We start from the raw sequence: 125,744 nt of genomic DNA on the forward strand, positions 1-125,744 counted from the left end.
TAAATAAACTTTTATTATATGTTTTTTTATATGGGGAAGTTGAAATATTTTTGACTTGCAAAATGTTCGATGTGCTAAAAAAAAGTTGCAAACCTATGTTTTCACTCAGAATTTCTTTAACTGTAGGTTGCGACCCCAGCATGGGTCGCAGGACTTGCAGCAGAGGTCGCCAAAATTTTCAAAAATTTTTAGATACCTCGGACTTAATACAAACATTTTACCACTGCCAAATAGATTTACACACTGTTTCTGAAAATAAAGGTATTAATAGAAAGAAAACAAATTTAAATTCATTTCCTGAATTCAAGAATTACATAGAAAAACATAAAACTTTGCAACCATTTTAAATATGAATATTCAATCTTCTAAAAAATCCGAAAATTGGCTGACATGAGAGTGTAAATATTTTATCAAATTGTTAGTATTTCAAAATTTAAAGTTTAGAGGTAGGTTGGTACTTTATTCACGTAGCACTAGAGCTGCGCAATGGGTCTTTGGCGACGGTCTGGGAAGCATGCCTGAGGATGATCTGAAGACATGCCATCACAGTTTTGGTTTACTGCAGAAGGAATGGCTCCTCCACCTTGGTAGCCCGACGATCTGCGCGTGAAGTCGAGCACTTTACGGTAGAACAGTTTAACGAGGACCGATACCGCACTCCCTCGGTTCCTACTCAGGTTGATCAAAGTGATCACCCACCCACCGGCTAAGTTTAATAACTTTTGAAATATTTAGTTAGTTTTCAACTAGGCTAATTCAAAAGCGCACGAAAAATTGTTATAAGTAATTATTATTTATTGAATAATAAATAAGCTAATTTAAAAGCGTAATATTAATCGAAATAAATAAAAATTTAGAATTGAATAAAAAGATGTAGTTAAAAACTATGAAGAATGAAGAATTCAAGGGAAATTACTGAAAAAGAAACAATTTAGATATCAAAGCTTCCCGACCCATTATTTGCAACCTACTATTATTTAATTGCAAACGTAATCATTTGCACTTTTAACTGCTTTGTATTCTTCCCATGATGGCTTCTCGTGTTGATTTAAGCCAGTATGAGTAATTAAATAGATTCATTTTCGTTGTTCGGAAATTGTGGGCCTTATGACTACCGATGTCTTTTGTTCAGTTTCTTTAGTTTTTCTGGTTGAGGGATTAATTTTGGGTGTGGACTCTGTCAACAATGAATGGGCTTTTCCTTGTCTGTTTTGAACTCTAATGGATAATTGATTTTTGTTGTGCTTAGAAGTCAGGGAAAAAAATGTCTGTTTTACTTTATTTTTCAGTGACAAGTCACGAATGATTTGCGACCCTTTTCTTTATGTTACACACTACAAAGAATTTGTGGATTTTTTTTAGTGACACGTTGCGAATAATTTGCGGCTGCTTTTAATTTTTTTTAATTTTTTTAAGTGACACGTGACGAATGATTTGCGGCCTCTTTTTTTCCTTCTGTGAATATATCTTGAATACATTTTAGCAGAACCGCGATGGCTCAGGGGATAGAGCGTTCGCCTTCCAATGGGGTGATCCGGGTTCGAATCCCTAGCGATGGCTGGTCGATACGAATCCGCATCCGGCTTGCACCGACCACAGCGCTGATGTATAATATCCTCAGTGGTGTTCGTGGTTTTCTTCTTCATGTAACGCAAATACAGTTTGGTTCCATCAAAAATAGTTTTATCCTGTTGTTCCCTTGACTTCTAGATAGAGTTCAAAATTACAAGGCTACGGCGGTGAACATTGGTAGTCGTAAGCACAAAATCGTGTCAGCAGTTCAATGACGGTTATAGAAAAAAATATATCACATCTATAGATGTCCCAGCCTAATTCGATAAAAATTATTCCATTAAATTCCTTTTGAATAATTTATATAAAAGTCATGCAATTGCAAGATTAAAATGTCCCGCAGTGGGCTGAGCGTTAAGACACGGCTCCCAGCAGGTCACCGAAGTCAAGCATCACTGGCTGCGATCAGTGTGTGGGTGGGTGACCACTTGGATCTGTCAGCGTAGGGACCGAGGGTGTGCGTCGTTAAACTGTTCTACCGTAAAAGTGCTCGACTTCGCGTGCAGGTCGTCGGGCTACCAAACCAGGGGAGCCACCCCCTCTACAGAGGATCAAAATTGCGATGGCATGTCTTCGGATCATCCTCAGGGATGTTTCCCAGACCGTCGCCATTAGCCCATTGTGCAGCTTTAGTGCGAAGTAAATGAACTACAACAACAGCAAGATTGAAAAAAAAAAATAATAAATGTAAATGATTTTCTTAATGCAAAATACATTTAAATAGTTAATTAAAAAATAAATTATGCAGTTAAGAAAATATATTATTATGATGTTTGAATCGCATTGATTTTATTAAGAGTATATGCCATTCTTGCATACTTTGTTTCTTGCATATTTTGTTTTGTTGAGTTTTTTCAGCGAGACAATGGGAATGGAGCAGAATTCTGAGAAAGATCTTTTATTACACAACCAATGTGCCGTAAAAATCAGCTAGTGTACCGTAAAAACAAGTAGTAGGTATTTCAAAAATGGTACAAAATGAAATTGCGACTGTACAACTTCACTTTGAAGGAGGCTCTCTTTTGGAAGGTTGGATCGGCAGCAATGCCGGTTTTTACATTGGGATGAAGTAAAACAAATGTATAGTTATGGAGCAACGTATTGCGTAAGCATTTTTTGGACAATTTTGGTCTTCCCCTTGTCAGGAAAAATAGGCAAATCACAAACCTTAATGTTCCCATAAAGAAATCTGTTACACTCCTCCCTTATTAATGAAAATCAAATAACTTCTGTAACTTTGCATTAAAAAAAATGCCATTTTTATACATTTATAAAATTTTTAATGGAATATTCTTTAAAAGTATTTTTATATTTTTCTTTAGTCCACAAAAATCTTGTCGTCTGAAACTTTCCGAAGAAATTTTTCCTACCGTTTCTTTCAAAAATTTGATTTTAAAATTGTAGTTTGTTTGGATTTTAAATAACATGAAAATAAAAGGATTTTAAAGCCTTAAGTATTAGGCATTGCTCACAATTTTCCTCCCCATCTCCAAACTACAAAATAAGAAAAATTTGATCTTAGATCGTAAGGTATCGGAGTAATTTCAATGAGTCTTATGTTTATAAATGCTTGAGACAAATCGTATAAAACTTCAAAAAGCTATAAAAAAAACTTTTTTTTTTATTTCAACACATTTAGTGTTGGTCAGAGGTAAATTTTAAAGATCACTAAATTTATATATGCTAGCGAGATATTGAACAAAACTTTAAATTGTGAGAAAATCATGAATTTAATACGTAAAGTATTGGTCTTGAGGGTTATTATGCAAAGTAAATTAAATTTATCTATGCATGAAATAATGTGAACCAAACTCCAAAATGGGAAAAATCATGATCTGCAAATGTAAGGCCTTTAGCTTAATTTCAATGAGTCTTATATATGCTTGTAACATTATATATGCTTGTAGCATTATTATATATGCTTGTAACAAATCGTATAAAACTTCAAAATGTTAAAAAAGAAAAAGAAAAAGGAAAAAAAAAGAAAAGATTTTACCACATTTAGTGTTGTCTAGAGGTTAATTTTAAAGAGCATTTAATTTATATATGCTTATGAGATATTTAACAAAACTTTAAAATGTGGGAAAGTCATGATTTTAACACGTTGAATGGCATGGGGGTCACTGGTGACCGGCACTGAGTTCGTTCGTAACGCCAAGGGAAAGCCAAGATTATTAAAAACACATAATTCGAGTAAATTTTTAATTTTTTTAATATTATTATCGTTACTAAAATGGTTTGAAGAAATGAATGCAATATACTAATAATGCAATATACTAGTGCTGAACAAAACCATTTTAAATTAGTTTCCTAAATTCAAAAATTTCATACAAAAACATGAAACTTTGTAACCATTTCAAAAATAAAAATTTAATATTCTAAAAAATCCGAAAAAATTGACTGCAAGCAGAGTGTAAATATTTTATCAATTGCTTAACACGTTGAATGCCATGGGGGTGACCGGTGTCCGGCGAAGTCAAGATTATTAGAAATACATTATTCGAGTAAATTTTTAATTTTTTTACATTATTATCGTTACTAAAATGGTTTGAAGAAATTAATGCAATATAGAACACACAAAAATAGTTTTACTTATATACACAGAGATACCAACTTGCTTTGGACAGCGAGTAAATATTTTCAAGTGGTAGTTTATTAATTGTGATTCTTGGTTTAATAAATTCAATTTAATAGATTTTTATCCACCGATATTTCTAAACAATTTGTATGTTTATATAATTCACCACTTTTTTCAGTCATGGTAAATCTTTTAAAAAACTATCAAAATCTGTCTAATATTTGCAAATTTAGTTTGTAGTTATTTACCGTTGTGGCCAGACGGTCAAGCCATGTAAAATTAGTGTGGCATTCAACGTGTTAATACGTTAAGTGCTGGCCTCGAGAGTTATTCCAAAATTTTTTAAATGCTTGAGGGATATTATATAAGGGTTGCTTTAAAATGGTACGTAAGAGTTGCTTTATAAGGGTTCTGAGGGCTTAATAAGTATGAAATTTGTAAAAAAAAAAAATAATAAATGGGTATTTGTTTGTTTCAAACACAGCTTTCGGTCTAATGATTAGATGAACATATTTATTTAAACTTTAATTCTTATCTAATGCAATAAAAATAAACCTGACATTGAAATTGATAGGAGTGCCATGCGGTAACCAGATTCAAAAGAATTCTTTGGGTGTAAAAATGATCCCCTTTTTTAAATGTAACTCTACAGTCAAACACGCCGAGTAGTCATGAGTCTTATCAGATATTATTGTTCCTGACGATAAGTAAATAGTATTCGTACGACTAATTTGTTCTTAGATGATAAGAGTAGAGCGACCTCGTGCCTCATGACTAACTATCTCAATTCCGATAATAAAGCTTGAAAATGTTAAGTACACATAGATTCAGGAAGATAGCCAAATATAAATTTCATAATAGATTTTATAATAGAAGAGATAGCTGAATCTATAAGCGTTATTGTTTTTACGCGGTTGAAAACCGGTTTGCACTTGCTTATGTTCATGTATTAATTAGTTAACATGAATACGTTAAATGTAATGAAATACGTTAAAAATAAATACAAATAGGAGGTACGTGAAAAATCTCCTAAATAAAAACCCATTACATGTATATTTAAATGCAAAATTAAAAATATAATAATATAATACCTGATATAATAAATATTCTATATTTATATAATATATCGTCGAATTTATCCAATCGTCGAATTAATATTATATATCGTCGAACTTAACTAATTGATACACTAACGTAAACAAGTAGTACAAGTAGGTTTCAGTCCCGTAAAAATAATAAAGCTGTATGGTATTACCTGATAATTAAGATTTTACATAGAATTTTATAGTGCGTCTAATAATTAGCCCAGGGACTGTATAGTAGTGAAACTATTGCAGTCGCTACTTTTTTTTGTAGTTTGTAGTGTAGTGTGCTACATTTTTTTTAAAAAAAAAGTAGTGTAGTTAGTAGTGCAATACAAAAAAGCAGTAGTTTGTAGCGATTCCTGCCAACTACTTTTTACGTAAAGGCCTGGTTTCTTAGGACAGGACGCCGTCAGCTGGAAATCAGCGCTAACCTCTGATTGGTCCATTTGTGAGTTTGATAGTATACGTCATCGAACGCTCATCTTGAACTACAATTGCCGTCCAACTCAACTGCAGTTGGATTACAACGTGACGTTAACCACAGAAGCAATGGCGGACAACATCCAACAGCACATTGAAATCAGCCAAGATTTTGATTTTGACATTAAACATAGCTTCTTCATTAAACATAGCACTCTTCATTTAGCTCAGCTATAATGTGTTTTTTCTTGAACAAAGTCATTATTTGTTCTCTAAAACACTGGTTGACAATAAGAAAATCAATACAAATTCAAAATAAATATTTGTTTACGTTATTAACGCATGCGCAATGAGAGATAATGTCTGCGTTGGACCGACTGCTCACGCTGAGCTAACAAAAAAGTATTTTTTTGGCGTCAGTTCTACGTCAACTTTCCGCTGACGCCCAGATAAGGCGCTTGTTCTAAGAAACCAGACCTTTAAGGAACAGGGTTTTAACATAGCTAATTTTTCGAATTTGATGGGCGCAAATCTTGGCGGATTTGTCAATGGGCGCAATTTAAAGTTGCGTATAACTAATATTTGAGTTAGCCATTGCGAATAATGTATAAGTTATCCACTTTGGTAACACTTTCACATGCGACTGTAAACTCGTGAAACATAGATGTTATTTCTAAAGAAAGGAACATATTTTCGATGGACTTAATGTCTTACTCGAAATAAAAGAGCATAAAACACTTCACGAAATTGCAAGTATTTGATAATTTTGTCCACTTCGATGGCAGGTCGTCGGGCTACCAAAGCAGGGGAGCCATCCCCTCTGCAGAGGATCAAAATTGCGACGACATCTCTTCGTATATTAAGTACCTACCTACCTTGATAATTTCCTAGCATTTCTCAACCTAAATATTCGTTGTCGGGGCGGGCATAAAACGTTGAAATAAATAAACAAATTCGAAAAAAAAAATGTTTTAGAATAACAAATTGGTCCATGTAAACAGGATTAAATATTTCTAAATAATTCTTAATGTTTAATTCAAGCCAATTTTTCATTCAAAATTATTTTGAACATAAGTATAAATTAATGTCTCGAGCAAAGATCGGTTTCTTAAAATAGTGACGTAGTTTGCAGTCACTGCATTTGAAAGAAGTAGTTGTAGTTGTAGTTAACTACATTTGTGACAAAGTAGATGTAGTTGTAGTAAACTACAAAATAGTGTAGTTTTCCGACCACTGCTCATGAAATTCTATTCTAAAAATGGCACAAAACGTCATGGAGAAAAGCCACTGTTTTGAGAAAGTGAAACGCGGTTGTGATCTAATTTTTTAGTCATTAAAAACTTACACCAATGCTGCATTATCTGGGCTCATAAAAAATTGTAAAAAATGAGAATAAAGTATTGGTTTTGATAAATTTAATCTAAGTGGGAAAATGTCGCCAGATTGGCGATTTTTAAAAAAAGTTTAATAACTTTTAAAATATTTAAGTTATTTGTCCGTTCTAATGCCCAAATAATTCTTCACGGCATGATGGCATAGATAATTTAAAGTTATTAACTTTCCTTCAAGTGTAATGCACTTAATCTATGTTTTTTTTTTTTAAATTTTCTTTGGCGAAAGAACTTCGAAAAACAATGTTAAAAGGATACAGGCTAAGCCTACTTTTATAACGTTTTTAAGATCTATATATATATTAAACAACATAAGTTATTTCTAATTAGTACATTAAATTAAGCACATTTTACAGTACATGCATTACATATTTTTTTTTTACGTGGAAAATCTTGAAACGCTCAGCATTTACAGCCTGTTGTTTATATCTCAAGATGCTAATTGTTTCCTATTCCGGAAACTAAAATAATAGTAATAAATAACAAGAAATTATTATTTTTAAATATAAAAAAATGCTTTCGCAACTTAACACTTTCATTGTCATCCGAATGCATGCTATCATTGAAGAATGGTAATGTGTAAAGATAAAATCAAAGTTAAATTTTATTATTTTAGCTCCAGTTTATTTTCAAACTTTACAATAAGTTTATTTTAATAAACACAAAATGTTATTGTCATGAGAACACGTATTTTCTGACAAAAATAGTTAGATGATAATGTGAATCTTTCCTCCACGTGATCTATTTAATTGATACTAACTGAAAGCAAGAAGTTCGATACGCAATGTCGCGTGATCCAAGCATCGAGCGTGTTGACGCTGTTTTTCAAAGTTCTGCCGCCAAGGAAAAAAATTAATAATGATAAAAAAAAAAAACTATAGTTTAAGTGCCTTACCCTTGAAGCAATGCAACAATTTTAAACTATATATATAATCTTACCGTGAAGAATTATTTGGGCTTTAGAACAGACAAGACAACTTAAATATTTTAAAAGTTATTAAACTTTTTTAAAAATCGCTAATTTGGCGACATTTTTCCATCTAGATGAAAATTATCAAAATCAATGCCTCATTCTTAATATTGTAAACTTTTATGAGACCAGGTAATGCAGCATTGGAGTAAGTTTTTAAATATTAACAAATGAGACCACAAACGCTTTTCATTTTCACAAAATCGTGACTTTTCTGCATATTGACGTTTCGCGCCATTTTCAAAATAAGACAGCAGAGAACAGCAGTGGATTTAGATAGGATAAACTTGACCTAACAGTTATGAGGAACAATTGTAAACTCACAGCAGTTATAAAAATAGGAAACTGTTCGCAAAAAAGCATCATTTTTTAGTACTTAAATTTTTCCAGCTTCTTTTATTTCGTTTATTATTTTTATCATCATAATTTATTTGTTTATTATTATTATCATTGTTGATTTATTTATTAATATTATCGTTATTTGCTTATTTATTATTATCATTTATTCTTATTATGTATTTATTTATTATTATGTATTTATTTATTTTTCTTTCAAACATCTGAACTCGAAGTAAGAACCGAAATTTAAATTTAGCGCTTATTCTTTTAGTTTGGGCTATCATTAGAAGGGTTCGGGTACGAAAAGTTGTCGTCACTGGTTTCTGAAATTTTTTTATAACTACTCCAATCATTAGTGATCCTTAAAATGGGAAACTATGTTCATAATATGTTCGCAAAAATATTTATTCCTTTAATCTTAAAAAGAAGTAAAAATAAAACAATGCAAATTGTAAAAAAAAAGTTTTTTTCTCTTTTTCAAACACTAAATGTAAAAATGTAATAATAATTAAAAAAAATAATACACTGAATAATAAAGTAAAAAATAATATCTAATTTATCTCTTTTACCTATTAAAATCTCTTTTTTATAACAAAATAATAAAAAAAAACGAACCTAAAATATTAAAAAATAAAAAATTACCTATTTTATTCTTATTATGTATTTTTAGGCTTTTATGATAACAAATTATTATTTTAAAGTTGGAATAAATATATTTATTTTTCTTTAAAACATCTGAACTCGAAGTAAGAACCGAAATTTAAATTTAGCGTTTATTCCTTTAGTTTGGGCTATCATTACAAGGGTTATGAATTTCGGGTACGGAAAGTTGTCGTCACTGGATTCTGAAATTTTTAATAACTACTCCAATCATTAAGGATCCTTAAAATGGGAAATTATATTCATAATATGTTCGCAAAAATATTTATAATCTTAAAAAGAAATAAAAATAAAACAATACATATTGTAAAAAAAAAAGTTTTTTTCTCTTTTTCAAACACAAAATGAAAAAATGTAATAATAATTAAAAAAAAATAATATACTAAATAATAAAATAAAAAATAATATCTAATTTATCTCTTTTACCTATTAAAATCTCTTTTTTAATAACAAAAAAAAAAAAAAAAAAAGGAAACCTAAAATATTAAAAAATAAAAAATTACCTATTTTATTTTTATTATGTATTTTAGGCTTTTATGATAACTAATTATTATTTTAAAGTTAGAATAAAAATATATATATATATTTATGTATTACTTTCTATGCATATCCCAAGGAAAACATTCAATTTCGCGTTTAAAAAGGAAAATTCTAGACATAGTTTATAAAGCAATTCCTATTCAGTATTACAAAGAAGAGAGCGATGGGGTTATTGCTAATTACTGTTGGTATGTAAGCTTGTCGGAGAAATTTTTTATTTTGAAAAAATAGAGATTTATATGAAAACAATAAAATTAATATTTTTCGGAACAAAAAATTAGGTTCTACCGAGATTTGAACTCGGATCGCTGGATTCAAAGTCCAGAGTGCTAACCATTACACCATAGAACCAACTTCCCATGCCGGGAATCGAACCCGGGCCGCGTGGGTGAAAGCCACGAATCCTAACCACTAGACCACATGGGACTTGTTCGGAGAGAGCGTACTTAAGAACTTGTTTCGTCTTCTTTTTTTTGCTTTGCACTCATTTTTACTCTTACATAATTCGCCAACACTTGCCACAAGCGCCAACATATTCCTTCTATCATCATACGTTAATATTTTAAAAATTGAAGTGTCCACATTATTTTTTTTAATCTATCTTTTTGTCCTTTAAATTTTTTACAATTATACACATTTTGTTTCCTATAATATTTTCATTGGAATTTCGGCAATTGTCATTTGTAGTGTTCGAAGAACGACTTTTACTTACATATCAATGAACTTAATGCAATTCGAACAGCTTTTTATTCGCTACTAAAAAGTTTTATTTTGCATTTAGAATTATTATTTATGCCTTTTTTTTCATGATTACTTAAATTATTTATGAACTTAAGAAATGCAAAATTATTTTCCTTCCGTTTTGAGTAAAATTTAATTCTTTTGATGTTTTTTCTTAATCGAAATGCATGCGTAATTCTTCAATTAAACCCAAATAACCTACTGCTAAAAATTACAGCAATTTGTAATTATTTATAATCACTACTTTAAAACTAAATATTTATAAAATGCCTGCGTGATATTTCCTTAAACATATTTTATTTTATAATCATTCCGTATTCTGATCCGTAGCAGAACATTGGCCAAGTCTTGGAAACTTCCGGGCAGCGCCCCTCGAGAAACTGAAAATAACCTCACAGAAAGGGACCAACTCAAAAAGTATAACTCGCAGCCACCCCCAGGTAAACACATAAATGCCTTTTTTTTTTTTTTTTTTTTAATTTTTTTTTTTAATAATTTGCAAGTTTAAAAACTATTTGATTGTAGTTGGCGAAGCAGAACACCATTCGAAAATATCCTCGAACAGCCGATCCAATTTTGAATATACGGCTATTAATGTTCAACCTCTCAGTGTTATAATTTCGAAGCCAATCTAGAAGACAAGGGAACTCTTGGATCAAGTATAATAGAAATTTTGGTTTCGTGGAGGAATTTTTGATTGAGCTAACCAGCATTTACGTTACATGGAGAGAAAAACCACGAAAACATACCATGGTTAGTCTGACTCAAAGGGAACCCTAACCCATGATCCACAACCATTCTAGATATTTTACATCAACACTGTGCTCGGTGCGAGTCGGGTACCGAATTCGTATGGGCCAGCTAACTCTGTGATTCGAACCCGGATTACCTAATTGAGAGACGAATACTCTACCCCCTGACCCACCACGTCACCATTTAAAATATTCGTGAAAATGTCGTTTGTCGAAATACCAGCCTCGAAAATACCCCTTCTCAGTCAACTGAATTAGAAAGCAGTAGGAAACAGTGGGCCATATATTAATTCTTATAGAAGTCTAAACTAATTTAATTATTTCTTACTTACGTAATAATTAGTATAAACTCATATTTTAAAAACAACTCCAGGTATACAATTATTTGCTTAAATAACCTAAAAATTATGAGAAACGTAGAAAGGTTATAATTTCGCGGCTGTAATTTGAGAATAAGATGTTTAGCTTCATACATTTTAAACGAAATCATGTTCGACCTATTTTCAGAAATTTCTAAATAAGGGATGAAGTATATTTCTTACACATTCCATGTCTATAAAATAAAAAATGCTTTTCCTAAAATAATAATAATAATGATAAAAATATAAATGAATAAATAAATAATGCATATGTGTTTAAATCAAGTGGATGTTCTCTTCTGTAACCTACCATTTCAGTTTTGAATAGGGATAGTGCCTTGATTTCAAATCTAAAAATATATATCTATATTATTAATATATTGTGTAATTGGTAGAAGAAAAATAAATGCCAAAGAAAAAAAGTGACCATCTTTAAAAAAAGGAACATTTTGTTAGTAGAACGTTGGACAGAAATGTGTTTACCTACAAAATATTTTTAAAAAATTCTGGCGTGAAATTTAAAAATTTTTTATTTTTGAAGGTATTTCGTGTCGAATATATTTTGACGCGAACCGAAAGTACATCAAATATAGAGCAATTTTATGAAAAAATGGATTGAAGTCGTTTTTCGTTATTCTTTCACTTACTTTCAACTAGGACTGTAAATGTATATGGCAAATGAGGTATTTTGAGAACACCCTATTTCGGGGAAGAAAAATTGAGTTACTTCTAATTTATTTCGTTTTAAATATTTTAGTATGATCAGTGTTTCATCTATTTCCTATTAAAAGGATTGCAGATGAGTTTGTAACATTTTTAAAGTAGAATATTTTGGATGAGTGATGATTTTACGGAGTTCATTCTTGTTATTGTATACTCTTTCCGAATCGAAAGACTTAAATCAGTTATTATTTAAATAAAAATAACAATAAAAAAGGATAAAAAATGCGACAACGGGGCAAACAAATACAGGGGAAATTAATGCAGGGTTTAACTAAGAAAAAAACGCCATAAAAACTTTTTTTAACTAAAAAAAAAACAAACAATTTTCGAACAGAATTTTCCCGACAAAAGTACTGGAATCCCAGTTGAAGTTGAGTATCTAATCGAACTTAATAAAAACTTCGAATAAGTTGTTTTTTTTTAACGAAAAATTCACAGATATTTTTAGCGGAAAAATGTTATTTCATCTCTTCTATTGGGATATAAATGCCCCTATGTTGCTGATATTTTCTCTATTCTTTCAGAGCATATAACAAACGACAGTAGACACGTAATTGTGAAAAAACAACGGTTTTTACTTGTAAATGGTTGCATGCTATGCAGTGAAAATAAGATGATAATTTGCCGTTAATACGCATTCCTGTAAGAAGCTAGATAACAAAGCCCCAACAAGCGTGTGAAAACAGAAAGCCGAAGGTAAGCGTGAAGCCACTTTAGGTAGAGGGGTGGTGGGGAAAGCTTATTCTCTTCACTTCAAAGGAAGCGTTGTCCAACCAACCGGCATCATCATACTCACTCAAGGCGGGAATAGAACCGGTCACAAGAAAATAGCTTACCTTGGAATAAAACCGCATCTTTTTTGAATCCGAGCACGTTTTTATATGAAAAACGAATTTCTTTTGTGATTTTTCGCCAAAAATTTCATATTGGAATAATTCTTGGAGCTCATTTTATCGTCTTCCATATTTTGTGAATACATATCGTCTGCTTTTTTGAAAACATTCCTTTGGTAAGTGCAATTCTTCTTATATTTTTTCATCATTTGAATTATAAACTATTATTTTTAACTGTTGCAAACGAAAAAAAGAATTTTTTTTTTTATCAAATAATGCTACGAGTCATAATGGAGAATTTCCTGAATTATCGTCTGCGAGGGAAGCGTGGACCCCTCGCGCTTTACGTCCGATCGATAGGCCGATCGTGACGTGTGTTGCTAAGGGATCAGCTCGGATAGGACATTATATTTTGCATTATTTTTCGCCCACATTTGAAGAAATGGGTGTAATAGGTGAACAAATTGAAAATGGTGGCAGTATATTGCAAGTGAAAATCTGAATTTAGTAATTTGGTATATGCATGAAAAAATATGTTATAAAAATGCTGTATTAAAGTGAATTTTTAAAGAAATTTAATTTTATTTATAAAATTATTAACTTCTTTTAAAAATTGAAATTAAACAAGAATTTTAATTTTGTACGAAATGTTCTTTTTCTAAAACTTAGTTTATATATAAAAATTACATCATAATATAATGAAGAATATAATCATTCAGGTCCGTACTATTTTTTTTCTCCATAATTTAATCATAAATTTTTCCCTCATCGTTATGTTTTCTGTTATATAAAAAATTATAATATTCTAATTATATTTTATACCAGTGAATAGGGATTTGCGATAGGGTCTTGTATAAAATTTGCTTAATTTTTGAGTCAAAAAGGAAGTTTTATTACAACATTTTATTATTATGTTGCACTCTTTCCCCCCAAATAAGTCGTTATTAATATTTTTAATTATTATAAATCATCATGTATATTACTATATGGTGTAAATCATTCTTTTTCTGGCTATAGTAAATGCTTTTTTGCTTATTTTTTACTAGTTTGTTTTCTAATAAATAGTCCTTATTTTTCTAATTTTTTTTCACATTTAATATTTTATATTAATTTGTTTTCGTGGAAATGTAAAACTATTAAGTTATTTCCTTTATATTTATTAAATACATTTTTTTGTTAAAATTTAAAGAATTTATTTGTCGAAAGAGTAAGTTAATAATTTTATTAATGCATCTAATATTTCATTTAAGTCTTATCGCTTCTTCATATATTTTGTCCGAAATGATGTTAGAACATAATTTTTATCGAATAATGTACTATCAGTACTATTAAATGCCATCGGTAACAGCAGGGGAAAAATTTATTTATTCCTTAGATACTTTTCATTAATCGATAATATTATTTTTTGTGCAATTAAGTTTTCAGTTTACTACTCTGTAATAAACTAATAACTTTATTTAGTTTTAAACAACACAATATTATCTGAATAAATAAAGTTAAATGGCATAAGAAACGTTCGTTGAGTAGAGATGTTGTAAAAATCAAAATTTTTGCATTGGGGTAAAAGGGTTCATCAAACTTTATTATTATTATATTAGAAAATAAAATTTTACTTCTTTTAATTTTTCTTTTATCTGACCTGAAATGTTTTGTCGGAAATGAAATTTTTTTTCAATGAACTTTTTTATTAAGAGGTAGTGTAAGAAATGTGACCGAATTTAAGGTTGAGTTATGTGTTATTTTAACAAAAGGAAGTTTTACACCTTTTCAGTCGATTGCAGTTACGGAAACTTCAGATATTATTCTTATTTTAAGTCTAAACTATGTTTTTTTTTTTTTTTTAATATTTATTTTTGTGAACAACACATTAAAATCTATTTCTGTTCAGCATTATTTTGTAACCCAAAAGTTATTAAACCCTTAAGTTATTTATGTCCTTTATTATTTCCTTTATTATCTTTAATAGTAAAGATTTTTAGAATGAAAAAAAGAACAGAAATTTTTTAAGCAGTCGTTTTCTATGGATGAGACAGTTAAAGAATCAAATGTAATTAGGATTTTTTTCCAGCTATTTATTTATTCCAGGAATTTTAGATTTCAGTCTATTCAACACGTATGTCTTTTGCAGCTGTTGAAGGTTTATTGAATCGAATTTATTGGAATCACGTGTTAAATTCATTCTTGGTTCGTAAATAGTATGCCGCAGATTTTTATATTTGTATTTTTGCTGCAAATGGCTGGGGAATAAAAATCACAGCGCGGAACCAAGTGCATTCCTTTCGTTCTTGCAGTTGATTTCAATATCTTTGAATTCTTAAAAACCGTTCATGAAGTATGATGCACCGTACGGGAATATGAAATGAAATTCTGTTTTGTCGTTACGGCTTGTTTGGAAAACAGCAAATAAATAAGCTTAAGTGCGATAAATGATTGCCTTGATTGTTGTTCATGAAGCTGTGTAAAGTAATAACTTCATGAAATGGCTGATGGGCCAATAAAATTATCACCGTACATTTCAATGAAAATTCGGCTATGATTAAATATCAGTACCTTAAAATATAAGCATGGATATGTGATTATATAAATAAATAATTTCACCATCCCTATAAGTCATGCAAAGGGGCCGTTTAAATATTGCATTAGCACCTAACGGGGGAGGGCTTGTGATTTAGTTATTTTTGCTGACCTGGGGCAAAGAGGGGTATGAGCAGTAATAATAAAATTATGCCCAAATGTCAGGGGCGTTATGAATATTAATAAATTATATTTATAATTTATTAATAAATTATATTTATCTTAATAAATTATGCCAAATTCGTTAAAATCTCCTATACACAATATTTCTTAAAATTGTAAAAATAAATAAATAAATAAAAAAAATCTGACCAATAATAACGCATGGAAAAATTTAAAAATTTGTAATAATAATTAAATTTATGGAAGAAAATAGTGAAAAAAAGGAAGAAGCACGAAAGGTTCCTGCGAGAAAAATTCAGCTCAAAATTTCATGAAAACTTAAATCATGCTAAGTTATGTGTATTTGTTTGAATTAATCCTAAAATTAAAGTCAGAGTAAATCAGAAACCAAAGGAGTGTTGTGACATCCTCATATCTATGCATTGAAGAAGGTTTGAAATTTTCTTATATTTTCTGACAAGAGGGGGGGGGGGACTAAAATTGTAAAAAAAGATGTTTACTTGATATTTTAATGGCCCATAAGGCCATTTACTCAGAAGACAAGGAAAACCTGGAATTTTCAGGGAATTCGTTAAAACCAAATTAAAACTTAAAATTATTTTTGAAATTTACTCTTATATACTTTTGTAGCCATTAATAGTACTGATGACAAAGAAAATAAATGTTATAGGTGGAGTATGGAAATATTTAATTGAATACATATAAGTACCTAATACTAGGTTGAAAATTTTACAACTAAATTGTATGTGATTATAGTGAAAAGGTTATTTCAATAAAAAATTCAATTTTAAACTTTAAGCAGTAATAATTAAACATTTAACGTTAAAATATGCAACCATCAGGATAATAAACATTTTTGAAAGGCCATTTCGTTAAATATTATCGAAATTTTAGGGCTGTAATCGTAAGCAATTTTATTTAAAAAAATTTTTTTTTTATCTTTCTATCTTTCTTTTTTTAAAAATTTAACCATAACTTTATTTAATAAATAAATATAAAATTAGTTTAACAAATTTATTTTTATTTAAAACTGCAGAGAAGTTACAATTTTTCAAAAGAAACATCTGCTCTTTAATATATAAATAAATGCTCACCATCTTTACTTTAAAGAAGGTTAAAAAACAAATAAATAAAAATGTAGCCATGTTTAGATCTACATAATTAGAAATAATTAAAGATGAAATATTATGAAATGGAAAAAGTCAAATTTTAAACTATTTTTGAAACAAAATTTATTTTTTACTACATACAATTCCAATTGCATCAATTTAAAATACTTTACCATGTTTAAAACTCGTCTGGTGGATACGAGCCCATGGTTTTAGGATTTCCTTTTCTGCTTCTTTTTTTATTATTTTTATTCAAATGTTCCATCACCCCCTGCTAACCAGATGTAGTTGATCACCTTGTCAAGGACAAACAATTCCTTGTCCTGCATCACCTGCAATAGTCGAACTCCTATTTCAGCGCAAGTTCTTTCACTAGGTATTTAAATATTGGAATAGATGTAACCCAGCTGATTTCATTCTATTTATTTTATTTTCCTGCACACAATATTTTTATCTACTTCTCGCTCATTTATTTTTAGACCTAATACTGTTTTTCTTGTATAGATATGATTTTTGTTAAGCCGGTATATCAAGCTAGGCAAGTATGCTATAAAAAAGGGCATAGAAAATTTGCGGCCTTTTTCTTAACTAAAGAAAGAACGAAATCTTTTTTCCTGGCCATTTGAATCGTTTAGTTTACGTAATTCTTAAAGAACAAAAAAAGTTTAAAATTATAAGTTAAAGTAAAATAATGCTACAAAAAGCGAAAAAGATTCCAAAAATTTGCCATTTAGAAATCGTTTGATGTTTACCATCAAATAATAATAGTTATTTCAGGAATGGAATATTTTAAGTACTTGCCTCAAGTTCCAAATTATTTTATCAAAAATGTTTTGATTTGATATAATTTGTTCTAGGTATTTATTTGCCCATCCGCGTGTACTGTGTTGAGATTTATCTGCAAATAAAATCGAAATAATTTTAGTACCTTATTTTGAACGTGGTAGGTATAGGTATTTATAAACACTGTCGTACTCGTAAAACTATTTTCAATCGCTACAATAACAAGCTTAATTTCCTAGCACTGTTAAAGAATGTTACGTAAAACTTGGCGATTGATATGATTAAGATTCCAATTCGTTTATTCTACCTTTCTATGATTCGAATAAAATAATCATATGCGTTTTTTTTTCTTTCTATTAGAAGTTCTATTTTATTATGTTGAACACATCGTCGTTAAATAACATGAATCGGTACATTTGTGAAGATAAGTCTAAAAGAGACAATTTTAGTGTTTTTTTTTTTTTTTTTTATTGTTTGCCTTTTTTGTGATGCCATTTTGAGTTAAATAAAATTCCATTCTCAAAAATTGTCAAACGATGTTATTTACCATAGGTCATAAAAAACGCTCCTTTTTACTGTTTTTAAAATGCTATTTCCAGTGTTCTTTCGCAGCTTAAGTAAAATTATGCTGCCATACTTTGTTCTTTAATAGCCGACTTTTATCTTTGCAGAAACTTTATGGATTTACGTCTACGTGAAATTTCGTAACATACTGTTTTGCGAGGATGTAATAAAATTCTCCACCTTCTCTAGCATTTGAAATTTCACAATAATAAATTTTTCTATTTTTTGAATTAAAACTTGAATATGTACTGCCGCTTATTTATATAGTTTATCTTTCATAATACAAAACCGGTGCTTAAAAATCCAAGATAAACTCTTTTCTGAACTATTTAACCTTCAGTTATTGCTTAAAGTACCGTTCATAAATTACGACACACTTTTTGTCAACATTTTTACGTGCGCCTGGCCTAGCATATCAGAAACGAACATACGTCATATTTCAAATTTTATGTTTAAATTTTAATTAAATGTTTTAATGACATTTGTGAGCAACAATGGTTAGATGTGTACTTATTTTGACAAAAAAAAGGTAAAAACTAATAATGAAAAATTTTTAATCTGTTGATTTTAACTGTTTTAATTTTAAGCAAAATGTATGAATTCACGCTTCGTATTACTCCCTAAATCTTCTTTATTACAAACTGTCACAATTTCTAGATCCTCCTCCCTCCATTTTAATAATTTGTGGAAGGCCTTGAAGATTTCTTTTGTTTGTTAAATAAATGTGCACCAATTAGAAATGTCACTCTTCTTTCAATTCGTAAGAAGTTTTTCAAATTTTTCGAACTCTATCGATAAATCAAATGGAAAGCTTAGAAACTGTGTTTAATAATAACAGGATGCGTAGCGTTTTTAAAAAGTGCTTAAAGGTGCTTATTTTCGATTTTTGTTTTTTAAAAGCCCTTAAAGGTGCTTTTTTCATTGGTGCTTAATTTTCTCTTTTTCAAAATGAGATTTTTCCTCTACTATGATGATTTTCGCTTCCAATAAAGCAGAAAGACACAGTCCACATTGTTCTATTAAACGTTTTTCACAATTGATTCAACCCCAATCTATTTCGGCGTATTGCCAGTCCGTAGCGTGTGAAAACGCTATTCGTTTTACATGATTCAAAATTTCATAATTTTTGACAATAGTCAAAAACATGCCAATTTTTTTTTTTTACCTGACGGTAAAAACAAGATAAAACCGTTAATTGTCAAAAACTTTCCAACCCTGCGCCTAATTATGATATTTTTTTAAAGTGCTTCAAAATATTTTTTGAGTGCTTGAAAAGTGCTTAAAAGGTGCTTATTTTTTGTTGAATAATTTGGCTAAGCACCCTGAATAATAATAATAAAAAAATTTATGATTTAAACGCATAATTTATCATGTAAGTTTTTCCGTAGTTAAAATATGAACATGATCTTGTTAAAATTTTTACCAGGTTAATGACTCATTTTCTTTCTTTTATTTAAACCTTTAGCTCAAAACACTTAAAATTTTATTTAACCAATAACTCAATCAAATGACGAGTTATTATGAATGATTTTTTTCATAACAACACTAGTTCTTAAGCTTTTTTTAAATTATTTTTTTAAGAATATTATGTACAATGTCAAAAGTCTTCTACGAATCAAATTCCTTTCTTTCTTTTCTATTCTTTCTTTCTTTTTTTTAAATTTTTTTTAAAGAATATTATAGTTTTTAGAGAAATGTCTACAATGTCTTCTACAAGTCTAGTTTTTTTCCTCACCAACTTTAATAAGTCTATGGTGTCGTCTACAAATCTAAGTCTATTTTTTTTTCAATAATAATATCAACTTTAGAGAAATATTACCACCATACTTCCAGTTTATATCATAAATGTTTCACCAGTCAGTTATCATGAAAGTCTCTTATCAAGTCGAATTCTTTTTCCTAACAATTAAATTACAATTTTATAAAAATTCCTCCAAAAAAAGAGTTGTATACTATAATCTAAGTGAAGAATTAAGCAAAAGTAGCATGGAAATTTGAGTGACAATAATATATCAAATAATTATATCAAATAGTATGGAAATTTGAGTGACACCTTCAAGTCTTAAGATCCTAAGCGAGACATGAAATTTGTTAAGTGCGTGTTATTATTCGCTTCGTTGGATTCTAAATTGTAAATTAAAAAAATAAATAAATAAAACGAAGAGAGAGAAAAAATAATTTATTTGAAGTAAATGTCAAACTGTGACAGCTTTTTATTTGTTCAAATAAGCTCAAACAAAATTATCCAGACATTTCATAATTACCATGTATAATCCCTGTTCAATCGAAACCTTTTTAAAACTGCCGACTTTGTAACATGAGAAAGAGTCTTGGAAAAATCATATCAGGTTCAACACGTGCTGTTTTTTTTTCTTCTTTTTTTTTATTAACTGAATTGTTTTATTTTTCTTACGATACTATCATATCACGTGGTTAAGACTGATATCAATGTGGGATCGCTTACATTTGAAGTTCAAGATCGTCCCATAGTGATTGGCATGAAACAATCGAATAGATTATTAATTGTTTCAGAACTAGATACTAGATGTTCGATTAAGTTATTATATCAACAAGTATTAAGGATTGTGTATTAATTGTTACGTTGGTTTAATATGAATGAATAAGACGTTATGGGTAGAGTAATAGTTAATAATGTCTGAGAGTTAAGTTGACCTCTAGAATTGTGTGAGGATCAATTATAAGGTCTGAGAATATACGTGAATGAATGTAAATAATTATGGAATCATAATTCGATAATAGGATTATGGAATAGCGAAATACTAATCAGGGAGTAAGATAAATTTCCTTTACAATTTATTTTATCGTAAAAACGATTCTTTCATATATTATTTTTCCTTGAACAGGGGTCTGTTTAGAAGAAATTTGGGTCTGTTAACGGACCCTTCACAAAATGTCTTTTCATAAAAACGGGCCCTTCACAAAATATTTTAACTTAAAAACGGACCCTTCACAAATTTGTTTATCTTCATTACTTTTTTGTTAATTGAATAAACCCTTCCCAGGGCGAAAAACAAGAAAGATGGATGTAAACGAATTCATTTTTGTCTTCGCAGACGATTCTTCCGTCATTCGTCCAAAATTAATATTCTGCATTCAGCAGTATAGACTAAATACCAAATATTTGTATATTGTATTTGTATGTATCTCTAATTTAGAAGCAGCAATTGCTGTTTATTTTCAAACATTTAATTTTTTTAATTATAATTTTCCAGTGCTGAGCATAATTTTGTATCTTTACAATTTAAAAACTCCTTGAAAAAGTTTTTTTGTAATAACCAGACCCTATTTGCGCAAATTCATAAAAGCAGGACCCTGGAATGTAAGTAATTTTTTCACAATTTCACAAAAAACGGACCTTTCACAAAATGTTTGAACAGACCTCTGTCTTAAAGCACATCCTATAGTACGTTTTTGTAAGTTGATTTCATAATTTAAAATATCGTCTGCACTAATTCATTTGCATATTTGAGCACCGCCTCTCGACCCATAAAGATTGAGTTTTAAAACGTGAAGATCCGATCATTAGATTAAAAGTTTATATCAGGTTAATCCGTTTTTTTTTATTTATTTTGTTCACTGTACGAGATGTTGGGGGGAGGGGGGAACACTGTAGAGTCATTGATATTAAGAAAGGGAGTGTCTGTAAATTCGTGTGACGAAATTACCTGTGACGGTTTAAGGAGATTATACTTATGGATTACAAATTCATTGTGAGGCTTCTGTCATTCTCATATGTCACCAACCATGAGTCATCTCAATATGCTTCACTAAATTCCTCTTTATGCGAATAAACTTGATTTCTTGAATTAAATACCTCCTTCTCTTTAGGTTTATTGGAAGATAGTAGTATTGTTTTAATAGTTAATGTGTACGTTACGTATAAAATAGTCACCTGAATTTGGTTGTTCTCTAGCAGTAAATAAAATTAAGGTGTCAGGAGGATATTGGTAACTAAAAATTTCATTTTTAGTATATTTGATTTATTTATTTTCTTTTGGCGTGTTTGATTCATTCTAGACCTAAAAATAACCTGTTCGCCAAATGGCGAGTCAACCAAGAATAGTGGCCACTTAAATTAGGTAAGCAATTGGTCACTTTTTTTGGAAATTGTTTAACAATTAAGGTATTTCAAAGCAGAAAGACACTTTAAAACTGAATTTTCATTAAAATTTCCTATGTCTCCATTCAAAATTTTGATCCTTCGGAATCTGTCAATTTGTGACGGAAAGATTCATGTAGAAGATTTCTTTAACAATTCACAAATTTCAAAGTTGTAATGTATATGTTACTGTGAATGACCGAAATTGGTAGTTGTTGATTTCCACCGGTGAATGTTGAGAATCACATAGTTGCTTTAGTAAATGTCCAAAATAAATACTATGTCTAGTTAAGTACATTTGCCCGGTATACCCTACATCAGTGTTTTTTTAAGGTCAAGTGCCACTGCCTAGTGCGCACTCCAAACACTGATGTTTCTCCTGATCTATTTTCTGCAGTTATTAAAATATCGAATAAATATTATAATATCCACGAATAAATTATTATCAAATCGGATATGACAAATGTTTCGTATATTCACCAAAGCGACTTCGTGATTGTTGCGACTAAGCGACTTTGGTATATGTCCGAAATATATACTAGGTCTAGTTAAATGCTACTGCATGGGATACATTTGCCCTGTATGCCCTATATCAATGTTTTTTAAGGTTCAGTGACACTACCGCGGTATGCGTTTGCCTGCTATACCCTACACCAGGGGTGTCAAACTCAAAAGTTAACTTGGGCCAAATAAACAATGCTTAACTTTAGGTGAGCCGCAAAAAAAAAAAAAAAAAAAAAAAAAATCAATGTTTATAGAAACAGATATTTTTATTTCGAATAGTACATTGTAATAAACATACATAAAGTTAAATTATTGTTTGATACTTGACATCTCTTCTCTGCTACTATCTTTCCTATTTCGGGAGAAATTTTATTGGCCGAGACTACTTTCAAAATTGACCCAACGTGAGCGTTATTAATACGGTTTCGGACAGGAGATTTATTTCCATTCATGACGGAAAATAATTGCTCGCGCTGATAAGTACTTCCAAACATGGAAATAATTTCTTATGCCAATTTTCGAGTATATTCAAACCTTGCCGGTAAATATTTGTTAAATTCAGGCACACCCACTTCAATGAATTTTGCGTTCAAATTTGAGTCGCACTGAATGTCAATCACTTCCATTTGCATATTACTGGGTACTGAGTCTATATTTATTGAGAAAATCGAAGAAAATAAACAAAATTTGTCTTCCAAAGAATTGAATTAAGATCTTTAAACCTTGTTTCAAATTCTGTTCTAAGATTTGAAATTTTTTCTGCGTATTTTTGATACGAAGCAGTATCCCTGGAATGGCAGGTGCCGGAAGCCAATTAGAATCTTACATTTTCGCGTGTACAATTTAAAATGATCCGTGTAGTTTATAAATAAAGTATATTATAATTTTATATGCTGGTTTGCTTTCTAATTCACGTTTCTATTTTATTTTTACTTTGCTTCGGATATATTGACTGGGCCGCAAAAATGTTCACCTCGGGCCGCAGTTAAAAGTTAAGTGCCACTGCCTGGTATGCATTTAACCGGTACTCCGAACACTGATGTTTCTCCTAATCTATCCTCAGAAGATATTGAAATATCGAGTACATATCATAATATCAACGAATAAATTGTTATCAAATCGGATATAACAAATATTTCGTAGATTCACCAAAGCGACTATGTGATTTTTGACATTCACGGTGAAAGTAGACATTCACTTGGTTTCGGTCATTGACTGTAACATATACACGACTCTATTTTTACAAATTCACAAAACAGGGGTCTATCCAGACATTTTGTGAAAGGTCCGTTTTTCGTGAAATTGTGAAAAAATTACTAACATTCTTTCAACCAGGGTCCGCTTTTATGAATTTGTGCAAATAGGGTCCGTTATTGCGAAAAAAAAACTTTTTCAAGGAGTTTTTAAATTGTAAAGACATACAAGATTATGCTCAACACTGTAGAATTATAATGAAAAAAATTAAATTTTAAAAAATAAACAACAATTGCTGCTTCTAAATTAGAGATGCAACCTACAAATATTTGGTATTTAGCCTATACTGCTGAACGCAGAATATTTATTTCGGACGAATAATGGAAGAATCGTCTGCCGAAGACAAAACTTAATTCGTTTACATCCATCTTTCTTGTTTCTGCCCTGGAAAGGGTTTATTCGATTAACAAAATAATAATGAAGATAAACAAATTTGTGAAGGGTTCGATTAACAAAAAAATCATTTTGTGATGGGTCCGTTTTTAAGTTAAAATATTTTGTGAAGGGTCCGTTTTTAAGTTAAAATATTTTGTAAAGGGTCCGTTTTTATGAAAAGATATTTTGTGAAGGGTCCGTTAACGGACCCAAATTTCTTATAAACAGACCCCTGCAAAAGAATGAAGACCTTTATTGCACCTTTCGATGGTTTAGAATTTCGAAAAAAAGGACCTATTTTGGGGCTTTGATTTTCGTTTAGCTATTGTTTTGAAATTTGAGGGCATTTTTAAAAAGTGTCCCTAAACGGACTTGTTTTCTTTCTAGATGAATCGGTGACAAATTAACGAATTATTTTATAATTAAGATTCGAAAATGTTATAGAACGTTCTACGGAAACTACCATACTTCCCTTCATTTGTCTCAATTTCCTTTGTTGTTTATTTCCATACTTGTCTAGCGGTATTTATGCACTCCTAAATCTTACTATTTAAAACTAACCAAAATCATCTTTACAATTTAAAAAGACAATGACTAACTCCAACAATGCTCGTCCTTGACACTCCAATTAAAACCAATTTGCATTTTCGCAGATAACTCATAGTTTTTTCACCGGATCTTCACTTAGTTAAGAATTCTCCGGCAGAACGGTTTTAAATAATTTTCAAAAACTGTAGGGGGGGGGATTCAACGTCTGGAGCTGTCAAAGAACTCCATTACTTCTCTGATGCTAAACTGTAACCGCAATTTCTCCTAGGAAAAGGTTAGAAGGGGGTGAGCGAACTATCTTGGTTTATCATCTATCGCATTAAAGGATTAAAGGTATCAAAGGAAGTCCTGCAGTACCTTATTTCCTGAGCGCAATTTGATCTTTACGGCTTGTGTTGCCACTTGTGAATACAAAATATTTTCCATAATAAAAAAAGGTATAAGAGCAGCTTTTTTTTTGTATAAAAAATATTGGAAATATTCTAATGAATTGTAAATCATTAAATAAAATCAAGACAAATATGTGTTATCAGAATTGAATATTTTTTTACTTTAGCTATTTTAAGTTTAAGCTCAAACATTTATTATTTCTTTATGTTTTATAAGCTTTTATTTTTTTTAAAATCTTATAATCTTTCTTTCTGTAATAAAAAATAATTATCAAAAGGTATACTCGATAATATCAATAGGTAATTATCAAAAGGTATACTCGTATATAACTCGATAATTCCTTAAACGATTCTGATGATTATAAATAATTTTTGCTTTTTTTTTATTTTTTACTATGCTTAGCTTTTTTTCTTTTTTCTTCATTTAATTTTAAGAATACAATCAATTTAAAAATAAATAAAAGTGCGGTTTTTTTTAAAAAAAACTTAATTTCAGATTTTATTTTTTATTTAGTCATTAAATAAAACTTAGCACAATCATATGAAATGAAATTTTTTTGTAATAAGTTAAAACTAGATTTTTTTAAAAAAAATTTTACTAATGGAAAGAAAAGTTGTTTTGCTTAAAAAATTAATGCATATCATTTTTTTTTTTACAGAATTGATTATCTATAATGATTTTTGCTTTTTTTTAAATACTAAGCTTTGATTATCTGTGTGCGTGTGTCTTATAACTTCATGACAGCTTGAGCTCTTATCCTTAAAATTAAACAGTGGTTGAAATAAGTAGTATTTAAGTCTCGATCCTATAATTCGTTAATAAGTTTCAATTTGATCAGTCCGAAGAAACGTTTGAAAAATTGAATTCTTTTATTGGCTTAGAACTCTCCATTGATAAAAATGGGATAGCAGACGATTTTCTTCTTCACATATTTTAAAGATTACATCAGTGATAGCTTATAGCTCTCATTAAAAGAAGGAGCTTTTTGCTCGTTTTTAAATATTTAATTATTTTTTATTAGTAATGTCAGAAAAACTCACTAATCAGCATGGACATCATAGCATTGGCGGATTACGTTACCGAATTAGTATTTCTAAAGTTATTTGAAACCACGTATTCATTTTGTTTATCGTTAAAACGTAAATCTATAAGACTAAATAATTTAAAATCAACAGTTATTGAAATAAAAACATCATAAGTTATGTATTGAAAAACAAAATAAGTAATGGAGAAATCGTACTAATTCGTAGTATTGTTCAATGCTGATATATTGCTTGCTTGCTTTTTCCATACGAGGAATAGGTATTCAGCTTGTTAATAATAATTCTGATTATTTTATTAATATTTTTTACATGATTTCGTATTGTGGTGAGATTGATTTAAAGCATCATTTTTCTGTAAATTGTGTGTCATTTTAGTTGAAACTTGAAATTTTTTTTTTTTTTTTAAGTTGTTATCTGAGGTTTAAAAGGATATGCTTACACATTCTTGCTCTAGATTATTTTCTGAGCTTTGTTTTTATGAGTTGCTTATCAAGATTTCTTAGCATTTGCTCAATGGAGTCAATGTACATATTGTGGTCTTAACTATAATGAGTCAAACGTACACTGCTGAGAAATAAGTAAGTTGCAAGTCATGAAATTTTAGAACATATTTGCAGATAAGATATCGTTTATTATCCCTTTTCACTCCATGTGTTTCAAGATTATATACATATATCACGTTTTTGTTTTTGGCGAAAATATTATACGAAAATTTAGCTGTAAAAAAGAGGATATTACTAAGAATTGCTGTAGTTTATGGTATGATTTGACTTAATAACCAATTAATATGTTAAAATAAATAATTAAATTTTTTATAACTGCTTTGCAACTAGATTGTTTTTATAATGTGTATGGATCGCGTTGCTGTGTAAAACTTGATTCTCCTTGCTTGTTTATTAAGTTTGTAATAAATTTAAGTCTTATTCTTCTGTAAGGATCGCATTACATACAGAATAATATAGTTTTAATAATCATATTTACGGTTGCGGTAAATTTGAAGAGTATAAAAATCGCGCGATCTCCTTTAAATTGTGAAAACGTACGGAAATTATGTTAATTGTTAGAGAAATAATTTAAAGAAAAATTGTTTTAAAAAAATATAATTTTTTAAATTTATTGTTAAGCATTCTCTGTTTAACAGTTTCAAACATGATTTAAAAAAAAATCCTAACTATTTGCCATTTTATTTCATAGAAATTCATTTAGCTTTACCCTGGGGTGATTGTGCTCAGGAAAAAATCTGAATTTCCAGATTTTTCGCTAACCGCGATCCGAAAGTTTCGGGAAATCATCGATCACATTTATATATAAAAATTCTTGTATATTTTATTTAAAAATATTAGAACTAGAATTTATACTTGGCATCTCTTTCATTTGTAAATATTTTTTCTGGAAGAATTATAAATGTGATTAGAGATAAAAGTAAACTTACACATAATTATTCATTTTAATTATGCTGCGTATAATTCATTTGGAATATCATGTTTTAAATTAACCTAGAATTAATTTAATTTGTAATTTTTTTTTTGGTGGTAATGTGAGTTGTTTACTCTAAAGAATTAGTCATTAACGTGAATTCGGTATTTATAAATAACCGTATTTATAAAATCTGTGTTTAGAACCACAAACAAACCTTAACTATAACTCTTATTTATGTAAACAAATCCCTTCGTTGGTACTTATTTTTATAATTATTATTTTCTGACGCGCATAGGAGGGAAAATAGCTTCTAATCGGCATTAAAAAATTAATGTACGCTTAAAGTTGATTTAAAAATTATGAAAGGTTAAAGAACGTACAAAAATAAGTTTAAGTCGTAAAATAGTTAGAAAAATAGTATAGTAATAGTTAAGTTAACTGTAAGTAAAATGAGTGAGTAAAATTTTCCCATCCAAATAGATTAATTTTGTTTATCCCAACGAAATGTAAATCAACATGAAACCAATTCTTCTAACTGTCAATACTTGCATCTCCTGTTGCCTTCACCCCCACAAAACGATGAAAAACTAAATTGAATAACCCTAATGGTATTTTCCAACTAAATCTGAGTGTAATACACGACATCGTAGTCAATCTGTTTTTGTCGTGTACTGTTGAATTTTCCTGTTCCTCGGATAGAACTTGTACTAAAAAAAAACTTGTACTTTGTTCTTTGATAAATGAATTTCGGCACGCCACCCTGGCGCGAAGGTATGACTAAGCCAGATCCAATTCTCTTTCTAGAATGATCTCCCCTTTGTAATAAATTTCAAGAATTGACATTTTTTCGCCAAGTCACGTTTATTAACATTGGGTACAAAACACAAAAGGCTTCTTTTTTTCCCGCAAAAGGAAGTGATACTTTGTTTTTTGGCACTTCCAGAAAGATGTTCTTCATCTTGACGTTTATGGCTGATAATAAATGCGTGCTTTATTGTACGCTATAAATTAATATTTAATGTTCGCCAAATTACTGTTTCGTTTCCAGGGTACCAATGACACTAAATATGAATAACCTTTCTTATATTTATTTCACGCATATTATATTTTTCCAGCGTCCCTTCTTTCTGGTTTTGATGTATAATTTTCTCTGAAGTATGTATGCATATTTCATGACATATTATAATAAAAATATTGGTCATGAATAGTTCGTAATTCATTGATCTTTAGATACTGATTCTTTTGCAAATATTCCACGTTACTCAAAATAATCATGGAATGTTTTGACTTACGGTTTTCTAAATCTTAATTTTTGACATTTCCCGGTGAATTTTTCTTTTATGCTGTAAGAAAATTTTAATCGTGTTGAACCGTGAAGTCGCTCAAATTTGTTGCAACTTTAATAAGATGTAAATTGAACCATATAGTGCGAGTTTAAATCTAAGCTTTGTTATTAAACTTCAAAATACGATAATATAGTTTATCTTAGTTCTCTGTAATACCTATGATTGCAACAAAGTTTCACTATATTATTTTCTGAGAGTAAAAACACATCGGTGCTATACGCATTATATCTTTTAACCATAAGTTTGGCTTAGGCGCATCTAGTTTTTTTGGAATAGAATATCACACAATTGGAAGCAATTCATTACAATGTGTTAATAGATTCGTATAGAACACGCATTAACCTCAAAGAATCTACTAGGCCGGGATAGCCTGGTCAGTGGGGTGCCGGGCCCATGTCCAAGAGTTCGTGGGTTCGGTCCCTGCTGGTCGAAGACTCCCCGTGTAGTAAATGGTGACTGATGCACGTTAAATCTGTCGAGTCTCAAAGTCCTCCAGGTTCCCATAACAAATCAATACCTCTGGGGGTACCGATCCAGGAGTTTCCTTGTCTTCTGGATTGGTTCAAAATTACAAGGCTACGGCGTTGAACATTTGTAGTCGTAAACCCAAAAATTGGGTCGACTGTTCAACGGCGGTCATAAAATAAAATAAACCTCAAAGAATAGTTAACCGCCATTATTGAGGGTGTAGGAATTATTGACTATATGTGAGTTCTTTTCGAATAAATTATTTATTATTATTATTATTATTTTGTGTTTTTTTTTTTATATTCTTAACTTTAGTTTGGGAAAAGAGAATATCAACTTAAATTAACGTCTTTTTATAGCGCGAGTTACGTTCTATTTACCTTTACTATGTCGACTGTTCCTTGGTAAAGGAAAATGAAGCATAAGTTGATTAGAAAAAGAAGCAATTTTGAAAAATTTCTTGCTCTTTTTTTTCTTCTTCCATTATTAATTTACTTGTCGCGTTGGCAACCGTCTCTGCGGGTGATTTTTGATGTAAGGAGTAAATGATGAAATAAAACAACGCGCGGACAATTGTAAACCAGTAAATAAAATAGTGTGAGCATCAATTTATAAATGATAAAACAATTCTTTAATTTATGGTTTCGAAGGGCACATCCTTTTTTTTTCAAAACTTATATAGCGGTATTCGATATTAAAAACAAATTATGAAAAAAATTATCATTGTTAATTAATCTAAAATGTCAACGATACATCTTAGCCCTACACAATTTAATTACTTACTCTTACCTCGTTTGTGATGCCATTCACGTTTAACTCAATACCCGTTCATAATTCACTAGATTAAGTTACACTGAATATATACAGTTATTCATTCTAGACAAGGCTGAAAGAACTCGTAATGAGTGAAAGCGTGAAAAGAAATGACGAGGAGGGTTGAGTGAATGCATGAGTGAGTCCCCATCTGCAGTAGGATAAGAAAGATAGGGAGAATGAAAATGCCCGGCAGGCAACTTGGTAGGTCCCCATGGTAATTTTTGTGGCCTGTCTGTGACCCTCTGTAGTTCAAGGTGAAAACCAAAAATACTACAATAATATCACTTTTTGTGGTTCAACGTTAACTGAACTGGAATGTAAACAAATATATTCTGTGCTATCTTTTGTTTACATTCTGTAAATACACAAGACGTTTATACATTTTTTTTAAGGTCACTATGAACGAACTGAGGTTGTTAGGGTAGATTTTAACTATATTTTACTTTTGCAGTTTGATTGCTGATATTAAAGTTTGATTTTTTGTTGATCTTTTGCTGAAATATTTAGCTTTTCAATGTAACTAAAAAAAATTATTTTCAAACGATTCTATTAGTTCTTTCTATCTTTTTTTAATATTATAATTTTCTCGATGAAAAAAAAATTGTGTATTGAATGGTGCAATAAAAACGCTAAGTTGTTATTTTTCATACATTTGTGACATTTGCCACAGAAGTTATCAATAAATGTTGATTTTTTTAATCGAAAAGTTTCTTAAAAACATCAATTAAGATTTTACTTTTTTGTGTTTCAAAGATTACAAGCGATCACAAAAATCATAAACGACTCTATAGCTACCGTTATCATTTTCTAAATCGTTTGCGTTCTTCAAAATATTGACATGATTTTGGGAGCGTACGTTTCTTGAAGTTTTTATCACCAGAAAAAATTTAAAGGAATCCATGAAGTTAATACATATATAGTATCTACTTTAATTTTGATTCTTCAGTATTCAATAAAGTTCTTGTAATGGAGTTTTAATGTTTACATACTTATTCTTGCTGCGTAACTTCTTTTTAAAAAAAATCGTTCTTTCTCTATGATCATTAGGTTTAGTAATCCAGGCATTTAACCCTAAATAACAAAACTTAAAACAATGTAACTTCGAATTAAAGATGAGCTTATTTTTATTCATTTAATTTTTAATATCTTCATTATTTGTATCAGACTAGGGCTAAATTAAATCAGTTTCTTAACTATCGCATATAAGGTTATCTGAAAGACTTTAGAAAAGTAGTGTTGTGTTATTTTAGGTTGGTAATGCCCTCTATGTTAACAACAGTTAGAGCTGTCTGCTACGCTTTGCCATCTGTTCTGGTTAATCATGGACAAAGCTAATTTATGAAACGAGATATTTGCTTTAAAATGGGATTTATTACGGTTAAAAATTATTAGAGACTTACAGTTTACCTTTAAAAAATCTCAGAAAAATTTAAACTATTAATGTAATTATAAGTTAGAATTGTTTTCAATAATCACTTTGGCATCTTTTACTTCTATTTATTTTAATAATACAATTAATTAGAGTAATTTAAGCTGAAAATTCAGAAAAAAATGAACATTTAAATGTGTATATATCCCTGGTATATATAGGTGTATATTTTTATAAGGTATTTATTTAAAAAATTTAAATTTAAAATAACTTAAATTTATTGATATATCCCCCCTTAAAAAGAGAAACTAATAAAAATTTAACCAGATAATAATCTTAAGTTAGTAAATATTTGTAATGGTAATCAGAATTAAACTTATAAATACAGATAATATTACCAGTGTGTAATTATTTAAACAGTGAGTTGTTATTATTTTTTTTTTATGGAATATGAGTAAAGGCAGTATTTTTAGGGAATGGAGGTTTATTTTTACAAAAAGGGCCAATAGGTTGCATTTATAGGGATCTAAGAGCAGCCCTTCTAATAACGTTTAGGAAGAACATTATTCAATTAATGAAAACATTTAAAATAAGGAAGACAATTTGAAACAGATTGGTTTATTTAAAAATAATGATTATGTTGTATTAAATAATTTCAAAGGTGCAATATTATTCTTCACTGCATCAAAATCAAGTTTGCCATTTCAAGTTCATCCATAGCCCAACAAGATTCATTTTTACGCTTTTTCTTACCGATGCAATCGCGATTTCTATTTTAGGATATTTAGGATCCCGAGTCGTGTTTCGTATTTTTACGATTTTATATCAAATATCGACTTTCGTATTCACGGAATTTAAAAGCCACGTGTTCAAGTGACTTAAAAATTATACATCGGAATTCGTACTCAGGCGATTTTAAAATGAAACTTCGAGATTTGCATTCATGCAATTTTTAAAATCAAATATATAAAATTAAATAAATGAAAACAAATAAATGATCAAATAATAATGAACTAAATCAAACTCTATAGTTTAGTATTCTACCGATTTTAAAATCAAATAGCGAGACTCGTATTCGCCTGATTTAAAAATCACACTTAGAGATTCATTCATTCATTTAAATAAATGAATAAAGTACTCGCATCTAAATAAATAAAGTACTCGCATCTATATTAAAACGTTGATAACTTTCTATGGATAAATGTTTTTTTTTTTTTTTTTTTGTTTTTTTTTGTTTGTTTAAATTTCGGGTATTTTTTCAATTATTTAAAGTGTTTTTGCGCATAGCATTTTTGGATTTCTATTCGCAGTTTTTTTGGTTTTTTACCGAAGTCAATGGTATGAATCAAGATTGATATTCTATAAAAATGTAACATTAAAAAAAGAAAGAAGGAAATCTGTGATTTTTAAACAAATTGCACCAAAATGAAGTGGCTACAAAGGGATTAAAACTATTTACAAGAGTTAATCAATACGAGTAGAAAAGTTTTGTGTTTGCAGAAAGTTTTTAATTTTATCTAAGTTGAAAAATACTGTTTAAATTTCACTAGATTAGGGATAAAACTTAACTTAAGCGTTTTTTTTTAAATTTCTTTTTCGACCATGACGACTTCGCAAAAGTGTCTAGGTTTAATATAGCTGTAAATAAAAACCAAACGAAGTAGAACACGTATGTCTAAAACACATTTGCATAAATTAAATTTTGAATTTTCTTGAAATTCAAGCAAGCTATATGCACTGTTTCACACACACAAAAGAATTATTCATGTCCCCAAATAAGATGACTTTTTTTTTCAGTGAGAAAAGAAATAATTTCGTGTATTGAGAGAAAAGAAAGAAACTAAAATATGAAAGTTGGTCTAACTCATCAGAAAGGAACGTAATGCTTGATAGTTTACAATAGAAAATACCTGATACTTATAGATTAGTATGTAAATGCTATATATTTTTCATCATTTTCAACTGAAAAAATAACGGAATCATTATTTGTTTATTAATTCCTGGTAATTTTTCATATTTTATTTAAACTTCAAGTTTAACTAGATATCATTAGAAACAGACCCTTATAATATATATTTATATTTTATAACCGTCGTTGAATAGCAGACCCACTTTTTGGGTTTACGACTGTTTATGTTTAACTCCGTAGCCTTGTAATTTTGCACCCAATCCAGAAGACAAGGGAACTCCTGGATCAAGTATTGGAAAAATTTGCCTTCGTGGAAGACTTTTCGATGGAACTAACCCACATTTGCGAAGAAGGTAATTCCGCCTCATCAAAAAAAATTACTCTTTTTCGAATTCGCTAGAAAAAAAAAATCTTTTTTACGCTTTTTTCAATTAATGCAAACACGATTTAAGATCGCGGATCGTGTTTCTTATTTTCACAAATTGGTATCGCGTTTCGTATTCACGCGATTTAAAAGCCACTATTATGATTCGTGTTCAAGTGACTTAAAAATTAAACATCGGAATTCGTATTCACGCGATTCTGAAATGAAGCATCGGAATTCGCATTCACACGATTTTTTGAAATCAAACATCGAGGTTAGTATGAGCGTGATTTTAAAATTGAACATAGAGATTCGTATTTACTCGATTTTAAAATTGTATGTCAAGATTGATATTCTTGTGATTTAAAAATCACACATTAAGATTGATACATTCATACTATTTAAATAAGAAAATAAAGTCTCGCATCGATATTTTTATGATAACATTTCTACGGATAAATATTTTCTAAATTAAACGGATAAATATTTTCTCGCTTAAATTTCGGGTATTTTTTCGATAATTGTTAAACTGTTTTTGCACATAACATTTTTAGATTTCTATTTTCAGCTTTTTTTTTTTTTTTACCAAACTCATTTTTATGGTATGAACCAATACAGACTATATAAAAAAAAAACGACACGGTGGTAACGAAAGGGTTGAAACTAGTTTACAAGAATTATTCAATGCGTGCAACATTTTTTTAATCGAGATTTTGTGTTGGCTGAAAGTTCTTCATTTTTCGCCAAGTCTGACTAGGACTATAGCATTCTAATCTAAATTTGATTAATAGTTTTTCCCCCCCATCTTTTATCTCAGCTTAATATTTACTAGATATCACTATCATAGCAATATCGAAATAGATTCTTTTTATCACTTTCTGAAGTTTCTAAAAATAATTTTATCTGATTGATTATTATCACCTTTTTCCTTCTTATTATCTTGAAAATATTAGAAAACTTTACAGTTACATTTTTTGTTTAAAAAAAATTGTGAAATTAATCCCGCTGCGTTTGGCATAAGGGGCAAACCGATTTATAAAAATTCACTTGTAAAAAGTTTAAAAAAAATTGTATAGAAGTTTCACAAATGTACAATTTTCAAAACTTTATTTCTGCTATGTTTGTGAAATCCTGAATTTCTTTGTAGGTTGTTTTTCGATTATAAAATGTAAATAAAAGCCGGTTTAAGCAATGGATTTTAATCTTTTATAATTGACTTTAAATTTAAAAAAAAAAAAAGAAATTTACCTTAATTTTATCCGCCATTTTTTCGACATCAATAAATAATGTATTTTATGATAATACTTCTCTTAACTAAGTGAAAGTATAATTTTAAAACCAATTCTAGTCTTCTAATCTGATTGCATGTACAGAAAAACGACGACGATTCATCTTTCAATTTTCGACTTCGAAGTTTTTTAGAAATAAAACTTTTATTTTATTGGTAGTTTTTTCAATTGATTTATTTCTTTCTTTTACGCAGATTCTTTAAAAACTTTACGTGTACGAAATATGTTATTTTCTCATCCATCTTTTTTCTTTTTCAATCCTGAAAAACAAAAAGAAATGCTTTTAAAATCTTTTGCAAAGCATTAGACTCCTAAAAGACTCGTTTGCTGTTAGGGGTGAATTTTATGAGGCGAGTCAATTTTGACGACGATCGAATCGCTGTTAGCAAACAGTTTCGCCACTAGGTAGATTTCATCTCCGTTGCCACTAGAAGATGAAATTTAAGAGATGAAAATAGTTTCCGTTGTCTTGACAAACTCTTTCGCTAGGGAAGATGATCATCTAAACAAAATTGAAGATTCGTAGAGTTCTTTCCATTCAATAAAAACTTGTAGTAGTCTGGGATACAAAAAAAGAAGAAAAGAAAACATTCTATTTTTAAGACCCACCCTCAAAGTATACGATGGGTTTTCTGTGGCTGGGGATCGTCTGTTATCGATCAACATCACTACAGATGATAGAAGGACCTTTCTCGCCATCTTGAAATTTAGAGTAAATTCTTGTTCTCAATTATTTTTTAACAAAGTTTTAAATGGAATCTAAATATGATTCAGTTATTAAAAAAAATAGGTTTGTGTAAAGCTAGAGAATATTTCGTACTATTTTGTATTATGTATGTTACTTTGAATGACCGAAATCGGTAGTTGTTGACTTCCACCGGAAAATGTTGACAATCGTAACTTCTGAAATCTATACTATGTCTAGTTAAGTGCCACTGCGCGGGATACATTTGCCCGGTTTACTCTACAGCGATGTTTTTTTAAGGTTCAGTGCTATTGCCCGGTATGCCTTACATCTCTCGTTTTTTACAGCTAGTGTGGGGCTGCCAAACATGAAATTGTGTGCATTTCTCCCTGAATTGGATTTTCTCTTTCTACAGGGTTCATACAGACTTTTAAAGTGCTTATTAGAGCTTTTTTTTCGCAGTTAATAGTTATTTTTCGTCCAGTTCCACACATTTTTCCAAAGTAGATACATTTAACACGATATTATTGTTTCAGATTTTAGTAATATATTCGTTGTTTTTCGCTATTTCTTTCTTTCTTCTTCTTCTTTTTGTTTGTTTGTAATAACAGATATTTAACGTTTATTCAGCCCTCCACTCCATATTTAAAAAAATGTTTTTTTTTTTTTTTTTTTTTTTTTTTTTTTTTTTTTTTTGTTTTTAAATTTAAAAACATGTTTTTAGATTCCTGAAAAGAAGTCCTCTCTGTATGCACCCGTTGTTAATTCTTTTATTTTTTTAGTTTATCCTTTTTTTTTTTGCGAATTTATTTTGTGACTCTGCGAAAAAAGAGCTAGGAAAATCACTGTCAGGAAAAAATATTTTTATTGCAATAAATATAGCTTGTCTCGGATCGAATTTACAACAAACAAATAATGCAGAAAAATATGTACAATCAATTTTGTAATTAAAATCTTATGCTTTTTTTCATTTTCGCTGAATATCATCGAAAAACTACGTGAGAAAAAGTTTCCTAAAAATTTCATTTAAATGTGCACTCCAAACTAGAAAGCAATATCGTTTTAAATTTTAATAAACGTGTCCGCCATTTTGACAGAGTTGGGTGGATCACAGCAATATCGTCTGCCCTGGCGTGTGTGTGTAATCTTGAGCCCCTCGAAAATCAATTTCACAGCCAAATGAGTACCAAGGGGGAGGGGGAGTTAGTTATAGGGCAGGGAAAAAGCCACAAGATTTATTGAGGAGTTGAGTGAAAACTTGTAATTTATAAAGCTGTTGGTTTAACGAGTCGATTAACTTAATTTGTTACTGCATGTATCTCTCTCTTCGCTGGTTCATTAGTTTGCAACTCATGACGCATTGTTCCTCAAATTACTTAATAGCATGATTTGAGTGAAATATTAGGAAAAGAAATCGATATCGATCATGCAAAGCGTCTATCGATTCATCTTTCGAGAATCGTTTGCATCGATCAATGCTGTTGCGTTCTCTAATTTAATGTGCAAAATTTTATTTTCATACTACACAATTGTTCCCATCTTTTTTTTAATTTTAAATTAAAACAATTTTTTAAATATTCGATTATTTTGACCTTAGGGAACAACGTAAGTTTTAATTTTGGGAAAAATAAACTTAATAATTTATATCAATAATTGAAATGCGTAAAATAATTGTAGGAATTCTAACAGAATTGATTTTACTGAAGTAAAAAAAAAGTGCATTAATGAACATTAGTGTGTTCTTCGACAAAATCTTCTATAATTGATATTTCTAACGTGATGAAGGTGTTTTTCGAATTTTTTTCTTCTTCGTTTTATTTTATTAAAATAGACGTTGAACACTCGACTCAAGTTTACGACTATCAATTTTCAACTCTGTAGATATCTAATTTTGAACCCAAACCAGAAGACATGGAAACTCCTGGATCAAGCATTGAAGCAAATTAGTCTTAGTGGACGACTTTTTGATGGAATTAACTAGCATTTGCGTTGCATGGAGAAGGAAAATATAAAAACCTCCCACGGTTAGCCCGATAGCAAGCGTATTCTAACTCATGATCCGTATACCACTGATCATAATTTCGGCAATATTATGAAAGCCGCAGTTTGGGTGACTTAACTGGAAGCAAAACTATAATTTTAAACTATATAATAGTATCTTGTCGTGAGCCGCTTTGGCCAGAGCTACCATTGCAAAGGGTTTGGGGTTCGATCTTCAGATTTGGCCAGAAGCCCATCCAGTTTCAGAGCGATGGGTAGTAACTTGTGTGGGAAATAAAGGTGGCATTGTGCGCAATGCTGCTTCATACATCCATTCATTCATCCACAGATCGTAATTTTGACCTGAACCAGAAAACAATCCATCTCCGATTCAGTACCCCGAGAGGTATAATTTGTTTCGGGAACATGGAGGACTTAGTGACCCGTCAGATTTTAACCCGTCACCATTTACTGCACTGTCTTCTGCCGGCTGGTGTACGTGAGTTCAACGCCTTGCCAACCAGGATTCCCCGGCCCAAGTAAGCTGTTGCGGGAATGATTTCCAGTCAGTCTGTGCTATGTCATAAATGAAATATAATACAACGAGTACGATATCAACTGTTTATTTGCCATTAAATATTAGCCACTCAAGGAGAGCTCAAGTTTGCACCCATAAATATAAACTAGGTCTTATTCTTTATGGTTTCTAATTTCTTCTTTTTCAATCCCCCCCCCCCAACTAGTATCATTGTTATTAATCAACTGAGCCTAAACGAATCGCTTCTAAAAAATTACACTTATAAGTTATGTAGGAATTATTAAATAAACTATAAGTGAGGATGTCATTTTCTGGCATTTTACGTTTTTTTCTTCCTTGATTTAATTACCTTTTGGCTTCGTATTCCGATTTAAATGCAGAATAAATAGCAGTAAAGAATTCTAATTGCTTTCTACTTTAGAATATGATTCAAGGTTTCTTTTAAATTACACCTTTGACCTAAAAACAAAACAAAAAGATGTTGGGTTATAATTTTGTGGAGTTCTATAGTTTTATGTTTTTTTAATTATTTTCTGATTCGATTAAGACATGCAAATGCCTCGGTTATTTGCCAACACGTAACGTAGCTTGGAATAAAAACTCTTCTATCACTTTCGGAAGTTTCTTTCTTTTTTTATTTAAAAAAAAAGAAAGTAAAGAAGAAAAAAAAAAAGCTTCCTATCGCGCGTTCCACAAACGTGTCCTTCATAACCCCAACAAACTTTCCTGTGGTCTCCAATCATCACGTGCCAAAGAAAGAAAAAAAGAAAAAAATGTGTGTCATCGTCTGCGCTTTGGATGAGAAATACTATTTCCATTTTCTTCAGCGAAAAATTCGTGACATTTAGTTGTGCACGGGAAATGGAGGGTGGCCTGATAGGTCGCGATCTCAAATGGGGCCTTAAAAAGGGGCACAGGGCCTAAAATGCGATTTGTAATTCTATTTTTCGTGTAATCTCTTGTCTGATGAGGTATCTCGTTCCTTTCATCGCGAAGTTAAATATTTATCGAAGTTTCAACACAAACTTTCTCAAGATGAGAATCAAATGAACTATTTATTTGTTGTTATTTTAATTGGGCATACTTTGTTGAACCTGGCTCTAAAATAGCGGAGATTTTTATTGAAAAAGTAAATAAGAAGCATTAAATTATTGTAGTATAGATTGCGAAGTGTAGTCAACACTGGATTATCTACGGATTTGAGTACTAATTGCAGGCGAACCACAGATAAACAATAATGCGAATAATTTGATGTTAAATTTATGTATAGTAGCGTTCTATTGTGGACCGAATGCTTACGATCTGCCCTCTTGTGTACAGTATTGTTATTCTGCAAACTACTTTAAAACTTCATCATATAAACCTTTTTGTTCCATTTTCTTACGTTTTACGCATGTATTCGTTCCACTATATAGAGAGATTAAGAACTTGTTCTCAACATTCCACGTATTTACGTACGTCTAGAAGAACTGCGCATGCCCGAAACACAGACTCCCCAAACTGCGCTTGCTCAGTTACTTCAAAACAATACGCTTGTAGAAATGCTATTAATCGTTCAGCAGAACACGTCGTAACAAAATGAAACTTCATTTGTTTTTAGTGATTTTCTTTAAATCTATTTTTTTTTCCCAAGGCCAAAATTAATTTTGAGTGATCCGCCATTGAAATGGGTAATTGAGAGTAACTTTATAAGTCTAATCACATCTTTACTGTCGACATGCAACTGTGATAATATTTTGACAACAACAAAGTAATTTGCTCGAAAACTGTTCAATATAACAAACGTCCTTAAAGCGAATCTTGACGTTCTGGATCTGCGTTGTTTGTTTGTCGCTATCAACTATCAAAGCGAACCGTTGAACAAGGTGTTGTAGTGTAGCCGTGCCATATGTCGAGCAGTGAGTTAATTGCGTTGCCTGTTCCAGCCAACATGGCGTTCTACTATTTGAGACAATCTCAAATAGTAATACGCCATGATCACCAATGAGGAGGAGAGTTTGTGAGAGACGTTTGTAAGCTGGTAGCAGGATTCGAACCAACGACCTCTCTGACGCTCTAACCACCTCAGAAATCTTGTAAACCCAATACACGTTAGGAAGCTTTATATATAATGGCCGCAGTAGGGCCGCGATGGCTCAGTGAAAAGAGCGTTTGCCTTCCAATGAGACGAACCGGGTTCGAATCCCAGTCGATACGAATTCCGCTTCAGGCTTGCACCGACCACAGTGCTGACGTGAAATATCCTCAGTGGTAGACGGATCATGGGTTAGAGTCCCCTTACCGTCAGGCTAACCGTGGGAGATTCTCCTCTCCATGTAACGCAAATGCGGGTTAGCTCCATCATAAAGTCGTTCGCGAATTGCTCCCAATACTCGATCCAGGAGTTTCCTTGTCTTGCGGATTGGGTTCAAAGTTACGGAGTCGAACATTTGTAGTCGTAAACCCATAAAATTGGGTCGGCTGTTCAACGACGGTTATAAAATAAAATAAAATGGTCAAGAAATAGCAGAATTTATGTTTACTAATTTGATATATGGTTAATGATGCCTCTAACTAAAAACATCTTCCACGGTTGTTAATAGAGCACCATCGCCGGTTGAAGAGCCACAATTCAATCAGAAAGGTCCAATAAACAAAATGATATTGTAAGATCCAGATAAAATGTATGTTTCATATGATTCCCATTTTATTTATAGTGAGGTGTGTAAATTAGAAAAACATTTAAAGCGAAAGAAAGAAAATTACATCTGCATTTTAGAACGACATAAACATTTCATTGTGACTTGACTCTAACATGTAATGATGGGTCCCTTGATTTTGGTCAGAAGAAAAATTGATCCCCCGTGACTATCACTTCGGGAGAGCATTTCGGCGTTCTTCTTTTTTCTTCTTCTAACAATTGTTACAAGAAGTGAAAGAGGAAAAAAAAATATATCAATAAACTGGCTTTGCTCCTCTCAACGGGAGATGCGACAAGCCATAAATTATGTTCTCCCAAAAATCCAATACTTGCTGCGTCTCTAGAAGTTCCGTAATTCTTTCGATTTATTTTATTATTATTCTTTTTTATTAGAGATCTGAGAGTATATATAAAAATTATTGACTAGAGTTATCCTGCGGTAGTACCCCAAATGTTAAAATATAGAAAAATACTACTACATTCATTTTTTGAAATGAGAAGTTTTGTGTTGAAACTAGCTTTTCCAAATGATGCCAGTTCTTGAAACTGACTTTCAACACAAAACTTCTCATTTCAAAAATTGAGCATTAATTTTTTGAAATCAGAAGTTTTGTGTTGGGATTAGTTTTTGAAATGATGTGCATTGGGAAAACTAGTTTCAAAATGATGCCAGTTCTTGAAACTGGCTTTCAACACAAAACTTCTCATTTCAAAAATTGAACATTCATTTTTTGAAATGAGGAAGTTTTGTGTTGAGATTAGCTTTGCATTGTGAAAACTAGTTTTTAAATGATGCCAGTTCTTGAAACTGACTTTCAACACAAAACTTCTCATTTCAAAAATTGAACATTCATTTTTCGAAATGAGGAAGCTTTGTGTTGAGATTAGCTTTGCATTGTGAAAACTAGTTTTCAAATGATGCCAGTTCTTGAAACTGACTTTCAACACAAAACTTCTCATTTCAAAAAATGAACATTCATTTTTTGAAATGAGGAAGTTTTGTGTTGATATTAGCTTTGAAATGTTGTGCATTGTGAAAACTAGTTTCCTAATGATGCCAGTTCTTGAAACTGACTTTCAACACAAAACTTCTCATTTCAAAAATTAAACATTCATTTTTTGAAATGAGTAGTTTTGTGTTGACATTAGCTTTGAAATGTTGTGCATTGTGAAAACTAGTTTCCAAATGATGCCAGTTCTTGAAACTGACTTTGAAATGTTGCACAACTTGCATAGTGTTGAAATTAATTTTCAAATACTGCTCAACTTGCATGCTGTTAAAATTAACTTTAAATGAGGAACAACATTCACTTTATTACATCAAACACTAATTGATTTGTAATGGTTTATTAATAAATATTATTCCAGAAGTGAGGAAAAAGAAAGCAATAATTCAAGAAAACACCCTCACTGCCAGCTCGGCAGCAATTGAACGTCCACCGAGGAAAATAATTGAAAAGATTTTTTTTTTTTTAATTTGATCAGTGGGCATTTTTTTTTTTTTTTCCTTTCAAATCCTTACTTACTCCCTGGTTCTTCAGTCCGTGTTGGTACATGACTTCTCTAAAAATTGCATTTCAAAGGCGTTTGTCTCTTGTTTCTGTTTAACCATTCTCTATTTTCAAGGTCTCTCTTAACCTGATATATCCATCTTTTTCGCGGTTTTTCCCGTTTCTGTTGACCATGGATTTTCTATTCCTATAATGAAAAATAAACAGGACTTTTTCACTCTTATCCTCATTGAATTTGTTCTAATTGTTTAATCATATGCAATTTGTTTGGAGATATATTTTGTCCCTCGAAGTGATAATGCTCTATTTGAACTAAACGTCTGAATTTTTACAGAGTTAAAAAAATAATGTTTTAAAATTTTTTTAGTGGGCAATATTGATATTTTTAATATCTGAAAGGAAAAAATAATCAGCGTCTGGAATTACCCTTACTTATCTTCATTAAAATCGTTCTTATTGCTAGAAACATAAGTAGATTTGTTTGATGATATTATCTTGTCACTTGAAGTATTGTTGATAATATTCTTTGAAATACAAGTATAGTTCTTTCCAAATAGAATTTAGTTTTTTAGAATTCCTTATCGCAATCTTTATCGTTCTAAAAACAAACATTCGATGAGAGTGTCAATAAATTAATCATATATTGAACTGACCGGAATACATTTTCTGCTGCGAAAGAGGGTTTAGAATTTTTATTATCAAACTTCCGTTTGTTTATACTCATTACAGTAATTCATTACTATGAAGAGTCATCAAGTGAAAACGATCTTATCAGAGATATGAAAGAAAAAAAATCGTTTGAAGGAAAAGAACCATTCTATTTACGAATTCGAAGCATATCTGGATCAAGTGATAAAAAGTCGTCCGCTTGCTCAATCATTGTTGGTTGGTTGCCCGAAAAATCCGAAGATGAGTCATGGCGAAAAGCAATCAATAATGGACGGATTTTGTCATGGGTCCACCATAAATTTACTTGTGGGCGTTGTGGCTAATGTAAAAATGATACAGAAATCTATGATCATAATTTTGTGATGATTGAATGGATAAGTTTGGTTTGATATCTTCGTTTGAAGTTTCTGTGGATATTTTGTTTTTACATGATAACTCAATGATTTGTGTATTTCCCTAATTATTTAAAATCTAAATAAATATTAACATAATTAAGATTTCTGAATTTTTTTTCGAGCGATGGCATAAATTTACTATAAGATACTGAAGTTATGGCGCTAGAGGTGCATAAGAAGTAGTACAACGCATAATTAAAAATTGATTTTACGATTGAGATAGAAATAATATAATATTTCTGATACTTAATATGCTGAAATGTCCTGAGCTCCTACTTTCGGTGTTTTGTGTAATTTAATGGCTGCTGGACCAATTTAAAAATATTACTAAAGTGAAATCAAAGTAATTCTGCATGGTTAACAACTAGACGATGAAAAAAATTAAATTATTGTTTAAAACTAGTTAAGGTATTGGGATTGGAGGAAGGGTTGAAGAATTTCAATAAAGTTGTGCTGTGAATTCGACTTTGTTACCATTTAAGTCTGTATGTTGTGCAAGATTATGTTGAAAGGTGAACAAGCTGGTCGCGAAAGGCGGCTTGTAATGAATAGTTGTGTTACATATAATGAAACATAAAAATTAACATAAATTTGTATTCCATATATTGCTAGCTACGGTTTAACTATAAAAAAAGAAAGAAAGAAAAAAAAATCCCAAATGGCTCTTTTAAACAGTACTTAAGTCAGTAAATGAATTTTCTGAATTTGAGCAAAGATGTAAGAACACCCATTGGCAACAAAAATTATATCTCAACTATTTATTTGTTTACTAACCCTGATTTTAGTAATTTATTTCTCTTTAATTTACATTCGTTTTTATTGTTTGATTATTTCTTACATCCCAACAAACCATAACATCCATTTTTTTCTTAAGTTTTTTATATGTATTTTTTTACAAGTAGTCTTAACATTATATCACACTTGGATCTTAATGCAGAAACATGAGAATAATTAATAAATTTAAAGCCGAATTAAAGCTATTCGAGACCAAGTTCTCTATTAACACAAAACTGTTTTTTTATTTTTTTTTTTATTTTATTTTATTTTATTTTATTTATTTGCATCGAAAAGAAATTGTTATAAACACTCACACTGAACAAATGGCGAGCTCTTTAAACTGTAATTCACAAATGTATACAACCTAAAATATTTCAGCATTATAATGTTTGCGCAACTTTTCAACCTAAATTTTGAATTACTATTTACAAGAAGATCCTGCGTAAATTATTACCTAAGCGTTCTGCGATTCAATAAGTTGATGTTACCATGGTTCAAGGGTGAAAAAAAATAATTCCAGAACGTTCTGACTCATTACAACAGAGTTTTTCCTTGTACAGCGATCCTAAAAACCACATCATGTCCTTGGGGCATATTGGTGGCAGGGTAAAATACAGACTGCAAGTGAACTCCCATAACAATGCCTGTCAATTACTTCTACTAGTTCCCTCTATTCAGAAAAGGAACATTCCTAGGGGGGAAGAGAGAGAGTGGATCATGTGACCCTTATAATGTAAACTCAAGAGACGCCCTTGAAAACATGCGAGGGGCCCAAAAATATTCCATTACAATTTGAATGTTTTCCTCTCAATAATTAAAAGTTTGAAAACTTTTTGAAAGCCGAAGAAAAAAAAAATCGAATGAAAATTATTATTACATTGATGACTACTTATATACCTTTGAAAGTTTTTTTTATTTTATTATTTTTTTATGGAAAAAAAAAGCTGTTCGCGGAAGAACTAAGAAGCTATAAGCTCTGCCAGTTAGAACTTTCATGCTTGATTTGCTTTTTATCGTCTGGTTATAGCAGACGATTTTCTTTTCTTTTGATTTCTCTGCTGTTCTTTTTTTTATTTTATTCCTCTATGTTTGTAATCAGAATATTAGTAGGCCTATTTTATATATTTAGTGTGAATGAGCGGGTGACCTATAACGACGTTTAAAAAATAACAGTTTTTATTTTTTAATAAATTCACGATTGACTGATTAATTTGAAATGTAATACAAAATGAATTAGAACCAACGATTCGAAACGCTTGGAAAGAATTATTATTGTTGATAATTACTTGTTGCAAAGTTGAACTTAACCGAGGGTGTTGATTTTGGCCTTAGGTATAGTTTTCGAATATAAATGTAATGTGGATTTTTAAAAAAACCATTTTGATGAGCTCCAATTCTCGTGATAAGAATGGGTTGATATTTGAGGTTAAATCATTTCACAAGAGGGTGCATAATTAATTATTACCTTTTTTTAGGCACAATTATTTTTTATGGTGAATATTAATTTTAATTTTTGGACATGAAATCTAAATGCTGAGTTCCTTGTTTGGTTAAAGCGTTATTCGAGTAAAATTGAAGAATTAAAATAAATCAAAAATTAGGGGTAAAAAAATAAATAAGCGTTGTTTTAAATTATTTTGAGTAGTTACTTCGTCTGAAGTTCAGAAATATTTTAAAGTGCATAAAAAATTGTGGTTATTTATTGTTTTTTTTTTAAATATTTAATCGTTATGATCATCAGGATCTCCTCATTAGGATTAAAATTACATAGGAACCCATGCTCGAAAATGTCATAAGCCGTTAAGGACGCTTCCTTATTATGAACTGTTTCATCGTGCATATCTGAACAGGTCATTATAGGAGGCGTAGTGGCCATTCCAGGTATACAATTTTAATTCTGATGATATTCCCTAACTTCTCTAGAAGTTAGTTGCAATTTTTATGCGACCCTCTGTTATAAATAACGGTTTTAAACTTGAGCATTTCGACAAAAAAATAGAATAAAAATACAATTTCTTTTTTGAAATAATTTGTTAAAACTAATTTCTGATTTGAAATCTCCACACCCGAATTATGCAATATCAAGTATTTGAATAAATGCAGTAAAAAAGTTTTTGTCAAAGTGTTATGCATCAGCATAAGTTATTGCATAAGAAATAAAGATTCTTTTAAGTCATGAATAAACATTCTTCGGAAATTTTCAGCTTTCATTAACTAGTATTTGCACTTATTTTTATGAGAAAAAAGTTTAATTTTCGGAACTAATTAGTTTTGAGACTTTTTCTTATGTATGCTTTGTAAATCGTTACTGTCAGTTTGTGTTTTTAAACAAAACAACAACCAGGAAATGAAACTTTTTGAAGCTGGAGCATTTTCGTTTTTTTTTCAACTTCTTTGGCATTGAAATTGTATTTTTTATTTACTGTTTATTAGCTTGATGAATTGATGTCGTAATATTGTTTGGGTTTATTATTAAAATAGCCTTTTCGAAAACACAAAATAGTTCTGTCAAATGTTTTTAAATAATTTTCAAATGATTGACTGATGTGTAGTGGTGAAATTATTTTCTCTCAAGGACGCTAATTAAGAAATAAAAGAAATTTTAGTGAGTTTATTTTCTTTGAATACCGGAATATATTTTAATTAATTGCAAAAAAAAGTAAAACGTTTTTTTAAAAAATGCTTCGTATGTTTCTTGAAAATTAGTTGTTCATTCATGAAAAAGATTTTTAATTTAATTTTCTTTTCATTTTAATTTAACTTCACCTATTAACCAAGTACTACTTTTTCCTGGACAATATATGTTGAAATTAGAAAAAGAGAAATTTTTCATATATTTGTAAAACCTTTTGTAAAAATTCTATGCGGTTATGAAATTTGAAGACCAGTGCCTTGTAATATTGACAATGAATAATCTTAGAATCTAATGTCTTTACGAGATAAAAGAAATTTCATCACTTAAAAGTTTTTCTTTCTATTTTCATTTATTGAAGATGAATTCATAAAACTATTCAGGTGATTTTTGTTTGAATTTAGATGAGAAGATTTTTAAATGTTCTATCTATGAAAAGATAATGATAGTACATTTAAAATGACCACAATTTTTGTTTTATTTTAATTATGTGTGTTGATTGTACCTTTGGGCATCGAAGCAAACTTCACAAGGTAACAACACCTTGTACCTTCGGTAAATTTTTATTTTCAATTTCTTCAAGTTGGAAGAAATTAAGCAATTGTGCATTTCCCCCCCCCTCCTATTTGTTTTTTTTTTTACTAATATTACTAACTAGCCATAAAGCCATTCTCGATTCTCGCAATGCATTGATATAATCTTAGCAGGTCTATCTCTTATAAATAATAAATAAATTATCAAAACTAATAATACAATGCAAAATAAATTCCTAGTGCTGTAATAAAACGGAACTTACACCAGATTGTTACATAATTGTGGAAATAAAGTCCTCCTATTGGTAGAGGTCAATCACGTGTCTTTGAAGCGTAATGAAATCACGGTTTATCTTAGCAAAAAACAGGATGTTCTTCCATTCATAAATTAGGGTAGGAATTGACGCTTAATTTCGCTTACTTTTTTTTCCGTCTTAGACTGTAATAAAGAACTTTATCATCGTGTTAGGGCATTTTAGTCATAAAAAATAGAACATTGTAAATTTTTTTTTCAAGGTCTAAAAATTATTTTTATCTTATAATTTCAGTCTGGCTCAGTTTCAGTATCACTTGAAATACTATTACTTTCTTGCTTACTCTGTATAATGGAATGAAATAACGTTTTTGCGACAAAATAAATATTAAAATTTTTTTAGCATGATGATTTTTGTCTAAAATGTTAAGTAATATAAACGATGGTAAATCTTACCTTTTTTTTTTTTCTTCATAAAAATAGAATTTTTTTATGAAAAATAGTTTTATTTGTTCTCATTTTTTTAAAGAATGTTTTAAAAGTTTATAGTATTTTAGTAAATTTAAAGCAAATAAAGTTCTTGATATAATTGATATAAAGTTCTTATCAAAATACAATTGTTTACAATAATTTACTTGATTTGAAAAATAGATTTTAATCAGTTGTAAGGAAACACTTTTGCTTTAAAAAAAAAATTAAACTAATGTCAAACAATCTAATGTATTAAAATAATATAATAATCTGCAAAATCTCGCCATTTGAAACTTTTCAACAAGATGAAAAGTTAAAAAATAATTTTTTTATTTCTACAGATTTAAAATATTTATTTATATTCGAAATTATCTGTATTAAATCTATTTTTTGGGAATTAACTTATTTTAATTTATTTGTTTCGAATCAGAAAATTAATTAATTATCTTTCTTTCGGAAGCATGTCGAATTTTAAATTATTCGTACAAGTGTTTATTTTTTTATTTATTATTATAATTTTTTTTAATATTAACTAATGTTAAACAATCTATTAAAATTTGCAATAATCTGCAAAATCTCGCCATTTGAAACTTTTCAACAAGATGAAAAGTAAAAAAAAATTTTTTATTCCTACAGATTTAAAATATTCATTTATATTCCAAATTATCCGTATTAAATCTATTTTTTGGGAAATTAACTTTTTTCTTCAATTTATTTGTTTCTAATCAGGGATTTAATTAATTATTTCTTTTTTTTAAGGAGCATGTCGAATTTTAAATTGTTCGTACAAGTGCAAAAATTTTGTTATTCAATTATAGTACATAGATTTTTTTGTTCAAAGCTTCGCTTAAATGTTACAAAACAATCCTAAAAATCTTAATATTGAAAGGTTCGAACTAAAATAATTACATTACGGTCTCATTAAGGTGGAGTTTTTCGAAACTTTGTAAAAAAATTTCTGCTTTCGGTTATTAACTCTCGATGTGTGTGTGTGTGTTTTTTTTCCATTTTAGCAATTAAAATTAGACGAATAGTTGGTATTTTTAGCCCTCTTTGGCTTCCTTGTTTATAATTTATTTTTTCTGATGAGACGAGAGACGGCTGTTTCTTCGCTTGAAGAGCTTTCACACAAAACTCAGAGGGCATTTTGAATATCTTTGATTTGAATAGTAGTCGCTTTGTTTGATTTCTGTAAAAAAAAAATAAGCAGACGATTTTTTCTTCTTCTCTCATTCGTTTCGTTTTATAAGTTTTTACAAGCTCAATTCAACCTCACTTTCCATTTTCTCATGCAATAACTATCGTGATGTTTACTGGAAAAGTTATGGTTTAGGGATAATACAGAAGAAGAAAAGTCTTGAACAAAACCCGAAGTTGAACAACCCGAAGTCAACTAAAGATTTATTTTTTGTTTTTTTTGTTTTCTTTTTCTTCGTTTCGGAGTGCATATAGTTAAACTTACAAAGATGAACTACTCAATGAAAAGTTTTTTTTTTTTCCCAATACATTTGAAATTTTTGAATGAACATCCTAGTTATGTTTTCTATCACGTGGCCAAAGTTAATAATTTGGCACAGTAATTTCATGCGTTAGTCCTGTTACCATTTTTTCTTACAGACAGCTTCGTACGCGGAGTTTTTATTATGTATCCATGATTAATTTTTTAATTCGTAAAAATGATGAAATTGTGTTTCATATTACTAGTAGGCAAGATATCTGGTTAATTCTTCAAGTGAATTTTTAACTACAACCATTTTAAGGCATGCTTTAAAAAAAAATTATCCATTAGAAAAGTCAGTTAAGCCTTTTCTTATCATGTCTTTATTATATTATAATAATAATCCACTAGTAAAGTCAGTTAAGCCTTTTCCTAACTCGTTTTTATTAATTTACAGTAATTATCCATTACAATAGCCAGTCAAGCTTTTTTTCTATCACGTTTTTATTATCTTAAAAGTAACTATCAATTAGATAAGTCAGTTAAGCCTCTTTCTATCACATTTGTTTTTATCACTGTAAACTAAGTGCTCAATTTTATAATTCATGACATGATAATATTATAAAAAATGTATATTAATTTTAAATTAGTCTATTTCCGTTATCCGAATTCAATTTCTCAACATATGCGATAATTTTCTATTCGAAAACTACCGCTATCGATTATCTTAAATGATGTTATATCGGTAATGCTTGCAACATTATCGTATTCGATATTTATTATCGCCGAGGACGATTGCGATATCAATTTTACAAGTTATTTTTTTTGTGAAACGGAATCGACGACCTTTTTATTTCATAATTAATTCATTTTATGATTCATAAATTTAAAACTATAATCTCTTAAAACATGTGGTTTTTTGTGTTTTTCACAAAAATCTGTCAATTATTTTGACGAAAATTAGACCCTGGCATTAAGAACCCAACTGTACGTTGATTTTAGATTTAAAAAATCGTGATTTGATATTTCCTAATGTTACAAAAGTAAGACTATTTTCACACATTCAGAAATTATGGGTCGATTTTTTTATAAAATTAGAACATTTCACTCAAATTCTGGAATAACATGATATTTTCTCAATAATTACCAGATTTATCGTAAGGCATGGTATATTTATAATATATCGCGAGAATACTTTTCAAGATATTGTCGCGTTGCTTAAAAAAAAAAAAGCGATATCTACCTATATATTGTCTTCTTTTGCTAAATATGTAAAAAAATTACTTCTGGAATATTTAAAAAAAAAAAAAAAATGCAAATTTAAATATTCATCGAAATAAATATTAAGAATGCATAAGAAAAAGTTCCTTTCTTTCCTTCTTATTTATTTGATTTTATATTCATTGTAAGTGTTTTTGAAAACTATGCATAGATTATTTTATTCTTTATAAAACTACATTTTTACAGAAAGCAGAATAATTCAATAAAATGAAATATTACAAAAGATGCTTTTTGATTTCCTTTTTAAAATAAAGTATTAATATTTCCATTATCAGTAGCGGAATTTTATAGAAAGAAACTATTATTTCCTGGAAGGATATTTCATTCAAAACCACGTGATCGTTTGTAGATGAGTAATAGATAATGTAGAGGGCGCTAAGAGTAGTTATGATAATCGAGAAACGTGGAAAATGTGAGATTTCTAGTGGAAAAAAAAAAGTTCCGTTGTGAGCAGGTGTTCGAATCGGTCGTTCTGTCATTTTCTGAAAAGATCGTTCATGTCTTTTTAGTACGATCGTTGATTATGTTACGTTTTTTGTGTATAAACTGATTTTGTGGTATTTTTTGTTATAACTAGTGTTGGGATAAACTAAATTCCTATATATTGTTAACTGGATTATAATTTATTGGGTAAGTTTCAATTTTTTATGTTTTTGTATAAATGAAAAATATTTTCACTGCGTCCTACTATGTGTCAGTTTAAAACTAGATTAAGAAAAATTGTAGTCCTATTCAAATTTTTGATTACAGATTAATTTTATTTATATGAGCTTTGTTTGACTCTATTTATTCTAGAAAGAATTTTGATTATTTGTTTTTTGTAAGTGCAATAATACTCGTCCATTTATAGTATGATGGATTTTTTGAAAAGTTTTTATGTTTGCAATTATACGAACCATTGGAAGTTATGTCAAATATAAAGCATGACATTTTCAAATTTAAGGGTCAAGTTCACCAAACAAAAAAGAATGTGACGGTAATTTAAATATTCATATTTATTAATAGCGTTTAAGTTAACAACAGTAACATTATTTAATAGATTATTAAAATGAAAGTGATGTTTTTTATGCTAATTAAATCTCTTATATATAAAATAAAACCGAAATAAATATTAATACAACATGCTGTACAATACAGTGATATACAATACAATACCAATAGGATACAATAGCAACACGAGTCACTTTTTGAAGGTTTTTACCTAAAAAATTGCCTTTATATTTTGAAGTATTATTGTTGCGTAATGTTTAAGGGCAAATATTAAATATTTTCTTTTTTAATTTAACGAAAGTTGAAAAACTGTCTTGTATTAAAGAGAAAAAAATATTACATAGATTGTATGCCTTTATTTCAAATATATATTTACCTTGACTTATGTAAAGAGCGAAAGTAAAACGAAACTTTAAATTTAAAAGTTAACTTACTGGAAGTACAGCAGGGTTGTTATTTTACCCAACCTAGAAAAACCAGTGTGGGTTTTTTAAAGGGTTTATATTTTATAACGGAGAAAAAACTACAGACATTGAAATATTTATTTTTCCGTTACTTCTATATTTTGTTCTTTAAAATTTTTAATTAGGCTTTTCAAAAACAAATTATTAGAAATTGCAAATGTACTAGGGTATCACTAAAATTTGAATTATTAATTTACAATTAAATAGAAACTAATGGTATAACAAGATGTAATATTTAATATTTTTAAAATCACAATTCAATGAAATTGCGAAACAATTTATTTATAAAAATATATTTTAAATACTATTATTTATTTATTAATGTAATAAAACTTAATCTAAGACTATAAGGAATTTAAACAAAAAATGATGAAAATCACTTTGCGAAAAACTTAAATATAAAACCCTCCGGGGGGGGGGGGGAGGAACCTAACAAATCCCAAAGAGAAAAAAACCCTGTGGGTTTGGTTTTTCCTGAAGTTTTTTTTGACAACCCTATAATATAGAGGACTTTTCTTATTTCTTATATTATCATACAATATGTTCTTTTTTTTAAAAAAAATTCTTTTTTTTTCCTTAATTTTATAATTAATTTAAGCAAGTAAAATTTTGTAAAATTTTATTTTATGAAGTTGTTTGAACATTGGAACATTCACCGTATTTAATAACTGACAGGTCAACTAAGACAACACTTGCACTATATTTGTGAATTGTTTCAATTTGAAACTCTCCTTAAGATGAGAAAGATCTCAATTAAAATGGAACTAAAATTTTATTTTTTAACATAACTTGTTTATTGCATATATATGTATGTATTAGCCCATATTCATATACAGCCGTATTCTCTTCATAACGAGCATGAAAGTACCGCAATATTAGCTTCTTGTTACTGCTTGTAAAAACGGGTTCTTGATAAGATCATGAAAGTTTATGAATACTTACATAATTAATAAATATTTACTGTATTTTTTTTTTCTTTATTTCGGTACAGTATGATAGAAATTAATTTGCTTGGAACTGTCTTATTGCTTCTTTGTTGTGGTATATTTATTGTCTTTTGGATAAGACGCAGATCCCGAAAAAACATCACAATGGAATTTTGATAAGGGACTTTAAATAATAAAGAAAAATTCTGTTTTATTTATTCTGTATCTTGTAACATTGACTTGTTATACTATATTTTTTTTCCAGTTAATTTGTACAATTATTGGGAGCTTATCTTTTATCGATATCTTTTTTTTGAAAACTGTTTTTCTATTGCTTAAATATCGCACGTCAAGTTTGCTGCATTTAATCGGTCAACCCATCGATATTTATGTCCGTTATATATTTACTGTTTCAATATATATAAATCCTAATGAATTAGCTTACTCCCACACGATATAGAGTTTTGTTAGCGCCATGTCTGTCTTACAAAACTGCTTAGAAAGATTAAAATTGTCAGCTTATTCTCAAGAAACTTTCACTTCCGCTGGAATTTCTTTAACTGTGAAAATTGCTGCTTACAATTCCGTATCACGTATTTAAAAATCGTCTGCCTAACCTTTTCAAGGACGTTTGGTGATAAAAATTTCCCATACCCTCTTATCATTCTTGTCTTTTCTGGAGGTCAAGTGAACCTTGATCTTGGTAACCATCCAAAATAAGTGGGAATGACCAATAGTATGTGGTTTTTTCACTATGACAAAGTGTTTCCACTATATTAGATGCGTCGAATTCTCCGTTTTAATTACACGAATATGTAATAGGTAAGCAAGATGTGAATATTAAACGCGTAAAACTGAGGTTAACCATCAATCGTAAACAATGACATCACAAGTAAAAAATGCATAAGGAAGTTTCGAACATTAAAATGTCGAGGTGTGCTATGTAAAGCTTGAATCACTACATATCTGAATTTTTAAATATTATATCTAATTCGGAGAGTCTCGGGAGTCTGTTTAGAAGAAATTTGAGACCCTTCACGAAATAATTGATCAATTTATATTTATTCATAAAACTAATTAATAGAATATTATGTAAATAAAAATTAATTTCTGGCAAATTTTTAAATAAAATATTATAAGAATTGTTTAAGTTTACTTAATGCCTGACACATTAAAAATGATACATAACTAAGTTTTGTTATTTAAAATATGTCAATTGAAATTATTAAAAATGTGAATGATTTTGTTTCCATTATTCGTCCGAAATGAATAATCTGTGTTGAGCGGTATAGGCTAAATACCAAATATTTGTATGTTGTATCTCTAATTTAGTAGCCGCAACTGTTGAGCAGAATCTTGTATCTATTTAAAAACTTCTTGAAAAGGTTTTTAGCAATTTTTGCAATAACAGGACCCTATTTGCACAAATTCACAAAAGCAGGACCCTGATTGAAAAAATGTGGCTTAACGCTTAATTTATATTCACAAATTATGAATAGTTTTTTCACAATTTTTTAAAAACAGGACCTTTCACAAAATGTCTGGACAGACCCCTGAAACTTTTTAAAATTTTGTCTTAGATTTGTTCATTGAATAGTTAACTTGGTTGGTATCGTTTTACGTTTTACCGCTGCTATCTTATACTTTAATTGCTTGAAATTAAATACGAATTTCTTTTGCAAATTTGCCGAAGTTTCAATCCCAGATAACTGATTACTCTATACTCCATAATAACTTCAAAAACTATTAATTACTTCCTATTTTTAACTTTCCTCTGTGTCAAATCTCATAAATGCCCTAAGTCAATCATCTATAAAGGTTTTGGGTTCGATCCTCAATAGCGGCTTGAAGCTCGTCCAGTTTTGATAGAAAAATACCATCTGAACATGTAAAAGACGGTATTGTTCGCAATGGTGACCACATTACCACAATCATGTTGTTGGTAAAGAAAAGGAAGTCAAGGGGGAGGTGGAGGCTCCAACCCACGAAGTCCTTGGCCCACGATGAGCTGTTGCTAAGGGGCTTTACTTTAACATTTGCAAGTTATTGATGAATTGCTGGTTATGTTTTGTCTTGTTATCCATATAAACTATGGGATGGACCAGTTTTTCTCTTTAAAAAGCTATTTATATGCGACTTTAAAGTTAGGTAAAATCAAATTGTTCTAAAATAATAACCGATGATTATTAGATTTAGTTTTCAACCAAGAGTGAAAAGCCTTTTCATAAAGGTAAAATGTTGCAAAACGAATTAATATTAAAACTAATGTGCCCCATTAGCTTCTGCAGTTTTTTAAAAATATTTTTTATATATTTTTATTTAAATAGCATTCAAATTTTTAGCGAGGGGGTGAGGTATTAAAGTATTATTATTATTATTATTTGCTTTTGAGTCGTGGCCCCAAAAAGTTTACACGTAACACTGGAAAGATTGAAACTTAGTATGTAACACCTATATTGCCCAAAAGCAGTCAAAATGACTGCATTGTAAAAGATTAAATAATTTGTAAAGAAATTTTTTAAAATTAATTTTTACTATTTTTTATAATATTACAGTTATATAACAAGTTATTAGTAAATATTAGCAATAAAACAATTATATGTTGTACAAAATTCTAAGAAATTGTGTCAATATGTACATCGTTGTTTTTCTAATTGAAATTAAAAGCAGTCAAAATGACTTCAATATAGGCAATCTTATGTTAATTAGACGATTGTTTAATTGTCAAGGTCTATTCTAATGTCTGTGGGTTTTTTAAGCATGCATGTTTGTGGGTTTTCCTTTCTATGTATGCTTCAATTTTTCCGCAAACATGAAGTACTTTTATTGAATCTTAAAATTGAGTTCTGTGGTTTCATGTCATTTTCCTGCAGATTGAAAGCTAGAGTAATAAAAATATGATGCATTGTGACTAAGGCATTGCAAATGAAATCGTTCACCAGTTCCTTTTGATAGTTTCTGTAAAATTTTAAATTCGGATCATTTGATTAAACGTGACGTCATCATATTAATACCACCCACTCACTATTGACCTCGAAATTCTCACATTTTCTTAACGGGAATTTTCAGTTCAATTTTCGAACTAAAACTACTGGTTCAGTTGCTGTCAATATTTCAGAAATTGAAAGTGGGCTAATTATTGGGTACATTTGGAATCGAAATATCATTGAATGATGTCCGATGCGAAAAAAGAAAAAAACCAACCGTTGCCAAACGTTCGAACATAATTTTAAGTGTCATTCTCATATCATTCAATTTTATATCCGCTTCAACTTTTATTAAATGCTGGAAAATCCTAACATTAATTTTCAACGCTTGAGTGCCGTACCTAATTTGCATAACTCTTCTTCTGTGTCACACCTCGAAGCTTCTAGGGTGGCTTGCGCCGAGCTTCATCGTAAATAAAAGTTCCATTCCAGATCTTCTGTGATCGTTCGTTTTTCTTTTCATCGCTAAATGTATAATTTTGATTGTTCTTTTTCAAATGTGACATTCCTTTTCTTGCTTTTTTTTGTGTTTTTAAATAACGAGGGACTTTATGAGGTTCGTAAACTTTTGAAATATGGTGCATTTGTTTTGCTGTTTATGTTATCGTAAATAATCGGAATTCGTTTTTACGCATGATTGCTAGTAAAAATGGGAGGTGTCTTAAGAATAATCTTAATATCGTTCTCTTATTTAGTCGTTTCGAGATCTTCCTAAGCCCGAATTAAATTTTATTTCGTATTATCACAACTTTTAATTCGAACCCCCTATTGTAAATAACCGAATCAAAGAAGTCTTGAGAGCGATTTAATGAGTGAAAAAAAAAATAGGTATTTCAAATGTTCTCATCAATGAATGAGCTAATTCGGTGAATAAAGTTCACATCAACGAATGACCATTTCAAGAGAACTTTAAACGAACGAATCAAAGAAACAGTAAAAGAGTGAATGAGCGAATCAGTTTTTCAAATCAATGAACAAATGAATCTGCGAAACAAAGTGTGAATTAATGAATTACTGAATTCGCAAACTAATGAATTCGTGTATCAATCCATCATTGTAATCAGGAATCTATAAAACAACGAATCCGCGAACTAATAAACCAGTGTATCAATGCATCAGCGTTATTATGAATCTGTGAAACATTGAATTCGCGAGTCCAGTTACGAGAGAATCAAGTAATTAGTGAGTGAATCAACGAAGGGGCAAGTTAGTATAACTGTGAATTAGTGATTCTTGGACCTCTATTTTCAGGACACTAATTCTATATGTGTTTTCTGTATTTACAAATAAAATAATAGCATATTAAACCATATAAAACCATTAAATTTCAATGTTGCTGAAGGGTTTTGTGACGATTTTCCCCCACTTTCGTTATTGCCTAAGAACAGTTTTTTTTTTTTGCAATGTTTGATTTTGTTACTCAGTAATACACAACCAATAACTAGTACCAGTATAATTTTTGCGGCGTTTAATTTGCTATTCAGAGTACACTACCAATTACCAGTATCTCAAATTTCACTGTCAGTGTAGCTGCATCCGACTTTTGTGCTATTCAAAGTCAACCCAATCCAATAATTAAATTCCTTATGATGTAAGTTATTTTTAAACTAATTGTTACCCTGAATTAGATAATAACGTTATGAAGTTATTGTATGCTCATTGTTTGTATAGAATTATCTCGATATTGTTTTTTTTATCGTCAGATTTTTATGTTGGAAATTTGGTTATAGTTCTTGAATAATTTGAAAAATATTATGTATGAGTTCATACATAAGATATTTCGGTTTAAAACTAACAGAGGTGAAAAATGCTCGAAAAAAAATTCTATCGCAGTGCAGCGCAATCAAGTGCAACGTATTTATTCATAGTATTATGACAATTTCATTTTTCTACTTGTACTCACTGAATTTCAGTAGCATGAGCTCGCATTCAAAAGATTCTTAAAGTAAATAAAAATAAAAGTGAACTTATTACAAAATAATGGATTTGCGTTTTCCCTTTTTTTTTCTTCATTATATGTCATAGTTTCTGAATGAAAAAAGAAAAGAGGATGTATTTCGTATATAGGTAAACAATGAAGATTTCTTCGATATTAAACTAGACCGGAAATTTCCACTGCAAACATTGATTCATGCGATTTTTAAAAACGAGATTAAGAAATAGCGGATATTTGTCATATATTAAATTTAACTAAGAAAATAATTTCTTTTCTTCTCGCACATTTAAAATACAGAATTTACATATGGCAATATAAAGCAATAAATATTTAACGTAATAAAATTTTTGCTTGCATTTTTTTTCAACTTAATTCAGTTTTAAGGCACATAAATGCCTTATTGAGTCTTGTGGATTTTGTTTCATTACCCAAATGGCTAATAATAGATTAATAAAATACTTTTAAAATTCTTTAATTCTATAATTTTCCCCGAGAAATTAAACATTGAGCAGGGGTGTTTGTACCCCTGAATTCCAGGTTTCTCGTGTCATCCCTAGGTCTAAAAACTAGTAGGAGGGCATGTGATTTTTTTTCGCGGAAGAGCATCGATTTGCGGACTTATCCGCCAATCAAAACTCATAATCCAATGAAATTTTCATCGCAATTTAAAATAAGATTTAAGTTCTACAATCTAAAATTTGAAACTTTTGCTAAATCGCGTTAACGAGACGTTTTCACACGTAACTCTTCCTCAATTTTGAAATTTTTATTTTCGTTTGTCGGATTTTTTTAGTTTTTAATGCTAGAAACTAAGCCGGAATCCTCTAATATCGAGATTCGTCACGAAGGCAAATTTCTCCCAATACTTGATCCAGGAGTTCCCTTGTCTTCTGGATTGGGTTCAAAATTACAAGGTCACGGAGTTGAACGTAGTCAGGGGTCTGTCCAGACATTTTGTGAAGGGTCCGTTTTTGTAAAATTGTGAAAAAATGACTCATAATTTGTGAATATAAAATAAACGTTAAGTCACATTCTTTCAACCAGAGTCCGCTTTTGTGAATTTGTGCAAATAGGTTCCGTTGTTGCAAAAAAACTTTTTCAATGAGTTTTTAAATTGTAAAGACATACAAGATTATGCTCAACACTGTAAAATTATAATTCAAAAAATTAAATTTTAAAAAATAAACAGCAATTGCAGCTACTAAATTAGCGATGCAACATACAAATATTTGATATTTAGCCTATACTGCTGAACGTAGAATATTCATTTCGGACGAATAAAGGAAGAAGCGTCTGCTGAAGACAAAACTTAGTTCGTTTACATCTGTCTTCCCCCCCCCTCTCCTGGGAAGGGTTTATTCGATTAACAAAGCAATAATGAGGATAAACAAATTTGTGAAGGGTCCGACTAAAAGATAAATTATTTTGTGAAGGGTCCGTTTTTAAGTTAAAATATTTTGTGAAGGGTCCGTTTTTATGAAAAGATATTTTGTGAAGGGACCGGACCGATAACGGACCCAAATTTCTTCTAAACAGACCCCTGGTAGTCGTGAACCCAAAAATAAGGTTGGCTGTGCAACGACGGTTATAAAATAAAATATTCATTTGATTGTTCTTTTCTTCAGTCAAATAGAATATCAGACAAAATAGTTTGAGATAGTTTTCTACGGTTATACTTAAGTGTTTCTGACATATTAAACTTCCTAGTAATTTAAGAAATTTTTTTTAGAAAATTTTTTGAATTTTCATTCTTTTTCTTGGCTACATATTTCGAAATAAAAATCACCTTTTCTACAATTATATTAAGACCAGGTCACAGGTGATGATGAGCGCAGAAAGCTGGAGAGCAATAATCCCAAAACTTTGATTGCCAGTTCAAAAAGTAGAAATCTAATGTTTGAATATTTTAAATCAAAATCGTCTGTTTGGGAAAAGATCAAACGATATCTTATTATTTATTCATTTGATGTTCTGTCATGGGAAAGCAACGTGGGAATACATATTTGTCTTCCTGCGAGTATGTTTTTAGAAAACTATTATTAAGATATTTAGTTTCACTGGTGAAGTTTAAACTAAACTCTCAGATTAGAAATGATAAAGTATATGTCAGACACACCTCAGAAAACTAGTCTTTGTTCTTTTTTTTTTTGTTCTAAGTGGTGTTTTTTCTTCCCCCCGGTTTAGAATAACTAATATTTACACTACATTTTTCGCGAGTGGTGTGTTTAGCTTTGCGGAAGGTGCAATGACATTAGTTTTTGTAACAATTCATGAGAACTTAATTATTCCTCATCCATTTGTCATAAAAATGAAAACAAAATTATGTATACTATTTACGAAAGGAATATTTATTGTTCGCAAATAGAATTTGCTCATTTTTTTTCAGCAGGTTTGTTTTTTGACTTTCTTTGGGAAAAATAATAATGCACGCATACATTTACTCACGCCACTTAAACTTATCTATTTTTTTTTATTTTTAAAACGAATCTTAGAAATAGATTTGTTTTGAAAAGTTTTGGATAAGGAAAATTTCTTTAAATAAAATTGCTATCCCAAGAGATTTAAGCTATAAAGTCAGGTAATAAAATTTCTTGCATTTAGTAATGTAGATTTTCCCAATTTTTAGTTTCAATGCTGGGGGCTGTACATTCAGCTTGCCGAGCCATATTTGGTCCTTGGCCGCTGACCCTACTCCAGAACATTTATACGGAATAAATTTTTTTTTTTACCTAAATCAAACCGTCCCATAATTAAGGTTAAGAATTAGAATATACAAACTTTTTCTATGACTTATTTCTTTTTCAACTTTAAATGGGTATTTTTTTTCAGAATAATTTTCTCATTTGCCAAAGCACTTAAATCTATATCAAATTTTCTATATTGCAAATGAAATATCTTAAACTGTGATTTAGATATGGATTTTGCCCTGAATTGCCCCTCAGCCACAGTAGTTTTCCTTGTTCTGTTTTTTCATCTTTATTTTTTTCCACTCTCGGCTACTTGAGGTTTTTCTGGTTTCGTTTCTTACCTTTATTTTTCCATTTTTCGTTGGCAACTTTACTTTTTATATTTCATATCACCCTTTTTTTCCTTCTCATTCGCGTCTGGCAAGTCTCGAAAATGTGCGCCTGGTTTTGAGCACTTGGAACATGTCGACTGTTACATCCAATTTATATATTTTTTGATGCAAATATCACTTCAGTTTCTTTGGATTATTGATTTAACTTTTTCTGTCATTTACCTTTGCACCAATTTCCACTAACTTTTAAAAATTTATTTCTTTTCTTATTTTTGAAAAAAAAAAAATATACATATATATACGATAATATTGTATAAGCTAGTGACAAAAAATCTTGAGTTGTTTTAAAAAGCATAATTAGTATTGCTCTAATTTTTTTTTTTTTTTAACTGCGTTAAGTTTTTAAGGCTGAAAATGTTGACGTTCGTAAATGGAGAAACATCCCTAAACTAATAAATATTAATGTATATTAATTATTTTAATGTAAAATTCTCAATTATTAGCTTTAAGTAAATGACCAGTGGCTTATCCCCCCCCCCTCTCCTCATTATCTTTGTACTCCCCCATTTATACGTGTGTGTTAAAGAAATGCATAGTTTTCAGTATACTATCTGCAGCAAAAGAAATAGCCCAGATTTTTGTAACAGATTTTAAAGTTATAATAGAGTAGCATTTTTGGGTTTAAATATAAAAAGAAAAGTGTTCGTTTGTTATGTATGCATTAAATTCTTTCCTGGTTTTCCCGTCCTTGTCGTTTGGTTTGCACGTAATGGTTCGTGTTATTATTTATCGAAAGCTGAAATTACATTTCTCAAAACATACTAACCTAAAAGCTTAATACGACACGCAAACCACACCGGCCTTGTCATTTTAAATAAATAAGAAAACAAAACAGTAATGTATTTTCACACACTTGCAAATTGAGGAAAAGTGTGAAGGTAATATTTTACGATAAGTATCTTTTCTATAAAATAGAAAATGCTAACTTGTAGATCTTTTTAGTAGAACAGTATAACTTGATAGTTCATTGCTAACCAGTACAGCCAGTAATATTAGCAGAGAGATATGAAGCATTTCAATTAGCCTCTCACATGTGCACGTAGAAAAAAGTCTTCTGTAGAGATTACGCTTTGCCAAACATGCGTACGTGAACGTACATTTTACATTTCCTCTCGTACGTATGTTCAGAGGTAATATCTGTTCGTAACACGTATTATACCGTATTACGTATATTCAGTTACTTCAGACCATACGTACGTGACATTCGGGATGATGCGTGAAATAATTTTAGCATTTCATCACGTACGCATGTTGCGAAGAGAAGTAGACACAGATTATACCTTACTGCGCGTGTTCAGTTACTTCAAACCATACGTACGTGAAATTCTGAATGCTACGTGAAAGAATTTTGACATTTCCTCTCGTACGCATGTTGAGAATTACACAGAATATACCATACTGCGCATGTTCAGTTGCTTCAAATATACGCACGTGAATATGAGAGGATGTAAAATCTCTTGGCTCAATTTTTCATACATGATGGTGCAAAAAAATTTTGATGACTCCTTGAAAAAAAATAATCGTTGCAAATTTTGACCCTTTCGTTGCGAAATCAGTTTTATTATTTGAAATTTGTGACGGCCGAGGCTGCATTCTCAAAAATTCCCGGAGATAGCTGGTCAATCCGTAGAATGCTTCCGGCTCGCAGCGATCACATTGCTGACCTAAAATCTCAGTTGTAAACGGATCATGTGATATAGTTTCCCCTTAATGTCTAGTTACCCCCTGTCCCGAAAATCTTTTATCCTATATTTTATTTTATTTTTATTTTATAACCGTCGTTGAACAGCCGACCCAATTTCATGGGTTTACGACTACTTACGTTCAACTCCGTAGCCTTGTAATTTTGAACCAATCCAGAAGACAAGGAAACTCCTGGATCAGTACCCCCAGAGGTATTGATTTGTTGTGGGAACATGGAGGACTTTGAGACTCGACAGATTTAACGTGCATCAGTCACCATTTACTACACGGGGAGTCTTCGGCCGGCGAGGATCGAACCCACGACCTCTTGGATATGGGCCCAGCGCCCTACCGACCAGGCTATCCCGGCCCCCTTTATCCTATATTTAAATTTTTCTTGAATTTGCGCCCCCGTTCCACTTTAGAACAGTATGTGGCTACTTGCTCCCGTGAAAATAACGGGGTGAAATTTCGCCCGCTATTTCTCGCTCCCGTGATATTGACGGGCTGGAGTGTTCAGTAGTAACGCACCAATAAGAATAAAACTTAATTCATTTCTTTTGCCCGGAAATCATTTTATTTCTCATTTTACACACCTAATGGCAGTACCAGGATATTTTTTAGGTAGCTGTAGATAGTTTATTTTAAAATAGATGTCAGCACTAATCAAATACGTAATACAAATACAAAAGCCAAAAAAATAAGAACTTTTATGACCGTTTTCTTGAAAATTAACCGATCGTTAAGGGGTTAACTTTACCGATTGAAAAAGGGGTAACAATTCTCCGGCTCTCAAAGCAGCCATCTTATCCGCATATTTATTAATCATTAATAAAAAATAAATTTATATATGTAAATTAAAAGATTTCTATTTGAGTTCCCAAGCTGTGCATTAGTCAGTGCATTTTATATGCGAATGGTATATTTTATCTTCTGCTGGCATGCTTAGGACAATAAACTTTTTTCTTTTTCTGGTAAATCATTTGTTTTTTTGACCAGATTTATAACCAACAAAAATCACATGAGACAAATGACTTCCTACCGTCTTTTGGAATTCCATAATTTTTTATACCCTGATCTTTATTATCCCTATTAAAAGTCATTGATCTACAGCTGAATAACCGCAAATAAAAATCGATTGGCAGTATGGGTTTCTTAACTGCTGTTCGTAGAATATCCAATTGCAAAACAAGCTAAAAATCGTCTGCTCCCAGACTGTTTTCACCCCCCCCCTCTCCTCCTGATTTTGCATTTCGGAACGCAGTCACACTTTCCTACTCACAGTGCATGTCTGTCGCGGAAATGAGCACGAATCATCTTTCCTCCCCCCCCCTTAGAAACAGCTGTTTCAATGGCGGAAACTACTATATATTTTGAAGCCGCTAAATTACTATAGGAAACCCTGTAGCAATGATAAATCGTTTTTTAACAGTTTAAAAAAAATATATTACAGAATTTTGTGGTTTGTGATGACTTGCTCATGTCATTTGTTTGGAATTTTATTGTTCTTTAATACAAAAAACCTTTTGTTGTTTGCAGCCATTGTTATCCAAAATATTTTTTACAGTGCGTAATTTTACTCTTCTATTAATTTTTAAGGAGGGAAATTTAAAATAAATGAATGAATTTCAAAACATAGACTACATTTTTATATTATCGTAATTTTATAACTCAAATTGTATTATGATTTACAACTAAATTATGTAATGTGAACATTGAGTTATTACTTAAATATTTAACCAAAACACACAATTTTTAGTATTTCACTATTTTTGGGTTAATTAGACTAAGTTATCAAAGATTTTTTGGTAAAAGATATTAGTTTTATGCGCACTTTTCCTTGTTTTTACCTATTAACAGTATGTTTAAAAGCGGTGTACAAATGGCCTTAATTGGTGGCACGAAAAAAAGGTATTACTGGTATTATTACTTTTCTTTTTAACAATACAACTGCCAACTATAATGAATTTTTCAGTATTATATTGTCTGAGTATTGCTGATTTCACGTGGTTCAATAAAGTATTATTTAAAAAATCATATTAAAGAAATTGGTAAAGCTTCTTCAAAATAAACTCAAATTAGACTGTTAACTATTTTTGTTGCTTGTTTGAGTTAAGTATTACTGCTAAATTGTGAATTAAGCTACCTTTATTTTTAACTGTTAAATTTTTCTGATTCACTATCTATGATCGTTAAAAATTACGAATCAAAGAAAGAAAAAAAGAAGAAAAATTTTCCACTATCTATGATCGTTAAAAATTACGAATCAAAAAAAGAAAAAAAGAAGAAAAATCTTCAATCTAGTGCATTTAATGTACGAAAATATAAGATGTCTGGGGCAAATTTACATTGAAATGTAAAAAATCTTACATTAAAAAATTGTGAACATGCTGCAATAATTCAGTTTTGATCTTATAGAGAGTTGCAGTCTCCCCCCCCCCCCGATTTCAGAAAACATGGATTACTTTTTGTTTTAATCTTTATCTATTTTTAAGTTAAAATTAAATCGTTCTCTTTAGTAAAAAATATGAGGAAAAAATTTACTTTTCTGAAAAATTTAATTGTTTCTGTAATTTTATTAAATAGCATCTATTAAGGAGGGGAAAATAAGTCTACTAGACGATTAATCGATTGTACGACGTATTTTTAGTTGGTACATTGTGAAATTAATAAGAGCACAAAGTTGAAATTATAATAAAAAAATTTTTTATAATATGTGTATAAATTTTTTTATAAAATGTGATATTTTTATTGAAATATGCTTAGTTGAGAGTAAAAAAAAAAACTGCTTAGATCTTGAGAAAAGGTACGTCGAAAAATATCAGTTTTAGCATTATTGATGATTTGGCATTAAAGATCTATTTTTAAATATTTATGTTTTGATAAGATCTATTTTTAAATATGTATGTTGTAAGCAATGGATATTTAAAAAAAAAATGAAAAGGTAAACTAACGTATACTAATTAGTATGTAAATTATAGTTTGAATTCAAATTAGTTTACCAATTGGTGCTCTGAGTCTTTTTTTTTTTTTTTTTTTTAATTTCTTTATCTAATTGGTTACGAAGTTAATATAAAAGTCATTCGGTTGATATTTATAGCACAGAATTAAGTTTTTCTCTAACATTAATCTTTCGTTAATTAAATTACACTGTCGTACGTTGAACTAGACTTCCTACGGTTTGATCATGGAGACTTAAGCTTGCATGGGGTTAGATGAATGAAAGCTATCTAATATGCATACATTTAATTCAAATTCCTTGTTTTATTTCATTTAAATCTTGCGTATAGCGAACAGATTTAATGATTCAATTTGCCTATATTTGACCCTTTAGTTCGATTGATACAATCTGTATTTATGGTTTCTTCTTTGCCGGAACTAAAACTGGTCCTAAAAATGTTCTCCCCTTTCCTGGAATTTACGAAACAGTACAAAATTATTTCTCCATTTTCTGAAAATTTCGAGACAAATCAAGAAAGAGAAAATTTTAGAGAGATTCGAGAAAATTTTAGAAACAAATCAAATTATTTTTCCTTTCTTGGAAGCTTTATAAAGTGATGTGAATATAATAAAAGTGATATCAATGTGTAATGTATGATTCATTCTTTAGTTGTCAGCCAATCCAATAATCAATAATTAAAGTTGAGTGTTATAGTTTGTTTACTACATGAAAGCAGTGAAAATAAACTTTATTGCAGCTGTACAATGCGCTAAATATATTAGTGGAAAAAAGAATGGAACTGTTGAATAACTTGTGAACTAATGAACGGATTTTTCCTTACTATAAATCTAGATGTTTCGAAAAATTGGTCTGGAATATGTTAGATAGTGCAAGCGTTATCTAAAGTTGCAAAATCGGTCTAAAAAACGTACTTGTCTGCAAAAATAAATAATTTTCGAAGGTTAGATTCCTGGCCCCTCAAAATATCAGGGGTATCTGCTATCTGGAAAATATCATCCCGATTGCTTAGTCAGGATAGCGGACAAAACTCTGGACCCCTTAGTACGTGAATAAAATGTAAAGGGCTTATCTATGTTTACATCCATATTTTATCTATGGTGTTCAGGGACAAACTAAATTTTTGTGTTCCTTACAATATGGTCTATGACTTGAGAGGATTTTTCTTTAGTATTTTAAATTTTAGGCAAAGTTAAATCAAATGCATCTGGCATTGTTTTTATGAATTTTACATTGAATAAGATTTTGCAACTTTGCATAAGGGTTTTTAAAACGCAATAACTCCGTAAAATTTTAGTTGATTCGATTTAAAATTAAACATTATAGTTTTAATTGCACTTTTGATTGCGTTTAAAGCTTTTATTGAATGATAAACGATTTTTAAATACAGTTTTTACTCAACATATCGCCAATTTATTAAAAATAATCATGAAAAAAAGTTTGTGTGAAGCAAACTAAAATTTTAAGACCATTCTATTTCATTTTTATGTAAATTAAATGAAAAATTAAATTTATGAAGTCTACAATGGGATACCAGCAAGTGACGTAGTATCTCGATATATCTCGATCCTGATTGGTTGTTGGAACGTGGCATTTGTTTACGTTTGCAACTGTTCTTTCCCTTCTATTTCTAGTAAACCAAGCCCGTTCTGACACATTCCAAGTTCTTTCACAAAAATTCTTTTTCAAAGATTTCAATTATTTCACTATATATTTCTTATTTTACACAAAGACAGGCCGAAGTCATGTAGAACATGAACTAATTATGCATCGGAGTTGCCAGGTACACAATACAAAAATTTATCACGGTTACAATAAAATACATAAACAAATAATAAATCTAAGTTAAGTAAAAAAAAGTAGACGAGAAAAAATAATATTTTAACCAATTTGATGAGCGATACGGCTGTGTGTTTAATTAACTTATCCTTAATTAACATTCTAACTGATATAGAGAAACTTTGCTCAACTTTATATATATTTTTTTGTAAATCTGGAGCTCCTCAAAAGCTGTTCCCGGGGACAAATCATCCCGAATCGCATATGTAAATATTATGAATGTGAAAGAATTTCTTAAAATTATAATATTTTTTTAAAATTTAAAATATTAAGTTTGTAAGAACTAGTCTTATTTCTTAAAATTTATTCTCACTATATCAACAAGATCGACTGAATTACGTATATATTGAAAAATAAGACTTAAGAGTTTTGCCCTTTAAAATAACCAGTTGAACCCTGTCTTTCAACATAGGATAGTTATATGGCATTGTTGAGTAAAATTAGAATGATTTACCGATATATTGACCCCTGTATTATACCACCATACAGTGACAATAATTTCTTTCCGAGAAAAAAAAAAGCAGTTAAAGAAATTCGAGTTGGAAATCGTCTGCTAAATAATGCGGCTTCGTCTCTTATGTTTTCAAAACATGCTAAAATTCCACCATGCGTTAAGATAGTCTTTTGTTGTTTGCATGGCGTCTTCCAGGGAATTCCATCTTACAACCTTACCATTTTGACAACATAAACACGTCCCCCTGCTCCGCTCATTTTTCTCTTAAATCGAGAAAGATATTTTTTAGGGTGACCCGAAGTGGCAACAGCGTGTGTGGAATTCCATTGTTGCTAAAATATTCTTTTCATGCACTTTTTTTTTATCGCTTCAGCCACTGCTTTTCAAGAGGATTGAATTGAAGTTCTTCTTGTAGAACTTTTTTCTTTACCAAAACTTTTTTTTACTCTATATCTGTGACTAAGTGTTATGTCATGTGTTATTAAATAATGTGTGTTTTGCAATTTAAACTCAAAATGATGTATTTAAATGTATCATAAATATGTATCGTTGCATCGTTTGCTAAAATATTTTTATTTTATATAATTTTAAAAATTGGAAATGGAGCAAGCATTTAAAATTATATTGTTATTTTAAATTCAACTGAAAGGAAATGAAACTATTGAGTCAAGCCCACTTTGAGCAATCTGTTTATTTAAAGCAAATCTTTTACCGAACTCGATAGTTACATAGAATATGATCTTAATTTTTGAGTTTTATTTTTTACTGTTTTCTTAGCGCTAGATTGCCTAAGGAAGTCATTTTGACTGCTTTTAATTTCAATTAGTTTCAATGACACAATTTCATAGAATTTTGTACAACCTATTTTTTTTATTGTTAATATTTACTAATAACTTGTTATATAACGGTAAATAATATAAAAATTATTAAAAATAAATTAAAAAAATTTTTTTTAGACATTTATTCTTTTACAATCCAGTCATTTTGACAGCTTTTGGGCAATATAGGTATATACTAAGTTTCAGTCTTTCAGTTAAATAAATATTTACGCATAGTACTTTTGAAAAATATATCAATATATAACACCCAACTTTAATAAATTCTTTAAAGTTTTTTTTTTAGATTAAATATTTAAAGTTTAAAAAACTACTTCGTCATTTCAAACAAGTAACTTATCGTAAGTTTCTTCTTTTACTAACTTTAACAATCATTGATATTATAACTATGCGCTCTTTTATGAAGACCTGCAGAATGTAGTCTTAATTTTCGTTTCTGTTTCATTCCATTGCAAAAAATGTACTTTTTTTTTTAAATCAGTTGCAGTAGCTTTTAATAGATAATTTTTCATTTGAAATATTTGCTGTTTAAATTTAAAACATACGCATCTTATAATGGCATTCAGGCTTAATTTATTAGTCGTTCATGCGTTTCTAATATTGAAGCGAAATCATTTTAAAAATGACATGAAAGCTTTTACATTAAAATATGTAGAAAACACACAAAGTTAAAGGTCAAGCTAAAAGTTTAACTTTACAAAAGTTTCTTTTTACTATTTTGATTTTAAATTTCGTTTTTCTGTTCATCTTTCCTTCCGATTCTCCACAGGTCTCAGTTTCACTTTCGACCCGTCGATCGCGCTAAGGTTTCAGTTTCTCTTTCGACAGTCAACAGGGGCAGTAATTTCAGTTTCGTAATGCGTGTAATGCATGCATATCAAGCATATGCAATATGTGAAATCTCTGAATTATTAAAAGGAAATTTAAATTTATGCTTCATTTTGTGTATTTTTATACCAACAATATTTAAAAAATCCTATGAAAATTGAATTTTAAAATGTAAATTTGTAAATATCGGAATCTATAATTAACTTATTTTAAACTTTTATTTTTGCATAAATGTTAAGTTTTATACCAAAGAATTTATATCAATTGAATTAAAACATTGATTAATACCTAAGAATTAAAACTCTGGCCCCTGACCTCTAGATGCCCCAGTAATTTTTCGCTTTCTTTTTTTAAAAAAATTTTTTATCTTCGTAAGGCTATGTTTAGCGCGGTATAACAGATTCCGATTAGCATTCCCTTTAAGCTTAACATTCAACTCAACCTCAATAAATTTATAAAATCATAAGAAATGCAATTTATTTTCTGTTCAAATTGGATTTGTGTAGAATTTGAACGGTGAAATCTCTATAAGTCTCTTTCAAACGAAAGAAATTAAGCTTGTAATAATAATAATAAAACATTTAAATGTCTAATAATCATTCTAGTTTAAAAATCAATAATTTCGATCATTGTTTATAATCACTAATGTTATGACATCAGTTTTTTTCTGGTTATAAAAAATTGTTAATCATTAATCTATTAACTATGCAATTTGAATAACAGCTACATTTTTTTTTATCTGTTTAAGTAGCGATCTATTGCAAATTTTATTTGTTGACTTTTTTTTAGCCTCGAATTAAATTAAGACTTAAAACTAAAATTCTTAAAAAATGATGTGAAATTAAAAAATGATTCAAAGTTTCTTTTAAAAAAAATATTTAATTTATTATGTTTTATTATAATTTAAGATGTAAAACATTAACTTAAACGTTTTAATATATTTTGCCAAGACTCTCTCCTGTGAAGATTTGATGAATGGCTCAGTGCTAAATTAATCACTAAATGTAATATTTACTAAACTTAATTTATATGTACTCAGTCAAAGCGAATCATAATAATAATCATAAATAATTATAAATAAATAATAATAAAAATTAATTGAAATATATAATTTATTATTAATAATTTTTATTAATAATTATTTTTATTTTTAATTATTTTATTAATAATTATTTTCATTAATATTTTTTATTAATAATTTATATTAAATATAATTTATATTAATAATTTTTATTAATAATAATATATATTAATAATTTTTGTTAATTTATATTAATAATTATTTTATTAATAATTATTTTTCTTAATGATTTATATTAATAATAATTTTTATTAATATATATTAATAATAATATTTATTAATAATAATTTTTGTTAATTTATATTAATAATAATTTAGCTAAATATAACTCTTCCGGATTTTCCAGAAGATTTTATTTTCATATTTAAAGTGGTAGTAAATATATACTATTTTTTCTTTTATAAACTTAATTTTTAAATGATTTTGATCACCACTATTCTTTCAAAAATTAAGCACATATATTAATATGCGGTACTATCATGGTTGTCAACTTAAGTTTTTTCATATGCAACGTATTCGTTTGCTTGAAATTGAAGTTTTAATTCCATTTTAATACCACTGGGAAAAATGATAATGGAAGGGATTAAAAGTTGACAGGTATGATATAGATACTGCTAAAATTTTTTATTTGCTTATTACTTGTATTAAATTTTTAAAGTAGCACCAATTTGGAATTTGGATATGAGAAAATCGACTAAAAACAGTTTAATTTGGAGTAATCTTTCATCTTTTCTTCAAACTTTTTCAATGATTCTTCTAAATTATTAATTTATAATATTCATGATTTTTATTTGTGCAGGTTTTAAATTTATTTATTTTTTTAATTTCAGGTTTTTAAGATAACAGACCATTTAATCGAAAGATGGGTAACAGAACAAGTAAAAAGGCTGAGATAACTACGCCTCCTACAAAAGATAAGAAATTAAAAAGAAAAAAGAGCAAGAAAGAGGTAGCATCTGCGAATGGTGATACTGGTATCGAAGAAGTAGGCATTCAGGTAATTTGAATTTGTTTTGTTTTAAAAGTTAGCCATATATTGAAATGAACCAGATCACGAGTAGAATTTGAAAATTTATAAAAGTATATCCTAAGAACTTAATTTATTAAACTTAAATTTTACTCTTATCATTTCATTTAATTTGCAACTATTGTTGCTTGATATAGTGCTGCCATCTATGAAACAGATAGTGTTAATTTTACTTTTCTGTTTAAAATTTTAAAAGAACGGTTTTCACATATTTACTTTGGTAAAATTGATGTATTGATACGCAACAAACAGCAATCATGTTCAAAGCTTGAAGAAATTTTAATAAAGTATATCTTGTATACGTATATTACAATTCCTAACTTAGTTTTCGCTGTATACAGTGCTGCCATCTATCAAGTAGTATATACATTGAGTGTTACGATATTCGCAATTGAATAATGAGAACGTTGCAGATAAATTTTGACTTACTTAATTTTGCTTTTTTTTCCCTCGTTCAGTACATAATTATTTACCTCTTTGCACCGAATCGAACTTTATAAGGCTCAGAATGTGTTATAAAATAGATGAGTTAATTCAAAATATATTTTATTTTATATTATCTGAAATTTGTAATATGCAATGTAGGCCTTTTGCTTTGACATACATGAATATTAGCTAACTTCTGGATGTTTTTTTAAATTTTATTTTTAATTTAATATTGTATATAAGAAGTAGCAAAAATATTAAAGCGAAAAGGGGAGGAAGATTAAAATTTTTGTCAAATCAAATTGAAATTAACTCCAAGTTAGATTAAACTTATATGAAAAACAGATAGATGGCAGCACTGAAAAAACGTAGTAAAGATCATAATGTAATTTGGAAGGCAAAAATTTTTTTTCTTCTCTCTCATCCATTTTTTTTTATTAAGGTTTATATTTTAAATATTAAGATTTATTTATTCTTTTTTTTAAATATTATTTTACTCAACAATAATGTAGCATATAAATCACCAATAAGTTTTCTCACTCAAAATTAATTTTTGAACCTCGTGTACGGGTTTATGTCTTAACTTTTTACCTTTTTTTCTTTTAAAAACGATTCAATAAATGTGTTTTTATAAAGATCTTTAGCAATTATTTGTTGGAAGTTAAAAACTTGTCTGAAATTTAAAGAGGAAGCAAAGAGTCAATAATTTTTAATTTATAGATCTGTAATCGTCAATGTGATAAATACAATGTCGGCAGTGATAATTACCGCAATTTTGTATTCTATTTCGATTCAACCAAAATAAAATCTATTCAAAATTCTTTAAATTTTAAGAGAAATAATTTTCTATAAGCTTTTATGTCCTATTATTTGTCTCATTGTATTTTTCGGTTACTATGTTATAACATTGCAATATAAGCATAGATTAATTGTAATAATTACTAAAGAATTGTTTTTTAATCAATAAAAGTAATGTAAAGTTTCAATTCAAAAAGAAGTGTTAGCTAATTCTATTACAATTATTTCATTCTGTTTTTACTCCTTTACTTCAAACAAAACAAGCCGCGCATTCATTATTTTTTTCTAATGCCCTTTTTATTTGTTCAACTGATTTAAACAGCTACTTTATACGTTTTGTGATAAGATATTCCGTTATTTCTGTCGATATGTTTGAGAATGTTGATTACTCATTCATATCTGTAAAAAGAAGAAGAAAAAAAAGAGAAAAAAATCCATTACCAGCTGTTCTAGGAGATATTTGTCACACATAAGAATTAGATTTTTTTTCTTTTTCTCTTGTTAAGGAAATTTTTAAATCTTATTTATTTTCAGGATCTAGATGGTATTATAGACATTTTATTTAAGTTATATTTTTAAAAAATTTTTAAGATGTTTTCGGTTTTGTTTTTTTATATTTATGGGAAAGCACAGACTACGCAAGAAACTGTTACATTTATGAATTTATTTTAGTTATAATTGCTTATAAAATTGCTTTATTTTTTTTATTTTTTATAATGCTATGTTTTATTTTTGTCTTAACTTAAAGGACGGGCCATTGCACTTACAGATCGATATTATGCAAAACTTGCTTTATTAATTTTTAATTCAATCTAAATGATGGAATATAGCATTTAAAGGCAGATTATTATAGTTTCAATTCAACTTAAGACAGGATATTGCACTAGCAGGCAGTAATTTTTTGTGTAAAATTTACCTCTCTGACCCAACATAAAGAAACAGATATTGCATTCACATTCAGAATTTGTGTAAAATTTGCTTGTTTTAAATTCAATCTAATGGAGGGGATATTGCATTTAAAGGCAGATTTTGTGTTCTTTTGTCTCGCACGTGAAGCTCTTTTGTCTCGCACGTGAAGTTCTTTTGTCTCGCACGTGAAGTTCTTTTGTCTCGCACGTGAAGTTCTTTTGTCTCGCACGTGAAGTTCTTTTGTCTGGTACGTGAAGTTCTTTTGTCTGGTACGTGAAGTTCTTTTGTCTGGTACGTGAAGTTCTTTTGTCTGGTACGTGAAGTTCTTTTGTCTGGTACGTGAAGTTCTTTTGTCTGGTACGTGAAGTTCTTTTGTCTGGTACGTGAAGTTCTTTTGTCTGGTACGTGAAGTTCTTTTGTCTGGTACGTGAAGTTCTTTTGTCTGGTACGTGAAGTTCTTTTGTCTGGTACGTGAAGTTCTTTTGTCTGGTACGTGAAGTTCTTTTGTCTGGTACGTGAAGTTCTTTTGTCTCGCACGTGAAGTTCTTTTGTCTCGCACGTGAAGTTCTTTTGTCTCGCACGTGACGTTCTTTTGTCTCTCGTACGTGACGTTCTTTTGTCTCTCGTACGTGACGTCCTCTTGTAAAGCACCTACAGATTATTATTTTAAGTAAACAAAAAATTGCAAGTATACAACTATGTCTTGAATAAGTTTGTACTAAATGTGAATAGTTAAAAATTGTGTATCATATTTGTAACGAAACATGTGCAAAAAAAAATTCTGTTTGCCCCTCCCCCCTGACGTAACAGTATCTGAATTATGTATTAAATTTTATAATTTACGTGTTCAACCGCTCTTGTAATTAAGAACAAGAAATTTTATTCACTACGTTTAAGCTTTCCACGTAGATTAACCCTTTCGCGCCGACTGTCACAAATACGTGACAGCAAAAAACCGTATCAATCAGGGTAAGAAGATAAAACTGGTAATCAAAGTATTTCTTTAGCAGTTTATTTGTGGGCGGAGTTATAATTTTTTGATTTATTTAATTCACCATTACTTTGTTCAAAATAAAACTATTTAGTTATACTTTGAATTATCATTGATTATATATATGATTAAACTAACAATAATTGAAATAAAAGCAAAGTAAGTCTGTAAAATTAGTAACGACTACATTTAAGTTACCATTTTTTATTAATTGCAACTTGATTCTGATTTTGTACGAATGCTTTTCTGAATCACCCGTCCCCAAGGGGTTAAAGTGCAAAATTTGAAATTTCTTTCATCTACACAAAATAATCTGAATTATTGCAATATAATTTTTCAAACTTATTATTTTATTTTGAATGAATGCCATGAGTGGAATTTTTTTACCTTTCTGTATAATGAATTTTATTTTCTCCTAAAGTTGTATTTTTTTCCATGCAGAATGAAGCAGCCGCTATGCAAAGGGAATGCAAATTAAATTTTAAATATGCATGAATATGAATATTTTTCAAAGCGTGAACGGAATCTATTTACAAATGTGATGTGTCCTGTTTGTCTAATGAATCTTTCTCTTTCTACGTAAACGTTGACAAATTTAACTCTGCACTATGCATGCAAATTTAGTACTAAATATAGGTGAATAATCTTTTTTGTTTTCTTTATGAATGAATGAAATCGCGAATCTAGTTATTTTCCAAAATTGTAATTATTCCGATTGAAAATTAGCAAATGGACTCACCCTGATAATTTACTTTTTAAAATACGAAAAACCTTTATATTTTTTTAAACTTGAACGTTCGTTCAGAAAATTCGAAGCACAAGTTTCACTTTTTGAGGTAAAAGGACTCATGCCACGTGCGTGCGCTCAGAATTTATCGCCTGCGTTTTCTTTCAACAGCTTCTATCGGAAGAGACGAAAAAAGAATAAAAATATTTTTCTAATCGCAGGAAATCGAGTAGAAAAAAAAGGCTTTCTGGGAAAGCCGACCGCTCACTTTTTTTCCCGCAGTTCTTTAGCAGTCTAGACCAGATCAACTCTTGCGGCAAAAAAACATCACATGACTCAACAGCGGTGTCATGTGCTTTCAATTACACTAATTCTTATAGATATCTTAATTCGGTTACGGTCAAATACTTGCTAGGTATGCCGGCATTTTGATAATTTTCCTCGCCTTTTTACCGAAATCGGCAAACATTTGATTATTTTCATTGTTGTCTTAAAGATGTGCGGGAACATATTGTTGAGGCTTTTGGGAAGGTATCGACGAGGACTTAGACAGGTCTGTTAATTTTGTCTCTATTTTATTATTTTTGTGCACATATTTCTCTGCGATCACAGTTAAATTCTGTTTATTGCGCATATTTCTATCCTATCACGTGTTTCGAGTCATGCTCATGTGATGTTTTAATATAAAATTTTTTAGCGACTTGCATATATTTATTAGCTTAGTCGTATTACGTTTTCGGTATTAGTGAAATTGGAGTTATGAAATATGTTACGAGATAATTGTATTCATGTGGAAAATAAAAATCATATTTGGTCATGATTTTTTTTACTTAATTTTAAAAAAATTTATTGATTTTTCTTGGGATTAACCTTATTTTAATTCTTCAGGTGTTACTAAATAAAGATATCGTTGGTTAAAATTATATCGCAGCTTTGATTAAAATAAAATGTGTGATTTTATTGAAAGGTATTTTTAGTTTCCTATTATTAAGCAGAAATTGGATTCCGTTGCTTAACATTAGTACTTTTAAAAGAATCAGTTCCTATTTTTTTTTCGTAGTTGAAAAAATAAAATATGTCTATATGTGGGTGTATATATGTATGCATGTATATGTATGCACGTATATATATGTGCGTATGTATATATGTATGTATATATACATACATATGTATATATGTATGTATACATATATACGTGTATGTATATATGTGTGTATATATATGTGTGTGTATATATATGTGTGTATATAAATGTGTTTATGTGCATATAAATATATATGTTTGAATTCTTATCGATATCATAATATAATCATCGGTATGATATCATAAACATTGATATCCTGTACTCTCAGGGGTCATTCTACTGAAATTTATATTACCCCAGAGAGTATGAAAAAGCACCATAGTGGAGAAAAAAAATCGTGTAATTATCTAAATTTTCTCTCTCCATAAATTACAGAAATAAAAATATGCCCTTCATTGAAAGTTATTTAATGCTATGAAACTTGGATTAATATACATACACACACATACCATATATCTTGGTGTATTATTCTACTCCTTATTTTTGATTACGAGATAGCAAACTTCTAGAATTAGTCGACGGCTGTCAGTAGGCTGATTATTAGTCATAGAGACGTCATATGTCAAGCAATGCCCAGATGCGTGACAAATTTTTGAGTCAAATATTATTTAAAAAAATTTTTTTTTTAAAAAGGGGTTGGAGGAATTTCGAATTTTTTGGAAGGGAGTTAAGATTGTATTTTGCTAGATTCACCACAGATGAGGTCGAAGAAGAATCCATTGCAGATTGGGATCTGTATGATAACACTACTAACGTTACTGTATCCAACACAAGTGTTGTGGAGTTTTTAAATTTGTAGATTTATAATATTTTAAACGTTTTTAAATGTTTTTTTCTTTAAAAATACTTTTGAATAAATTATCTTAACTTTTCTTATGAATTTTTTAACTTAATTGAAATTATTTTTTCTAAGAAGAGCCATTATATATATAGAAATATGAATGAAAATGCAAAATTAATTTTTCATAACACTACGGGGCTGAGCCCCCTGGTCGCTGATGCTCACCAACCCAGATAATTGCTGCATAATACAGTTAAAATTATTAAATTAAAAATATATTTACCAAAAAGAACACCTATGCCTCCCCTTCCCACGTCTAAATATTTCCCATATAGCACTATTAATATATATATATATATATATATATATATATATATATATATATATATATATATATATATATATATATATATATATATATATATATATATATATATATATATATATATTATATACAACTGTAATTTAATATTTTTGCTTACCAAACAGACGGATGTATACTAAAAAAAAAAAAATTTGCATTCATCAGTTTGTGCATGAAGCTGAAAGTTAAGTTCTAAATCATTTAACAAATCTCTTTTACCGTGATTCATAATATATTAACCAAAAAATATGATTGTAAAACGGTTAATAGGCATCTATTTAAATGACTTAATCTTAAAATGTAAAGTAGAATTACATTATTCTAATAATAATAAAAGCAATCCTCCTAAACTCTTAATTTAGAAATTAAACCAAATCAAAAATGTAATAACAGTACTGATAATTTTAACCTTTAAATTAGAGAATCAAAAATATCTATAGAAAGACAGCAAAACCAATATGAAATTTAATGCGGGAAAACTAGATCCTACCATGTGATTTTTCCAGCCAATAAAAATGTATTGAACTTATGGAAACTGATGTAGAACCCTAGCAACAATTATATCTTGGCCCCAGCTGGGCTCGAAATTGGCTCAATATGGACTTGCTCCGAGGGACCGATATTGGAATGTCTAGATTTTTTAATATTGGTCCTATGCAGTGTCAATAGGGCTTATATTGGCTGAATAATGATTATAAAATATCGGATGAGTGTGACAATTTTATATAGGGCCGATATGGGTTGTAAAGTGGCAGTAAAATATCGGCCCTTTGAACCCTTATTGAGTAAAGATTCGTGAAAATTATTCCAATGAGAGCCCAAGTTATATTGCTTTATCATTAGATTTTTGTGTATAGTAAGATATTTCCCCACCCGGCTTGCACCGACCACAATGCAGACGTGAAATATCCTCAGTGGTTGACGGATCATGGGTTAGAGTCCTCTTGCCGTCAGACTAACCCTGGGAGGTTCTCGTGGCCTTCCTCTCCATATAACGCAAATGTGGGTTAGCTCCATCAAAAAGTCCTCCACGAAGGCAAATTTATCCCAATACTCGATCCAGGAGTTCCCTTGTCTTCTGGATTGGGTTCGAAATTGCAAGGCCACGGAGTTGAACATTAGTAGTCGTAAACCCATGAAAATTGGGTCAGCTGTTCAACGACGGTTATAATTATAAAATTATAGTTATAATGTAGTAAGATATTAAAAATAGTACTTGGAAGGAGGTAATTTGTAAAAGTTAATTAATGCAGAGTTATTCATCTCTCATTTCTTATGATGCATCGATGATATTTCACGATCAACAAATGTCCTAAATTTCAAAATTATACGTGTGTGTAAACTTATAAAAAGTATTTTCAAAACTTAAGTTAATAATATATTTAAAAAACGTGTCAAAAAAGCTTGCTCGTATGAAGAGATGTTATCATTTGTCATCCAAATTTCAATGGTTTAACTGACTTTATAGTTATTCTGTCGCCAAATCGAATTTATCGTTAATCGAAATTTCAGTCACTTTCTATCTAGCTCGAATTTCAACTGCAGCACCGTGCCTGTTGCCAGTACAAATAACAATTGTAATGGTAAATTGTTATAAAAAACAAAATTAGTTGCCATTTTATCGCCTATCAAAATTTCACCGTCTTTCCAATTTTAAGACTACTTCTTTCAAATGAACTAAAAAAAAGGGAAAATAGACAAAAGCGAAAACCATAAGAAATGTGAATTTCGGTTTAATTACCGCCGAAATGATCGCCCCTCAAGTTTTTCGAAAATGATGCCCCCGGCGTTTTTTTGTTTTTGGTCTGACAAAAGCAAAATTCTCTCCTATTTAGTTCATTTAAGAAACTTAAAAAATTTTAAAATTTTTATTTGATAAATAATGAAATTTTCAACAGAGAAAAAAAATTTAGATTCCTATGACCATCTTAAGATATTTTATGGTTAATTGATTTTTTTGAAAAAAATAAAAAAAATAGTACTACATAAATAGTTTAAATAGTACGTAATAATTATACGTTATAATAACAGTGTTATAATTATACGTATTAGTTAATAGTACGTAATAGTTATAACAGTTACTACTACAGATCGATATTCACTAATGGAAAAATGTCTGTTTTAGTGAAAAGTATTGTCTTTTGCTTGATATATTCCTTATTTTTTATATATAAATAACAAATTTGTAGTGTTTTCTAATTGATGTTTTATATTCTTATGGTACTGAAAAAATTAACATTTTATTTTGAAGTCAGCCGCGAAAAATTAAGTTTTAAGGTCTGTTTAGGAAAAAATTGTCCGTAAAAGCACTCTTCACACGTTGCATTTATTTTAATTAATTATTTTACCTGCAATTATTTTACCTTAAAAACGCTATGCTTCACAAAATATCTTAAAAACAAACCATTCGCAATCTTTTTTTTATTTCTTATATAGATCCTGCGTAAAAATTCTTCCATTGGAAAACTGTTTATAGCTTCATTAAATTAATACAATTCATGTTTTTGACGATATGGTATTTATCTTTTTCACAAAGGCAGAAGAAAAAAAACACAATTTTATGCTAATTTTAGATGCAGAAAATGAATTAACTTTTCAGAATTTCACAAAGCCATGACCTCATGCAAAAATTTTAGATCTGAGTTTTTTTTTAATCACAAAGCTTTCTTAAAATAAGTGAATATTTTTCTATTAATAACTTAATTTATGGTATTGTTTTTCAACATATTTTGAGCATTTATATAATTAACCCTTTGAAACAAGGTATGCGGAAATTCAATCCAATGTCCTTGAAATCTTACAATTTTCTCTTGATTAATCCTTGATTTTTTTTTCCACCTTAATTTATGAACCTCTCCTGCCTTAAAAACGCTATAACAGTAGTACGCAAGACATGAATGTGAATACGAGAAATCATTTTAATAGTTTGTTTCGACGATGTTTTTAATGGTTAATAAACTAGGAGATGTTTCAATGTATTTCTAAAATAGTTTATGAAATTTAATTGTAAAATTAATTTCTCTATTGCTTTTTTTCTTTTCTCGAAAGTTGTTTAATCGGATTAGGATTAGAAAGAGATGCTTCATTGGGCAAATAGTAAACAATTTAGGTGATTTTTAAACAGTTACATTAATGATAAGATCTGACATTAATTTATTAGAATTCGCTGCTGTGTTTAGTTCATTTAATAAGTAGGTCTATTCTTTTGTTTTCTGAATCATAAAGTACGCAAGTTCTTCCTGAATGCATTTACAGATTTCAAATGTTGAAAGCTACAATGTAATTCTTTTATTAAGAGTCTTCTTTCTATCTCAGTCATAAAAAGAAAATGTTTTTATCAGGGAAATTTTGCTATCTAACCCTGCCCTTTTATTTGTATTGTTGGCAAAGTTGTTAAAAAACTCAATGAATAAAATATAAATTTTGAAAAAACATAAATCCCAAATATGTGCTGTCTTTATAAGCATCGGCTTCTTAACCACAAGAGAGGTTCCCTAGTGATGTTTCTTCTTTTAACCACGAGAGATATATCCTAGTGATGTTTCTTCTTTTAACCAAGAGAGATATATCCTAGTGATGTTTCTTCTTTTAACCAAGAGAGATATATCCTAGTGATGTTTCTTCTTTTAACCAAGAGAGATATATCCTAGTGATGTTTCTTCTTTTAACCACAAGAGATATACCCTAGTGATGTTTTTTTCATTTAGCCACAAGAGAGATACCCTAGTGATGTTTCTTCTTTTAACCAAGAGAGATATATCCTAGTGATGTTTCTTCTTTTAATCACGTGATAGATACTCTAGTGGTGTCTCCTATGTTGAACGTCATTTTTTTAAATTTTGTGTATGGGTATTATTTTTAGAGCTCAATTTTTTCCCTATTGAATGAATTATTTAATTTATTTTCTGCTTTGAACTTAGCGCAGTATAGCAACATCTGACTGAAGTGTCATTTAAAAGTCAGAATCTTATCTAAAACGAAGTTATTCTCAGCTTATTTTGCGTCGTATTCTTAAATAAAATAATACTCCATAAAATGAATTCATAATAATGAAATACAACATTGATACTGTATGTAAAAATTGAGAGAGCTGCATATTATCTTCTTCATTATGTTTGACATCTCTGGGTGAGCCCCAGCCTTCTCTAAAAAGTTATTCTACAGGCGAATTTTCTTAAGTTTTTTAATTAGCCGTATCAGATTTTTTTCTGAGCCATCTAACCATATTAAATTTGGTGTGCAGTTATTTCGATTGTCTGTAAAACATATCATCTCTAATTTTTTTTAATTTTTGATAAAAAGTCTGGTACAACATTAGTGAAAATACGCATCTGAAAATAGTTAAAACTCAAAATGCGCGTGGACACGAAACTGGACACAACACAAAATGTCTTTTTTCAATGTTACACAATGAAACTTCATTTTTAACGCGTTATATTTAAAAAAGAAAACGCGTACTAAATCAATTTGAAAACTTGTACAATTTTTCTAATACTAAAAATAAACATTTTGCTCCGCGCATTTAATTGAAACTTCAGACAAAAAACAAGATTTTTTTTTTAAATGAATTTTTGAAAATACGGGATTGTTGATATTTTTCCCAACATTGAGTAAAATAAAGCATAATTCATTTGATCTTTAGTGTGTATTGAGTAAGCTCCAAAAATAGAGATTTTAGTTTTTCAGAAGCATACCTAATTGCCCACACACATACTTTCGAACAAAAAAGTTAACTTTAAGTTAGTTATATATAACTTTAAAAGCTGTATTCATAACATAAATAAGTTTGTTCATTCCTGCTCTTTAACTATTCTTAGCTGAATGCCTTTTTTTTTTCCTATCTTATTTTTTAAACAAAACGTTCGTTACAAGTTAAACTTACTGTTATTTTAAGATTAAGCGTAGAATTTACTTCAACAGCTCAAAGTGGAAATTTAAGATTATTTATCAGTCGTTTCTCTTTTTTTGACGTCATCGATATGTTAATAAATATCACTTTGTTGATCTATGCTTATGTCTTTAAGGGGGGGGGGGAGTAAGAGACTGAGTAGAACAAATTTGTTGGCCACACTTCCTGGGGCACCATATTACGGTGGCCCAACGTTGCTTTGCTCCCACAGTAAGAACAGATAGTACAGAGAGCTAAAGAACACTCATGCCTTGTCCGGGATTCGAACCCAGGATCTTTCTGATGTGTGGTGTTCAAAACTTCTTAACGTCATTTTATTATAAACTCTTTTTTCATAATTGCCATGAACATTAAAATAACTGGTTATGGAAAAAACAAGATTTTTAAATTTATCTACAGATTTTTATATAATTTTTTCCCCTTTAAGTTGTAATGCATGGTTCTGCTTATAAATAAAATGTGATCAAGTTTCTTAAATATTTATATTATTAAATATAGTGAAGTGCTTTTTTTATTTACACAACTAAGCAATAGTTAAGAATATTATATAATTTAAAAAAGAGATAAATATATATTATTTTTAATTTTGTCTTTTCAAATGCTTTCCAAGTTTTGATTCTTAATCTTTATATGGTTAAATACAGCTTGTTTGGATGAAGAAAAATTAACTTTTGAAATATTACTTTTAATGTTTATTCTTTACCATTAAAAGTAAATCTGCTTCACTAATTTTCCACCTTTAATATTTTTATGAAATCTTTCATTTCACGATTTTATTGTACCGTTTAAATAATTCTGTGTATACCCTTTAAATAAATCTTAATGAATAAAATTAATTTTTTCTCAAAAGATGCTCATTTTAAAGTGGATTATCATTATTATTATTCGTCACTATCTACCTTAGGTGGTTTGCTTTATTTAGTAATAATAATAATGAAAAATTTATTTTTTTCCCTTCTATTTTTTTGTTTAATTTCTATGACCTAATAACTTGAAATATATTACCAGATAGCTTTTCCTGCAACAGCAGTAAATCGGCAGAGAAAGCACTTTTACAGATTGTTCTGGATAGGTCAAATACGTTGTAAAAAGTTTCTTTGTTAGTACTATCTAGCAAATAATGAGTTTATTTTTTCCTTTTGATTATTATGTTCTTAATGTTTATCGAGAAGTGTCTCGATTTGCGCTAAATCCATGCGGCGTTTCGATCGGTTTTCTTTTTGACAATTATTGCTGTTGATTTTTACCTGATTCTTTGAAATCCCTATATTGTTATGATACGGATTATCCAAATCTCGCACTTAAATATTCACTATTTGAAGCGATAATTCTATCGTTTTTTTCAATCAATTCAAGACTTGTATCTCGAATCATGATATTTCGTCGTAAATACACGTGATTTTACCTTCAATCTTTTTTCAGTTATTACCGTATATTTTGCGAATTTAATTTTTTGTTGTTGATGCGATGTAAAGTGTGAAAAAAGAGGAATATGCTTTTTATATACAGGGTGTTTATAAAGTCCCGGGCCCATTTTGATGTTTAATAACTCATAAAATAATAAAGATAGATTAAAATAAATAACATAAATGGTTAGATAGACTCAGAAAGTTTCATGGCCCTTGTCAATGAACTTCCACGTGTGCCCCCTTCTTCGCACGGAGAATATCAAGTCGAAAGTCAATTTCACGCCAGGTAACGGCATGTCGGCATCCACAGAGGCTATTGCGGTTGTGCACATAGAAAAGTACTACATAGAACAAACACATCAAAAGTAAACATAACGTTGCAATAGTTGCCAAAAACAAAAGAGAAAAATGCAATTAATAAGCAGACGATATTTAGAAAAGTACAGATATTTGAACTGGAAAATGAAATTGGGTATAATATAAAAAAAACACAACTACTTCCACTTAGTAGGAATAACATTTACCATGACGCAATGCTAAATTCTATGCCACTATCCACATAAATGCCACTATCCACATAAATCAATTATTAATCAAAAATCGAATATCAATTACTTTTCTTTATAATGCAATAAAATCTGGCGAGCAGCTATTTAAACGAGCAAACACTTCGTTTGTTTATTTGTGGCTTGAAGTTAGGCTCGCAGAAAATGCAGATCATGGGTTAAATTTAGTAGGAATAACACAACCTGTGACGTAGGCTATAGTATACCCAATTATCTGAAATTAACCACACTCGCAGACGATATTTACAAAGTAAATATATTCAAACATGAAAAGGATAATATATGAGTTATTCTATCAATATCAATAAATGCCATAAGTTTGTTTATATCTTCATTATTTTATGAGTTATTAAACATCAAAATGGGTCCGGGAATTTATAAACACCCTGTATATTCGTTTATGTTTTGATGGGAAAAACATTTATTCTATAAAAAATTTTTCTTTCTGTCGAAATTTTATAAATGTTACTTTTGGGTAGAAAGTACTTTGGGTAAATGTTACTTATGGGTCTTATTTGTGTTCTGTGTACATACAAAAAGAAAAATTTAGTACTGAAGGAAAAAAAAACTGCACAGTGAGAAATTTTTTTTTTTTTTTTTAGATAATTTCCTCTCCAAACAATCACATATCTAAATAAATTGCATAAAATGTAAGATTAATCTGAAGAAAATATTTTTATTCTTATTATTTAAGGGCTAATAAGTATTTTATGAAATCGTTTTCATTAAATTTCGTTTCTACAAAGGAAGACAAACATATTTCTGTTTTTAAAATAGATTCAGAACGTTTCTTAAATTTACGAAAATCGATCTGGAATATCTTTAACAGGGGTAATTTAAACTACTATTTGTCTTTTAATTATATAATTATTAAATTTTTTTCAATTATTAGTAACTTTTTTGTGAGATCAAATTTAACAACGCAGGAAATAAAATATTTTTGCCTTGTTTACGTCACGTTTTTATCATTAAACTAGCAATTTATACTTGTTTCGATCTCGAATATCATTATTTTTCAAGGTGTTCTGAAGCTTTCTTCAAATGATTGCGATTACTTTACCTTTTCGTGTCGAATTATCGTAAAGATCTATTGATTATTGCGCCCAAATTTGCGTATTGGTAAATTTAATCATCCAATACCCATATCGAATACCGTGATATTTTGATACCCAAATTACCTATTTAACCCCTGTAAATATTCTAAAACTCGTGACGTCTTTTAAGCTTCGTATTTCTTCTTCTGCCCCCAAGGTGTGTTTACGTCGATACCTTGCCAACATCACGAGATTTAAAAGTCCTTGAATAACCGAACGAAAACTGTGTCGCAGGATTTCTGGAAGCGGAATCTTAGTTTATTTTTTTACGTTTCAGAAACGCTTTGGGATTTTTCAGTTTTTTTCGTTTTAGTTTTTGCTCGGTAGCTTCGTGGTATTACCTTGAAATTACATTTAAAAAAAAATCTATCAGCGTTTTTCTTTAATTGACGCAAGAATGAGACGATTTTACCTACGCAGAGGAAAGAAAGGAAGTTTTTGTCATATGACTTAAGATATTTGGCGGTTCGCACCAAAGAGGCGTTTGATTGGAGTAAATTTGGAATATTTCGTAAACAATTGTAATGGAGTAGAACAAATATTTACACATTTTAAAGTCGTTTGCTTTTCTGGTTTTAGTTCGTTGAAAAATTGGAGAGTTTGTTAAAACGTGGCAGACTCTGACAAAATTGCACAATATTTACAATAAGCTTTGCACGTAAATGCGCATTGAATTAATTGGGAAAAAAGCTAATAGTAGTCCTATGACAAACAAGAGTTTAATTGCGTTATTTCTATTACATATTTGACTTTTTGTTTTAAAGTAAATAAAATTTTAAAAGCGTTATTCTTGTTACATTCTTAACATAGTTAATACCTTTAACGCAGAAAAACAAGTGCTGTATTTCATAACCATGAATTATTAAAATGCCTAATATATTTAACTTATTTTGACGTAAATTAATACAAAATAATGAAAAATGTCTAAGATTCTGCTTCAAAAGGTTAAGAAACGAACTGGCCTAAAGGTAGCCATTTTTAATGTTGACGAATAAAAAATTTATCTATAATGCGCAAATTAATTATTATAAAAATAAATGCTTAATTGACATCAAAAATTATTGATTAATCTGATTTTTAATTATTAATCTAAATCTTAATTAATAATCATGAAAATCATATTTTCTGTACATAATTTTTTATTTATTTATTTATTTTTTTAAAATTTGACCTTGTGATGGAGGAAGCCGGATGTTTAAACTTACTTCCTAAGTTTATGTTTTGTTGAGTGTTAGCTACAAGTTTGTTTTCCCTTTTTTTATAGTAGATCTCTGATCGATTTTACTGTATTTATTCTATACATCAAATGCAATTATCACTGCGATCTTTAAGTTGGCGGTTCCCAAACGGTGTTCCTCAATGGTTCCGAGGAAGAATTAAAACTGTTCCGCGAGTTAGTATTTTTATAATATAAATTATATTTAGATCTAACCTATAATTTATAATTTATTAAATTATTCGGTTGTTTTTATGAAATTATTTCAAATAAAATTCCAATGAAATATAATTGAGATTTTTAAAAGAAAATGTTTCTAATAACAATATACTGAACAAATTATATATTTACAAAAAAAAAAAACGAACAAGCACTTATAAAATATTGCATTAGTATTTCCAAACGTGCTTTTCAAATTAAAATTTTAAAAAATTAAATAGTTTAGTAAGGAAATATGTTTTCCTAATAACATCAAAATTCTATAGGTTTTAACATTCACAATTACTTAAATACACTTTATTTATAAAGTCAGGTTTCGCCGAAAGGATTCCGTTGGTAAAAAACATTTGGAACTGCTGCTCTAAGTTACACCTCGTTGTTGTACTGAAATAGATCGATGATCTTCAGTTACTTTTTAATCATTAAACGCTGGTTTGCAAAACAAATTGTAGAACGAATTTCTATTCATACAAATATCCGATACTGCGGGAAAACTCACTCTATAATTCAGTACCATTGTAAAATCCCACTCGCCACGAGGCGAGTCAACAAAAGAAAGTGGCGACTTAAGTTAAATAAACGACCGATCACTTTTCCCCATCGTTTTTTTTTTAATAAAAAAAATCGTTTAATTATAAAAGTACATCAATTTACAAGAAGAATAGAGAGCAGAATTTTCTCTAAAATGTCAAATGTCTGATTGATCAATTCAAAATTTTAATCGATCCGAATCCATCAATTGATGGTGGAAAGAAAGTTCTTGAACAATTCAAATATTTTGACTTTAACGTCGGTAAGTTTAACTAAATTTTATCACATTTTTATATTATTTTTATTATTGAATTGGCTTTTTGTCACACCCATATGGTTTGAGGAAAAGTGGCTAACAAGTTATTTGTCTACCGGCCACTGGCGCCAGACTAAAAATTAAAATTTTTTGGTCAAAGTATGGCACTGCTTTTTTAGACAAATTTTATTTACCGTTGATGTCTTTCACTTATATATAATCTAAGTATTGCTGTTTATTGTTTCTCAAAACATGTCTTATCAATTTAAACGTATTTGTTTATTTTTTTTGTGATTGAATTTAAATAACATATTGTTTCAAATTATAAGATAATACTGCAAATAATTTAGTCCTCCTTGAAAATTAAACTACGTGTAAGTCATTTCCGCAATTTCTGAGTAAGTCCTTAATATTTAATAATCAGTGTTTAACAGCCGACCCAATTCTAAGTTTACTTCTATCAATGCTCAACTCCGTTGCCTTGTAAATTTTGAATTCAACCTAGAAGACGAGAACTCCCGGATCAGGCATTAAGACAAACTAGTCTTGTTGGAGGACTTTTTGATGGATCTAGCTCGCATTTGTGTTACACAGAGAAGAAAACTTCCTACGGTTAGTCCGACGGCTAGGGGACTCTAATCCATGATCAACCTACTACTGAAGAAATTTTACGTCAGCACTGTGGTCGGTGTAAGCCGAGAACAGAATTCGCATCAACTAGTCACCGTTGGGTTTCGAACCTGGTGCACCTCTTTAGGATGCGAAAATTCCATCACCTGAGTCATTGCGGCTCAAAGCACTTAGTTTGGAAAAAAATTAAATAAGTTTTTAGAATCAAATTAATGAAATATTTAATATACTTAAAATAAAAAATAACATTGACTAAAGATTCTGTATTTTTCTAAAATGTTTTGTTTAAGCAAAGTTTACTTGGTTTCCAGGATTTTGTAGTCTTCATTTTTTTTTTCTTCTTCAATGTAAAAATTAATTGGCTCCTTAAATTTAAAGCTGCTGCCAAGAGAGACTTATCCCCCCCCCCTCTCAGTTTTCATCCCGCAGTTTCTAATTTTAAAGTACCCTTGAAATTTTCAGACTTATTTTCAATAATAAAACGTTTTGTATTTTCTCGTATGCAAAACGTAAAATGAGCGATATACGAAGGCAGTTTATTTTTAAACATATCGAAGTCACTGATTTTTTTTTTCTTCCACCCTTGCTCCAGCGATGATCATATTCATGGACTTTTTATAACCTTAAGATTTATTTTGACGTCATGAAATAAAAGTAGATTTCTAAAAAGTTGTTTTTAATTACAACTATTCGTTCTGAATCTTCTGATCCATTAAAAAAAAAAAAAGATTATTTTGACCCTAAAGATTTTCGTTACCTTGTTCCAATTGAACTATCGGCATTTTAAAATTATTTAATGCAGCCTTTTTTGGTGAAACCTTTTTTTGAAAAGCATACTGATGTCTAATAATGTGATGTTATCACGTCAAAATGAAGAAAACATTTACTAAGAGACAATTTACTCTAAAAATGTGTGGCTTATCACTCTATTGCCCCAAACTCTTGACATATAATTTGACTTGATTTCAGTATGCTTTTAGATATCTTTTTGGTTTAAAGTTAACCACTTGTTTAACAACTATTTGATCTCATTTACACGAGTGGTCAAGTTTTAAAGAGGGTATTTAGTTGTTTTTGCCAGTTTGATACACAAATGAGGTCAACTTAACGGGCTTCCAAGTATAAACAAGTATCATCATTGGTATTGAGTTACAGAACATCTGTCTTTTCTTCCAATAGTTTATTTTACCTGTATCATATTACTTTAAAATGTTATTAAATTATTTTAATAAGGATTTTATTAAACAGGACTGTTTAAAAAAAATAACCTACACCGAAATAATACTAACGAACAGCGTGATGTAACCCTTATGCTTATAACTAAATTGCCCCAACAACCTCAAATATGGTGTAACATGATCTTTAAGTCAATAGCCCTATAAATCTACAAACCTTTTTTTCTCCCCCCTCTAACTTTTGAACTAATAAGCTTATGCGCAAAGCATGTTTGGTGGTATTTTAAAAATTTTTTACTTTAATGAACATGTTGACATGCCAAATAACAAGGTGTGTGCTGAAGTAGTAATTACGTAAAGGAAATATAGTTAATTTAAATTTATTTTTAGTTTTATGTCTAATATATTAAAAAAAAATTTTGTTGCTAACTTTTGAAATAATTAGTTAATGGGCAAAGCATGTTAGGTGACATTTTAGAAAAATTTCACTCTTTAAAAATGTTGACGTGCCAAATTAAATGATGTTAGCAGAAGTTATAAATGCAAATGAAATATATATTCATTGGAATTACATAGTATTATGTAAATTACATAAATAAAAAAAAAAAATTTTTGTACATACGTATTCGCGTTTTATATAATATCGATGAATTGTAGTTCATTGAATTTTATTTGTAGTATTATGTATATTATATTAATTTAATTTTTGTAACTTAATCGCTACCTTCCTGAAAAAACAAATAGTTGAAATTCGGGCTTTGAATACCAAGATAGGGTTTCACAACACCACTCTTTCTTTGATTTGTAAATAATAATATCTTATTCCCTGTAAAGAGGAGGGGGGGGGGAAGTAATTTCTCTCGTGCTTATGGGTACACTGTGTCGGTGACTAAGCCTTTTTCGATAGAAGTTTCCTTTTGGGGTGACATATCCTGCGCTAAATAAATATATAAGCCTGTCTGGGACCCCATCTGGGGGGTTGGGGGTAGACACTAAGGGTGTCTGGAATTCGAAAGTGGAAGGGACCATATGCATCTTTGTTGGCTAAATTTAGCTCTCGACTTGCTTCAGATTACAAGATGGGTATGAAAATTTTTGTGGTTTTTTAAGAGCTTTGATGGTTTTTTCCCTTTATCTTGAATTCTTATAGGGATATTAAAAGTAGGGAATGATTCGGAGCCCACATGACTGCATGTATACTAACCGCAAAAACAACACAGGATACATGAATAAGTGATGAGATTGTTGCTATCTACCCCAGCGTGTCCCCCTTTTCTTGGCTATAGAACTCTTAATGGTTGAGGAACCCCCACTTAATAAATTTCTCAGGGGATCGAGCGCTTGCAACCTAATGAAGTAACCCGGGTTCGAATACCAGCGATGGCTGGTGGATATGAATTCCGCACCGTGCTCGCGCGGACCACAGGGCTGACGTAGAATAATCTTCAGCGGATCATGGGTTGGAGTCCTCCTTGCCGTCAGCTAACCGTGGGAGGTTTTCGTGGTTTCCTCTTCATGTTACGCCAATGCTGGTTAGAACCATCTATACCAAACCTGTATCTCAAAATGAACTAAGATAGAATTTACCCATCACCGAAATAAGATTTCAGGACTACTTTTTTCCCCTCTCTTAAACATTCCACTAAAGCTCATCGTTATCTGAATAATCTTGAGTAGGTTTTGTCTTCCAAAAATAAGCCCAAACTCATATGTAATGAGTGCTTAATGTCCGCAATATCGCGGAATTCCGCGTTTCTCAAGATCATTGGTTCGAGGACTTCCGTGAATCAAAAACTCGTAATCCAATGAAATTTACTCGAAGTTCCGGATTCTATGATTTAAATTTTGAATTTTTGGTGAAATCAAGTTAATGTAAAGTGACCACATTTTCATTGAGACAAAGCGGGACAAATGGGATGAAATGAGAATTAAAATTTATTTATATATATATTTTATTGTATACATTCATATACTTGTACAAAAATGTACGTATTATTAATTATTGGTAAAAATAAAAATATTTGTAAAAAATAATAATTTGAACATCATGATTTTTAATCAAATTAAATTTTTTATTTAAAAAAAGTTTTGATTTGCTTTCACGGTCATATTTTTGATCTGAGTGAATACTTAGCAATAGATTCGGATCATTTATTAAAATGTCGTGAAATATTTCACATGAACTGGTCAAATTATATTTTACACTTAAAATAGATTTTTAAAGTTTTAATGTTCAACTGCGATTTTCAAAATATTTTGATAAGGAATATTATTCTGTTTAAAATGAAGGAATAACTCGGTCCATTTTTTATCTGTTTCCACATTTGCAGATAACCAACATTTAATTTTTTCATCTGTAACATTTCATATGTTCAAATTATTCTTTTTTAAAATAGTACTTACTGAATCAAAAATTATTTGTGAAGTTTCACTCGGCAATGAAACAAAATCTAATATTCTATATTTAATTTCTGTTTCTGGATCAAAAAATCTAACAATTGTGGGAAATAATTTTAAATCTTTGTGGTTGGAAGCATCAGAATTCATGGATATAAATGCGCATTTTTCTAATTCTTTCTGCAATTGTGAAAACGAATATGGTGAAAAAATATTACAAATAATTGCTTCGGTTTTTGTCCTTGCACATGCATATTTTTTGTCGTATAATGTTTTGATCATTTGCGACGTAGAATTCATTGATCTGAAACTTTGATTTCGAGATCAAGGTTTATGGTGTGGAAAGCAAATAGCCCTTCCGCTAATGCTAGCTGTTTTTCCGAGTTGCCAAAGCTAGCAGTGCGAAAAAACTGTTCCATTCAGACGAGGAAGCGGCATTATTCAAAAATCTTTTGTGCCTCTTTGTCGCTAGATGTTTAATAATATCGTTTTTTCCACCATATGAGGCCAAAAATTCAGCATTGCATTTATCACACCGTACCATATAGTCTTTTTTGGTTTTTTTAATAAATTGAAATTCTCTGCTTAGCTCTTCATTAAATTTGCATTCTCTTTTTTTACTCATCTTTTATTCTGTGGGTAAATACTAGAAATGAATAAAAAATTTACTACAAAGGCTAAAAAAGAGTATTAAATTTTGCCTTATTGACCGTTACGTTGTGGCGACTATTGCTCTATCACTATCTTCGTCAATCAAATAATGAGTCTAACCAAACGTCAAATTGAAAACAACAAACTGCACTGTCTGCACTTATCTGAATTAAACCGAGACGTAACGACAATGATCGAACACCACCGAGTAAATCTAACTCGGTACATTGCCTAATTTAGTTTACTCTGCATGCTTTACGTGCTTTCCCTAACGTATTTTTTATTTCTTTATATTCACCATAATACTTAATAAATAATAGGTAATATATTTTTACAGTACATTTAAAATAAGAAATGCAGATATTTTCTAAAAAGCGGGACATTTTTAAAAATCGGCGGGACGCGGGACAGTCCACTAAAAAGCGGGACTGTCCCGCCAAAATCGGGACGTGTGGTCACTTTAAGTTAATGAGACATTTAAATACATATGATTCTTCCGCCAGCTGGCGGAAATCCGCCAATTTTATTAAATAGATTTGGTGATTTTTCGCCATTTTGAATACTTGGAACTTGCGCCGAAAAACCGCTACTATTTCGTTTCTTATTCACAGGATTTTAATATCAAACATAGTCTCGTATTTCCTTTATTTAAAAGTTAAAACGTCTCGGTTCATATTGACCCGATATAAAAATCGTACATCGCGATTCATATCTACGAGATTTAAATATCCAATATCGCGATTTCCATTTACGCTTTTTGAAATTCCAGTGTCGAGAATTGTATTCTTGGGAGTTTAAAATCCAGTGCAGCGATTCGTATTCACGCATTTTCAAAATCCAATATTGCGATTCGTATTTACGCGTTTGTAATATCTATAATTGATTTTTAATATTTATGCGTGATTTAAAAACAACGCATTGTGATGCATATACACGCGATCTTGCATCGCGATTCGCATTCACGCGGTTTAAAAAAAATCCGCTATCTCGATTCATATTCACGCAATTTTATTACCCAATATCGCGATTTTTGAAAAACGAATTTTTTTCTTAAACTACACTATTAAGGTTTGATTTTTGTCATCACTAGGTAATATAATTATAAATCTTATTTCGAAAAATTATGTTAAATATGAAACATGTACGATACATAAATTGATCTCTATATTGATTTTTTGCATATAAAATTTTCAGGGTATTTCACATTGTAACTCAACTAATGATATAATATAGTAGGTTTTATGCAAAATAGAAATAAAAATTATAGAATATCTGATTCATTCTGTTTGGTATCAGTATTCTATTTTCTGTTATTTGGAAATATGCCCTGCGTAAGCAGTAAATATCCCTTGTCCCAAATGATGACTCACAACACTTACGTCCCCCCACCCTCTAAGTCTGGAATATATCACAAATACACTAGATGAAGTATTGTTATGTTATTGCTGATATGCAATAATTTTCCGGGATATGCTGTTAAGAACTAAAAAAAAAAAGTTTTTATTTGTTCACTAGTATTAAAAAAACGTTAAGAATAATATTTTCTTTGGTTGGAATTCGTAACAATCAACTCAATTTCGACTCGTGGAATATGATTTTGAGAAATCTAATTAATAAAGAGGTTGTAAGCAAATTTCATGAGTATTAATTATTTTTACCTATAATAAGCTTGGTGTAATTTAATTAATATCTGAAAAAATGTCTTGGTCTATTTTTTTTCTTCCTTTCAAGATCTAAACAATATATTTTGGTTTATGTGTTTTTGAACCAAGTTTTCTGAAAAACAAAGAATGTTAGATATTTTTTAAGTCTTTTTAAAATCGTTGATATTATTAATCTAAACGTAATTTAATTGTGCTAGTTATGAGTTTTTTTTTCCCTCCATAAGATCCGGTTAATAATGAAATGATTTTCCCATCGCTTTTTATACAGAAATTCATCATGAAACATGACGCCAACGTATTTAAAATATTAAGTTTTTATATTGAATTTAATCTGCTTAATGTAGTAAATAATTGCGAAGCTTGTATGTTTAAATAAACCTTCAAATGTAATTTTTGAAAGAAATTTTATAAAGGATTTCAAACATGAATTTCAATGGGTAGACAGTTGGTAGTAATTCGCCAATGTTTTTGTTTGAGTCCAACGTGACGTTTATTATTGAATTTTGATTTGCGGTTATTGCTTTAAAAAAATTAAGTTTAAAAGGCAAGTTATCAGTCTTATTACTTAATGATAATAATGCACTGAAATATATTTATAATTTTTCGATACCAGAGTACCAAAATTTCAAATATTTAGTACCAAAACTTCGTCAACGTTCTTTTTGGAAAATAATGCGATATTTTTTTGTTTTAAAATTTAAATTTGTTAACCTTTTTAAATTTCAGACGCACATTACAAGTTATCCAAACATGCATAATAATGATTAAGCGCTAAAGTATATGCATGTTTTCTCGATGTTTGCACCTGAACTTCGACAATAATGTGTTTGGAAAACAAATATAAGCTCTATATTAAATTTTCTTCTTGGAATTATCTTTTTTCTTACGTTTTGCTCATACAAACTTTAATGAATCTCAATTGTAAACATAATGATGCCATTATTTTGTTTAGAATTGCTTTTCGTACTACTAAAGTATTGCTTTCTTTTCGTACTAGTACTAGAGTTTTGTATTTATTATTCGTAAGGCAAGGGGAAAGAAACACTCCAGTAAAAATGCTCAACTTCCACGTTTCCTTTCACAATGTTTTAAAATTAGGCCTAATGTATCAAGTACATTATACAAACTATGAAAACTATCCGTACACTTTCCTTTTTTTTTTTTATATATATAAATTTCCTTTCCCACGACTTTTTTAAGCAAAATAATTAATGCATTTTTTTCTGCACAAATTTCACGTCGTTGGTGCCTTCCCCCCTTCTATAACTTTTTGCTTTTCGTACTACTAGAGTTTTCGTATTTATAATTCGTAAGTTTTTAAAACTCTAGCAAGGGGGAAAAAAACACCCCAATAAAAATACTCATCTTCCACATTAGCTTTCTCAATGTTTTGAAACTAGGCTTAATGTATCTTGTACATTCTACAAACTATGAAAACTATCCGTACACTTTTAATAAATCTTCTTTTCCCGACTTTTTTTTAAGGAAAATATTCACTGCGTTTTTTTCTACTCAAATTTCACGTGTGCTGCGTCGTTGGTGCCTTTTTTTTTCCTCTCTAAAATTAACACTCAATCATTTATTTTAAGTGCGTAGATCTCTATCTAATAATTTCTTGTAAACACGGTAAGAAAAAAAAAAAGGAATTTACTGGGGGTGTGAATCCTTGCCCCCATCCATTCCTTCTTTTCGTTGGATGAAAGTTCCATGATGCTTGTGACGTCACTTTTCGTGGGAGTTCAACTTTTGCGGAAGGAGAGTTTTTCTTTGGGGTGCCTAATTCATAAACGTTTAGATCTTTAGATCAGTGAACAGCTCATAGATTGTTATTCCCTAGAAACGACATTTGTTTTTTTAAGGCATAGTTACCAAACTTCCGATATGGTAAGCATATTAGTCTTTAGTTTGAATATATTTTATTAATATTAAGTAAAACGGTAATGATGGAAATTTTAGTGAGTCTATTATGTTATAATTTACTGAAACAGTAAAGAAGGAATTTTGGCTTAAATCGATTTTATCAAAATTTACTGTAACATTAATGATGGAATTTTAGTGTGAATCGATTTTATTATTATATACAGAAACAGTTATGGTGAAGTTTAAAAAGAATCGATTTTTATTAAAATTTGTTGAAAAAAAACTCTTTTTTTTCTTTACATCTTTAGTTATTTTTAGGAGAATTATATTTTAAATATAAGTTTCGTCTATTCTTTGTAAAATTTAAAATGAAGGTTTGTTGTCTTATTGTGGAACAATTGCAAGCCACATTTCTTATCTTGTATTAAACTTTTAAGACAAAAGAGAAGAAACTAAATAGTTCACAGGAGTAGTATTAAATAAATAATTTTACGGAAAGAGTTTTCCCTCTTTTTTACTGAAATAATAAACGTCGAAATGTATTAGATCGTAGGAATAATAATAGAATTTTAGAATAGATCTATTTTATTAAAATTAATTTGAAATAACGATATTTTTTTTAAAATTTAGTTATCGTCCATAATATTAAAAGGAAGAATTAGTGTGTCTTTCTCTCTTAATAACTCTAAAACAGTTTGCGCTAGAGTCCTGAAATTTAGACAGTGGTTAGATGGGGTAATTTTAGCTCCTGATCCTAAATATCGTTCAAAAATTTCTATTAGATAGTTCTTGACAGACGTTTGAAAAATGGAACTTTCTTATTGGTTTAGAACTCACTCATTCACATAAATTAAATTGCAGACGATTCTGTTTAAATAAATATTTTAACGATAACACCAGTGACGTTTTCTAACTTATAGCTCTCATAAATAAAAAAGAATTCTTTGCCTGTTAATTTTCTAATTACTTTTTATTCATTATGCCAGATAATGATGAATGTGATCATGGTGACATTTGAGGACTACTGCCACCAAATTAGTATTTCCACATGTTTATTTTATTTATAGTTATGCACTGAAAAGCATAACTGATTGATAAATAGTACTGAATCACTTAGTAGAAACTTAGAAATTTGTCATACTATTATTGAAACCATTGACGCTTGATTAATTTCAGTAATAGGTAACTACTTAAAATGAAAAAAAAAAAGCTATGCTGTAAAAAGCAAAATTAACGGAGAAATGTTAGAACAAAGTTAAGAAAAGCGTGTAAATTCGCCGACTGAAGTGTGCATGTAAAGCGATTATTTTTAGGCCACATTTCTTACGTTTTTTGATACTTTTAAGATGAAATAACTAAATAGGTGATAAAAGTTTGAGCTAAATAAACTATTAGTTTTGCGGAAAATAATTTTTTTTCTCCCCTTACCGAAATAATAAACGTTGATGTTAAGGGTTGTGAATTGTTCTTAGATTATTATTTTCTAGTTTTCAAAAATCATTGTTTTAAGATTTTTAAAAATGATAAGCACGTTAGCCTTCATTATAAACTAATTTTATTACATTTTGACGCCAATGATGTTCAGTTAATTTTTAAATAATAAGTTCAAATTCAAATTTAAAAAACGAACAATTTATGTAATAAAATGCTAAGTTTAAGGGAGATATTGTACTAAATTGTTTAGGGGAACCAAAAAGAAAATGCCATTAATTGACGCCAGTAATGTTTAATTAGTTAAGTAAAAACAATAAACTTCGAACTGAAAAGCGAAAGGACTGAAATGGTACTTATTCTTTTAAGAGAAGCGTAAAAAATCACCATATTGTTGTTGACTCCAATGATGCTTAATTAGTTTTGATAATAGACGCTACTAATACTATCGTAATTGGTGCAGTTTTAGAAGGTTCCAAATTCAAATTTGCTAATATAGGGACAATGTATTATTATATTAGTTTATTTCGCACCTGTTAAAATTACATCAATTCTGTACGGTTTTAATATGGATGCTTTGGAAGGTTTATTACGGTCTTATAAAGAATACATACCGGAGAAAATTACTTGATCGTTGTTAATTCATGAGATGAACTACTAAAAACGTGTTTAGCTTAACCTAATAATGTAAAGTCGCAGAAAAAGACAAAATATGATATTTTTTTAAAGAAAAAAGGAATTATTTTAGCTTTATTGTGTTGGTACGTCTTTCAATTTCGTATATGATTTCTTAATATTGTTTAATACTAATTTTTTCTTCTTCACCCCGTATGAGGAACGGGTATTCAGCTAGTCTTGAATCAAGTTACCCTTTTTGTGTATATTTTGTTTATCCTTTGTTAATTTTAAAACGAAGACTTGGTATCTTATTGTGGAGTAATTAATTATAGACCGCATTTCTTATGTTTTATGATACTTTTAACAGGGTGCGTAGCGTTTTTACAAAGTGGTTAAAGGTGCTTATTTTCGAATTTGGTTTTTTAAAAGCCCTTAAAGGTGCATTTTTCATTGGGTGCTTTTAAAAAATGCTTAATTTTCTCTTTACGAAAAGGATTTTTTTTTTTCTTTGCTATTTCGATTTTCGCCTCGTATTATGCAGAAGCGTGCTTTTCACATTGTTCTGTTCAACGTTTTCACAATTCATTCAACCACCATCTATTTCGGCCTACCGTCCGTCTATAGCAGTGATTCTCAACCACTGTGCCGCGGCACTTTTGTGTGCCGCCAAATTCTTAAAATGTGCCGCCAAATATTAGAAATGATACAATAAAAATTATAATGCTTTTTTTATTACAAGTAAAGTTTAAATTAAAGAAAAGTCTATAGATATATATTATTATATATATATTTTTTATAATTTTTCCGCACTTTAACCGCGTGAACATCTCTTTGTGGGCGATTGTCTTGTCTCTGACAATCTTAAAATAAGAAGGAAGTGTTTAAATTGTGTTTGACACACAATTTGAAAAAATGTTGAAATTAATAGGAAATTTAATGACTATTAAAATTATTAATTAACAAAGGCTAAAACAAGCTAAATACGTACTAACTTCCAAGCGAAAATGAAAGCTAATCATTAAGGTAAGCTATGCAATTAATAGTTATAAAAACAAATTAACAAAGGATGACTAGCAAAAAAAAAAAGAAAAGCTAGCAATTAATAATTAGCAAAAAACTAACTAACAAGAAATCGCAAAAAATAATAATTAATGTAAAAAAGCTAACAGTTAATAACTATGGAAAACAAGCTAACAATTAATAACTAGCAAAAAAAAAGACTGTTACTAACTAATAAAAAATTAGTCGAAAGAAATAATTAATCCCTTAATAAATGTGCTTTTGTAGTACATATTATTTTATTTCACATTCAAAACTATTATCACAAACTATTTAACACAGTGTATTATAGGTAAGTAAACAACTTTTAAACTAATTTTTTTCATTGTGTGCCGTCAAATTTCGAAATCGTTAAAAGTGTGCCGCCACAAAAAAAAGGTTGAGAATCACTGGTCTATAGCGTATGAAAGAGCCAATCATTTTACATATTTGGTGAAATACTTGCGGGACCGCATGTGCGTCTACTGAGCTGGATCAATACCTCCTAGATTGAAGAAAGCCAAAGGACGGAAAACGATGACTCATACAGTTAGGCCCAGATTTGCTGATCACTTCTGACGAAGCTTCTCTTTTTCCCTTCTGTTTCTCGACACTTTTTCGTTACTCTTCTACTAATTTTTTACTTTCTACAAATTATTATTATTATTTTTTTTGTCTAGATTAAATGTTCTTAAATTGTGTAAAAATGCTTAATATATTTATTTGTTTTCAGAAATGATTAACAATAAATCAATTCTAACAAAAATAACTGTTGTGTGAATGAAAAAAAATATATTTTTAAGCATTAAATATCAGTTTTATTTTATAAATTGGAAAATTTTATCTAACTTTTTGTTATAAAATGTATGGATTAAAAACAAAGAAATATATTTTTAAAGGGATTTTACACATTTATTATTATTATAGTTTTGACATAAAACTAAGAAAGGGGTCTAATTTTTATAATATGATACTTACATTTTTAGTAGATGATTATTTTGGATTTTAATGATTATGTTTTGCATGTTATTAGAACTAGAGCATACGAAATAAAATAGAAATTGTTTATAAACAATGACATAAAATGAGCTTAAAAAAATTTAGAAAATCAAATGCAGTCTTCAAACAAGGTTTAGATAGTAAAAAAAAACATATCAAAAGCATGATTATAATTTGTATTTTTTTCCTGTGGAAGTGTGATTGTTAGAAGTGATAAACTAAAATTAAAGTAAGCAACCTTAGATAACAAATATTTTATTAAATAGCAAATTCAAAAAACGATAAATAAAATGTAAACACAAATTTTACTGAAATATGTTAAAACTTTCAGTAACATTTAAAAAAGTATAATTTTTACCATCACACTGATAAACTAAAATAAAGTAAGCAACCGTAGATAACAAATATTTTATTAAATAGCAAATTCAAAAAACGATAAATAAAATGTAAACACAAATTTTACTGAAATATGTTAAAACTTTCAGTAACATTTAAAAAAGTATAATTTTTACCATCACACTGATAAACTAAAATAAAGTAAGCAACCGTAGATAACAAATATTTTATTAAATAGCAAATTCAAAAAACGATAAATAAAATGTAAACACAAATTTTACTGAAATATGTTAAAACTTTCAGTAACATTTAAAAAAGTATAATTTTTACCATCACACTGATAAACTAAAATAAAGTAAGCAACCTTAGATAACAAATATTTTATTAAATAGCAAATTCAAAAAACGATAAATAAAATGTAAACACAAATTTTACTGAAATATGTTAAACTTTCAGTAACATTTAAAAAAGTATAATTTTTACCCGTCACACTGATAAACTAAAATAAAGTAAGCAACCTTAGATAATAAATATTTTATTAAATAGCAAATTCAAAAAATGATAAATAAAATGTAAACATAAATTTTACTGATATATGTTTAACTTTCAGTAGCATTTAAAAATAATTCTAATGTCATTTAATATCTCTTTTCTAATGTCATTTTCCTTGAAATGCATCTCACATACCTATAACAAAATGAATACAATATTTAAATGTGCATTTAAAATAAATAGTACATACTATATTCATGTATGAAAAATTAATAGATTTTTGTAGAAAAATTAATAGATTTAAATTTCATAATCAAATAAATTACAATATATTATGGTCAAACAAAAATGTTTAAAGTTTGAGCAAAAATTTAATAAAATACTAAAATTATTAATATTTTTATAAAATAAAACTCTATAAAAATAACTATATATTACAATAGTTTGCGATATGATTGATAAGAACAACTTAATTATTATAAATAATTTATCCACAATTTAAAATAATTTACTCTTAGTAAAAATATAATAAAGAAGCATAATTAAATTTTTAAAAATAAGAACAAATATTACTCACTTTAGAATTCTTTGCAACTTCAAAATCTCTTGGCATGGCGGCAAGCCATTTCTTACGTATTGGGAAATCCAAAATTTAATGCTTTTGTACCATCAACTTTGTAAAATCCTCTGCAGTTTGGTACACAGCACTCATTGGCAATTATCCATAACACTAAGAATTAAATTAATGCTGACATTTACAACATTTGTTGAATAAATATAAATTTTACGAAGAACGTTGACACCAGAACACACACGGTTGTTTACAAATTCAAATCAAAAATATTCGCCAATTGGCTGAATGCCGACACAGGTTATAATACTTGAGAATATCGCCAATGGCTCGTTTGATCAGATTCGGAGTTTTTCGTAAAAATAGCTACCCTGACTGGTTTCCCTCTGGGCCTAACTCTACTACGTCATCATCGCCTATAGTAACCCGTCGTGAGGCTTGATTCCTTTCTAGGAGGTATTGGCTGGATTCGGTGAGATTATTTCCCTTTCTGCTGCATTTTGCAAGATATTCTCAATTTCAGGCTTCATTTTTCATCCTCTGATATCGAACCGAAAAATATCATTTTACAATGGCTAATAAAACCAAGAAAAGAGTTCTTTGTCAGAAACTAGTTATTTTATTATGTTCATGTAAAGTCTTTGAAAATTAATTTGCATTTCGTTAATGTATAAAGTGCTTAAAAAGTACTTAAAGGTGCTTATTTTTTTATTGAAAGATGTGGCTAGGCACCCTGTTTAAAAAAAATAGTAACTAAATAGCTGATATAAATTATAGTTATAGTTAAATAAACTAAGTTTTGCAGGAGGACTTTTTTTGCCTAAATAATAGACGTTGAGTGCCAGGTGCATAGCGTTTTTAAAAAGTGCTTAAAGGTGCTTATTTTCGTTTTTAAAAGCCCTTAGATGTGCTTTTTTTCATTGGGTGTTCTTAAAAAGTGCTTAATTTTCCTTTTTCTAAATTGAGATTTTTCCTTTACCATGTTGATTTTCGCTACGAATTATGCAGAAAGACACTGTTCACATTGTTCTATTCAACGTTTTCTCAGTTAATTCAACCCCAATCTATTTCGCGTTTCGTCAGTCCGAAGCATATGAAAACGTCATTCGATTTAAATGATAAAAAATTTTTGGCAATTGTCAAAAACAATGCCAAAAGTTTTTTTTTTTTTTTTTTTTTTTTTTTTTTTTTGCATGACTAGTTATGATTTTTTACAGTGCTTGAAAATATTATTTGCTTGAAAAGTGCTTAAAAGGTGCTTATTTTTTGTTGAATAATTTGGCTACGCACCCTGGAGTAGTTAAGATTAGTGAACTGTTCTTTGATTATTATTCCCCGGAACATCATTTGCTTTCAAAAGACATTGTTTTCAGTAGTGATAAGCATGTTAGTGTTCATTATAAATCGATTTTATTATATATCATTCAGAGTACCTATTAAAACGAAATTAATAGGATTTATTTATATTTACTTCTTATAAATAGTTTTATTTTTCTTAATTATTGAGTTCATGAGATACATGAAAATAATTACTCAACACGTGGCGAGTCGACAAAAAAAAAAAAAAAAAAAAAATGGTTACTTAGATTAATAAAACAACCGGTCACTTTCCCCAATTATTTATTTTTTCGAAAATCGTCTAATGATAAAAAGTCCATTAGGGTAGTAAAAGACTCTGGAAAACAGAATTTTTAAGATGTCCAATGTTTCCATTCAAAATTTTGATCCTTCAGAATCAGATCAGAATCCATCAATTTGTTGTGGAAAGATTCACGTGAAAGGAGAGTTCCTTAACAATTCACATACTATTTCGAAGCTGTAATGCATACGTTAAATGTATTTCGCCTTCCCAAATATTTTTACAGTTCTTTAAAGTTAGTATGCTTAATTACATTTTGTCACATATTTATTTTTATTGTTACATTAACTTTTTATAGCTGTTGATTATTTCTAATATGAAGTTTAAAAAAAAATAAAATCGTTTTTTAAACAAACATTTTTCTAAATACTTCTATTTCACCTTTTGGCTACTAACGGACTCATTTGTCCCAACAAATGTTTAAAAATTACTAATGGGGTGAAAAGCACTTACTATAATATGTCCCAGTCGTAGAGTCGAACCAAGTATACGTGTTTCATGAGTCAAATATCCTCTAGATGGCGCTATAGAGTTTCTTGCATGAAATAGCATTGTGATTTTGTGCTGGGAGAGATATAAAGTCCATAGAATAAATATTTCCAGAATGATAGATGTGCTTGTTGTAAGTTGATCACTACAGGTGGGACATGTATCCCACCATTAAGTACGGCCGGGACATATATGTCCCAGCCTCTAGATTGATAACCGCTTTTCAGAAAAATAGCAAATACTAAATTTGCCTTATTTGTGACCTATTTTAACGTTTTGAATAATAAACTGAACAAAAAAATCATTTTTTAAAATTCATTGTCAAAGGGTTAATTTTTTTATAGTATGGTAAAATACCCTTGTGTATATCTGTGCCTCTAAAAACATAGATTAATAGTAGTTGCAAAGGAATATTTTTCTCAATTATACGCTAACTATCACCTGGACCTTAGTTCCCATAATTATTATTCAGTTTTCTCAATTTAAACTCAGTTCAGTAAATATTGGGGAAAATCGCTGTACAGAGGTGAAAAGGTAATATAAATGCAATTAAAAATTTACATCTCCCTGCTTTTTCAGCATTTTCAGTTGTAATTGGGTCACATTTATAAGTGAAATGTTTGATAAATATTTTACTGTTGGATAATTGCAGAGTTCAAGCGCTAAATTTTAACTTAATTTTTTTGCGCTACAGATTTCTCAGTATTAACCTACACTTTGTTTAAATATTATTTTAATTTTGCAGAGATGCAATATTGAAAAATCTTTTAAATCATTTTGTTTTTTTAATTATTTTGTCTTGCATATCATGTAATTGAAAACCCCTAACTTCGTTGTTTATCACCAGTTTAGACAAAAAGTAATTAATGTAATTTTTTTTTCATTTCAGAAATCTTCTAGTTGTGAATTTAAATTTTATTTCTCACCTAAACTTTTTATCTAGCAATATGATACTTTTGGTAATTTCAATCATAAAAAATGATGTAGATATAAGCTGTATGTATATCTATACTTTAAAAATATTCATATTTGATCTTATATATCGCATTAAAACTGATATTTTATAAACAATTTCAATTGTAGATAGCTTTTATTATTTAGAATTTCAATAATTAGTTGTATATTTGTATCTAATGAATCACATGTCAGTTGAACACAACATTATATATTAAATGTTTTTGCTTTGTTTTAGGAGAAGAAAGATGACATTGCAATTACTGAAAATGGAACTAAAAGTGCAGAAGAAACTGAAGTTAAGAAGGAAGAGACTCAAAGTGCAACATCTGGCGATGCACCAACTGACATAGTTCAGGACAGTCCTGGTAAAGAAGCACCAAGTGTTGCTGTCATATCTGAGGTTCAGTCACCCACTAGTGAAGCATCTCCTGTTGCTGAGGAATCAAAGGAAAAAACACAAGTTGAAGCTAAAATTGAGTCTGTTGCTGAAACTAAGACAGAAACGGCTGTAGAAGCAAAGCCAGAGACCCCTGTGGAAGTGAAACCAGATGCAACTGTAGAAGCACAGCCGCAAGCACCTGTAGAAACTAAAGCAGCTTCTCCTATTGAAGAAAAAGTAGCATCTCCTGTTGTTGAAGAAAAAGTTGCATCCCCTGTTGTAGAGGAAAAAGTTGCATCCCCTGTTGTCGAAGAAAAAGTTGCATCCCCTGTTGTCGAAGAAAAAGTAGCATCCCCTGTTGTCGAAGAAAAAGTAGCATCCCCTGTTGTCGAAGAAAAAGTAGCATCCCCTGTTGTCGAAGAAAAAGTAGCATCCCCTGTTGTCGAAGAAAAAGTAGCATCCCCTGTTGTGGAAGAGAAGGTAGCATCCCCTGTTGTAGAAGAAAAAGTAGCATCCCCTGTTGTAGAAGAAAAAGTAGCATCCCCTGTTGTAGAAGAAAAAGTAGCATCCCCTGTTGTAGAAGAAAAAGTAGCATCCCCTGTTGTAGAAGAAAAAGTAGCATCCCCTGTTGTAGAAGAAAAAGTAGCATCCCCTGTTGTAGAAGAAAAAGTAGCATCCCCTGTTGTAGAAGAAAAAGTAGCATCCCCTGTTGAAGAAAAAGTAGCATCCCCCGTAGAAGAGATTAAGGCAGCTATCCCAGTAGTGGAAACAAAAGCAGAAACCCCTGTAGAGGAGACAAAACCAGAAACCCCCATTGAAGAAACTAAAGCAGAAACACCCGTAGAAGAAACTAAAGCTGATACTCCCGTAGAAGAAACTAAAGCTGATACTCCCTTAGAAGAAACTAAAGCTGAAATTCCCGTAGAAGAAACTAAAGCTGAAACTCCCGTAGAAGAAACTAAAGCTGAAACTCCCGTAGAAGAAACTAAAGCTGAAACTCCCGTAGAAGAAACTAAAGCTGAAACTCCTATAGAAGAAACAAAAGCTGAAACTCCGGTAGAAGAAATTAAAACTGAAGCATCTTCTATTCAAGAAAATTTGCCAGCACCTCCAGAAAGTCCAAAAAATGAATCACCCGTAGAAATAGTTTCAGAAGAACAAAAATCTGTCCCAGTATCACCTGTAGAAACAACACCAACAGAAGCAGATAAACCAACTTCTCCTGCCCCAACAGAAACTAAAGTAAATGGAGAGGTTAATGGGGACATTGTGCAAAATGAGGTAAATGTTTATGCTTTAACATCAGTTGATTAATTTATTTAAAGAAACTTCTTATTAAAGTGTACATTAGATGCTATGTTTACAAGATTGATTAATAGCCTGTACAGTTTCATGTAGGTCCCAGAATAGTGACTGTCTGGAATAGTAACCAATTATTATCTTGAAATTTCAAATAAATAATTAGAAATGAATAGTGATTTAAATGAAATAATTCACACCTTCGTTGTTCAGTTGCTCAACATATTAAATGTATTTCACATTTATGATCATTAACCTTATTTAAATGGCAATCCTGTCTTTCCTACAACTTTCAGTTGCTGGTTTTCCTGCATCGAAATGTTGATCAGACCTTTTGTTAAACGATCTTGCTACAGAATGCTACAATCACTTACTGTGAAACCTATGTTGATATAGTGTAACAAATTTAAAATTCTAAGAATGCAATTTCTGTAGCTTTAAAATTATTGCTTTTATCAATTGGAAATAAACCTCACGATAACTTATTCTCACACCTCTAAGACATTAGATTGCATCCATCAGTTTGACTTTTAATTTTGAATATCTTTTTACCTGCATTTCTTTCGGCTGGTCCAACGAGTGCACCAGGATTGGTTTTTGCCAGACTTGGCGTAATATGCAAAATGTTAACCTAAGTTTTAGGTATTGTTTAGCTATGCAATGTCTTGTCCCAATAACCCCTAATTCACCCGATTACGTATTTTAGTAAAATTTTTATAAAGACTTCCAAGGCTTAGAAGGTTAAAAGGGTGGTGTGAGAAAGATTTTTAAAACACTTTGTCTAAAATAGCATTATAGTTTTGTATGTTTCAGATTTGCCTATAAAAACTTATGGTAGTGAAGTTTATTTATGTAGCTTTTCTTTTTACAGGTTACAAATGGAACTGTCAATGGTGATCAAAATGGTACTGCTGAAATCCCTACTTTGATTTCGTGGAAAAAAGAGGCTAATAGAGTTGAAATTTCTGGAGATTTCAACCAATGGGGTGACAATTGTGTTCTTAATTTGCAGTAAGCATTTTTTTAAAAAAAACTAAATTAGCGATTTTAAAATATAATTTTTTAAATTTTAATTGTAAGAAAGCAATCTTAAAATATCCATATTTTTCGAGAAATTATTAATATTTAATCTCTTGATTGGTACATGAATAAACAAAGTAGTAATTTATAAGTGTGATATTTTAATAGCTACTTCCTGTGTTACATGTGAAATCATCTTTAGAGAAAAGATTGAACTTTATATTAATCTAAGGAGAACTATATGAATACAATTTCCTTTTTTTTTGTGCTGTAACTCAATAATATTTTTAATTTATTTCATTGAAATGTTATTCTATTTGAATACAGACTTCTAAATCCAAATTTGGGTCTTAATTTATTTTTAAATGATTTTCATAATTATCATTAATATTTTTAAAAGATTTTCTTAAATTAATATTTTCGATCATAAGCGTTATCTCCGGGTAAGGTTTTCTACCTTTTTGACTTTACTACTGTGTGCTGCTACAAGTTATAATTAGAATAAATTTTGTTTTTGTTTTAATTGAGCAATTGCATTGTTGGTCTATTGTCTATGTGTAAAACACCCTATTATCAATTTGTTGCTTGATGCAATTCCTATATTATCTAGAATGCTGATCAAAACTTGTGCATAGTAATAAATCAAATTTTTTGTTTTGATATTTTGAATAAGGAAAGAAGTTTTTACAATCAATGTATAGTGCAGCTTTGAGGAGAGCTCCTTTAGACTAAAAGTCTGGAGCTATCTGCTGCTATGGTAACAAGCGAGAGAACATTTCTAATGATGGTGTAACGGAGGAATGAAGGCGTCAAGTGTTTTACTCAAGCTGACCTATGCCAAGATCAAAACAAAACTATTCACCCCACACCCTTATTCAAAGTGACTTTTCCTCGTAACCATAGTACCCATCACGATGCCAGACTGATGTCTGTAGGAGCTCTCCTGATGGACGCAATATACTAATACTCTTTTTTTTTCATTGAAAAAAATAATGCATGTAATCTAAAAATATATTAAAAAATTTATTTATTGGAAACACAATTTCTCTCTACTTCAAACTTATTTAAGTAAAATGTTTTTCCACAGTTCCATTACTATTAATTTTATTTTTATTTATTTATAATTTTATTTTTTTAAGGGATGGTGCTTTTTCAACTAAGTTGAAACTACCTCAAGGAAAATATCACATTAAATACCTTGTGGATGGAACCTGGACTATTGATGAAAGCCAAGTAAGTTATAGGTTTCAGATAGTAATGTACGAGGGTTGTAAATTAAATAGTGGCAACTTAACCTTTAAACTCACAGAAGGACGGGCATGCGCAAATTAGATATGGGAGCTGTGAGGTGGGGCTGCTGTCGATGTGAAGAGTGGAAAAAAAAGTCGATTAGCTTAGAAGGGTAGTTGTGTGGCGTTAAAGTGAGGAGTTTCGTTTCCATCGCTCTAAAGCATGTTTTCAAAAGATGATCAGCGGTCGTGGCTTACAATCGAGGTTGCCCGTGGCAAAAATGCAACAGAATGCTATCGAGGATTAGTGGAAGCCTTTGGAGCAAATGCTTTACCATATAGGACAGTAGCACGATGGATTCAAGCATCTCGTCTTTTTTCGTCATTAAGCCTTTTCACAACATGCTTTAGAGCGATGGAAACGAAACTCCTCACTTTAACGCCACGCAACAACTACCCTTCTAAACAAATCGACTGTTTTTTGCACTCTACACATCGACAACAGCGCCACCTCACCGCACCCATACCCTATTTATGCATGCGCGCCCTTTTGTGAGTTTCAAGGTTAAGTTGCCACTATTTAATTTACAACCCTCGTATATTTAAATGATTATATATATATATATTATATTTTATTAGATATGTGTAGCATTTATATAAAGATATGTAAGTGTAATTTATAACATCCCACCCTTCCTCTCAGAAATTATAGCGAACGAAAATATTCATTATAACTTCTATGAATATTATGTTATTATTATTTTATATTAATAAATTCTATATTATATAATTCTATAAATAACATTATCTATTTTCTATTATTGATACATATATAGAATTAAAAAAATTGTAATATATTTCATTATGATCACACAATTTAATAATGTCTTTATTATACAGAAATCAATGTTCATATTATATTAAAAGGATTGTAATTTCATGTTCTAATATATTTTACCCTGAAAAATTTTCATTTCCCCCAATATTTGGCTGGCAGTGTTCTCTCAATGATATAAATTACCCAACCAGGACGACGAGGGAGTGACCAAAATTCTAAATACTCTCCACAGAATGAATACATTTTTATAAATTTTATTTTGTTGTATTAAACTTTAATTGATCAAAATTTTATTTCCTGTCCTCAGCTTAAAAAATGGCACAAATAGTTTATTAAGTTATTAACTTAATACTTTAAATAATTTATAGGTAATACTAATTACTAAATCAGAATTAGTGTTTTAGTTTTTCAAAGTTTTTTTATCATTAAAAAGAAAATAGTTATTTTTTGCTTTTAACTAACCAGGTAAAAGTTTTCTTGATTGTGTAGTTTAATTTTTAAGCCTATTACACGTTTTTGTTATCAATTGTATACATCTAACTAGCTAAATATTTTTCATATCTTTTTATGCGCTTATTCATTTCCGGGAGTTGTAAAAGATACTTATACTGTTTGTCGAAGATTACAAACATCAGATAATGACTTCTAATGGCCATTCTCTGGTTGCCACAATTTATCACTAGATGCTTGCAATCAAAAAATATCTTGTAATCAGATGTAACCTGAAAATAACAACTTGCCGCATAACGAGGCAACAAAACGTGGTGACTTAAAATAAACAACTGGTCACTTTTTCCAATCTATTTTTTTTTTAAAAAAAAGCATTTAATGATAATAGTAAATCAGTGTAGAAACACTTTGGAAAACAGAAATTTTATTAAAATGTCCTATGCATAGCTGTGAACTTTACTGGATTTTCCAGTAGACTACTGGATTTAGCCAGTTTCTACTGGTTTAATTAAAATTATGCTGGTTTTCGCTCATTTTTGAAAATTCCCTAAAATTGTATAAGTTTCCTTAAAAAATCCCTATTGAAATAAAAATTTTGTACAGATACTAGCTTTGACAAAAATCACTCTAGAGGTCCCATATTAACATTTGAATGAGGGAGAAAAAAATATCATAAAAGCTATCGAAATTTCAAAAATTTTTTTTTTTGACTTTTTCATTTTTTTTCTTTCTTTTCAGTAATGATTTGTTATGTTTCGGAGCTGCTCTTGTTTTCTCCCTGTTGCAGTATTAATTGAGACCTACGTGTAAACGTTTTTGATTTTAATTTTGAAAAAAATTCTGAAAACATCAGTTTGTAGCAGGGTTTGTTGATTTAAATCAGGATTTAAATCAAATGATTTTTTTAAAAAAGTCATTGATTTAAATCAATTATTTCTTTTTAAATATATATATTGATTTTAAAAGTTAAAAATCAGTGTTTTAAATTATTGATACTTCTATTATTTTGTTTTCTTAGTTTTAAAATTTATTTTAAATAAATTGCTGCATTAATTAATTTTAGTTAAGGAAATTACTTTCGTTCTTGGTGTTTGTTAAATCCCAACACATTTGAAATTACATTTTTAAAAATGTTTTGATTCTTGAGATTGAAAGTACAGATTAAAGTAAACATTTAATGCTGTCTTAATATAGACTTGCATAGCTGTAGAAAGTAATTAATAAGCATGATGTTTTCAAAAAATAATGCAAATAATGTTAATTAAAATTCCACCTTTTGAATGAAAAAGCGTGGAATTAAAATCTACATTATTTTTCTCTTTAATTCAGATATTTTTCTCCTGATATAGTGTCATTCTTCTCTTCAAAGTCTATTTGAAGCAGTAGGGTTATAATATGTTTGCAGTATCTTTGACATTATCTGATTTTCTATAAAGAATTTTTGATATGATTTTTAATTTTCACAAATTATGTCTAAATTTTCACAAAAAAGGTATACCTCACAGAAAAACCGAGACAGACTCCTGAAGTATTCTTTTTACAAAGTTTTTTAATCATAACATTTACAAAGTTTTTTAATCATAAATGAAAGTTCACAGTGTATTTGAATAAAAATAAAAAAAATCTGATTTAAATCAAAAAAATTCGATTTCAATCAAAACAATCTGACTTTTTTGATTTTTTTTTAAAAAATCAAAAAAATCACGATCCCTGGTTTGTAGTGATCATGTTTGGTTGACTTTTAAATGAAAAATAATGCCTTTAAAAATTTTCAAGAACATGTTTTAAGTTAGTTTTTTTTAAAAAAAATATCAATTGTACCTTGTTTGTTTATTTTTTTCAATTTAATAAAAAATAAGGAAATTAATATATGAATTTTTGTATTAAAATAATGAAATACAAATAAATACCTGATGAAGAATAGAATTTTTAATTTTTAGTTATTCTTAAAGAAGAAAAAAATTTCAGTGTATTGTCAAATGCTTTTTGATGTTCTTTAAAACAATAGGGAATCTTTCAATTTAAAGATTTATTAACAGATTACAGATTTCCTATTGTATTCCTGTTGTTCCTATTACTTATACCATTAAAAACTCTGTTAAACATCACTTCTTATTAAAAGATATTTTATATTACAAGATTCAATGGAAAATTTCACTGATTTATTAACATGGTGCGTAGCGTTTTTAAAAAGTACTTAAAGGTGCTTATTTTCGCTATTTAGAAGCACTTAAAGGTGCTTTTTATCATTGGGGTTTTTGAAGAAGTGTTTAATATTCTCTTTTCAAAAATGAGATTTTTTTTCGTTACCATGTCGATTTTCGCCACATATTATGCAAAAGCGTGCTTTTCACATTGCTCTATTCAAAATTTTCAGAATTCCTTTCGGCGTGCCATCGGTCTATAGCGTATGAAAGCGCCAGTCATTTTACATATTTAATGAAATGCTTATGAATCCCTATGTGAGCTGGGTTTGGTGAGATTATTGCCTTCTCATGTGCAACTCTGCTGCATTTTGCAAGATATTCTCGATTTCAGACTTCATTTTCCACCCTCCGATATCGAACCGAAAAATATCTGATCATTTTATAACGGCTAATATAATTAAGAAAAGAGTTCTTTGTCAGAAGCTAGTTATTTTCTCATGATCATCTAAAGTCTTTGAAAAATATTTTGCTATTGTATATAGTGCTGAAAAATATTTTTTGAGTGCTTAAAAAGTACTTGAAAGGTTCTCATTTTTTGTTGAAAGATTTGGCTACGCACCCTGATCAAGAAAAAAATTTATTCACAAACAAATTACTCTCAAAATTAGAAAAAAAAGGTGGGAAAAAAATCTGAAAGAATAATGACCAAAACAAATGCATTTCCTGTAAGGGAATTAACAATCTAAAATGAAAAAGATGTATTTAATTATGTTCAACATCCTAGCCCTGGTTATTACAAAACACACTGTTTAAATATAAAATTTTGCACATTTTATGTTCAGTATTTATAGTTGACATTTATTAATTTTGCAGCCTGTCGTGGAGTTAGATGGCCATGGTCAAGTAAATGAATTGACCGTTCAAGGAGAATAAAGAATGATGCCATAAGATGTGTATATTACATTATGTAAAGTTTGTGTCCCGTGAAGGAACTTTTATGAATGTAGTCCTATTCTACACCCTCTCACCTGGAAGTATTAAATTTTTCTGAAAAAGCTTTTATGCGCAATGATAACATTTATATCTTGATTCATTGCATATGGTGGACTATATAGGTTGTGAATGTACGCAACTTTTATTGTGCAGTTTGTGACATAAAGGACACATAAGCACTGTATAGGATTGAGATGTTTTTTTTTTCCTTAAAAAAATATAATGTAGCAAATTGTAGTGTAGAAGTGTATGTGCTAGTTCATATCAAATTTTCCTCCAATTGTATATCTGCAATTCATTACAGCGTCCATAAAAGCAGTTTAAATTGATGAAACCGAATCAAAAGTTAATTTGTTCCTGTCTGTTTTATTATAATCAATGTTTCTGATTTGATCAAATTTTTGTGTATTTTTTTTAAAAAATTAATCCATCAGTTCCTTTATAAAGCAGAGCTTTACATTTTCCCTGATTATTCATTTTAAATGCTGTAATGAATTGGTCCTCATTGACAAAATTATTTTTTTTTTTTTTTTAAATCTGTAAATATCTTATCTATATTTAAGCCCAAGTTGAAAATTAGAGCTGGATAACATTAAGTTGTAATATGGTTTTCCAACTGTTTTTACGCATATATTAAATGGTATTTTATTATAGTATATATATTTTTTTTTCAGTATTTTTAATTTGTAAATTGGTGTGCAAGAGATAATTTGAACTTCAACAGTTGAACGGGTCGTATAAAAGTCCCTGAAAAAAATAAAAAATAAACTTTGAATAATTTTGCAGAAAGAATAAAAATAATGATTAAAGTTAGTAGCATTAATTTGCTACTTCACTTTTTTTTTTCACTTTTAAGCTTATGGAAATTTTTTGTATGGAATGAGAAACTTTACTTTAAACAAGAATCTTTCTAGTGGGTTTTAAAATTAAAGCTCCAGTTCTACAAAACAGTGAAGGAAGATTTAATGTATGTTCACATGAATATTTGGATGTATGTTATGCTGGTTATGCTAAAAGGTTTCCATTAGAATAAAAATGTGAAATTTCCCCTATCTGTGGCACTGTAACAAAGAAAAATTAAAATAACAGTTCAAAAAATCGATATTTTTAATATTTAACACTTGTGTGTGCTTTATGTGCATGTCTTGTCAATCAAATACTATTCTAAGTGTACTACCACTTTATCAACATCTGTACATATCAGCATAAATAAAAGCATAGTTGTCATTGCTGGTTTTTCAAGTCCACTTAAGTAATTACATATCTTTGTGAAATGCAATCATTGAGAAAACCTAATAACGAAATGTCCTTAGAGTTAATATCTGGTGATCATGCTGGCCTCTAAATCTTTATTATACGAAGTGACATGGGCTATTTATTAGCATGTTTTAGTAAACCGGGCATTCTATAGGCAAAATTTCAAAAAACATTTTTCTGGTGGTAACCTTTACCTCATAACATGTATTTGAAATTTCCTTTGAATCCTTCAAGCAGAACCGGAACTACGAGCCTTTGAGCACACTCTGTTCATTTTAAGTACCCTGTATAAGAAATCTATCTCGGTATTGGTGATGTATCATGAAAATTGCTGCATAGAAGAAATTATGTATCCAGCTCTAATTTTCATAACTGATTGGGTGTTCCGAATTAAGTTTTTTCTTTCTTTTTTAGATGTTTCTATGTTTAAACGAGTAATATCTAAGTAACTTTCAAATCGAATGCATTTTTTTCAAAAGCCCACTGTTTGTAAGTTTATAGTAATTTACACATACTTTTTAAAACATTTTAAATGGTGTCGCCAAATCTTTTTTATAAACTAGATTTTACATTTTTTTAAAAAGTAGCTGTCCACAAAATTATACTTCCACAAACAAGGTGTCTATTTACAGTTTTTAAGATATTGTTTTTTATCTCTACCTTTTTTGGAATTGAGATACTAAAATAAGTAGTGCCTTTTTTACGAAAGTCACTTTATTTCTGACGCAATAGCATTTTGAAAAAAGAAAAATTTATCAAATCTTTGAATGTATTTATATGAATTTATAATCATTTGGTGCTGTATTTTCTTAGTACATTTCTAAAAATTTAGTTTGAAAACATTTAAGTTCTAGTCAAACTGAACATTTTTGAAAAATCTACTAACAATACTCTATTAGAATAACACAACACCCTTTGAATTTTATATATTGTAATTTGCATCATTATTTTATATTTCGTTGACATTTCATATTGTTAATATTTTGTACTACAAACTGCTTTTTCAAATAAAAAATTAAAAGGATGAAAAAGTGTTTTTTTTTTAATCATTCATGTACAGAAATCGAATGAGCATAACACTACAGTCTATTTCTAGGTGAGGAAAGCAGAACTCTAAAAACAGGCAATTAACCATGTTTATCTTACTGTCTAGTTAGTTTACATTACTTTCTTATCAATCACTAAACCTTTTGAAGCAGAATTTTTAAGTCCCGCAGTGGACTTATCGCTCAGACCAGCAGATCCCCGAAGTAAATCATCACGGGCTGCTGTCAGTGTAGTGGGTGACCACTTGGATCAGTCAGCGTAGGGACCGAGGGTGTGCGGTATTGGTCCACGTTAAACTATTCTACCGTAAAGTGCATGACTTTGCGTGCAGGTCGTCCCCATCTCCAGAGGATCAAAATTGTGATGGCATGTCTTCAGATCATCCTCAGGGATGTTTCCAAGACCGTCGCAGATAACCCATTGTGCAGCTCTAGTGCGACGTAAATCAACAGCATAGTTTTTATTTAGCATATTTTTCCTACTATTTTTATTATTTTGCATTCATTTATGTCAAAATAAGTGAAAAATATTGTACTTAGCATTTTATAATTTGTGGTTATGAAATAAAGCAGAGAACATGGCTATCTTTTTTTTTTTTTGTCAAAGATGGCTCACTTCCAAACAATGTTTCAAATTTGCAGTTTCTTAGATCTAAAAAACTGTCTTTCATCATTGAAATTTCTTTAATTTTCAAAATCAAATATTTATAAATTTTCGAATATGAACGAAAAAAACATTTCAAACTACTTTTTTTTGGTAGATTGGTACTTAGTTTACCTTGCACTAGAGCTGCACAATGGGCTATTGGCAGCGGTATGGGAAATAGACCTAAGGATGATCTGAAGACATGCCATTACTAACCTCTTGGGCTACCACGGCCCTATGTCTTAGCACACATATAATTCCGAGAATTCAGTAGATTTTTTTTATTAACTTCAGATTTTTTTTAACAATAAAAAATATTTTTTTGTTTGTTATTAGAGAGCACCAGAAAACAGTATATAAAAGAGACATCAGTGTTCTATCTGCGTCAAAGCGTTCATTAACTATTAAAAATCACTTGGAAAAGAAAGTACATGCTAATCACTTATGACACACATTGCTGACTGATCTACCCACTGACGAATCTACCCACTGACGAATCGGCGCGTAGCTACAGAAAAAAGTGTAAACAAAAACCTATGAAGTTAACAAAATCCAGAATTTTAATGAGTAACATCTGTCGATCCTCTCTTTTTGAATTCACCGATTGATGGAACGTTACAGGTGACAAGAAATATGTTTGATAAATTAGAATTAAATCGCGAACTCATTTGGAAAGATTTGTCTCGTTAATTCTCGTAACATTACGCTTCTTTGATTGGCTTCTTCAAAATAGTTTTGGAAGCCAAACTGAGTCCGTGGAAGAACTGTCGTCTACACAGTTACAGAATGGTGCTAGGCACATTTTACTGCCCTAATTCCGAGTTTTGAATTCAAAGGATTTTTCTTTGCGTCTTGGAGATAGGTGTGGGCTGAATCTTACAAGACATAGACCATTGTGGAAGATATAGGGTAAAGGATCAGTTGGGGCACATAACGGAAAGCATACCATACATTTACAGCTTTACAATAAGGCAAAGAGTGGTTAGTTTTAAATGTTGCTGCCTGGTATGTTTTTATGTTTATTTGAAATACTCTTTGGGTTATACTTGGTATTAAACTATTGTATTATGCGCGTTGAAATTTCGCATTCTGAAAAGAAGCATTAAAAAAAAACTTTACATTGTACATATTGAGACAAAGTGATAAATTCTTCATTTTCTCCTTTAATAATTTTTGATGGATAAACGTTAAGTGCTCCCCAATATGCTTTTATTACAATATTGCTGTTATTACAATACCTGTCAGCGGGCAATTATCACAGAAGTAAAACAAATTTTCTTGGTTGGCATAATATAACAAAAAAAGATCGTTTTGACTTCTAAAAGGCGACGTTTCATAGTTCGTTGTAGTTGTATTGCATTTACGTCGCACCAGAGCTGCACAATGGGCTATTGGCGATGGTCTGGGAAACATCCCTGAGGATAATCCGAAGACATGCCATCACAATTTTGATCCTCTGCAGAGGGGATGGCGGCCCTGCTTCGGTAGCCCCACGACCTGCACGCGAAGTCGAGCACTTTACTGTAGAACAGTTTAACGAGGACCAATATCGCACACCCTTCCCTTATGAAAAAATCGAGGTATAAATGAGGCATATTTTAAAGGTAGAAAGGAGGTTGTTATTTAAATACGTCGTTGAGGTTAAAAAGGGTGCAAATGAATACCTCAAAACCAACCTCAAATATACCTTAAATATACCTCCAGAGGTATATATGTTTCAACTTGAGATGTTTAATTTTACATCTGGGAAGAGGTAGATATTTACTACTTTAAAGTGTTTCTTTTTCAATCTTAGGTTATTACTTATCAGCCTGAAGTATATTTTTTTACACTTGTGGAAGTATTTATTCAAAAACCTAAGGTGTGTCGTTTTACACTTCTGGTTGTTATAAATCAGCCTCAAATGTATTTTGTTCTACCTCAGGTAATTATTTTTCAACCTCAGGTATATAATTTTATGCTTGTTGAGGTATATATTTTTCAACCTAAGATGGGTCATTTTACACTTCTGGTTGTTATAAATCAATCTGAAGTGTATTTTCAACACTTGGAAAGGTTATTTTTTATTAGCGCCATGTGTTCCATGTTCTACCTTAAGTTATTATTTCGTAACCTCAAGTATATATTTTTCTATTTTTAGAAGTATTAATTTATCAACCAAAGATGCGACATTTTTCACTTCAGGCTTATGTAGCTCAACTTAAATCTGTTTTTTTTAGCACTTACGAAGGTGAGGTGTTATACGGACCACCTAGTTTATTAATTTTTAGACTCACTATATAAAAAATATAATATATATAAAGATATTATTTATATTATATGAAGAATAATGTATATCATTATATTTTTTTCACTAGTAGAGATCATTTATCAACCTGAAATTTTTAATATTAGACCTTCGGCAGTACTTGCTTCTTTTGTTTAGCTATAAAAGAAAGTTTCAAATGCAGAATTCTTCTATAATTTTAATAGATTGATTTAAATCATCTTAAAATAACACTTATCCAAATTCTACAGTCAGTAAAAATTATTTATGGGAACTCATACTCGTATTTTTAGAAGATAGTTGTCTGAGGTGTTTGAATTTTTAAAGATATAAAACTACAAATTTAAATAATTAGTCAGCTGAAATTCAAAGTACAACTTTTATTTAAAACTAAAATGTCATTTTTTTGCAAACCAACAAAATTATTTTAATTACTGTTTCTGTCTACATGTTGAAACTTGTAATTATTGGAACCTAAAAGAAAAAAAATATGAATTAGTAAGAAAGTCATATTTACAATAATAGTGGCATATTTTAAAATATTAGAAATTGCTTTTTTTATGATTTAAATTAAGTGGATAAAATTAATTTTCTTTTTCAGATAAATAGTATTACTCTTCTGCCATTTCTATTCAATCCTCGTAGCTAAAAAGCATGATATGTATCACAGCCACATACACTGATTAAATACACTGAAGACAGTATTACCATTAACAACATTTACAGAAATCCAAATATACAGGGTGTTTAGAAAGTCCCGAACCCATTTTGATCTTTAATAACTCATAAAATAATAAAGATAGATTAAAATTAATTACATAAATATTTAGATAGACTAAAAAAGTTTCATGACCCTTGTCAATGAACTCCCACGTGTGCCCCCTTCGTCGCATGGAGAATATCAAGTCGATAGTCAATTTCACGCCAGGTAGCGGCAAGCATGTCGGCATCCACAGATGGTATTGCGGTTGTAATTCTGGCTTTTAGGTCATCAATGTTCGACACGATCCTCCTGTAAACATTTTTCTTTATAAATCCCTAAAGAAAAAAGTCCAGTGGCGTTATATCAAGTGATCTGGGTGGCCAAGGGATTGGACCTCCTCGCCCAATCCATCTTCCTGGAAAATGGTCATTCAAAGAACTACGAACGATGATAGCCCAATGAGGTGGTGCACCATCTTGTTGCAAAAAGACATGTGGCTGAAGCTGTTCTAGTTGTGGAAATACGAAATTTTCCAACATGTCTAAGTATACGGCTGATGAGACCGTCTTTTCGGTAAAAAAGAAAGCTACCTCTCGTAAAATTGACTATCGACTTGATATTCTCCGTGCGACGAAGCGGGCAAACGTGGAAGTTCATTGACAAGGGTCATGAAACTTTTTGAGTCTATCTAACCATTTATGTTATTAATTTTAATCTATCTTTATTATTTAATGAGTTATTAAACATCAAAATGGGTCCGGGACTTTATAAACACCCTGTATAATTCCAATCTTATTATGCAATTTTAAAACTTTTTATTTTTCTATACATCTGTAACATTATGGTACTTGTAAGTTTAATAAATAGATTTTCTTTTTTTAAAAATCTTTAAACTCAATAAACCTAGTCTATATTTTTAAACTTTTAGTCAAATTTCATGAAACTAATAGCTTTTTTTTAAATTTTTGACGTTGATTCTGAAAAGGACTTACGTTATTGTCAATCACATCAGAGTCTCTTAAAAAATAGTTATTTTAATATTTTTTTAATCTACGTAATCAAGAATCAACAATCGTTTAATAAATTAAAATTTTAAAGTTATGTACGAATTTTTATTCTCTTTTTACACTCAATCGAATAGAACAAATTACAAGCTGATAAGGAGCATTTATTTTAAAGTTGTGAGTAATTTTATGTGAGGAAAATGTCTAAGAGAGAATGATTTCAAATAATACTTTTAAAATAAGTTGAGTATAATATCTCCTATATAACCTATAATACCGAGAAGAATAAAACTAATAGTTAGTTGTTACAAAGACTTGATTAATATAAATACCCATCCCATAGGATGAAATTCAAAACAATGCATATTACTTTCAACCATAAATGTTTTTATTTGCAATTGATTTTATTCAATTCAGGATCAAAATTGCATACTATACTGACTTATTTCTAAAAAATTTAAGATTTCCGAAATTCGCACATTTTTGAAGTAGTGAACCATAAACAGCTGCATGAAAATGCTCATAACCTTGAAACAAATTGTCATATAAACTTGAAATCGGATTTAATTTAATTCTGCTCAATATTCTAATAAGTAATAACAATCTGCCTAGTAAATAATTAACGTGGGTAAAATGCGAGAAAATAACATGTCGTGAAAATAGCAGTTTTGTGATCAAACATGAAGAAGTTAGCTAGTACAGTTACTAGTTTACAATTATCAAATATCTAGCAAACTATTGTTATCAACAATTACATAAATTCTGTAGTTTATTAGGAGAGATTACTTTTTCTTTTAGGTATAAATTCAGAACTATTTCCTAGGGGAAGGCTGAGCAGCTTGCTAGTCTCTTCTTCTGCGCCGCTGCGCATGTTCTATTTACAACCTAGGTCATCTCAGCAATATCAGGGAACTGTGGATAAGCTCTGTAAATATATATATATATATATATATATATATATAGAAAAACAATATAAACTTTGCAACAAATATCCAAACTATAAGCATACAGCTATAGTAGAATTTTAAAGCAAAATTGCTATTTTAAAAATCTTTCAATTTTCAATGACTTATTTATAAGAGAAATGATGAACATTTTTCTCAATTATTCAGCGTGCATACTGCTACGTTAAAACATATACATTTAAGCAAAATAAAGAGAATAGTTCTATTTGAATAAATTACAAACAATAAAATATACTGTGCATAACCTGCTGTAGCGATTCACCAGTAACGTTACCCTAAACAGCGACGAAAAATATTTCGGTTATTCTCTCTTATTGCTAAGCCTACAACGATAGCCTCTAAGAATATCCTCCAACTTAAATTATTTAAGATCAGGACGCGTGGTTAAAACAAAAATAATGAAATTTAAGATTGAAAATTGAAACACATTTGATTAAAAGTGATAAAACAAAATTAATAATTGTCAAGCACACTTACCGAATTTCAAATAGACTTTCGATTGTCAACACACACGCCATTTACCGGTTCGCATGGAACTCTGGGAAGTGAGCTAGTTAATATGAAGTGTACTTTAAACAACCTTAAAACAAGCTTAGGTATAAAAAAAATGACTTCATACACCTCAATAAATACCTCACTGTCTTTAGTTGAAATAAAGTATATTTTTTTATACCTCATAAATACCTCACTATCGTTAGTAGAAAAAGGGTATATTTTTTTATGCCTCGTAAATACCTCACTCTCGTTAGTTGAAATAAGGTTGATTCTTTTATACCTCATAAATACCTATTTTGTTACAAGTGCAAAAAAAACAACCTCGTATACCTTAAAAATCACCTTATCTGTCTGGATGATTTGAAGTGCATTTAAAACAACCTCAAAATAAGCTTAGGTATAAATAAAATGACTTCATATACCTTAATAAATACCTCACTCTCGTTAGTTGAAATAAGGTAAAAAATTTTATACCTCAAAAATACCTCTTTTGTTACAAGTGTAAGAAAATAAACCTGGTATACCTCAAAAATCACCTTATCAGTCTGGATGATTTGAAGTGAATTTTAAACAACCTCAAAACAAGCTGAAGTATATGTAAATCAACCTCGTACACCTTAATTACAACTTTTACAAGGTGTAATTTTTATTGCTGTTTTCTCTGCAACCTTAAATATACCTCAAAACAACCTTAATACCTCAAAAATACCTCAAATCAACCTTAGATATACCTTAAATTTTCGTAAGGGTTGGTCCCTACGCAGACTGATCGAAAGTAGTCACCCACCCACACAGTGATGGTTGATTTCGGTGATATGCTGGGAACCGTGTCTTACCGATCAGTCCACAGCGGGACTCCATAGAGGTAAACTGTTTAGTTAGGGGCTTATTATTTGGGTTTCATGGCAGAGTAAGTGATTCAACAATAATGAGTTCTGCAAACTAAACATTGATAAATTCCGTATGCCTTTGTGAAGCAGCAATGAACTTCGTCATTGCCATCCAAACTTTTATAAATTAGAATATAAGTTTAGAGCCTCAATCGGTGACCTTAAGATACTGGAACACGCAACTCTCTCGTGCGCACAGAGAGGGCAGCACCACAACTGTGCTCATCACAACTAATCTAGTATCTCCTATCTCTCACACTAGATGAGAGTAATAAAAAACAACGCAACCCTATCCAATATCAAGTGAATTTGTGACCGCCAAATTATTTTTATCTTGATATAACATTGTTTTGTTGTTCTATATTTAGCTTTAATTTATAGATACGTAAAATTTATCTTAGAAAAATAATCTTCAATTGTCTGCTTTCAGAATGTTCCTCTTGAATCATACAGTTCAATAGATTCTTGTTAGGACTACTCTTCAGTAATTTAATTTTAAAATATCTTGTAAGGTGCCCAGAAAATTTGGTGGACCTTGGGCCTGAATTCGTCTTGATCGGTCCCTGGGGATGGACACGGCTCCGGCCTGCTCCTTGAAGCCGGCTATTTGCTTTATCTGAGATGGCTAACATGACCGGCTGCACGGGGGTTTGAATAAAGAGCACTGACCCTACAATATTTAATCCTTTCTTTTGAAACATGAGGAGTAATCATTGTCCAGCACTTCTCACGCATAAATAACATTTTCTAAAATAAAATATTTAGAGGAAAGTAAATACACGAAAATTGTCAAATTTTCAAAATATCAATTGAAATTTTTTTTAAATAGATATTGTAGAAAAAAAAATTCTAAATTTTTCATAAAACTGCATGCAATGACTTAGATATGAGTTTCCAATGAAAGTTCCTCATTATGTCTTCTGTGCACAAGAAAACAGCTTTTGATAAATAAAGAGATCTCCCTCACACGAAAGGACACTTTGAGTTTTGAAAGGGAACTCACTTAACAACATAAAAAATTTTCAATATGTGTAATGTCATGTACTAACTGAATTTGATGCTCAACAATTTTTAAGTTACTGTCTTATACTATTTTATATGTATATTTCAGACAGTAATTTTTACTCATTATCTAAATAAGAGAAAAATGTAAAATAATAATTAAGAATAATAATTAAAGGCATGTTAAAAAACAATCTTTGTGCATAAATTGTTTTTGTTTTTTTTGAAAAAAAAAAAAAGCCAACTAAAACATTTATTTTTCGATAAACAGCTTAAAAGATTTTTTTATAATTTTAAAGTGAAAATAATTAGAAAATAAACATTTAAAGGTATCTTTTTCTTAAAAAAAAGGTATTTATTTAAAAATTTAAAATAAATTTATTAATATACTCCTTGAAAAAAAGAGAAGCTTATAAAAATGACACCAGTTGAGAACAATCCTAACAAAGTAAATATTTGTAATAGTAATCAGAATTAAACCTATAAACACAGATAATTTTTGTGGATAATTTGTACTTTAACAGTTAATTATTTTTTCTTAAAAATGGAATATAAATAAAAAGGCAGTGTGTTTAAGCGATGGCTGCTTATTTTTACAAAGACGGTGCATTTATAAGGATCAAAGAGCAGACTTAGGGAGAACACTGATAAATAATTACTTGAACCTCTGATTTAGCATATTAATTTTCGTTTAGCATATTAATGTGTACTTGGTAGTTAATGTGGATGGTAGTCTTACCATAGCTAAGCGCAAATATATGGGGTTGGATTCCATCGCGAATTCATATAAATTATTATATAAGCTTAAAATTCACCGAAGTCGAGCATCACTGGCTGTGGTCAGTGTGCGGGTGGATGACCACTTGGATCAGTTTGCGTAGGGACCAAGTGTGTGCGGTATTGGTCCTCGTTAAACTGTTCTACCGTAAAGTGCTCGACTTCGCGTGCAGGTCGTCGGGCTACCGAAGCGGGGGTGCCATCCCCTCTGCAGAGGATCAAAATTGTGATGGCTTGTCTTCGGATCATCATCTGGGATGTTTCCCAGACCGTCGCCAGTAGCCCATTGTGCAGCTCTAGTGCGACGTAAATAAACTACAACAACAATAAGCTTAAAATTAGTTCTGACTTTCCTCCTAATGAAGTTATCCAAGTTTCGTAGGGTTGGCAACACATTTAATCTCGTCCATCATTCGCGATAGCCAAGAAGATTCACCAATACAAATAGGGACACCGTGAACTTTCCCATTTTGCTGAATAAAATCCCTAACTTGATCGAGCCAAATGTAAGCAATCAATCTTATTCTTCCTTATTAAATAAATTTGATTTAAAATGTTCTTGATTACCTTAAGTACTTAATTAATTTAAACATATAAAAACCTATCTGATAATCATTGATATGGTTTTAGGGGCTGAAAAATTTAAGAAATTTTAGCTTATAGTTGTTTGCAACTTTCATTTCACTACCACTAGAAAAAAACATCCTGACAAAGTGTAAGTATTGGCAGCAAAGAAGTAAGTCTGATTTGTCTAATATAATAACACTGAAGAAGTATATAACTAATTTATAATAAAATGAAGTTTACTAACAGCAATTGAAATAGATATGCTATAACCATATTGAAAT

General features: G+C 29.7%; 1 protein-coding gene, 2 long non-coding RNA genes and 2 other non-coding genes across 8 annotated transcripts; 1 reads left to right on the plus strand and 4 right to left on the minus strand.

The window, feature by feature from the left end:
• Positions 1-9,834: 9,834 nt before the first annotated feature.
• Positions 9,835-9,906, minus strand: TRNAQ-UUG (transfer RNA glutamine (anticodon UUG)). Its single transcript has one exon. It is a non-coding gene; the product is annotated as a tRNA-Gln (tRNA).
• A 3-nt stretch (positions 9,907-9,909) lies between these two features.
• On the minus strand, positions 9,910-9,981 carry TRNAE-UUC (transfer RNA glutamic acid (anticodon UUC)). The gene has a single exon. It is a non-coding gene; the product is annotated as a tRNA-Glu (tRNA).
• Positions 9,982-12,808: 2,827 nt separating this feature from the next.
• Positions 12,809-116,133, plus strand: LOC107455266 (uncharacterized). 4 transcript variants are annotated; one of them, XM_043051649.3, is made up of 6 exons: positions 12,809-13,139; positions 72,067-72,233; positions 105,726-107,150; positions 108,040-108,179; positions 109,328-109,421; positions 113,726-116,133. In XM_043051649.3, the coding sequence occupies exons 2-6, from the start codon at positions 72,099-72,101 to the stop codon at positions 113,783-113,785; spliced, it is 1,854 nt and encodes a 617-aa protein (XP_042907583.2). In that variant the 5' UTR covers positions 12,809-13,139; positions 72,067-72,098; the 3' UTR covers positions 113,786-116,133. The 4 variants fall into 4 exon arrangements, with proteins under 4 accessions (XP_042907583.2, XP_042907584.2, XP_042907585.2 ...); XM_043051650.3 differs by lacking the exon at positions 12,809-13,139 and adding an exon at positions 51,558-51,804; XM_043051651.3 differs by lacking the exons at positions 12,809-13,139; positions 72,067-72,233 and adding an exon at positions 76,221-76,667.
• LOC147810812 (uncharacterized) lies at positions 101,246-102,695 on the minus strand. Its single transcript, XR_015432967.1, has 2 exons — positions 102,412-102,695; positions 101,246-102,029 (listed from the first exon to the last, which is right to left on the minus strand). It is a non-coding gene; the product is annotated as an uncharacterized LOC147810812 (long non-coding RNA).
• Positions 116,134-119,425: 3,292 nt separating the features above from the next.
• Positions 119,426-121,678, minus strand: LOC147810813 (uncharacterized). Its single transcript, XR_015432859.1, has 2 exons — positions 121,554-121,678; positions 119,426-119,534 (listed from the first exon to the last, which is right to left on the minus strand). It is a non-coding gene; the product is annotated as an uncharacterized LOC147810813 (long non-coding RNA).
• Between the last annotated feature and the right edge of the window lie 4,066 nt (positions 121,679-125,744).

This window comes from Parasteatoda tepidariorum, chromosome 4 (genome assembly GCF_982258835.1).
Source record: "Parasteatoda tepidariorum strain Cologne lab strain chromosome 4, Ptep-v5.0, whole genome shotgun sequence".
Classification (NCBI taxonomy): domain Eukaryota; kingdom Metazoa; phylum Arthropoda; class Arachnida; order Araneae; family Theridiidae; genus Parasteatoda; species Parasteatoda tepidariorum.

What these genes read in the sequence shown, in the direction of transcription:
- LOC107455266 (XM_043051649.3), top strand. Translation starts at nt 72,099, where the DNA reads ATGGGTAACAGAACAAGTAAAAAGGCTGAGATAACTACGCCTCCTACA. An exon ending in TCGAAGAAGTAGGCATTCAG is followed by an intron (nt 72,234 to 105,725) that starts GTAATTTGAATT and finishes GCTTTGTTTTAG; the next exon opens with GAGAAGAAAGATGACATTGC. An exon ending in AATTGTGTTCTTAATTTGCA is followed by an intron (nt 108,180 to 109,327) that starts GTAAGCATTTTT and finishes TATTTTTTTAAG; the next exon opens with GGATGGTGCTTTTTCAACTA.